At 44.3% G+C, this 123,237-nt stretch overlaps 14 protein-coding genes across 14 annotated transcripts; 10 read left to right on the top strand and 4 right to left on the bottom strand.

Moving 5' to 3' along the window:
• Positions 1 to 16,971: 16,971 nt before the first annotated feature.
• Positions 16,972 to 18,831, bottom strand: LOC308167293 (growth arrest and DNA damage-inducible protein GADD45 beta-like). The gene is made up of 4 exons (XM_080541690.1): positions 18,591 to 18,831; positions 18,321 to 18,422; positions 17,975 to 18,200; positions 16,972 to 17,846 (listed from the first exon to the last, which is right to left on the bottom strand). Exons 1-4 carry the CDS (start codon positions 18,632 to 18,634, stop codon positions 17,733 to 17,735), a joined length of 486 nt encoding a protein of 161 aa, XP_080397816.1. The 5' UTR covers positions 18,635 to 18,831; the 3' UTR covers positions 16,972 to 17,732.
• Positions 18,832 to 31,307: 12,476 nt separating this feature from the next.
• Positions 31,308 to 39,189, top strand: LOC308155958 (uncharacterized protein; the record flags this gene model as incomplete). Its single annotated transcript, XM_080529322.1, has 8 exons — positions 31,308 to 31,317; positions 34,288 to 34,365; positions 34,642 to 34,752; positions 34,861 to 35,046; positions 35,540 to 35,734; positions 37,485 to 37,604; positions 38,256 to 38,462; positions 39,028 to 39,189. Exons 3-8 carry the CDS (start codon positions 34,711 to 34,713, stop codon positions 39,187 to 39,189), a joined length of 912 nt encoding a protein of 303 aa, XP_080385448.1. The 5' UTR covers positions 31,308 to 31,317; positions 34,288 to 34,365; positions 34,642 to 34,710.
• A 7,158-nt stretch (positions 39,190 to 46,347) lies between these two features.
• On the top strand, positions 46,348 to 74,650 carry LOC308155947 (microtubule-associated protein 1S-like; the record flags this gene model as incomplete). Its single annotated transcript, XM_080529311.1, has 7 exons — positions 46,348 to 46,504; positions 55,954 to 56,055; positions 64,533 to 64,615; positions 65,378 to 65,518; positions 65,655 to 68,955; positions 69,172 to 69,395; positions 70,001 to 74,650. The coding sequence occupies 7 exons, from the start codon at positions 46,348 to 46,350 to the stop codon at positions 70,154 to 70,156; spliced, it is 4,164 nt and encodes a 1,387-aa protein (XP_080385437.1). The 3' UTR covers positions 70,157 to 74,650.
• A 2,154-nt stretch (positions 74,651 to 76,804) lies between these two features.
• Positions 76,805 to 77,191, bottom strand: LOC308167358 (histone H2A-like; the record flags this gene model as incomplete). Its single annotated transcript, XM_080541773.1, has 1 exon — positions 76,805 to 77,191. One exon carries the CDS (start codon positions 77,189 to 77,191, stop codon positions 76,805 to 76,807), a length of 387 nt encoding a protein of 128 aa, XP_080397899.1.
• A 753-nt stretch (positions 77,192 to 77,944) lies between these two features.
• Positions 77,945 to 78,601, bottom strand: LOC308167218 (histone H1-like; the record flags this gene model as incomplete). Its single annotated transcript, XM_080541602.1, has 1 exon — positions 77,945 to 78,601. The coding sequence occupies one exon, from the start codon at positions 78,599 to 78,601 to the stop codon at positions 77,945 to 77,947; it is 657 nt and encodes a 218-aa protein (XP_080397728.1).
• Positions 78,602 to 81,429: 2,828 nt separating this feature from the next.
• Positions 81,430 to 81,741, top strand: LOC308167640 (histone H4; the record flags this gene model as incomplete). Its single annotated transcript, XM_080542068.1, has 1 exon — positions 81,430 to 81,741. The coding sequence occupies one exon, from the start codon at positions 81,430 to 81,432 to the stop codon at positions 81,739 to 81,741; it is 312 nt and encodes a 103-aa protein (XP_080398194.1).
• A 764-nt stretch (positions 81,742 to 82,505) lies between these two features.
• On the top strand, positions 82,506 to 82,880 carry LOC308167450 (histone H2B-like; the record flags this gene model as incomplete). Its single annotated transcript, XM_080541868.1, has 1 exon — positions 82,506 to 82,880. The coding sequence occupies one exon, from the start codon at positions 82,506 to 82,508 to the stop codon at positions 82,878 to 82,880; it is 375 nt and encodes a 124-aa protein (XP_080397994.1).
• A 2,265-nt stretch (positions 82,881 to 85,145) lies between these two features.
• On the top strand, positions 85,146 to 85,520 carry LOC308167526 (histone H2B-like; the record flags this gene model as incomplete). The annotated part of the gene is made up of 1 exon (XM_080541943.1): positions 85,146 to 85,520. The coding sequence occupies one exon, from the start codon at positions 85,146 to 85,148 to the stop codon at positions 85,518 to 85,520; it is 375 nt and encodes a 124-aa protein (XP_080398069.1).
• Positions 85,521 to 88,208: 2,688 nt separating this feature from the next.
• LOC308167266 (histone H1-like) lies at positions 88,209 to 88,820 on the top strand (the record flags this gene model as incomplete). Its single annotated transcript, XM_080541655.1, has 1 exon — positions 88,209 to 88,820. The coding sequence occupies one exon, from the start codon at positions 88,209 to 88,211 to the stop codon at positions 88,818 to 88,820; it is 612 nt and encodes a 203-aa protein (XP_080397781.1).
• A 746-nt stretch (positions 88,821 to 89,566) lies between these two features.
• LOC308155937 (histone H2A-like) lies at positions 89,567 to 89,953 on the top strand (the record flags this gene model as incomplete). Its single annotated transcript, XM_080529302.1, has 1 exon — positions 89,567 to 89,953. The coding sequence occupies one exon, from the start codon at positions 89,567 to 89,569 to the stop codon at positions 89,951 to 89,953; it is 387 nt and encodes a 128-aa protein (XP_080385428.1).
• A 958-nt stretch (positions 89,954 to 90,911) lies between these two features.
• LOC308167321 (histone H3.2) lies at positions 90,912 to 91,322 on the top strand (the record flags this gene model as incomplete). Its single annotated transcript, XM_080541724.1, has 1 exon — positions 90,912 to 91,322. One exon carries the CDS (start codon positions 90,912 to 90,914, stop codon positions 91,320 to 91,322), a length of 411 nt encoding a protein of 136 aa, XP_080397850.1.
• A 1,310-nt stretch (positions 91,323 to 92,632) lies between these two features.
• On the bottom strand, positions 92,633 to 102,137 carry LOC308155927 (AF4/FMR2 family member 4-like; the record flags this gene model as incomplete). The annotated part of the gene is made up of 12 exons (XM_080529292.1): positions 92,633 to 92,667; positions 94,795 to 94,947; positions 95,699 to 95,919; positions 96,233 to 96,267; positions 96,500 to 96,593; positions 96,936 to 97,007; positions 97,306 to 97,442; positions 98,120 to 98,183; positions 99,315 to 99,412; positions 100,041 to 100,302; positions 101,409 to 101,494; positions 101,577 to 102,137. The coding sequence occupies 12 exons, from the start codon at positions 102,135 to 102,137 to the stop codon at positions 92,633 to 92,635; spliced, it is 1,818 nt and encodes a 605-aa protein (XP_080385418.1).
• A 6,977-nt stretch (positions 102,138 to 109,114) lies between these two features.
• LOC308167493 (histone H2B-like) lies at positions 109,115 to 109,489 on the top strand (the record flags this gene model as incomplete). The annotated part of the gene is made up of 1 exon (XM_080541910.1): positions 109,115 to 109,489. One exon carries the CDS (start codon positions 109,115 to 109,117, stop codon positions 109,487 to 109,489), a length of 375 nt encoding a protein of 124 aa, XP_080398036.1.
• An 11,689-nt stretch (positions 109,490 to 121,178) lies between these two features.
• On the top strand, positions 121,179 to 121,490 carry LOC308167620 (histone H4; the record flags this gene model as incomplete). The annotated part of the gene is made up of 1 exon (XM_080542046.1): positions 121,179 to 121,490. The coding sequence occupies one exon, from the start codon at positions 121,179 to 121,181 to the stop codon at positions 121,488 to 121,490; it is 312 nt and encodes a 103-aa protein (XP_080398172.1).
• Positions 121,491 to 123,237: the final 1,747 nt, after the last annotated feature.

Here is a 123,237-nt window from a genome sequence, read left to right as displayed (position 1 = left end):
CTATGTCAATTACGGCTGTATGTGATGTACTGTACGTGACAAATAACATTTGCTTGGATTTGATTTGATTTGTAGCAGCGTTTTCTGGACAAACTGGACACGTTATCTTCAATAACTCTAAAGCCAAGAACTTTCATCATGAATATACAGTCTGTTGGCACTTTCCATTTTCACATTCTGCCAACGTTTTCCTCCTTCTTGTCAGCTTGTCAGACTCCTCGGACATGCATTATTTGGACTACAGCGAGTCATACTGTCTAGTCTATTAAAGTCTGTCTGTGTGTCTTGAGACAGACAGCAAGGTAGGAAGAATTGCCAACCACCTGTATGATTAAGTAAAGAGTCTGTCTGGATGTCTAGTCTGCCCCCCTCCCTCCCTATCTCTCTCCCGTTCCTGTTTATGCTGTCTGGGAAATACTTTTACCCTGTCCTTGGCTCATGTGTCTGGGTTTTTCCTCTGTGACTCAGAGCTACTCTAGACTCTCTCCCTCCCTTCTTCCCTCCTCCCCTCCTTTTCCAACCCTCTCACTCTGGGGCGTTCCACCATGGAAGGGGCCGGGAAGTGGGAGGTAAGAGAGAGAAACGAGACAGAGAGGCGGGAAGAGTAACGAACACATGTAGCAGTGTAAGTCTGTTCCCCTTAGATTATGTCACAGGGCTGGGGATTATGCTGGCCTTATTCTGAGAGCCTGTTGTATCTGTACCTGTTTTATTTAACCCTGTGCATGGACGCCGGTATTCTATTGTTCTAGGGATGTGCATGTTTCATACTGTTTATAATGTAACTCAAATCATGAATTCTTGATAAGATTTTTTTTATTTATTTTTTTTCTTCTTTTTTTTTCTCTATTCAAATTGTATTATGTGTTCTTGTACACAGTGTACTTTTGTATTTCCTTCTCTGGGAGAAGGTGTGCAGTGAGGCATTATTCTCAGAGCCTGTTTTATATAACTCTGTGCGGGAGGCTGCACCCTGTGCACTTTCCAACGACATTGTCTTTGAGACATCTTTTAAATTATACACACAGTGCAGAGTGCAGAGTGAAACCCATTATACAGTCACGTGGTGGGGTTGGGGGGGAGGGGTGGATGGGGGGTAGGAAGCTCGGTTAGCTAATTATCTGCAACTGCAGTTTGCAAAGTCATGCAAATATATGCAAATAGAGGAGCCAATAGTCAGATTAGCAACATTATTTCTTACCTGAAAGGGCTGTTGGCTACGGAGGACTGGCATTCATAAACCAGGCTGCAGACCGACATGTTTCAGCCTGACATTACTAGCTATACATGCCCTCGCCGCAGAACAAAACACTCTACTTCAAAGAACTTTCGTTCCCATTCAACAGTTTTGACTCTCTCTCAAAGAGATGTATTGTATCGTTGTCAAGTGACTTCTATTATTTATTTTCTGCTTTATTTGTGCAGACAACAACAGAGTGCAACAGAGTAAATCACTGCCTTTGAAACTATTTAGTCATCAACCGTGTACAGGCTAAAAATGGACTTTGCTTTCATCTAAGCATCGTAACAACACGACTGCAGCCAATGAGAAGGCTAGGAAACCTTTTTTTTCTTTCCCCTGGGTGTTACAGACACTCGACATACCTCTGTCATTACCACTGAGATTGGAATGTGCGGAATGCAAGCAGGCATGTGATAATAACGCCAGTTTAACCATTACGCCCCAATGTATTCTAGTCTGCATAAAGCTTTTGGTTCTCCAATTCTCCAACACATTCCAGACATCATGACTGTGCAATCCGGCTTGCCCAGATCTCTTTTATCCCTGGCTATAGGGCTTGGCGAGGAGCTGGTTGCGGCCACCCAGCAGGTGTTGTTATTGTTTTTGAAACCAGGGAGTTCACTGTCTCTCTCCTAGGTGGTGCCTCACCTGCTTACACATTTAGATTAATCAGCACCGGGATCTTGGGGTTTGGTCTGAAGTGGTTTCTATTCTTTCAGCGAAAACCAAGGTTTGTCTCAGTGCAGGGATGGTCATTTTATGGAAATGTTTTAAAAGAAACCTTGACAGGAACCAGGCTCAAAGGGAGACCCATCCTCTTCTAGCTGGTCAGGTAAAATGTACATGAATTTAAGTTATGTGGGGGCAAATGTTCACATCTATATAGGAGTCCTTATTGTAGGGCAGCATCCTGAGTAGAACCCTGCAGTAACCCAGGAGGCAGACAGGCTTCAGGAAATTGGAATTTAGGTTTGAGGGGCTCGCAAGCCCCTCAGAAGCCTCTTGGTTGTTCAATTTAGTCTGATATTTCCCTGAAAATCTGAAGTAGGCAAATGAAAGCATCTGTTGAGTCTGCGTTTCCTCTTCCAGAAATTCCTCAGAAGACCAGACAAGCTGGTCTTAACAAGAATTCTCATGAGACGGACAGTTAAGGTTTCCTAATTCCGGCCCCAATAACTTCTTTCTTTCACAATGTTTATTCCTGTACGTCACAAGCTCTGAGGCTAATTGAAATAAAAAGAACTAAGTGTACTTTTCTTTGATAGGAGAAGAGACCAGGACAGGCAGTTGTTGTCAAGAAGGTTGCTGGAGGCTAGAATTGCCTAGCAACTGGAGTCAGGGGGAAAGGAAAGAGATGGGGTGGGGGGGGTAATCAAAGTGGTGGAGGAGGAGACTCTGGATGGAGACATTTGTTGAAACAAAACTGCCCCCAGCCCTCGCCCCCTCCCACCCAAGCAGCTGTGACTGCACGTACGGTGGTCTGCGTTTGAGCGAGTCAGCAGGCAGGCAGGCAGGCTGCCTAGAGACTCTGAACCAAGCAGCAGACCCCTGTACACAGACACGCACACACACACACACACACACACACACACACAGCAAGGGGGGTGGGCGTCTATGTGCCAGATTTACTGGGTCATTCTCAGCGCTGTGAAAGCTGGTGGAGTCAATCCCAATCTGCTACGGAGTGGAGATGAACTGTGCTGTTCTCTCACTTCCACCAGGGTTCAATAATGGCTGCCTTGGCCTGCTGACCTCGTCCAGTCAATAGTGAGGACATTAAAGGGGATAGGAGCTGGGGAAATTCACACGTTGTTGATTAAGATCTTTTACCCTCTTTGGTCAGACTTAAGTTCCAATCAAAATATAATTGCCTAACCATGTCGAGAAATTGTGACACACCTTTATTTCAACAAGAAAAGTTGCCCATTGAGACACAACGTCTCTTTTGCAAGGGAAACCTGGTCAAGGAAGCAGCAGCAACATTTAAAACATACGTACATAATACAAGCAGCACAACAGCATTAACATGACAGAAAAACATTTGCACTCCTCCTGACCTGTTTTGAGTCACATCCTGAGTTTTACACCAGGTGAAGCATGCCTCGCAGACTATTCCATGCCCCTGGTGCACAGTATGCAAAGTCAGTGTTGCCTTAACTCTGTAACAGCCATGGGGACTTTAAGTAGCAACCATCTAGTGGACTGTGTCTGGTCACTGCTTGTGGTGAAGGGGAGCAGGCTACAGAGGTATAGGTAAATGGTAAATGTTAAATGGACTGCACTTATATAGTGCCTTTTTTGCTGCTCCAAAGCGCTTTACAACGGCCTCTCATTCACTCAATTCACACACACATTCACACACCAATGGCGGCAATAGGGGGAGTTTACCCAGAAGGCCTTTGTAAATGAACACAAAGCAATGTAGCTGTCTGCATGTGTAAACGAGGTCCAGCCTTATTGATCATATTATGATTATATTATGATTATGTATTGATCATAATATAAGATGATACAAGGTGCAAAGGTGGGTGAGTGACTTGCCATTTGTAACAAAGCGCAAGAATGCACGATAAACTGTGAGTCCAACCGCTGTGACACAGAAGAAACTGCATGTGTGTACTGTAAGTCACCATAATCAATTGCAGAACGAAAAGCGGTTTGGACATGCTTCTCAAAAAGGAAAGCAAGCCTGATTTATGAAAATAAAATAATTACACAGAGAAATTAAAGGAAAAAAAAACAGTGACACGTCGGAAATGTAACTGAAACATAATTTCACCAATTAAAAACATCTGATTGAGGCATAATTGTGCAAATGAGACACAGACAGAGGGCCTACAGAGTGTATGAGCTAGCAGAGAGAGAGACAGCAGGGTCTGGCCAGGGTCTAGGGTGGGGGGCGGTCGGGGTATAGGGTCTGGGGAGGGTCATTACTGTGTTGCCACACATGTAGTCAGTCGTCATGACACGGTGATTAACCCTTGTGACAGACTTGACAGCCCAGATGGGTCATGGGGATGTCCTGGACACAAAGCTGTCCCTTTTGCCCCGATATAGTGGACGGGTCTGGCTGTAGGGAGGGAGTAGGGAGGTGTGAGGCTGGTGGTATAGGGTGACAATGGTAAACGACAACAGGTGAGAGTCTATCCAGCAGCAGAGTGGGGGATCCTAGGGACATGACCAGCACAGCCCTCTCTCACCCCAGGTCACATGGTTAGCGATGGGATCTAAGTTGAGTCTGTATGTTTAACTTAAAAGTTAGCTGCCATACACTGTTTCAGTGACAAAGTATGTTGCATTAAGACTTAACGACCCTATAAAAGGCCTATAGCGATACTTCACAAATCATTCTTAAGCTAATGTTATAGTGTCATACAGCCCACACAGTTCTAGGAGTCTTGCATAAGTATCATGTAGGCTTTGTTGGTGTATTGCTGCAGGGGGGATATGCCCCCATCTTCTATTACCTGGTAGCCAGACATTGAGCTGCAAAGCATTCCTCAAGCCTGACATTAAAATGCTAGAACTGCAGTGCTAGACATTTTGACTGCGTAGCTTAGACCAGTTGCAAAACCACTGTCTGGAGCATTGTATTTCTTTGACGTTGGTGTCGAGGGGGTGGGGGTGGGGTTGCGGGGGGGGGGGATGGGTGGGGCTTTCCTGAGGTTATTTTCTATATGTGTGCGTGTGTGTGTGTGTGTGTGCGTGTGTGTGTGTGTGTGTGTGTGTAATTCCTAAGCCTAAAGCAAAGGCCCTTTCTGAAATTCTACTCAATATCTGCAATAATTGGCAGCCGGCACAAATGGAGGAGAAGGTGTTACCTGTACCCTTCGACGGAAACACATTGAGCAATGTCCTATGCTGATGCAGCTACTAATGTTTGTGTTCAAGAATTTTATTGTGAAATGTGAACGCAAATAAAGATACTAAAATGTGTGTGTGTGTGTGTGTGTGTGCGTGTGTGTGTGTGTGTGTGTGTGTGTGTGTGTGTGTGGTGTGTGTCTGTGCGCGCGCACATGTGTTTGTGAGAAAGAGAGCGACAGGGAGAGTGTCTGTGTGTAGCCTCACCCAGGACTGAGGGGAAGACAGTGGGGAAATTCAGCCAGACTGGGGATCAGACTGGCCTGGTGGGTGGGTGTCTGTGTGCACTTCTCCGATCATGTGGCCAGCTCAATCATGGTTATTATTATGGGGTGGAGTGCTGGCTTTCCAGACACTTTCAGACTGGGCCTGCATCCGCGACTGTGGTGTGCAATGAGTCAGAGAGGGGCTATGTGTGCGTGTGTGTGTGTGTGTGTGTGTGTGTGTGTGTGTGTGTGTGTATGTGTGTGTGTCGTGAGTGTCGTGTGTCGTGTTTCGTGTGTCGTGTGTGTGTGTGTGTGTGTGTGTGTGTGTGTGTGTAATGATTATTTCTTCGGCTGATTTCATAACCTTCACTTCATATTTCATGATTTCATAACCTTCACTTCACTTCAACCTTCATTTCATAACCTTCACACACAATTAATTGGAGAATCATGATTTTAGCAGGGCCTTTTACGGTGTCACACACTGCCGTGTAGATGAGAGAGGGTGGGAGTGAGGGGTGGTGCAGGGGGACACGACAGAGGGCAGATGGGGTGGACGGGTGTTCATGCCAGGGCGTGCGTGTGGTATTGTTTGAGTTGGCATTGTTCTCTCTCTCCTAGTGTCAAATGTGTTCCCTTCAATAACAAGATCTGACCCCTGACCTGGAGGTAGGGTGAAGCGTGGCCACTCTGATGCAGCTGTCCAGTGCTTACCAGTACTGTTATAGACGCTGTGACGTCCTGAGTGGTTTGATGCTGAGATTGTGAGGGCGGCATTGGAAATAAGTGTTGTAAAAATGCTTTCATGTGTTACACTCTGGGCTATGCTATATATACGTCGTCATTTTACAATATTTGAATCTCAAAAACAAAGAAGAAAAGAAAAATAATTTTGGCTGAAGTCTATGTAGCCTAACTGTATGAAAATGTATGTAAATCAAGGTCATTTGCATGGTGCTCAGAGAGTGGGCAAGGGAAAGTTTGATGATACAGACATTGCTGGTGTCTGATACTTATTCACAGGCCTTCAGGTCGGTTGCTAGTTAGTGCAAGCTGTTTCAGATAGACTCAAAGAGTTTTTTTTTTATAACTAACAAAGTCTTTACACTGCTAAGTACTGAAAACAAGTCAAGTAACTCTCTGTTGTGCTCCTCTATTGTGGGGTAAAGGGTGTGGGTAGTTTCACTGCCGTTGATTCAACGAGATGGCCTTGCGTCGTTGGGTGTGTGCCAGTTGAAAGAGACTCACCCTGACCCCCTGACTCTCGTTCGGGCGGCGATTAAAGCATGTGGCACACGCCGCCGCTGAGGACAAAGCAGATGTCGGTGCAGCTGGGTAGGCCCGGTCGCTGGTTGACAAAACACAACATAGAGATCTCTGCTCTCTTTGTCTACTTCTTTGTTCGGTAAAGACTGAAACACAGAGAGAGGGAGAGAGAGAGAGGAAGAGGGAGGAGATTTTAGTTTAAGAAATTGAAGAGGAAAGGCAGTTGACAATCTGGTCGTTTTTAGAATCAGAGGGCCCTGCAGTATGACTACAACAAAGACTGGTAGGGTTGTTTGGAACGCATAACCAGTGATTAGTGGAGCACTATCATTATGTGGGCAGTTAGTAAGGGGTAAAGCTATTGTTTGGTTGGCCTGTCAATCAGAATGGTGGTAAGTGGGCAGGGCTTTGTTTGGTCAGGTAACCTTAGCGATGCCTGGGTGTCAGTTATTCACACCTGTCCTCTACCACAATGCCCTTACAACAATCTAATGATAGTCCGTGAGGGATCGTTCGAGGGGACTACAGTACTTGCGGTTGGTTTTCACAACAATTACAATTACTTCATAGATCTCCCGTGCAAGTAGTCAAGGTTATAGATAGAGACAGGCCAAGCTAGAGAGCGAGCTCATGATATCTCAAGGCCAAACATGAAAGACGCCTGTATCTGTTATCAGTTAAGCATGTGAAGGCTATCTGGCCTTGGATCGATCATTTACCAAAAGAGGAAACCAGAGCATTAAACAATGATAGATAGCACCAAGAACAAAGTATGTATGGCTTTAGAACTGGTAGAGGGCTGTAAGCAGTATTTAATCTGACTCATACTGTCTTGTCAGGTCACATGACCAAATGCATGAGGGTGCATTGTGTAATTTCAGCTACTCAAGGCATATCTGAAAGAGGGCTCGAAATGCTTTTATCTCCGATCAAGATGACTAACTGCATACTTTAAGATGAGTAAAACGCAAATTAGGGTTGGTGAGTGATATGTTAGTGATATATTGTGAAGTTTGGTCACATGATGTTCTTTTGGTCACTCTCCAATTCCTTTCGGCTTTGATCCCGGTACAGTTCAAACAGTTTGTGCCTGCTCTGATCTCGTTGGTGAGTAAGTCACGCAGTGCCTTTATCGTGTGTGACATTTGAAGGAGAAACATATTTGCCTCTCACTCTCACGCACACATTGACTGACAGCAATGCAGAAGTGGTTCTCTCTCTCTTGCTCGCTCTCTCTCTCTCTCCCCCACTCTCTTTCTTTCTATTTTGAATAGCAGAATGTTCTCACGAGCACCTGCATCATCAATTGAGGCCGACACCCATTCACGTGAGAACTTCAACTACCTGATACAACTTGACCATGTTGGCCCATTTCCCTGGATCACATGCATAACTAACTGCATGATATCCCCATACACACCTCACCCTCCCAGGCCTGTTGCCACTGTTTCTCCCCCACCCCGGCTCCACCCTACCATATCCCAACCCTAGACCACTATCAAACCCACCACTGCCCCACCCTATCCCACTGCCTCCTGATTGTGGTTACGCAAGAGAGAGAGAGAGAGAGAGAGAGAGAAAGAAAAAAAAAAGGGAGGAGGGTCTTGTTTGAAATTAGGCGCTCTTGAGGTCTCTTTCAACTCAACTCTGATTTGAAAGGCCCAAACAAAGGCTTGATTCTCTCTGAAACCTACCCTAATGGGAGCAACCGGCAGCCCCTCATCACTTTGTGGGCTCCCCCCCCTTTGGTTTTACTGGTGCCTTTCAATTAGCGTGTCCATTTTAAACAAAAGGGAAAATGACAATGCAAACGGTGGACCGGCGAGGCCTGAGGTCAGCGGAACTAAAGAGACTTCTGAGGAGTCTTCTGCACCTTATGAGTGGAAGAGCACTCAACAGCGGCCAATTTCACCCCAAGGTTAAACAGCAGGTGGCAGGTATTCTTTCCTATAGACGCCTGTCTCTATGCCAACCCATGTCAGAAACACACTTTCTTGACTTTAAATGTTCTTTTATCTCACTCTCTGTGAAATCCTTTGTATCTGTTCGGTCTCTGTTGATTTGTTTCGTATGTCATAGTGTTCTTGTGGTATTGTGTGTATTCATTTTAGGTAATGTTATAGGACCATGTGTGAAATCAAATGCACTCTAAAATGTTATAAACCTGGCTCTTCACCTGACTCGCTAGTCAGGAGAAAAACACAACAAAAACAATATTTATCTATTCTCCTTTGTTGACATAGGGTTGCTTTGCTCGCTGTATCCTGCCTATCTCCTGCAAATTGCAGTTTGAAAAGCTTCTGAAAATGACGATTAGGATTTCGTGGAACAATAAGGAAATGACTTAAACTGTGACAACGAAACTATTCACCTGCAATGCAGAGCGTGCCAAACAGCAGAACAAAAATAAACATCTTTCTGGGGTAAGCACCCTGTTGCTAGGGAAACTGACCTACCTAGCACAAGGGTGTATGCTTTCTATTAGTCCTTTTACAACGTGCTTCCTTTGACTGGAGCCCTAAAAGGCAAAGTAGCATATGTTGTTGGGATGGTGCAGTCATAAATGGGCTGCAACATTCGTCCAGGTGAATGATAAGTGACTATGTACTCAACTTACTTCCTATTGGGTATAGCGATTGATTCCAATTCTCCTCCACCACTCCCCCACTCTCGCTCTCTCTCGCTCTCTCTCTTTCTATCTCTCTCTCTCTTGCACAACACAAACAACAAATGTTTTATCATTGATTATAAACATAAACATAAAAATAAAAATAAAAATAATGATATATAATTATTATAATAATTATAATTATATATGCCCATACTGTACATAATGCCACATTTAGACCACCCAAGCTTTGACTGTGTTGAATGTAATTTTTACCAGCAGTTAAGTTTAAAATAAGAAACAACCCACCCCACCCCCACCTCAAACCGACCCCCTACCCACCCACCCACACACACACACACACACACACACACACACACACACACACACACACACACACACACACACACACACACACACGTGACTGTGCACACATAAACCACAAAGCACTTCTTAACTGAAACGGAATCGAGAATTGTTTTCCCCTTTGTCCTTAGCCATGAACTACACATAACTGACCCAGGGTGCATCATTACCCTCTCCTTTGTCCACTTCAGTCCACTTAAGTTTAGAATAGAACAACTATTAATAACGTGTATGTACGTATCTATTCTTAAACACAGCAGCTGTTGATTTTAAGCCTGTTTCTCAGTGAATATGTGACAGCAGCTGGTGAAAGAGGGCATGTGAAGTCAGCGATGAATCAATCAATCAGACTTTTATTCTGAAAAATGTAAATACATTTCAGCGCTGTTGAAAATCAATGACACAGCACTCGCTAGTCAAGCCAAAATATTGCAATGCAATGGATTCGGTGAGTAATCCCCACTACTACCTAGCTGTCACATATGCAAAACAATGACTAACATAATGGAAATAGGGCCCTGCGGGGCAGTCCGGGTCATGAGGGGAGGGCTTCCCCAGAGGTTGAAATCCCCCCCGACAGAACGTCAACAGTACTTCAGAATTACAGAAGTACAACTTATTTATAGCTAGGAGATACGATGCAAATACTCTGCGTAGGCTACTAGGCCTACATGACTTCTCCAATGGAGAACTGAATGTTTGATGTTATGGTTGACATACTGTATGTTTGTTGTCAACTTGATAGTTACAAAAATGTGTGACTTCCCATTTGTTCATATTGTTTAGATGTAAACATTTTTACAAAATAATAAAAGGAAAGTAAGATGTATCCGTCACTTCGCATTGTAGAACATTTATTTAGCTCGGCTCCCTGAACCCTTGAGAAATGGTGTTACGTGGTGATAGTTGATGCCTCTAACTAACAAGTGTTGTACAGTTGACTCCTGATAAAAGTACGACAATACCACAGACGTCCATGTCAGTCCCATGCCATTGTATCAGGAGGCAACACAATGTAGTTGAGCTTGTGCATGTCTTATACTAACTGTATACAACATAATTTTAAAGAAAACAAATACAGTTCTGCCATTCCTATGCTGTTGGATACAACATTTGAATCAAGTTTTCCCCGATGGTCCAAACTATCTATCTGATGCTATTAAGGGAACACCAAGTTATATTATAAACTTGTTCTTTTTTGAAAGTCAGAATATTCAGCTTGTGCAATGCCATATCCTGGTAATACTGAGATTTCACCGTGTTGACTGAGGACAACATTGAATAACAAGTGACCTGTCCTCTCTCATGTGCATCTGATCATGTCCAAAAATAAATGGAAAGGAATGTGGAGTGCAGCAGATAGCACAGTACATGACGATCTTGGACCTGTCTGGAGTCTGGAGTTCAAACCAGTGCACACAGACACAGTGTCATCCAGTTTGCAGTGGTATCCCCCCCTGGCTTTTATTGTAAATGCAATCAATGTACACAAAATGTGCATGCACATCAATGTGCTGTGCATTATGGCTGCAACCAGCACACTTTGCATTTGCTTGTAGGGTGGGGAAGCTAGAGGTTGGGTGGGTGGGTTTGGGTTTTTGGGTTTGGGGTCTCTGAGTTGGTTTTGAGATGAAAGGGTGGTTGGGTGAGTGAGTGGGGAGGCGGGGGGTTTAAGGGTGGGCTAGGGGGGGCCTAGTGGAGTAGGGTCTGTAATTTGGGCTACTGCTTCTGGCCACCTCACAGGCAGCGAGGCCTCACATGGCACACTCCGACACACAGACAAGTCCCCACATGGCTCTGACGTCTCAGCCAAACACACAGACCAAAATTACTCACAGGGAGAAAGAGCCATTTGAGGTGGAGTGGAAGACAAAAAAAAAGAAAGAAAATCTACCTCGAATGGAGCTATTTTGTGTCTTCTAAAAAGGACAAGTCAATTGGAAAATCACTCTGGTGTTCTTTGCACTTCTAAAAAGGGGACCGCTCCCTGCCATATAAATATAGCCTTAGCCTTCTAAAAATAGCCCTCTCGTCCACGCTATTTATAGCAGGGAGTCCGCAAATTGTATTCTGTCAGCGAGTTTCAATGAGGCTGAGGCGAGGCTACCGTCGGAAAAGAAAAGCCTCCCTGTTCCTGCCTTTTTTCTCTCTCCCCAACCGGCTTGACGTCATGCCTCCTCAGCATGCGCGGCACCAGACTGCAGCCAGAGTCGTCTACACAGCCCAGCCTGCGTACAGAGACGTACTCATGAAGACATCTATTGTGCTTTTGGGTGTGCTGAGGCCCTTAAGGGCAGTTACTACATTTTTTTTCCAGAGTTTTTTTTCACGGAGTGACTGTTGAAACACACAGCAGGGTATTGTCTCGCAACGTTTGTGGCACACAATAGGTCCTATTACCGCAGGGGTTTTTACACTCCTTGTTCATTGCTATGAGTTACCTCTGCCCTTTTTACGTCTTTGGGGAGTTAACCTCCCTCACACCTAAAAACCAAACAAGATTATCCCTATAGTATATATACCTCACCATCACCAGTCAAATCCATAATGTCACCGGGTCAATGAATGAGAGTACTATTTCTGTTTCTGTTGCTCCATTTTCCCAACGGCACTCATTCTTCACACAGTGAAGGAGTGAGGAGGAGGTTAGGGCAGTTCATGAGTCCACAGCCGCCTCGGTCCGAGAGCACTGAGAGGTCAGATCAATGAGGTCAGTTAAAGACCGGGGCAGCCCGAAGCGTCACATGACCAATGCCAATTTAATGACCCCGGGAGGATGACGCTAAATAGAGAGGTCATGAGTCACCATAGGATGATCAAACCCAAGCTATAATTCGGTTATCTCGAATATATTATCCAGCCGCGTTTTAACAGCTTGAAGTTATTTAACCTCAAGTACCCTGGCACTGACCTCAACAGTGTATACTCTGTGGTTTTTGCACACGGAATAACACGAATGCTCAGTCCGGGTTCACTCAGACTGGCTTCTTTTATCACCGAGGCGGACGTAACTAGCTATAGTTTAATGAGGGAAAATCAAACAATGAGGTTCTGAATTGTTGCTATGAGACCTGCCTCACACTCCAAAACACACTCTCAACTTGCAGCCTCTGTATCTTGAGTCAACTTGAACCTGTGGCTAAAAGACAGTGCCAGACGTAGCCAGTCAGACTTGGTTCAACAATGTGCCACTTTATCAGTGCCTTGCGGTGCCTTGTTACATGCTTGCGGGAATCATTGGAGAGAAATAATCTGTCATTGTTTTAATTTTCCTGAGACACTTCTTCGCCTCCAGACGTCTGATTAAAGTGTGCCAAATGAGTAATACAATGAAAGAGGGATTCATTGGTAGCCCCTGTTTGATTTGGTTTAGATTGTAGGGTGCCATGAGGCTGTAAAACAGGCCTGGTGTCTTTTCTTTTTTTCTTTTCTCTTTTAAATACAGAGCTTTAGCTGTGACCTCAGGCACTAGTCTGGTGCCACTACATTGGCTCATAGCTGTGGGTGGTGTGGTGCTGGGGTGTATGAGTGGCACTGGCTGCAGACATTCTGTACCTGTTGACCTCTGCTGACAGACTCCTAGGCAGACAGGCACAGTGCAAGCAGGGTGGGTGGCAGGCAGGCAGGCAGGCATCCCAGCTGCGCACACAGATCAAGCATTTATGGACTCGCATTTAAAAACAGTAGGCAAAACTGGGCTGGGGTGCTAGACTATGTCTCCGACTCCTCCTGTCTGTGTTGAGAGAAAACCAACTTCTTGTTTTAGCAGTTTTCCTCGCAGGTCTCTTCTGCCAGTAGTCCTACACTCTAGTCAGTCAGTGCTTTGGGTCTACTGCAAGATAGGAGTTGCAGTCTATATAAAGCACACTCAATGCCACATGGAAATTCCTCACGGAATAGAACATTACTCACCCACAATTGCAAATGCTCATAATTATTTGCATAAAGAACCGTGTCCTAAAATGAGCAGAAAAATACCATTCTAGATTTCTAATATGTCTGAAGTCTATTTATAATAGTTTGGCATGCAATTATTTTTATTATTATTCCCACACATAAGCCAGAACACACGGTATCCAATTGCATTATTATTCCCTATCTTATGTTGAACATCTCACGCCAGTGTGTGTGTGTGTGTGTGTGTGTGTGTGTGTGTGTGTGTGTGTGTGTGTGTGTGTGTGTGTGTGCGTGTGCGCGCGTGTGTGTGTGTGTGTGTGTGTGTGTGTGTGTGTGTGTGTGTGTGTGTGTGTGTGTGTGTGTGTGTGTGTGTGTGTGTGTGTGAATTGAATAGCCCTCTTCGCGCTGGAAAAGAGCGCCACAGTGGCTCTATCTAACGTTCGGAAAACAAACCCGCGCGCATTTTCCAGTCAAAGCGCGACACTCCATCCGCATTCTTCGCATTCCAGGTCGCAACTGCCCAGGCACGACGCAGGGAGACACCCGACGTGGGTGCTCGTGATTGCACCAGAGTGGGTGATGCGTTATTAAAACAACAAACAGAAGTGATTCGTGACAATAGAGCAAACTCAAATCCCTTCCATTCTCTCTAACGGGGCTACATTTGGATAAAGTCCTTTGGGAATAGGGTAGTTAGTTGTTGTGATAATATTGATTTCAATTTGGAAAGCTGACTCTAGCCCACACACAGGTCTTTTGCCAGGATCACGAACAGCGTGATGAAATGAGTCATTTCTCTGTGATGCTGCTTGGACACCTGTATGAAAGAGTCTCAAAACCACCCTTACTTGGGCAATGACGAATCCGGAGGATACCCATACGTAATAGAAAGCAAGTCAGTGGCATTATGCGATTGGTTCATGTAATGCTCATTATTAAATGAAGACAGCTAGAAATTCCCAGACCCAACATACTAGATGCGCCCCTTGCAGTTTCTATGGCAATATGACGCACGCTTTACGGAGCCACGCTGTACGGTAGTGCGTGTACGTGGGCAAAAATAGGCCTCTCATCTTGCATAATGTTATGAGATTTGAGGGTTTCTCTAAATGTGTCCCGTGTGTCTGCTAAAAATATGCTTTCTATGACTTTGTCTGCTAAAAATATGCTTTCTATGACTATTCTATTTTAAGGTTTACCAGGTCTGCTTGGGAGGCTGGTGAAAGTAATAATAAGCTTTATTTATAGGCTATAGCACCTTTCAAAGTGAGTTCCTCATGCCTATTGATATTGTGTTGGGCTGCAGAATTACATAGGGTACCACTCTGATATTCGACAACAATGTTGTTGAATATCAGAGAGGGGGTTACTCAGTTGTGATGTACAATAATGTAAACTGAGCCCAAATTTGCATCAAAATCCACAGAATGCATATAGAGCTACTCTGTGTTGTATGGGGTCTTTGCGCATAGGGTACCACTCTGATAATGTTGTCGAATATCAGAGAGGGGTTACTCAGTTGTGATGTACACACACATGCCTTTTCAAAGTAGTGCCGTCACTGCATAGGGTGGTGTTTGATGTGTCTGCATCAAGATGTCAAACTGTCAAATCAGTTAAGTTAGCCTCAGTTTTAACAACTTTGAAACAACAAACTCCTAACATTCTAAACTGAAACGTATGGGGATGCATTAGGGTTACTACAATGCATCTCCATGAAATAAAGCTATATTTTCGTTTTAGTTTAGAAGGTTAAGAGTGCTACAGGGGATTGAGGTGTCTATTCTAAATCCTTATCAAACCAGCTTAGGCTCTATTTAGTCTTGGACACTTGACCTATTGTTGCTACAGTGACCAAGCACACTTCTGTGTGTCGCTGGCTTCACTCCTCACTCTTCACTTTCTCACTCTTTATGCGTGTCCTCGATCTTTCTGGAGAGGCAACGTTTTTCCGAACTTTTTCCGAACAACTTTTACTCAAGTTCACTGCACTCCAATGACCCATGCCTGCCTGCCTCCAAAACTGAAACCTTTTGTTACCATTACTGTTACCATGCACAGACAGTTGGCCATAAATGCACAAGTGGATATGTTTTATTACAGGAGCTGGTGTTAATCAGTATGTTTGTTCTGAGACAGTGGGGGTGATATCTCAGTGACCTACATGGCTATTGAGTGAGTGAGCGACACTATTCTAAGACTTGGCTGGCTGGCTGGCTGGCTGGCTCTGGCTGTAGGCTCTGGCTGTACTCTGAGGCACACCATGTGGACAGGACAACGGCCAAATCAAATAGCCATCTCGCGTCACTAGTCTGTCCTGGAGCAGGGTGTCACAATAGCATACAGGATGTGACATCCAGGATATGACGTAGGTGCCGGGAAGCCGGGAGTAACTCTCCTTTCTTTGCACAAGTATTTCGAAAGTATTTCGAAGTGCAGCTAACAGTAAGGATATGTCCCAGAGGTTATGTCGCAATACCTTTCAGTTATTTCCTCATTCAGGGTCTATAGTGAGAAAAATCAAGTTGAAATCTATTGTCTTGTACTCTTCCCCTGGCCTATTCGTCTTTTAGCATAACAAAAGACCCAAACCCGAAACACTGTTTTAACTGCCCCTTTTGCATTGGTTTCACAAGAAACTCTTGCAGGAAGCTTTGTTTCAGGAGAAACAGTCTGTTCATAATGAAAGAGGTCAGAGCTCAGCTTGATGACGTTTTTTGTCTTACTTGAAATTAAGAGCAAATCACATGGTTCCCCACACTGAACCCCAAATTTCTCCCAATGAGCGGGCCCGGCTACCTTGCATGGTAGCTTGCCACCATTGGTGTCTGAATGGGTGAATGAGAGGCCATTGTAAAGCGCTTTGGAATAAGGCGCTATATAAGTCCAGTCCATTAGCCGCAACAATCAACAAGTCAACAATACAACATAATATCATATATAATTCTTGAGCCTGTTGGACCGGGTCTGGATGCTCCAGAAAAGAGAGAGAACAGAGCATGGTTGGGGTGGCTGGTGTCCCTGATGATCTTCCCAGCCTTCCTCATGAGTGGCTGGTAGCTTGCAGCCTGTGATCTACTGGGCACATGCTGTTTTACCACCCTCTGAAGATCACATGTAGGCTACTGCCAAAACTGCATGTGATGTGCAGTTGCATGACAGTAGTTAATTTGTTGCAGGATATCCATCAACTCCAATCCTGCATGGTGACCCACTATTTGGATTACAACCTATTGTTCCCATGAACAAGGCTCAATTAAACTCTAAAACTATGAAACTGAAGTTATTTTGTTTAAGATTTGTCATGTTACTGACTTCAAGTGTGTGAAACAGGTTAAGTCCCTCAGGTCACCTATGGAATGAAATTCACCACAAAAGTTCCAAGAGGAACAACATTTTGGAAACACTGATAGTATAAATGACACCTCAGTAGAGGATCCTATACTTTTGCATAGATTTCACATGCCATCCCCCTCCCTCCTCCATTTCCCATGAAGTAGAAACAGAGAAATCAGATGTTCAGTTCATAATAATTTATTCAAATAGGTAAACATTGTATTCAGCAATGCATTTCACTGTCATATATTACTCTATTCAACTTAAATAAAAACAATACATTAGTTCATTGTGTCACTGTTAAAAAATGAATACATTGTAACAATGTTTGACCCTATTGACCTCTTGATCAAAATCAATGTTATAACACAATAACAATCCATAGACATTGATCTGTGCACTATGACACTTAACTGCATTCTCGCTCAAAAATATCCAGCTGTTGAGCATTTCAGTCATTCACATTGCATTTTTCATAAATACATTGACTTCCACATCGGAAACTGAAAGCATGGCGTTTAACCAATGTCAAGTCCGCATTCACATCACATTGATGCAGTTGCTTTGTCCCGCAATAACGAAACTGCAAGTCCGTTCCCACGCTACTGCCGCCCTCAATTGCTCCAACAAGACTCGGCACACAGCAACGGGACAGTTCCTCTACGGGTCGTTCCTACTCCCCGTCCCACTACAGCCAGACACTGTTCCTTTCCGCGGAGGAAGAGAATGGGGGGCGGGCAGATGCGTCATAGCGCGCATGGCATGTCCATCGGAACCTTCTCACTCCCACAGCTCCGTTCACTGGATCGCGGCCAGGGACAGGCAGATACATACAGAGCTGCCCGTACGGTTGCCGTTCCTTTCTCGAACGCATTTTCTCATCCTTGAAAGAATGACGACTCTTTTTCGTTTTCATCGCTTTCACAATTTCTCAGCGAGGTCCGTTAGTTCAGCGCTCCTGCAGGGCCAGATAAGGCACCCATTGGTTCTTGCAGCGACTCTCCTCACAGTAGTTCGACACGTCTTGCAGCGCTTCGCATTTCAGAGACTGGCACTGGGAATTCTGCAAGCAAAAAAAAAAAAAGGACACATGGTTAGATGATGTTCATAGAACTGTGCATAGTTTGATTCAATAATGTTATGCAAATTAACATTTCACATCCCATGAAATATGTATGCATGTGTACTTACAGTGACAAGGATGCAGTGCAGGTCTTTGGGCTCGTTGCCGTTGCTGTCAGCGGTGGTCGGCTCGCCCAGGATCTGAGCCAGGGGCCTCATGCCCGAGACGCGCAGTATGTTGATGTCGTTGTCGCAGCAGAAGGCTTGTATGAGCGTGAAGTGGATCTGCAGGGCGATGTCATCCTCGTCCTCCTCGTCCGTCGCCAGGACGCACATCACCACACTGTCGGGATCGCTGTAGAAATAAAGAGAGAATATAGTCAATAACCTGCCCCTTAAAACTGATCAGGGAGCCTAATATGACAAGACCAATTGCATTTGAATAGTTCCACACAACGATAAGATCAATACTTACACATTCATTAGTTTGGCAGACTCGTAGACTCCCACGGTCAGGCAGTCTTGTTTCTGGGCTGCCACCAGTAGCTCTTCTAACGCTTGACTCACGGTCTCCATCCTTTAAAGAAAACAAAAAACAATTCTGTTAGTTGTATGCACTTACAATATTGAATAACAACGGTTGAGAAAGGCTACTGTAGCGTTGTGTGTGTACTACTTTAGACTTTGCACTGCCCATCTCTCAATGCAAACTATGCAACCAAGTGTGCAAAGTACTGTCACTTACTTTTTGTCTGTAATATTGCATCCAACGAGTTCTTCCAGGGTCATATTGAAGTCAGTAGTTGTATATTCCACAATGTCCAGGGTAATCTCCAAAGAGTAAATTCCCGAATCAAGGTTTGCAGAATGTCCTTGGCAAGTAAGTAATCCAAGTAGGTTTCCTTGCAGCAGTGTTAAAGCATGAGACTGTTTCGGCGCTGTGAAATACGGCTCTTTTAGTCCTTGTAACGTCTTTCTGCTTTGTTGCTCAGTGGTTTCTGATACAATACAGCGAAACTCTAGGCTTATATACCCTGTCGTCGTGGGCGCGGCTATACGCGAACGCTACTTCCCTGATTGGTTAATATTTGCCGATAGCATACCCAGTCTTTGCAGCCATTGGGTGTTTACGCCAACACATATCGTGGACCCACGTGGGATATTTCAGAGAATCCCCCCACCTCCCCTCGCTAGCCTATCAATTTGTTTACTTCAATATGAGTCCTATGGAATTTCCTTGGTCCCTATTGCTGCGTATTATTTTCTTCACACTCGGGCCATAGCCTAGAAGAAACCTTGCATAGGCCTACATTAGCCTATATGCAAGAGCTATATGTAACGTCCAGATATAACGTCAATGCATATTTGTGCATGTTTATTAATTGCTCTTCGGTTAGAGTGCTACAGTGTTGTAGAAAAGCATGGACATATACAGCATTGTTACCATAGCACCTGACTGTCCTCGAGTTAAACCACGAATAAGAATCTAACCATGGTAGCAGATATTGTTCAATGTAAAAGTAGGCTATTTGTCTTGTGAAATTCACTCCTGTCCATTCTAATGGAAGTCAAGTTAACTCTATCATCCGGAATGTGACCGAATTTCTGCAGGGCATCTGTAACTTCATCATTCGACATGTTCCAATTCCACCGTGCTAAATGTATCCTTTAGTCACAGGATCAGCGCTGTTTACAAGCTATTTAGTGGACCTTGTTATGCTATCTGTTACGAAATCTCACCTTGCAGACAGGTAGGCTAGTTTAATGCTTACAATCCTATTTAGATCAATCTACATTACATGAATTTGAGGCTGATGCTATTAAATAAATAAGCATCATAGTTACATAATCATCTGTAAGTCTACACGACCTACACCCCATCGTGCAATGCATTGATCGTGCAATGTGCAACTGATAGTTGATATAATTATTGTGAAGATGATTTTGTGCAAACACTAAAGAAAGCAGCCTAGAGTAGGGGATTCGGGTCAAAACATTGTCCCCGTCGCCACTCTGTGGACTTCGCACGGCATTGCACCGAAACGGCCGGTTGGAACATGTTGTAACACGTCGCAACTCCTTGCCACAGTGACGCTAGAATACAACTTTATTTTTCTATGAGCAAAGTGCGCCGCTCAGTGGTAAACTAAAAACCTCCTCAAACGTTGATGAAAAGTGCAGTGTAATCAATATGACAACATGTACTGACTTGCCCTTGGTTTTCTGATTCGCGAATCACGCGTTTCGCACGTGAATTAACGTAAATTAAACAAACAATAGGCACCATTAGCAGTTTCGAAATCATTCTGTTTTGATAGTCTTTTGGGATGACAATCCTACGGGCTTATCATAAATCCCCAAATGACAGGACCGGCTAATTTTGAACAGTTAATGGATTTGATTTAATCAAATTATAGGCCTAACCTGAGTCGTTAAATGGCCTTCCGAAACCCATTCAATCAATCGATACTAAACTAATCTGCATAACGGCTTTTATTCTCATTGTGATCATGTCATGCTCCTGGCAACCTTAGGCTACAGTTAATTAGTCCCAATTTTAATTAGATTTTAGTTTGATTAATATGTTTTCGACTAACAGTTTTGCTTTTTGTAATCGCTGTATTTAGTATGTGATTCAACATTGTGCCACGTAGGAGTGCTCCTATGGCCTATGAGCTAGACTGCCTAGGATCCGCCATATTAATGCCCTTTCGTGTCTATAAGTAAAAGTAGGCTATATTAGTTATATAAAAGTAAAAGTACAAGTTGACATAACTTGAAATAACACAAGTTATTGTGTATTGTATTGTATTATACTGTATGTGCAATACACATATCCTCCCCAAGTTACACCTTTGGTAGCAGTTGGAAAGACGCAACGGGGGCTTGAAGCCTGCTGAGACAAAACTAATTAATCTATTGACGGGTCGGCAGTGTTGACATGTTCTCCCTAGACAGTGTGCGAATTAAATCACGGTGTGCGGGGGAGCCCAGGGATTAAAGCAAAAAATAAAAAAAATAAAAAAAATCTGGCCAAATCGGGGCCGGTGGCTTTCCGTGCGCAAAGCGCGCGTGCGATTTTCCGAAGTTGACGGTGGAAACAGGGCATTTAGGAATGGACAGTGAACTATGCGTTCATCCTACCTGGTTTCATCAATGCAAAGCCTTTGTGAGACTCACATTTTCCGTGCTCACAATGAATGTTCCCTTCCACCTATACATGCGAGTCGTCCTTTTCGTCAATGAATGTGATAAAGACGCACTGACTAGAGGAATCGATTGGTGCATAAAAACCTTGAGAACTGCCGGATTAAAGTGACGTCCATAATAATAATAAATGATAATAATACATTAGACTTATAGCGCTTTTCTAGACACTCAAAGACGTCCATATCACCAGATAGCCAACAAATAGTGACCGATGGGAGATGCCAGTTTTCTCATTAAGTGAGATTTAATAGCCTAATATTATTTTTTCTATTTTTAATGAATGGCTCATTGTAATTATTATCCCTGGTAATGTAGCGTGTTTGCTCTGTCGTTTCAGGAGCATATAGGCTAAGCGGATTCAGCTTCTTTTTCTTTCTTTTTTTGCGCCGATTTAGTTGTCAATGTTTTTCATACAATTAAACTGCATTTGCTTTGTTACTGTTCACATGTGTGGTGCAGTCACATTCACATAGCCTATAAGTAAACATTACGTTTGAATGATTTACTGAGCTGGCGTTACTTTTTTCAAACCACACACCGCATGTCGGCTATTTCAGCACCACGCGTTGTCCACCTACTTATCACTATGAGGGGTTCAGCGTCAGTGCACCCCGCTCTGTTACCTTCGCATAGTTGTAGCCAATAAAGGCCTATATGTAGGCTATTATATATCATTTATATACCTAATACCAACATCAAAATAGATTGTATGCCTCTACAAATCATATTACACCAGGTAAAATCCGTCACAACTTGGAATAAATCCATCGCAATTTGGAATATTTTAGAGCTCCCCCAAAATTTCACAAACCATGTTTCCAGGGGAGCTCATGTCACCACTAGGGGAGCTATAGCTCCCCGAGCTCCCCCTTATTTCGCACCCTGTCCCTAGACCCCTGCTACCTCATTCAGGTAGTCACGAAGTCAGGAATACGCAAGTCTCCACACTCTTCAACAACTCTTCTAATGTGTTCAACTAGCCCATTTGCAACTATTTAGGGACGTTTTGGGAAAATGTTTTTCATATCGGGTCGCCAACAAAACAGAGGAGGAAATCGTTTTAAACATATTTATATACATAGGCCTACACATCTTCAAATAGGCCTATAGTCCATATTTAGACGGGGGCCAACTTGACTGTACACAAACTTGTCCTGTAAACAAAGTCGAGGCATTTGAAGTAGCCTATAAGAAGTAGGCCTATAGCCATTCAATTAATCATTTGAAACATCTTCATAGAAAACGATCAACTATTTTCAACTCATTATCGGCCTGTTGAATTTCATTTCACTTGTATTGAGTGCATTAGGAACTCGAATCGAGTCCAAACCGTTTTAAGCTTCTGACTTGAGTGATTGCACATGGAGAAACAAAGCATAATGATTGCATTCAAGCCACACTGATCTGTGCATATCAAACAATCAGAGAGCAGAAACAACAATGGATGTAGGTCCTAAGAAGTTTTTGTATGCCGGTATGATTACATTAACAGCATGCAACGGGTGACTGCCTCTCTCATTATATGAAAACAACGGGAAACGTTACCGACGATGAGAAAAATGTTGCTCCTTTTCTCCACTGGAGGCGCCGTTGTATAGATTAGGCCTAAACCCATCATTCTAGCGCGACGATGCTTCACCTGAACTACAGTTTGGACGGAGTCGCGCTATCTGTCCTAAGACAATGGGGTCGAGAACTATACTTCCCAGAATGCTTTCTGCCTTCTGATTTTTGGGGGGGACAAATTGGCGGGGAATCTTGCTAATGTTATCGTAAATGTTGCGGATTATAAGTTAGCAAGTCAAGTTAAAAGTATCTTTAGGTATGGCTGAAAGGCATGAAAATATCGTTTTCCGAAAAGACGGGGTTGAGGTAAGTGTTTTTCTTAATTATATATTATCTTTGCCAATGTCAATTAGATGAACAGAGATTGGTAACAGCTACCTGAACCAGGACAGGAGCTATCTACCTAGCTATCTACGCTATCTATTAGCTCTAATGTGACCAGTCTCCATTCAGGACTTGTTATCTAGCTAACGTTAGGCAAAGGCATACATTGTTGCTATTATAAGGTGAGCTAGTTGTACAGTTTGTAGAGGCTACATCAATCAACCTGTATAACCCAGCAGCAGTGAGGTAACCTCAAGCCTGGGGTCAATCTGATAGTCTAGGAAGGGCCCTCAGATTTTGAGATACTAGAGATGCTCCGATCAGGGTTTTTGGTGCCGATCACCGATCACCGATCACTGGAATCAGTGATCTGCCGATCCGATATCACCGATCACCGATCACAGCGTCGAAAATGGCAATTGAAGCATTCTATTTATTGTGTAGCATTATTTATGTTTTAAATTATTCTTAACACCATTGACATTGTATATTAAGTATTTAAATGAAATTAGGAGATGAGAAAGTATCATGAATTGACGACCATCTGTTTTATTGAATTCACAACCACCTGTAGCTTACTTCAGGAAAAACAAATAAAATGTGAAAATAAAAATCATAATAAATAAAATGTACACTGTCACATCAAATGTGCAACATTCCACTCGAATGAGAGGAACTAGGGGCTCTTAGAGAACTTGGAGCTTATACTGTAACTGTAGCTTTCCTGAGGAACAATAAACATACCCAAACTAAACTGCAACATAAACAGGCTATAGCCAAATATAAAATACTGTTTCAAGTCAGTCAGTTTCAAGTCATATTTAGGAGGAGATAAGACAGCAAGTCAGCAATAATCAATAAAACAAAAAAACAAAACATTGCACCTAAGGAGATTTCAGACTCAAACCTTACTTCTGATTAAGCAGCATCACTGGCAGATTAGCCTTGGGAAATACAAGCATCTCAGCGTTTTTGGCACTCAGCCTGTTCCTCTTATCATCTAAAATATGTCCTGCTGCTGAAAAGTCGCTCGCTATCTACACTTGTGCAAGGTGCACAGAGGAAGACCTAAAACTCACGCGCTAATAGTTGTTGTTGCTATTGGCCAAGTGACTTCCTGCTCGCGGGGTCACATGACGTCGGTGAACACTACCTACACTACGCTCGTGAAGTCGCGCTGGAACTCTGACCAGCACTCGTGGAACGCCTCTCGTCCAATCAAAGCACTCGGTCCCTTTATGACGTCGAGCCCAGTGTGCGCTTCGGCGCTCTCTGAGCAAATCGACGAACGCAGCAAATGCCGTATGATATTCGTGGTATTGAAAGACCTTGCGTGCGTTCCTCCCCGAGGTATTTCTTTTGAGCAGACATTACAAACGGCATATTTGTTGTCTCTTTCCGACACTGTGTAATATTTCCAGACTGGCGACGCCATTTTGTAAACTGATCGGTCATGTTTGATCGGCCGTTTTGAGAACTCCGATCAAAACCGATCAAGGCCATATCGGCCGATACCGATCGGCGCCGATCAGATCGGAGCATCACTATGAGATACCCCTACCCGAGGTAGAACAAATGACAACAATGATTTTTCTTATCTTTAGGGTCTCCCATTAATGAAATTGATTGTTGTCAAATTTTATTTTTGGGGAAAATATGTTTTTTTGGTTGTTCTTTACAGCTACCCCAATCCCTGAAAAAGACCCAAATTAGACCAGGCAGAATATGGGGAAGGTGACAAAACAGCCCATAACTTGAGAAGGATCACTCTTTTCCTCTTCAGATTTGCTGAGGTATGAACCAGGTGGTTGTCCTACATCACCAAATAGTCAGACAACTATTTACCTAAATAAATACTGAATTATAGTCCTGTAAACTTAGCTTTAGTTTAGACGGAAATTGTACTTTTTGGTGACAGGAACATAGGACTCCATCACTTTTCTCTCATTTATCAGAAAAACTGAAATCCCTGAAAAATATATCATTACTGAATTGTCTAGGGTGCTATTGAACACTAACCAGTAGTTGTATGGAAATATCTCATACAGTTCTATTGCAAATTAGATTTCTTTAGACATAGGCCCTACCTCTTCTCTGATACAGTCAAATTCTGAATGGGGGATAAGTGGCATAATAGCCTATACGTTAAGAATGCTCACTCTGATGGTCATCATATTTGGAGAGGGAAATACCAGGTGTCTGAACTACATCACCAAATAGTCAGAATAAGAGTAACCCAATAAAATAAAGTTTATTAGTTCTAAATTGCAAGCCTCTAAAACATAGGTGTAAATAGTACAGGTTTTATTAAAACTGGAACCTTAATTCAAAGTACAATTAAATAAAGTCCTCAAACATTAGGGGACACATTTTGACATTCTGCACAGCAGGTGCAGAACTCTGTACAGGGAAGGCCAACAGAGAGGCACTGGCACTTTCCACTCTCTCCACACTTTGCATCTTTGCAAAATAAGTGAGTGATGTCTCTCACTTCTGTAGGTGCTGGGGGTTTTGTAAAAAGGACAGGTTGAATGGCCCCATCTCTGATAATCCACCCCTTGCCAATAGGACTCCATAACAGGGGTTTGGGCATGTGGCTGTGACACCATACCGCTGTCTGGAACATCGCTCTCTGCACATGCTGCTGAAATGCATCCTCTGTTGGCGGCAGATTTGCAGAGGCTGTATCTGATGTTGATGCAATGATGAACCTCAGTTCATCCAGGTTTGTGCACATCAATCCATTTTCCATTTTCTTCATTCCATATAGGAGTAGCGCAAATTCTCTTGTGACTGGCAAAGACTCTTCCAAGCTGACAGAGAGTCCAAAATGGGCCAGATCTTTGAGCTCGCTGAGATGGGTCTTGAGTTTGTTGAATGCTGTTGTCTTTCCTATTCTGTACAAACTACTTGTTGTGTCACAGCCAGTGAGTGCATGACATGCTGGTAGACAATTAGACATGTCTTTTCCAATTTTCTCAGATATGGTGTTGATGGGGACATATCTCTCTCTCATTGGAGAATGTGATGTGTCAATGAATTGTCATCTCTTCTATGACGATGGGGCGATGAGAAAAACCACAAAAGCAGACCTTGCAAAAAAAATAAAAATAAATGGAGTCGGTAGTAGAAGTGATACAAGAGCTGTCTGACACCACAGAGAAATCTGCATACATCATTGATGGCATGGCTATGCTTCAAATCCTCCATGATTCAGCCTTCCAGACCTTCAGTGAGCTAGCAGAATGCATCCTGAAGAAGATCTTGTCACTTCTAAATATAAAACAAGAAATGCAGTGTGTGGTCATGGTATTTGACAGGTATGACATAAAGTTTGCAGACGACACCACCGTGGTGGGCTGCATCTCGGGGGGGGGACGAGGCGGCGTACAGGGATGAGGTGGAGCAGCTGGGCAAGCTGTGCAAGGTTAACAACCTGCTGCTGAACCAGTTAAAGACCCAGGAAATCATCGTGGACTTCAGGAGGAAATAATCTGAGGTCCAGCCCCTGCTCGTCGATGGAGGGAGCGTGGAGAGAGTCTCAACTCTCCGATTCCTGGGGGTGCACATACAGGAGGACCTGTCCTGGAGGACCAACACAGCAGCCATCATCAAGAAGGCACAACAGCGGCTCTACTTCCTGAGAGTCCTCAGGAAATACCACCTCAGACAGGAGCTGCTTGTGACCTTCTACCGCTGCACAGTGGAGAGCATCCTCACCTACTGCATCTGCGTGTGGTTCTCCAGCTGCACAGCCGCAGAGAGGAAAGCGCTACAGAGAGTCGTGAGATCGGCCCAGAAGATCATCGGCACCCCCCTCCCCTCTCTGGAAGAGCTGTACAACACACGCTGCCTCAGGAAGGCCTCCAAGATCTCCAGGGACCCATCCCACCCTGGGAACGAACACCTTGTTCGGCTGCGCTCAGGCAGGCGGTTCAGGACCATGTTCGCACGGACAAATAGACTGAAGCTCAGCTTCTACCCTAGGGCCATTCAGGCCCTGAACACAGCAAAGACCTAGGTTCTAGGCCTTGGACAATCTAGACAATTTGATGGCAGCTACTAGATTGTAAACATAAGTGCAATATTGAAATACAACTGTGAACATTCTAAACCTGCTAACTGCGACACTTTAATGAATGTGCAACAAATACTATGTGCAATATGACAACCCTTGTGTACATAAGGTTCAGATATAGGAAAACGTTTGGATATTTATAGCATAGCATAGAGTACAGCACAGTGTTTTATTGTATAGTATAGTAGTATAGTATAGTAGATAGTGTACATAGCCTTTATTTATGTAAACCAGCTCTTTTCCCTTTTTTAATTTTACCCTTGGCCCTCTTGTTTTTAGTCTTTTTTCCAAGCACCAGGGGAGCCCCCCCTCCTAAATTTCGTTGTATGGTACCTGTACTGTATTAATGACAATAAAGACCATTTATTCATTCATTCAAGTGATGGAAGGCCTACACATGTTATCACTGGCAACACAAATGTCCCAAACTACAGGAAGTACTTGAGGAGTAGTGGAAACAAGACTGCACTGTGCATGTTTGTGAGCAACTACATTGTCACTGCAGCCCCACAGAGACTACACTCAGATGACTCCATCATCTTGGCAAGTGGATTTGACAAAGGGGAGGAGGTGAAGAGCATCTGCACAGCAGGAGTCAGCAGTTTGACATCACTGTACAGTGATCAGGAGGAGGCAGACACAAGGATGGTGCTCCATGCCATACATCTTGCAGAGTCATATTCCCGCATCATTGTGAGGTCTGATGACACAGATGTGGAAGTACTGCTCATATATTATGCAAGCAAAGACATGTTTGGTTCATCTCTGGTGTACATGCATACAGGCCATGGAATGAGAGAGAGATATGTCCCCATCAACACCATATCTGAGAAAATTGGAAAATACATGTCTAACTGTCTACCAGCATGTCATGCACTCACTGGCTGTGACACAACAAGTAGTTTGTACAGAATAGGAAAGACAACAGCATTCAACAAACTCAAGACCCATCTCAGCGCGCTCAAAGATCTGGCCCATTTTGGACTCTCTGCCAGCTTGGAAGAGTCTTTGCCAGTCACAAGAGAATTTGCGCTACTCCTATATGGAATGAAGAAAATGGAAAATGGATTGATGTGCACAAACCTGGATGAACTGAGGTTCATCATTGCATCAACATCAGATACAGCCTCTGCAAATCTGCCGCCAACAGAGGATGCATTTCAGCAGCATGTGCAGAGAGCAATGTTCCAGACAGCGGTATGGTGTCACAGCCACATGCCCAAACCCCTGTTATGGAGTCCTATTGGCAAGGGGTGGATTATCAGAGATGGGGCCATTCAACCTGTCCTTTTTACAAAACCCCCAGCACCTACAGAAGTGAGAGACATCACTCACTTATATTGCAAAGATGCAAAGTGTGGAGAGAGTGGAAAGTGCCAGTGCCTCTCTGTTGGCCTTCCCTGTACAGAGTTCTGCACCTGCTGTGCAGAATGTAAAAATGTGTCCCCTAATGTTTGAGGACTTTATTTAATTGTACTTTGAATTAAGGTTCCAGTTGTAATAAAACCTGTACTATTTACACCTATGTTTTAGAGGCTTGCCATTTAGAACTAATAAACTTTATTTTATTGGGTTACTCTTATTCTGACTATTTGGTGATGTAGTTCAGACACCTGGTATTTACCTCTCCAAATATGATGACCATCAGAGTGAGCATTCTTAACTTATAGGCTATTATGCCACTTATCCCCCATTCGGAATTTGACTGTATCAGAGAAGAGGTAGGGCCTATGTCTAAAGAAATCTAATTTGCAATAGAACTGTATGAGATATTTCCATACAACTACTGGTTAGTGTTCAATAGCACCCTAGACAATTCAGTAATTATATATTTTTCAGGGATTTCTGTTTTTCTGATAAATGAGAGAAAAGTGATGGAGTCCTATGTTCCTGTCACCAAAAAGTACAATTTCCGTCTAAACTAAAGCTAAGTTTACAGGACTATAATTCAGTATTTATTTAGGTAAATAGTTGTCTGACTATTTGGTGATGTAGGACAACCACCTGGTTCATACCTCAGCAAATCTGAAGAGGAAAAGAGTGATCCTTCTCAAGTTATGGGCTGTTTTGTCACCTTCCCCATATTCTGCCTGGTCTAATTTGGGTCTTTTTCAGGGATTGGGGTAGCTCTAAAAAGAACAACCAAAAAAACATATTTTCCCCCAAAATAAAATTTGACAACAATCAATTTCATTAATGGGAGACCCTAAAGATAAGAAAAATCATTGTTGTCATTTGTTCTACCTCGGGTAGGGGTATCTCGAAAACTAAAGCCTTTTTTGAGGACTTGCTGCTAGACTATGAGGTCAGTAATTTGATGTTTGATGTTTATAGTCTGCTGATACTATTGGTATGTAACATGGGGTGACTTTGTGTCTTTCTTGCCATACTAGGACAAGGGGTCTGCAGCGGTGGCCAATGACGACTCGGCACTTGTGAAGGCCTATAAAGAAGCCGTCCAATCATGCCAGGTGACATTTGAGAAATAATCCCATTTTGTGGCAGTTTATGCATTGAAAACGCCAAATTCATATTCACATTCTGATTTGCTCTGGATTGCCTAGGACCTAGAGGCTTCTACAGTTGATAATCTCTGGAGTCACGAGTTACATCCGGTATTGAGTAAAAGGGTGGAAATAGACTTCTCTTGAAACCTAATCTGCATGTATGTCTCCTGACATGTCTTAAGTAGAACAACTACCACACATAAGTCCACTAACTTGCTTATTCTCCTTTATTTTATATTGCAGAGCTCAAATGATGTAAATCAAAGTAATGTAGAGCTTGGAGGCAGTCCACAGAATCCAATAGAGTCTGATATGCCATGTGAGGGACCAGCTGACTCCAAGACAAATTCAAAGGTAATCAGTTATAGATGATGACTGACTTCTTTGGGGGTGGGTGGGTGTATTGTGTATATGCATGAAGATGTTTTCATTATCCTTTCTCTATGCCTGATTTCACCCAAGCAGTGGGAGGTGGGGTCTCACTGCATTGCCATGTGGTCTGAAGATGGTCTGATGTACCCTGGCACCCTGGTCTGGTTGGAGGGGGAGCAGTGCAGGGTGAAGTTTGATGGCTTTGGAAACGAGGAGCAGCTTTTGCTGTTACCGAAAGCAGCTGACCAGCCCTCCAAGGAAAGACAGGTGAGCTGAGCCTAATTCAAAATACGGCTTGTATATATCTCTGTTTTACATACAGTTACTCATATAAATACAGCTCATATAGCTCACTTTTTTTACGTCCAGTTACTCATATAAATACAGCCCATATAGCACACTGTTTTACTCATATAAATACAGCTCATGTAGCACTGTTTTAGCCAATCACTACACTCTTACTGGCCCTATTCAGGAACAGTCGCTAGCCTAGCCTCTTTGCCCCAGACACTTCTCAAACTGCCTCTTTCTAAATGTCTCTGTCTTTCTGTTCACTTGCTCTCTTTTATTCTCTCTCTCTCTCTCTCTCTCTCTCTCTCCTCTCTCTCTCTCTCTCTCTCTCTCTCCTCTCTCTATCCTATTTCTCTCTCTCTCTCTCTCTCTCTCTCTCTCTCTCTCTCTCACACGCCTTTGAAGTAGCCTATAAGAAGTAGGCCTATAGCCATTCAATTAATCATTTGAAACATCTTCATAGAAAACGATCAACTATTTTCAACTCATTATCGGCCTGTTGAATTTCATTTCACTTGTATTGAGTGCATTAGGAACTCGAATCGAGTCCAAACCGTTTTAAGCTTCTGATTTGAATGATTGCACATGGAGAAACAAAGCATAATGATTGTATTCAAGCCACACTGATCTGTGCATATCATACAATCAGAGAGCAGAAACAACAATGGATGTAGGTCCTAAGAAGTTTTTGTATGCCGGTATGATTACATTAACAGTATGCAACGGGTGACTGCCTCTCTCATTATGAAAACAACGGGAAACGTTACCGACGATGAGAAAAATGTTGCTCATTTTCTCCACTGGAGGCGCCATTGTATAGATTAGGCCTCATTTCATCATTCTAGCGCGACGATGCTTCACCTGAACTACAGTTTGGACGGAGTCGCGCTATCTGTCCTAAGACAATGGGGTCGAGAACTATACTTCCCAGAATGCCTTCTGCAAAGTAACACGTGGTGCGTTGCTGATTTTTTTTTGACAAGTTGAAGTTGGCGGGGAATCTTGCTATGTTATCGTATCGTAGCGTAATGTTGCGGATTAGAAGTTAGCAAATCAAGTTAAAAGTATCTTTAGGTATGGCTGAAAGGCATGAAAATATCGTTTTCCGAAAAGACGGGGTTGAGGTAAGTGTTTTTCTTAATTATATATTATCTTTGCCAATGTCTGCCTAGATGGCAACAGATGAACAGATTCGAGATTGCTAACAGCTGAACCAGGACAGGAGCTATCTACCTAGCTATCTACGCTATCTATTAGCTATAATGTGACTAGTCTCCATTCAGGACTTGTTATCTAGCTAACGTCAGGCAAAGGCATACATTGTTGCTATAAGGTGAGCTAGTTGTACAGTTGTACAGAGGCTACATCGATCAACCTGTTTTACCCAGCAGCAGTGAGGTAACCTCAAACCTGGGGTCAATCTGAGGTCAGTCATTTGATGTAATGTTTATACTCAGGGGTGCACGTAACTTTTTGGAGCCAGTGCTCAGAGGAGCACCTAGGGATGCTGCTTGGTGCTCCCCGAGCTCGCGAGTCACGACCCGTCCCACAGGATGGATAAAAAAGGGATACATGGATAACTTATATTAGCAAAACGACATTTATTCATAAATAAAGATGAACGAACAAATGATTGTGTGCAAAACAAAAGAAACAAATGCAAAATCAAATGACTGCTCTTTAAGCATGAAAGTCTGTCAGACTCCTTTAAACACAATGAAATCAACTGACATCTCTTTAAGCACTAACTGAATGTCTGTTCTTTAAACACACTGACATAAACGGACATCTCTTTAAGCACTGCTCTGTTCTGTAAACACTGAAATCAACTTTTCAACAAAAAGTTACAGCCTAAGCATTTATTTATGCTACAAGCTTAATCATCATCATCACTGCTCTCTTGACTGCTGTTATCACTGTCCTCAATTTCAACCATGGTAGAGGATGTTGTAGGCGTACTCCTCCCCCCCTGGTTGAGCCTGCGATCAGCTGTTTGCATCCAAAGGTCAACAGCTGGCTTTGGGTCAAACATCTCTGTTGTCATCTCAGACAGGCGGATGTGCATCAGGGATGAGAGGCGAGAGTCTGACAGGCAGGATCTGTACTTGTTTTTTATGATATTGAGGTGTGAAAATCCCCTCTCACATGCAGCACTGCTCAAGGGCAGTGTAAGGGACAACACAATCACTTTCCAAATGTTGGAGTAAGTCTCTGGGTTGCTTGTCTTCACTATGTTGACCAAGTCATACACTGAGGAGGCTGCTAACCGTTTTGCTGACTGCTTTAACCTCATCCATTCTCTTAGAGTGGAGTCTTTGTCAACAGACATGCTGGCCTCATAATTCTGGAGGATGCCATCAAGTGTGGTGTTGCCAAAACTGTGGAGGCCTTTCATTTCCTGAGGCCAAGTTGAAGGATCAAAAATTAGAAATTGATCACATGACTTGAGGGATTCATATCGGCTTTCAAACTCTTCAATTAGACCTCTCAGTACATGAATCTTGTCCCTGTCAGCATCTGCATTTGCAACAGCCTCTTTCCTGTACTTGCCTTCACTGTCAAGCAGCTACCATGAGCTTATCTTTGCATTCACCAATACTCAACTTATTTTGCTGGAACTTGAGGGAGAGGAACTGTAAGATTCCTCCAGTGTCGAGCATGTTGGCTAGGAAACAGTGAAAGTGCTGATTGCAGACATGTTTCAGGTCACTGTCATCACTTGTAGCCAGTTGAATTTTGATGGCAGGTAATAGTCTCCATATTTTCAAGAGAGTCTCCTGTCTCCATGCAGACCATCTAATATTGTGAAACTTTCCTAGTTTTAGGAAGGCAATGCCATTCTCATCACACAGTTTCTGTAGTTGTGCTGTTCTTTTTGCACCCCCCTTCTGCAAATAAAAGCTAAGCAACTTGACAACAGAACGATTGAATGACTCACAGTATGGTACCAGTATGGTATCAGCTGACTTCGCGCTGTTCTCCAGGGTGTGGGCCGTGCACATTATGTGCACCATGGAATCCCCGATGACCACCTTCTGGCGTAATTTGGGAATGACGCCGTTGTATACTCTCACGTTGACAGCCGCTCAGTCGGTGCACACAGAGACTAACTTCGTCTGCCACTCCTCCGCGAGACCACATTCCTGGAATAGTTGCACAAGTCCATCCACTATGTCCTGTGCTGATCGCTTCACCCCCAGATTAATTAATCCAAGGAAATCTGAGCTAACCTCTCCGTTGCTCGACACCGACACAATGTACACGATTTCCTGCTCGGTTTTGTTGATGTCTTCTGATCCGTCAAAGAGCAGACCCCAGAATTCTGCTGCTTTTAATTTCTTAAACAGTTCCGAGCTGATTGTCTGTGCGATAGTCTGCATGATGCGGGACCCTGCTTCTCGTGTATGATATGCACTCCCGACATTAACTCCAAGCCTCTCGAATAGAGGAATGTCCTCTAGAAATGAACGCATTGGGCGTGCATGTTTCGTTTTGTGAAAGGCCAGGAGAAATATATTACACAGTCCTTGACGCTGTTCTTCACTAATGTTGTCCTGCCACCTGTCAAGCGGGCGACTGCGATCCTGGCTGCTGGTGGATGACTGAAATTCTTTTTCCCCAAATAAAAAGCGTTGCTTTTATCGGCCAGATTGGGATGCTCACGGCATATTTTGCACCACATCACGGTGCGCTCATCATTAGCCATTAGCCAGCCGACATCCTGCAGCCACTTTTCAACAAATGCACGTTTTCTGTGCGGCTCAGGTAATGGCTCAGTCTGTTTTTTTTTTTTTTAGGAGATGGCGGAACACCAAAATAGTTACTTAGTAGGGCTTGCTTCTTTGACATTTTGACGGCTCGTCGGGTGCCTCAGTGATGCAGCAGTCAGCAGTTAGCAGTTGGATTTTGAGGAAGTAAATTCCTCTCCCAGCGGTTCCAGTTGTTGGTGCGCAAGAGCGCCTTCATGCGGCTGATCTGCCGCGCAGCATGCATTTTGGCGACGCATGCGCACTGGCGCACCAGTTGTGTTTATAGTCTGCTAATACTATTGGTATGTAACATGGGGTGACTTTGTTTCTCTCTTGCCATACTAGGACAAGGGGTCTGCAGCGGTGGCAAATGACGACTCGGCACTTGTGAAGGCCTATGAAGAAGCCATCCAATCATGCCAGGTGACATTTGAGAAATAATCCCATGATTTTGTGGCAGTTTATGCATTTAAAACGCCATATTCACATTCTGATTTGCTCTGGATTGCCTAGGACCTAGAGGCTTCTACAGTTGATAATCTCTGGAGTCATGAGTTACATCCGGTATTGAGTAAAAGGGTGGAAATAGACTTCTCTTGAAATCTAATCTGCATGTATGTCGCCTGACATGTGTTAAGTAGAACAACTACCCCACATAAGCCCACTAACTTGCTTATTCTCCTTTATTTCATATTGCAGAGCTCAAATGATGTACATCAAAGTAATGTAGAGCTTGGAGGCAGTCCACAGAATCCAATAGAGTCTGATATGCCATGTGAGGGACCAGCTGACTCCAAGACAAATTCAAAGGTAATCAGTTATAGATGATGACTGACTTCTTTGGGGGTGGGTAGGTGTATTGTGTATATGCATGAAGTTGTTTTCATTATCCTTTCTCTATGCCTGATTTCACCCAAGCAGTGGGAGGTAGGGTCTCACTGCATTGCCATGTGGTCTGAAGATGGTGTGATGTACCCTGGCACCCTGGTCTGGTTGGAGGGGGAGCAGTGCAGGGTGAAGTTTGATGGCTATGGAAACGAGGAGCAAACAGAGCTGTGTGCCCTGTTACCGAAAGCAGCTGACCAGCCCTCCAAGGAAAGACAGGTGAGCTGAGCCTAATTCAAAATACGGCTTGTATATATCTCTGTTTTACATACAGTTACTCATATAAATACAGCTCATATAGCACAGTGTTTTATGTACAGTTACTCATATAAATACAGCTCATATAGCACACTGTTTTACTCATATAAATACAGCTCATGTAGCACTGTTTTAGCCAATCACTACACTCTTACTGGCCCTATTCAGGAACAGTCGCTAGCCTAGCCTCTTTGCCCCAGACACTTCTCAAACTGCCTCTTTCTAAATGTCTCTGTCTTTCTGTTCACTTGCTCTCTTTTATTCTCTCTCTCTCTCCTCTCTCTCTCCTCTCTCTCTCTCTCCTCTTTCTCTCTCTCTCTCTCTCTCTCTCTCTCTCTCTCTCTCTCTCTCTCTCTCTCTCTCTCTCTCTCTCTCTCTCACTCACTCACTCACTCCCCTCGCCTTTTTCATCTTTATTTTTTTGCGTTATTAAGCACTCTCCCTCCTGTGCCAGGTGTGGAGACTGGGCTCCCGTTGTCGTGCGGTCTACTCAGAGGACGGGCTGGTCTACCCAGCAGAGCTGGTGTGGTTGAAAGGAGAGCGCTGCCGGGTTAAGTTTGACGTGTACGGGAATGAGGAGGAGCTGGAGCTGTGTGCCCTGCTGTGCCCAGAGGAACAGGGAGGCCAGAGTGGACGAGCAGCAGTCAAGGTAAGGAGAGAGGTAAACCAGTTATATACTGTGTAACAATAACACACCTACTGCTGGTTCATCATAGTGCTTCACCATGACTTCACCCAAAGACACACCTCCACAGCCCTCAGCCTCAGCACTGGGTCCCCCCAGGGCTGCGTGCTAAGCCCCATCCTCTACAACCTCTACACCTACGACTTCACCCCCGTCCACCCCAGCAACTACATCGTAAAGTTTGCAGACGACACCACCGTGGTGGGATGTATCTCGGGGGGGGACGAGGCGGCGTACAGGGATGAGGTAGAGCAACTGAGCAAGCTGTGCAAGGTTAACAACCTGCTGCTGAACAAGTCAAAGACTCAGGAATTCATTGTAGACTTCAGGAGGAAAAAGTCCGAGATCCAGCCCCTGCTCATCGACGGAGAGAGTGTGGAGAGAGTCTCAACCCTCCGATTCCTGGGACATCACATGCGGGATGACCTGACCTGGAAGGACAACACAAAAGGCACCATCAAGAGGGCACAACAGCGGCTATACACCCTGAGATGCCTCAGGAAGGAACAAAACAAGCAGGAGATACTGGTGGCCTTCTACCGCGGCGCAGTGGAGAGCATCCTCACCTACGGCATCTGCAACTGGTTCTCCAGCTGCACAACAGCGGAGAGAAATGCGCTACAGAGAGTAGTGAGAACAGCACAGAAGATCACCGGCGCCCCCCTCCCCTCTCTGGAAGAGCTGTACAACACACGCTGTCTCAGGAAGGCCTCAAAGATCTCCAGGGACCCGACCCACCCTGGGCACGTTCACTTTACCAGGCTGCCCTCGAAAAGGAGGTTCAGGACCCTGGCCGCTAAGACAAACAGACTGAAGAACTGCTTCTACCACAGGGCCGTCCAGGCCCTGAACACAGCAAAGACCTAAGTTCTGGGCCCTGGACAGTCTGGACGGATTGTATGGCAGCTGCTGGACTGAAAAAATCAGGTGTAGTGCTGAGGCACAAACATGTTCATTTCAAGCCTGCAAACTGTGACACTTTAAATAACGTGAAAAAATACTATTGTGCAATATGACAACCCTAGTCGACTATCTGTACAGTATAGTACAGTGGATTGTGTACATAGCCTTTATTTATGTAAACCAGCTCCTTCCCTTCTTGTGATTTTTTTCTAAAAGTGTTTTTTTTCCCCCTTTCCTAACACCAGGGGAGCCACCCCTCCTAAATTTCGTTGTTTGGTACCTGTACTGTAGCAATGACAATAAAGTCCATTCATTCATTCATTCAAATGTACTGTATCCAACTTAGAACGACATGTATGGTGATGTGTTTTTATGTGTTACTGCAGCTCATGGGAGAAACAGTGGAAAAGCTTTGTGGCCTAACGTGGTACTTTACATCTCTCGATGACACAGACCGACAGCACTATCACAATGTTTCTTTCTTGAACCTAAAAGCTTTTCTTCATGCCAGAATCATGGTATATTATCACTATTAAGCTGGGACCCCATGTTTTCAACAAAAGTAACTTTCCCACTAGAGTTAATATTTGAACAAATGTAATTTGGTCACGGAAAGGAGGATTGTTAAACGTCCACCTTTTCCAGCTGTGTTGTTAAGGTAATTAAAGTACCACCATGGCTACGAAGCTTTCGGGAAACTGGGCCCGGGTCAGGAACAAACCCCTGCTTATCTTGTAGCTCACCAGGACCAAAGTTTGAGCGCTGTTTAGATTCAACTTTGCCAGACAAATAAGGTACCTCTCATCCCCAGTCAATGAATGGGGACCGACTTACCAGTACCACCAGCTCTGATTGGAGGAGGAAAGATAAAGAGAGGAGGACTCCTCAACAAGAAGAGCAGCCCTTCCCTCTTCCACCAAAGTTCGCCTCAGTAAGTCTGTCTACTACTCCCTCTGCTGGACAACACAGATAGTGACGCATCTGTCCGTCAGTAGAGTTTGTCCTTATAAGTAGGGATGCACGATATGCATTTTTTCCAACCGATACCTATAACCGATGTTTACCCGCTTCTCGTGGCCGATAACCGATATGATAACCGATATGAGAACAGATATAATTTCACAGTTGATAACCTGTAGTTCATGCACACCTGAAGGTAAGAAAGGCTATGTAGTGAGCAAAGATTGATGATTTAATATTCCATAGTGATCTCACCAAATCTAACTTACATCACTATTGTTAACACAACAAAAAGAACACTTCTGACTCTTCAAATGTTCATTTATTTAAAAAAAAGGAAATACATTTCAACATTGTTGAAAATCACATCACACTCGCTAGTCAAGCCAAACTATTGCAATGCATGGATTGGGTGAGTAATCCCCACTGCTACCTAGTTAACTAGAACACTACTTTACCTTGTTACTTAGTTAACTACAACACTACTTTACATTGTTAGCGGGCTCACAAAACAAGTTGTGTTAGTTGACTAGCGACGTGTCATTCATTTTCAACAACGCTTAGCTCGCGCTTTTTCATCTTTATTTTTTTGCGTTATTAAGCACTCTCCCTCCTGTGCCAGGTGTGGAGACTAGGCTCCCGTTGTCGTGCGGTCTACTCAGAGGACGGGCTGGTCTACCCAGCAGAGCTGGTGTGGTTGAAAGGAGAGCGCTGCCGGGTTAAGTTTGACATGTACGGGAATGAGGAGGAGCTGGAGCTGTGTGCCCTGCTGTGCCCAGAGGAACAGGGAGGCCAGAGTGGACGAGCAGCAGTCAAGCTAAGGAGAGAGGTAAACCAGTTATATACTGTGTAACAATAACACACCTACTGCTGGTTCATCATAGTGCTTCACCATGACTTCACCCAAATGTACTGTATCCAACTTAGAACGACATGTATGGTGATGTGTTTTTATGTGTTACTGCAGCTCATGGGAGAAACAGTGGAAAAGCTTTGTGGCCTAACGTGGTACTTAACATCTCTCGATGACACAGACCGACAGCACTATCACACAATGTTTCTTTCTTGAACCTAAAAGCTTTTCTTCATGCCAGAATCATGGTATATTATCACTATTAAGCTGGGACCCCATGTTTTCAACAAAAGTAACTTTCCCACTAGAGTTAATATTTGAACAAATGTAATTTGGTCACGGAAAAAAGGATTGTTAAACGTCCACCTTTTCCAGCTGTGTTGTTAAGGTAATTAAAGTACCACCATGGCTACGAAGCTTTCGGGAAACTGGGCCCGGGTCAGGAACAAACCCCTGCTTATCTTGTAGCTCACCAGGACCAAAGTTTGAGCGCTGTTTAGATTCAACTTTGTCAGACAAATAAGGTACCTCTCATCCCCAGTCAATGAATGGGGACCGACTTACCAGTACCACCAGCTCTGATTGGAGCAGGAAAGATAAAGAGAGGAGGACTCCTCAACAAGAAGAGCAGCCCTTCCCTCTTCCACCAAAGTTCGCCTCAGTAAGTCTGTCTACTACTCCCTCTGCTGGACAACACAGATAGTGACGCATCTGTCCGTCAGTAGAGTTTGTCCTTATAAGTAGGGATGCACGATATGCATTTTTTCCTACCGATAACCGATGTTTACCCGCTTCTCGTGGCCGATAACCGATATGATAACCGATATGAGAACAGATATAATTTCACAGTTGATAACCTGTAGTTCATGCACACCTGAAGGTAAGAAAGGCTATGTAGTGAGCAAAGATTGATGATTTAATATTCCATAGTGATCTCACCAAATCTAACTTACATCACTATTGTTAACACAACAAAAAGAACACTTCTGACTCTTCAAATGTTCATTTATTTAAAAAAAAGGAAATACATTTCAACATTGTTGAAAATCACATCACACTCGCTAGTCAAGCCAAACTATTGCAATGCATGGATTGGGTGAGTAATCCCCACTGCTACCTAGTTAACTAGAACACTACTTTACCTTGTTACTTAGTTAACTACAACACTACTTTACATTGTTAGCGGGCTCACAAAACAAGTTGTGTTAGTTGACTAGCGACGTGTCATTCATTTTCAACAACGCTTAGCTCGCGCTTTTATTTTGAAATCGCGAAAACGAAAACAGAAGTCAATGTCGGAATGAGTCTCTCCTTGTTGTTCAGAGAACAGATGCCAAACTACCGACATGTTTGCTGTAATAATATGATTTGGCAGTTGAAAGCCATCAGTCAATAGCTCGTCTCATTCACAGAACAGCATGGGTTGCCTGCACTGTTTGATTGCGTATTTTAGAGCAGACTACAGAGATGGTGAACATTAGCACTCGCTAACATTGGCTATCTATTTACCTTAGCTTACCGTTAATTGACTGCATGGCTGTACGCAGGCGCAGCATCATGAGCGCGACAACCGGAACCGGAAATATTTCCGGCTTCATATTATCGGCTCTATATCGGCTAAAATGTAATAAAACCGATAAATATTTAATAACATTAATTTCCCAATATCGGGCCGATAATATTGTGCATCCCTACTTATAAGTATGAATTGTTCTGAGTCTGTGTTGCAAATGGTTGTATGCATTATAAGGGTTGTTGTTTTGTATTTGTGCATGTGTCAGATTTTTTCCTCTCTGTCTCAGGGAAAGGAAGGCGGCAAAAGCAATTCTTACCATGGAAAGGGGGACAAGAAGAAAATCAGCAGCCGGGAAGAAGAATCAAAAGTACTAGGCATTCACCCCCTTCCCTTCTTTCCTCCTATTCCCCTGCCTGATTCCACGGTGAGACTGTTCTCTGTGCGTGTTTGGTACCTGCATGTCTATCTTAGACTTGTGTGAAAGTGGCTGCAGTGGACCACTCCCAGCAATTATGATTTTGTGTTAGAAAGAACTGTGTTTCCCATGGGCTACTGGAAAAAGTACCAGAGACCAGATATACCAGAGATATAATGACCTCACTGAGCCCTCTCTTGCTCTCTGTGTTATCATTTGGGCTGCTAGGCCACGCCAACCTGTGCCCATCTCAAGGTCATGTTTACTATGCTGAAGGCTGGGCCACAGGCAAAGTATAGGACCGGCGCCTGCAGTGTAGCCTTACACAAAACAAATCCTTCTGAGACCAGAGAGACAAGAGAGCCTGAACAGCCTATAACTGAACTGTAATTGGAATTGCAACATGTACCGTATTAATCAACTGGAATCACTATTCCCCTACAAATGTCCTCTCTTTGTTTTTACGTTGGGTTATTTTTTTTGATGTCTTATGAATTTAATATTTGATAATATATCTTTGTGTTTTGGTGTTTCATTTGATATTTAATTTAATTTAGTATACATGTATTAATGATGGCTTTTTCCTCTTTGCTCTAGGATTTCCTGTCACTCTTTCCACCTGGTCTCCCTCCCCCATGTGGCTGGCCCCCCAGAGCAGGGCTGGACAACACTACCTACGGCCCAGACTCAGACGTGTCGGCCTTATCCAGCATGCTTTCCTCCTGGTACCTGTGTGGTTACCACTCTGGCTATTACATGGTACGCAAGAGTCCTTCCTTTCCAAAACCATTTGTTCAACTCTTGAACTTAACCCCTGGCACAAGCTGTTAGGAATTGTCTACGAGAGAACACATTTTGATTGTTTATGAGCAATCTGCTTGACTTTGTAGATTGATTGTGTTTGTTAAGTCATTTAGAATACACATGATGCACTCATATCACCTTGTGGGACATTAGTGGCTGCCACAGATTCTAAAAATGATACATTCATCCAAATAATGAAGGGTAAAAACACATTACAGTTTCCTAACTGGAATATTGTAGCCAAGTACGCTCATTATGTCATTGATGACGTGATTTTGTAATAAATAACATACAACATATCGTCTTTGGTCATTAGGGAAGACAACAGACTGAGGTGAGCTGCAAGAGGGATGATAAAGAGAAACATGAGGCCAAGAGCACAGAGGAATAAGGTACAGTGATTTATTTTTTTGTGGTTTAAATTCAACATTCATGCTTTATCAAATACTTTGAACTTTCAGATTTTAAAATTGGGATGGTGTAATTGTCTGAAAGAAAAAAAGAAATTACTCCCACGCTGAAGATAGTTGTCAGATTACAAATCTGTTATGGTAATAAAATAGGAACTAAGATAGACCCTGATGAACTCCACAGGAAATGACTGATATAGAGATTATGTTAACCTTTCAGAATGCTGACCAGGATTGTCCATCTGTCTTTTCTCCCTTCAGGATGGTCACGGTCCATTTGCACTTGAATGTTCTCGGACTACAAAGTAGTCGATGAGTTAGCCCATCAAAGTTTTGGTTTGTGTTTTGGTTTTGTTGTGCGTTGCAAAATTGGTGGTTACCCAGAGGCAGCACTTTTTGGAAGGCAATTTCTACTTTGGTATTTGTGGCACTTTTCTGTTCATGATCTCTTCTTTTCAGTGCAATTTTACATCATTCATATTAGGATGAGGAAAAGTGGAAACAATCTAAACGTTTTTTTGCTCACCACTTGTGTTATTGAAATGTTTGTTTAAAAGGAAATGTTTGACTTTGTCATGGTTTTCTGAATTTGTTTTGATACTGTATTTATTTTGATACTGTATATTCAAATATTTTCATGTATTTCTGTCAAAATAAAATGAAGACAATCAAAATGCCATGTTTGTCATATGTGACACAGCCCAATGAAAAGGGCTACCTGTAGGCGAAATCATTTTTCTGTTTTTTACATGTGCTTAAACTACAGATTGTAAGCTTTCAAATGATGCATCATACATTGAAATCGGAAACAAATTGAAGACGACATGAGTATTTGAAAGTTGCTACACCGGAAATCACTAAGCACAGAAAATCCCCATCAAAGATAATGAATCCCCATCAAACAACAAGAAACGAAGTCATTGTGTTATAGATTACACTTATTTAATGAACGTAAAACTGTTCAGAAAAATAACGAGTGGGTACTTCACATCTTCGAGTTGAATGTTAGCTAAAAAAACGAAAATTTGAAAAAAAAAAAAAAAACTTTAAAGACGAATTTGACGTCTTTCTCATTTCCGAGAGGTGTCCAGAAACACCAGGAGCAGTCACATATGGGAATGACTATGAAGGGTTGAAATGCAGTCGAAGGTTTTTAGATTCAATATAACCACTGACTACTCTCACAGGATTTGCTATTAATCTTTTGACCTTTAACCCTCCCTGAGCCTCCTGATAAGGTTTTCTTCAGCATGGAAGATCTGTAGTGTTAATAATATTAGACCAAATTATGAAATCATAATGTGCGTTAAGGAGTGGTTATATTTCGCATACCATACAATACCATTATCCACATATGTTTTAGGGTGGTCATGTATAGAAACTGTAAACCTCTGATAGATTCCAAAATGACCTTCATTACCAGAAAAGGAACTGATATCTGATGTGTCTGTGTATGACGCAGTATTCCGGACATGACACCGTGGGTTAATTGGAACAAACCTCTGGTCAAGAAAGAGGTTATGCTCACAGGAAGAGCTTGAAGGTGCACATGTGCTTTGACGTAGGTTAGATTGTCAAGGAAACAGATTTTATTAAATGTTTAAACATTAAAATGCCTTTTGACATTTTTTATATTTGAATCAGAATTGTCGTTTTCTTATTCCAATAATTTACTTATCAATAACACGGCTTTCCATCGACAGGGAAATTCTTTTTTTTGCTGTGGCTCATTGAATTAACTCAAATGCAAAATGTTTACAGTTACACCATGAGATGAACTGAGTCTGAGTGTAATCAGCCTAGTAATTAAATATTTCAGAATTAATATTCTTTTTAGGGTCCTTCGCTTGTATAATAATTAACGTACACACTGCTGCGTGTGTAAAGGGTCGCTAGGCCTGTTGAAGGAGCGCAACGGTTAGTGCCAGATAGAGCCATCAGATGGACGACTAGTGAAATACCATAAGGGAGGTTAATATGCATTGGCGTTAACGTTATACCCATAGATACATACAGTTCACATACGTTTCTATATCTATGGTTATACCCATTTCAGAGTCTGACCACGCATGCGTAACTGCTTAACCTGCGTAACTGCCCAACTTGCGTAGGCCTATCACTTATTTCCAATGACTGGTTATTAATAATTCAAACGCTGATGATGTCAATGCATGGTATAAAACATTGTCGTGGGCTGTCTGGCGGAATACAAGCGAAGAGCCACATTTGTCCTGCACGGGCATCTCTCGATATCAACTTCCAATCAGGCTCAGCAAGTGCTATCAGCACCATGGTCAGCGGCCGGTTCCTCCTCCTCAGCGCTACCTGCTCCATGTTGGTTGTGTTGGTCAGTTCCGAGGATTTTCTTGAAACCCGCGCTATAGGAGACCCCTTCAAGACACAAGAAGAAAAAGATTTGGTGAGATAGAAAGGCAACTGTTTTATCTTTGAAACATAAGATAGGATTGCCACGCATGGCTGACTTTTTAGGCTGCCATTCGTAAAGTATGATTTTGCAAATGCTAAATGTATGCTTGCGTCAGGCTACATTAAGTAGGCCTATGTATGTTACCATTGTCTGCAATGACATTACGGTAAGTCAGACTAACCATTTTACTCCCATGTACAGATTGAAGCTCTACAAGACGTCCTTGAAAAATTAAAGAATAAGCAGGCGCCTTCAATGGAGAAGAAGTTGGGCTGGGTTACCTCGGTATGTTTCAAAGAACCATGGATTTTTCAGTCATAGTTGAAATAGGTGAAATTCAGATGCGTAACAACATTTATGTGTTAGATTGTTGTCGTTGAAATATCTAAATATAGAATCAAAAAGGCAGCCTCCTTCGTTTCAAATTGCATAGGAAAAGGTATTTAATTTCCTTTTGCAAAAGGAGGAAAGTTTACAGCATATCAAGCGAGCCTGCAGTCAAAGGTTCCTCAAGAAAAGTCTAGTTCACTGGTCACATCTCTTTTTATACACCTAGATTACAAATCCGCCCTTAGGTAAGGTCAAACCAATTATTAGCAAGGGGTGTGGATTTGTATATGGAGGAAGATGATGAGGGATGGAGGTTATGGGGGAATCTGGCCCTCCCTTTCTTACGGTATAACAAAGGTGAGGAATGATGGCACCAGAGTGAACAATAGCAGGTGTGGCTCAACATTGTCTTGAGTTTCTAGGGTCAAAGACAGACTATGGAACACAGAAGGGCAATTGCATGTATTCAAATGTATGGCACAGGAAGACAAGTAGAGGAACAGGTTTCGTTGTCTGCTTACAAAAGGAAATCAGTTTCTATAGCTTGCTCCAGACAGTCAATTTACCTGTTGTGAGTTTTAAGTCTTAAATGTAGAAAAATGTCTTATTGAAATAATAATGTTCTCCTACATTGTCTATAAGGTCTATTTTGTTTTCATGTACAGAGAAAGAGAAAAAAAAACATTATATTTGTTTCTACAGTGTGATGCAGGTGAGCAATGTGCAGTTCGCAAAGGTGCAAGAATTGGAAAGCTGTGCGGCTGTCCACGGGGAACCTCCTGCAACTTCGCCGTTCTCAAATGCTTGTAGAGGCTCACTCTTGATTATTATAATAAAGGGGGTGTTTTTATGTTATATGGGGTGACATGCAATTAATGTTCCTTTCAAATGTTGTATGTAAATAAATGTATTAGAACTGAATAAACGCAACTTTTTAGTAACCCCACTGTCTTTGAATGTTAAGATACTTGATCGAATTTGATATGACAGTATTGATACATCATTGCAATTGAGAGAACATATTTCATAGATGAAAACTGAAAAGCAATTGAAATTGTCAAATCAAGACTGACAGACTGACATGAGTAGCAGCACATTGTAGACTAGTTATTATACACATGTTTATGTTTAGCAAAAAAAAAAAAATGATGACGTTTGATCAACAGATGGCGCATTAGACCCGACTTCTAGCGAGGTCCAGACAGTAGGCCTAGTACAAAGAACAGAGATAGAACTTTTCATGGTTTTGGCTGTAAACAAACGGTTTCATCCTCTTTCTTTGGTATAGGCTAAATAAATTACATTAGATTTAGAGCCTAGAAACGACAACACGATCTTGAAAATGTGTACCAGAAACAGAGATTTCATTCGAGGGAGAGCGAGAAAGGCAATATTATTACAATTAATAATAATAATAATGAATGAATGGTCTTTATTGTCATTAATATAGTACAGGTACCATACAACGAAATTTGGGAGAGGGGGGGGGGCTCCCCTGGTGCTAGGAAAAAAATACTAAAAACAAGAAGGGAAAAGAGCTGGTTTACATAAATAAAGGCTATATCCACTATCCACTATACTATACTATACAAATAAAACACTGTGCTGTACTCTATGCTATACATATCCTAACATTTCCTATCTCTGAACCTTATGTATACAAGGGGGGTTGTCATATTGCACATAGTATTATTGCACATTCATTTAAAGTGTCGCAGTTTGCAGGTTTGAAATGTTCACAGTTGTGTTTCAGTATTGCACTTGATTACAATCAATTATTATAAAAAATGCAGATCTGACATGACACAAAAGTTTTCCAAACTTTTTTTTCTTTTTAACAGACGGTACCATCGTCCGTAATATAGGGCTACTCTGATTGGTCTTGTCAAGTGCCACTTGAGCGGTTTTCCCGCCCTTAGATAAAGTAGGGGCGTCTCTCTATAGAGAAACTTTTCAACATGGCGACACAACAAACTGGAGAGATGGATGCGATGGAAAAGGCAAACCGCGCTTCACATCCAGGCTTCAACAATGACAAGTATTCTTTGCTGGTCATCGTCGGGGAACATAATAGGACTGGACTTGTGGATTATGTCGTCGCGGAGATAGAGAGAGGTAATGTAGTCCAATGGGTTCGTTTATCAATGAATTACTGCCGACCCGCTCTTCTCCGCCCTCCCGTGCCTCGGGTCGTGAAGCTAGCAGAGTTAGCTAGCAGAGTTAGCTAGCAGAGTTAGCTAGCAGAGTTAGCTAGCAGAGTTAGCTAGCAGAGTTAGCTAGCAGAGCCAGCTAGCAGAGCCACAGAGAACCAGCCAGGTGACGTTGCTTAGATATCCAGCGCAGTCAACTGTGTGAAATGTTATTTTCGTCCATAGTCAGCCAGTAAGATTGCATCGAAACATTTAGCAGTCTACCTGAGTTTTACAGAAGTATTTTGGGACAGGTAAAAAGGAAAGCATTGTTGTCACATGGAGCCCCCCGTTTTACAGCAGCTTCATTGCAAGAAAGGGGAAACTGAAATATGAGAACTTGCTCGATTGTTGGTAAATGTTTAAGGACATGGCCGAAGATGTTTGGAAGCACATTTGTGCTCTCTTATATCTCCTTTATGGTGAAAATGAAACGGAAATATTAGTTTCAGAATTATAACAGTTGAATTATTGAAATCAAAATATCAAATGTGCTCCCTAACTTTCCTGCTGCGTTAACCCCAACCCTAGTGCCCTGCACTCTAGTTTTGAATGGCAGTGTTTGGCTTGACGATTGCACTGCATAAAACAATTTCTGTTCATGAACAACATATTTAAAATATACGTGCCATGTTTACACATATTTCTGTACTGTGCGTACATTTTCACATTTTCACAGTCATATTTAAGAGAATTTGATTAAATGATACCCCAGAAACGAGATGATTCCTCAGCCCCACTAGTGTAATGTTCAAATATCCTTACTTTCATCAACTAGGCTAAAAGCCTCCTCCTCAAAAGATTTTGTACGAGAATCTCACAAAAATCATTATCACAAATGAATGAATGAATGAATGAATGAATGGTCTTTATTGTCATTGATATAGTACAGGTACCAAACAACGAAATTTGGGAGGGGGGGCTCCCCTGGTGCTAGGAAAGAAAAAACTAAAAACAAGAAGGGAAAAGAGCTGGTTTACATAAATAAAGGCTATGTACACTATCCACTATACTATACTATACAAATAAAACACTGTGCTGTACTCTATGCTATGCTATACCTATCCTAACATTTCCTATCTCTGAACCTTATGTACCCGAGGGTTGTCATATTGCACATAGTGTTATTGCACATTCATTTAAAGTGTCGCAGTTTGCAGGTTTGAAATGTTCACAGTTGTGTTTCAGTATTGCACTTGATTTCAATCTAGTAGCTGCCATCAAATTGTCTGCGCAGTCACTTTTTCTCTCATGTAAAGTCAACATGTTGGGTAACGTTTTGAGACGGCCATGGTGACACAAATGAGGATGCATTGTGCAGGTCAAGTGTTGTAATTGGCTTTGCTGGTGTTGGTTGGTGTTGAGAGCCTCTAGCTGTTTCTTTCATTTCCCCCCATTGATTAACGGAAGCTGTTTTATGCTGACCTCATCGTCTGGGTACAGTGCATTACTAAACCACACCGCAACTCTCACATGTTTACCCATGGACAGCAAGGCCATGCCAGTGCTCCACATCTGTACTCTCTTCACTCCCTTTCTCTATACAAAGGGGCAGTATGTTGTAATCATATGGAACATTGAGCAGGTTAACATACAGCCTACACATTGGGCCGGTTTCACAGACAAGGCTTAGGCCTAAGCCTAGTCCTCCTGGTCTCAAACACACTTTCAATCTGAAATATCCATTAAATATGCTTTTTAGTCCAGGATTAGGCTTACGCTTGGTCTGTGAAACCTGGGGTTAGGATGTTGTCTAGACCACTTGCCTGAGGAATGTTTAGCTTGGTTCGCATCCGTACTGTATGATGTAGGGCAGGCCTATGTCTGTATGTGTGTTTGACTTCTGTCTGAACACAAGCTGCCTCTGTTGACTCTCTGGAGGTTCCTAACTAAGTGTGGAGTCCACTCTCACTGTGCGTCTCGTTCTCTACCGAAGGCTGCAAAGGTCGTGATGCAGGATTTTCCAAGGTCTGGCCTCTTAAGAGCATTGTTGACCCTGGGGTCCTGTGGTCACACACTAGGCTGATTCATCACTTTGTGTGAACACAGAAAGGGGAGCCTTTTCTCAAGGTTTGAGGAGTGTGGAGGGGTAGGCTTGATTGCCTTGTCTTTCTTTATGGTTTTGGTTTGTGCCACTAAGCTATGACCTGGGTATCTGTCATGGTGATTGACTAGCTAAATAGTGCTTACCACCTTTTTCCACATTGTACGGCTAGAAACATTCGTAGTGGAATGATTCTTTCTCTGTCCATTCTAGCATTGTGACTGCCAATGGCCCCTGGCCCTCACATAGATCTTATGATGTCTGATGTAGCCTATAGATGATTCACTTACTTAGACACATTTAGTCTACTTGTTGTAAATCACTTTGTATAAAGGCATCTGCTAAATTTCTAAAATGTAGGCTAGGCCTAAATGTAGTAGGCCTATCATTAACAAAGCTTGTTTGTCATTTGCATGTAGCTTAATTTTGTTAAAGCTGTCTTCTAAAAATGTAAATCTAGCAGGCCTATCATTAACAAAGCTTGTTTGTCACTTCCATGGAGCTTATTTGTTCTGCTCATGCTTCAGTGAATAGCAGGAAATGATATTCCAATATGACATCAACATCCTGATTTGTGTGTCACCCTTGTAGAGAATTACAGACCTCAGGAAGTGTCACCGCCAGCCACTAGAAAACAGACAATAAATCAAATGGTGATTTGATTTCTGTGCACTTTGCGAATGCTGAAACATTTGGCATATGGTAAACGGACTGACTTATATAACGCCTTATTCCAAAGCGCTTTACAATGGCCCCTCATTCACCCATTCACACACACATTCACACCCCAATGGTGGCAAGCTACCATGCAAGGCACCGACCGGCCCGCTCATTGGGAGCAATTTGGGGTCTTCAGTGTCTTGCCCAAGGACACCTCGACACGTGGACAGCCGGGAAACGGACCACCGAACCACTGACCTTGCGATCATTAGACCTCCCATCTACCCCCTGAGCCACAGCCGCCCCATAACTTCGTATTTGAAATGTAAAAGCCTCTACTGATCCATTTGCTCTGACGGGGCTTTATTTCTGTCATGTTAGGTTGTGGCTGGTGCCTCGACAGTGAATCGGTTTTGGTCCTAAACGCCACCGCGATGGTTATTCATGCATGTGACTTGACACAGAGTTTAGTGTTGATGGTGGAGAAGTCGTCTCTGAGACTTTCAGTCACTGGGCCTATTTATGCCAGCAGCCCTGTCAGCCACAGCCCAAGCCGCGAGAGAGCATAAATAATGCAGCCCATTTACTTCAGCTTGGCTTCACCAGAGTGTTGGGGAATGCCAATATCTCCTTCATCATCATCACCACGCACGCTGTCTCCTCAGCCTTTCTCTCTTTAGCAGTAGGCTATTCAGAGTTACCGTATCACTTTTCAGACAGAAGCGGATCACTGCAGTCCAGAAGCGGGGTGAGTAGGAGGATGTACCCAGAAATACTCTGGATTGCTAGGAGTGTGTTGTCCTTAAATGCAGGGTGTGGGTAAGTTTAACAGTCACACTTTGCAGAGATTTCTATCTGGTTTAAGCTTGGGCTTTGGTAGAGAACATAACGCTTTTTGTATAGTATGCTGGATTTAGGGTGTGTCTTCCAGAGAGTTCTCAGAGGACGTTAGTGTCTAGTGTGCAAAGTTCAGTCATTTAAATATTTATCTAAGGTACGGGCCGAAGTATGTTTCACCATTTGCCTAGGCTTATAGTTCCCCCGTTGTACTCTTCTAGCTGCCTGTATCTGAGTCTACTGAGGGACCATGTGACCGATGTCACACATCTGTGTGTGTGTGTGTGTGTGTGTGTGTGTGTGTGTGTGTGTGTGTGTGTGTGTCACACACTGCTAAACATTTCCTTCCCCTCCTGGCTAGTGATGGAAGCAGAAGCTTTGTTAGTGATTTGTCTTGGGTGGGAGAGAGCCAGATTCAAAGCTTGAAATAATTATGTCTTGTGTTGAGAAGCATCACTGACTTCAAATTGATACTTCAGTCTGGCTTATGAAGTTAAATGATTGATGTCATGTTTATTTAGACACCGATGCAGTCTCTGAATGCCCTATTCGTTCAATATGGCCGATGTTAAGGAGACTGCTGGGGTTGTTGTTGGCAAAGTGCCAATGAAAGGGAGGGTCTATATTGCAAGGAGGATGCTGTGCAGATGTCGCTAGTTGGTTCAGCTGTGCTTGTTCTTATGTGTTGTTCTATTGTGCTGATGGACAGCCTGGACAAGATAACAAAAATGGCTGACCCGCTGGCGCTGGGCTTCCTTTTGCACCACCAACCCAACAGTGGGTCAGTCCGGTCCAGTCCAGCCAGGCACACATTAAGTTTGGGTCTCCTCTTCTTGTTACTGAAGGCCTGAACCTTAACAGCTGCTGCTGTGTATTCTAGAACCCATTCTAGAACCCATTCTCGGCCCTGTTTCCGACCTGCTACCCCCAGTGGTCTGTGTGCTCCCTCTTGAGTGTCTGTGTTAATGTGACTTGGGTTGAAAACAGATTAGACTGACCCACATGGCAAAGCCAATATCCACCATAGCATAATGAACGACCACTGTTTGTATTCATATTCTCAAAAAAGGCAGTCAACATGAAGGTAACACAATGTTAGTGAGCAGACATTTTTGCTTTGAAGCTAAGCCTACATGTCTTATCTGGGATTAGGGCTGTCCCAAACGACTATTTTTCTAACGATTAATCTAGCGATTATTTTTTCGATTAGTCTAACGACTAATTTATCGATTAGCCTAAAGATATTTTTTTTTACTGTTCAAAAAAATGAAATAAAATAATCTTATCATGTGTAGGCCCCTTAATTTCCACCTCACTGCTATGTTTAGCCAACTTGAATGCCAACATGGCCATTTAGAAGTCTGTCCATCACCACAACACATAGCTAGCTAGTAGCTACATAGCTAGCTAACGTTACTCTCGCTGCTATGTTATGATTTGCTAAATTGATGCTAACGTAGCATGCGAGCTACGAGCTAGATAACGTACAGTAGGTGTGAGCACCACAATGACAATAGGCTACCGTAGCTAGCCAGCTACATAGCTAACGTTACTAACACCAGAAGACAAGACATACAAACTGTGGTGAGCTACATTGCTTGTGTAACATTAGCTAGTAGCTATCCATTTTTCACTCATACACGGCCGGAAAAGTTAACAGAAATACAACGCTGACTTACGGTGCTATCTTGCGGCTGTCTTCACAAAGAGCTCCAGGATGCTTTCGCTTGAGGTGCTCATTCATTGCAGATGTACTGCTGTGATGGGCCATTTCATTTCTGCACAGTTTACAGACCACCACATTGTTTTCTTTTTTTGTAAAGTACTCCCACACTTTGGACGATCGTGGGCGTAAAGTCTTTTAGCTGCCGGCTCATGTTTCCACTGGTCGCAGCCATGTTGTTTATTTACGACGCACATTACGCAAGTCGACGTATTGACGTAGTCGATTACGTCGACGAATCGTCCCAGCCCTATCTGGGATAGAGAAGCTACTGTGTTTGCATTGTAGAGTTGTTCTGCTTTGTGCCTGAACTGACCTGAGTCTGACATGTAATTACAATTTCAAGCATTAATTATAACAGTTGAAATGACTTCATAGTTAATACCCTGAGTCAGGCCATCAGAGAAAACAGGCTGGGGTTTTATACTTTTTTTTTTACCATATCCTAGAAACGTAGAAGAAAATGATAAACTGCATCTAATAGCCTAGAAGCTCCAATGGTGACAGCAGCATGATCATATAACTAATAATGTTGTTTACTGAAGTCCTATGTCCCTGTTACTTATTAGGCTAACTCAAAATGCATGTCTTATTCCAAAAAAGAGATCATACAAAAGATTATTTTTATGTTTTTGTGAATGCCTGACGCACAGATAACTGGGAGATGAGCGGAATGCCCTGGAGAAAGCATTTTCCACCACAGCTCCCTTATCCTTTCCTCTGTGTTTGGAGAAGTAGGCCTAGGCCTTGCACAGTTACAACAACATGAGGATGAGATCAGGGCTAAATTCGTCCCAGTGACACAGAGAGGGAGGTTTCTACCCCTTGCTTTGTCATCGTCCCTCTTGAATTTAAAAGTAGATCTTCTTTACTTCTCCAATGGTGTAATTGACCAGTCAGAAAGGCCTAAGCAAATAGCTCTTTAGGCATTATGTCTCCAAATGCTTTCGTTTGTCTGGGTCTACACTGCTAGTGTAATATATACTACACAGCTGAATTTAATACTGATGTTGCTCTCCTAACTGTTAAAGTTAATTATGTTACGTGGCCTGGGGTGGTCCAGGGGTCTAGCACAGTGATCTACAGAGCACACATATTATGCCCATGTCGTCATGGGTTCGAATCCGACCGACCCATGCCCTGCTGACATGCCCCTCTTCTCCTTACTTTCCGGTGTATCTTCACTAACTCTATCCAATAAAATGACAAACACGAGTGGCTGCCCCACTCAGACAAAAACGTAAAACCTTAACCTTTAAAAAGTTAATTATGTCATTAACATTGTGCATCGTGTGATGCTTAAGCCTTAGAAAACGTCCGATCCTCCTACGACAGTGCCCTTTCTTGGCAAAGTCGTGTGCTTGCTTGTCATGCCTCATCATGTGGACTGTATGAAGTCAGTATCCTGCCTTTTGAACAATACACTGCTTCACATCCTCAGACACACTGAAGCTTGATGAGAAGTAGCCTAGACGTCTGAGCTACAGCCTAACCTTTATAGCCTAATTTGCTGGCAGCACTATGTGCTGGCTGCACTGTCAGTGTTTCCTCTACATGCATTTCATCGTGGCGGTCCGCCACGATGGAATTTCCTCCGCCACCATGCAGATTTCTCAACCCAAAAAAAAAAAAAAAGATTTAGGCCGCTTTTCAGACCTTCACAGCGCTAGACACACCCACAAGCGCGAAGCGACGCGCTTGCAAAACTGTTTTGTGATTCCTCATTTAAATTACGTTGTACCTGTTACAATGACAATAAAGATCATTCATCTTCATCAAGATGAGAGATGGAGCGATCCGCTCACACAGCTGTCCCGCATCCGCTAATCAGCGCAGCACCGAACCGCCGGGCTCGTTGAGCGGATGCGAGGCAGCTGTGCCCGGGACCGGCCACTTCACATAAAGGAAGGAAGGAAGGAAGGAAAGAAAGAAAGCCGTGCACAAACGAGAGCTAAGTCAGACCGGGACGCTGCCAGTATGTGTGAGAGCCGGACTGCCGGCGTGAACATTTGAACCGTGTCATTTTATTTAATGGACCATTTCGTTGTCTGGTACCTGTACTGTAGCAATGACAAATAAAGTCCATTCCATTCCATTCCAGAGAGGGACGGACGGACGGACTACCCTTGTTTTTAATTTACAGGAAAACATTTTATTTTCGAGTTTTGGCTGAAATGACGTCGTTGTTTTGAGCGCCCGTGCGCGGTCAGCACTACCCGCCACCATGGTAAAAATTCCTGGAGGAAACACTGACTGTGTTCTCCTTTTTATTAAGTTTGTTGTATGTACAGTAGTTCTTTCTCAGTAATCATATTTTCTGTATTTGAACACACTGGAATACTTTTGTTTTTCTTGGGTACTGTCATTTATTCTAGGAATATGAGACATCTGTTCAGTTAGCGGCACTGTATTTATGGTCATGTCATTGCAGTCGGTGCCTCCGATGATGACAGAGACATGGAACTGATTATATTGTTTACTGAAGTCCAATGTCAGTTACTTATTAATTCAATGCCTTTTGTTATTATGAGTTACTTATTAACTCATAATACCTTTTGTTATTTGATTACCAGGGGGTATAACAGAAAGATATCTTAGGAAATAAATTCAGAGCTCTCTAAAGATCTCCAGCTTCAGCTAACCTGAAGTCTGAACGAAGTCAGGATAATTCAGTTGCAGAGAGGGTGATTTCGAGTCCAGTGATTAATCAGACCTGAATTAAGTTAACTTGGTCACATGATGCACTGAAATGCACGAGAGATGAACACTGATAGCTTCATTGATGTCTTAGTGTCTTTGAGCCCTGTAAAAAAGCTAGGCTATATAAATAGGAATTAATTAGCCTATTATTATTAATTCAGGAAGCTGGAACGAAGAGCCAAGTCATTGCCAGATTTTCATTTAGCCAATATCACTGCCGCTCATATTAGCCTAATGATCTACAACCATAGCCTAATGAAAAAATATATTTTTAATTTAGGCTAACATCTGTTGTGAAATATCACAGATTTTCTCATCATGCATTTAAGTAGGCTTAGTGTTTCGATTGAATAATGCTTTAGATTTGATCAAATGTAATAACTATTACTATTATTATTAGGCCTATTAGTAGTAGTAATAGTAGTATATGTTAATTAATTATAATATGTTGTTAATTATTATATCTAAAATCATTACCATTAAAAAAGCGCGTATGGATAACATTTATAAAAACACAATAGTTGAGATTATACAAAAGCATGTTTTATATAGTGATACTTATTTTATTATTATCATCATATGATGATAATAAAACAAGTGATCTTAGGTATTGTAATCTTGATTGATGTGGATCTTGCAGACAATCCTTGCAGAAGGGATTGAATCTGATTAGAATTTGTCGAGAGCATGTGCATTTAACCTGTGAGAGAGTAGGTTAGCTCTGAAGGATTTGTTACCATTATTTCTGATCTTGCTTTTCCTTCAGGACTCTTTTTAGAACAGACAATTGTTGATTACAGATCTCTGACTACAGTTAGCTCGCTTACTCATTAATCCTGCTTTCTGGTATACACCCCAGTACATAAGAAGTAGACGTTTGTTCATGATCTGGGAGTGAATCAGTCTTTCCCAGAAATCTCCGTTTTTCACCAGAATTTCCCTCTAAAAACAATTCCTTAGCCTGACTGACATTAACACAGCAACCATGTAATTTAAACTTGGATGGTGTCGTCCTATACATGGTCATAAAATGCAATGGAGTGTGTGTACAGACAGTGTCTGTATATGTTATTATCAAGTGACTGTTAGAGCCAGGTTACGTTCCTCTTCCAGCCCTGTCTAGGATAATTACACACAGTATGGGGCTGTGGCTTCCGCTAGGCTAGCTCCACATGGTTCCTCATGTTACGTTAATTGTTGTCATTTTCTTCTCTAATAAAGACTTGCTCTTCAGTTTTCAGTGAGAATAAGATATCATGTGTATCCCTTGTGGTCTCACTCTGTAGCCCTTGGTGAAAGTAGCCTTCTCATGTGAATGTTTGGGGTTTTGAATAATTGAATGTTGCCATTGAGTATTGGGGTGGCTTTCTCTAACTGCCTTGGTGTGTCTTTCCGCTGCCCGTCTCCGCAGGCATACGCTCCTGGGACGTGGACCTGACAGCCTGCAACCTGGACGAGCAGCTGAAGCTGTTCGTGTCGCGACACTCTGCGTTCATCTCTGAGGAAATCAAAGGTAAGGCGACAGTTATTTTGGGAACTTTTCCCTTATCTGATTCCTGAAATAAAAGTTGTTTTGTGGACAGATTGCACTTTACTTGCCCCCTTTACAAAATAAAGTGCCTAGCCCCTTCTTCAGGATACTTCATTATATATGTATGTGTGCGCGTGCGTGGGTGTATACAAGGGGAATCTGAAGGGAGGTGAGGGGGATGTTTATGGTGAATCAAGGGGGGAGGCTATCCATCCATATACTATATCATAAATGTTATTTTGTTTAACTTGTGGTCTTCCACTGTATTTAATGCATATTCTTAGTATGTAGCTAGCCTGGACATACTGGTGACCAGCAGCTCATGTCTCTGGGGTTAAACTACCAACATGGAATTGGGTGTGTGTTGGGCAGCTGAGGGAACAGCTGAGATCTCCATCACCAACCAAGTCAACAGCCCATGACAGCCCTTCTTTTCCCGTCTAACTCGTAGCAGACACACAGAACACATCTGACTCATGTCAGCGAACACAGTGTTTTCTGTTTTTTCTCCATGCAGGATTGGCAACTACAAAGGTGATGTTGGCTAGCCAGCACCATCCATAGCCATTTGTTTGCATGCTAGCTCAAGCTACTTGGTTGGCTTGGCAGTTGGCTTGATTACTACTAGGGATGCACCAGTTCGAAAATGATGAGCTGATACTGAGTACTGATTATTCAAACATAATAGGTCGATACTGATTACTGATACCGATTATTTTATTTCTTTACCTATTTATACCCTGGCATTAAATGAATCAATATTTTGCTTTTGAATACACTATATTAACAAAACTGTGACAGAAAAGTTGGCAAGAAAACAAGTAGGCCTAACAAAGAGATGCACTCAGCTTTTAGCCTGCTCTTTACAAGTATGCAACAGCTTTACTTCTTAAGCAACAGCGGCGTGTTCTTCTTTACAAACAAAATCATCTCTGCATTCTCGCATTTCGGTCTGTTCCTCTTTCCGTCTATAACACGACACGCTGAACAGCTCAAGGAAACAGCCTTGATCAACGCTCCAGAATTAATCAAGGCTGAAACAAGAAAAGATGTGCGCTCTAGTGTCTCGGAATAGAGACTTCTGCGAGGTATCTGTCTGTTTGATAGGCCGAGCACATCTGGTGGTGGTCTGTTCTCCTCTAGAATCTCGTCGAACCTGCCAAGCTGAGACAGTGCTCATGCCCCGTCTGTGTCCTTACGTGCCCTTTGTGGAGTGGGTTGTCATCTGTCTCTGCGCTGTGCGCCCCCCCCCCCCCCCCCGTGTCCATCTCCAGTGGGCCTACCCAGCATGTCCAGTCGTTTCTCAAGCATATCTCATCCTATCCTACCTCCGGTCCAGCAATACAGTAGGGGGGGAGGATTAAATGTTGTCAAAGCGTTTATTCTATATATGTGGTCCTCTGTGGCTTAGTTGGTAGAGCATGGCACTAACAATGCTTAGGTTGGGCGGTTCGATTCCCGCTGGGACCATACTGAAACATGTATGCACTCACTGCAATGCAAGTCACTTTGGATAGAAGCGTCAGCTAAATGGCAGATATTATTAATATATCATTATTATTCACAGCCTCTAGTAGCGTATTTTTAACTCTGTGGTCTTTGACCTTTCAACCTCTTAGCTTAATAGACATCTCTTGTCGGCAGCAGATGCCTGAGATGCGCTTATCTCTCTTGTTGATTGTTCAAATGGGGAGAGAAGAGTGAGCACGTTATTGATTAATCCCCACTGGTGCGCTCTGAGTGTTGCGGGCAGATCATGCATAATCTGCGGTGTATGCACAGCAGTGAGTAGTCAAGAAGGCTTTCATCATTAAAACACTATCCCACAGTGATCTTGCAGGAGCCTTTTTAGTGGTATTCTCAATTGTGTGCGTGCGTCAGGGGGTGTTTGAAGTGGCTGATTATTCGTTTGCCTATTGCCACCACATCTGTGATGCTCCACTGATACAACACACCATACATGCACAGTAAGCTGGCTAGATCACTGTCCTCCATTGCTTTAGCCATGTTCCTTGCATTATTCCTTGTGCATTCCATGCACTTGTGATTTATCAGTGTTCCATGTTTCAGATATTTTATCAAATGCCATAGAGATGGCCTCTGCCGTATGTGACCCTGAAAACTCCTGTGTGTGCAGAATAGTTTTTCTCAACGTGAAATCTTGGTCTAGCCATTGGCCTGTGAGACTTAACATTAATCGGTGCATCCCTAATTACTGATACCTAGCGTGATCAGTGACCCTATACACAGCATGCAAACACCCTAACAATACTTACGTGAATAGGAGTGCCATGGCAAAGGGGATGGGGGGTGAATACTAATGCAAACAGGGCTTTTTTGTTTTGCTTTTTTGTATCTTTAATCAAATTATGATAATACAAAAAAAACAAAGAGATTTCCTCCACTTTTAAAGTGTTGAGGTTGTATACATCAGTGGGAAAAACTATTAGGCTACTGCTAAAGATAGAAATCGTGCATGGGGACTGTCGGTGCCAAACCTCTGTCAATCATGATTAATCTGGTCATACTTTATCTTTTTTCATGCAATTAACCAGACAGTTTTAAGGGCTGGCAGGGAGGTGCTGTAGGTCAGCCCCAGCCCCCCTGTGGCCTGCCCATAACACGTTTCCATGGATCGTCACATAGCGGACACTTTAATCTACAATTGGCTACACAAATTCAGTATTATGTGAGCACCAGGCAGCTGGTGTTTTGGTGCAACCAGGCGCAAAAAAACGAAAATATGACTTTTAGGTCAGAAATAGTTTGACAACTGATTTGACCACTTTCTATTCTGCGCCTGGTTGCACCAAACACCAGCTGTGGTAACATGGCCCATGGTGGTGTGAATCAAATGCATTGCTCTGCTGTTGCAACCAACTGAGCCTCTCTGGGACCTGATTGAATTACTGTAGTCTACTTTCCCGTTCTCATCCTACTGTTAGCTCTTCTCTTCTGGGTTTTTTAGCAACGCCGGGGTGCCCTCCCTGTCACCAGGGATGTGCGTGCAGGACCTGTCTGGGTGGAGATCAGCAGTGACAGCAGTTGTGCCGAGGGGGCTTAAACGCCTCATGGATTAACAAGTTTGTCTAGCTCTGCTGGTGAGGGGCTGCTCAGTCAGGCAGCACACACCAGCCCCCCCCCCCCTCCCCTGGGTTCTGTAATTCATCAGAACTTTTCAGTTGGTGTCAGTTGGTGTTGACATTCAACTGCATAGAGTCTTTTTTCCAACTCCCTTAAAAGCCTAAAAAGAAATATGAATAGATAACTCACTTTATAATATGCTGTGCTTTTTATTGTCATGGATGAATGACTCTAGATAGAATAGGGGATACGGAATGGATCATTTACTTTGAGTTAAAGACCGAAAGGCTTTCTGATTTGATTCACTTTGCCTCCTTGTCTCAAACATGTAGGCTACATGAGAAATCTAGCAGAGTATTGCCAGTCTCAGTCAGAAGGTGACCCGAGTCACGGTTGCCGATGCTTGCCTCTCTGGATTATGCACCCTCTTAGATGTGGACACTGTAGACACTGCGGAACCATTCATGAATGTTTTGGCCACAGGCTGTTGGTGACCTCATAACACTGAAGCACTCAGCTGACCGAGAGAGTTGCTTGAGTATATTCATTAGTTTATGCAAAGTGAAGCACAGATAAACAAACACTCCTCTGTTTTAAAAAGGGAGTGTTGAAGAAAAGCATTGAACAAACTGTCATCTAACATTTCAAGTGGGTTGGTGACCCCCTTCCCGAGACTAAGACTGGCCCTGACCCCTTGGGCCCATTTCGTTCTTTTTCTTGAGACAGTCCCGAGAGGCTCACACACACACATACACACACACACACACACACACACAGCATTATCCCAGTCTTCAAGCTTTGTTTCTCCTTCCACAGCAGCACAAAAAAGAAGGATCACACACATTTTGTCACCGTTTTCTTTATCTTCAAAACCAATGAAATGAGAGTATTGGTTTGCTTGTGACAATGGGGACATTGTCCGGATGAACATCGGGAGGCAACTGCCTAGCTGGTGACAGAAAGGGATCAGAGAAATTATCTGAGACATCATTTGACAAAAGGCACATTGTCTTGTGCCCTTCTGGGCTTGTCCGTCTGCTGCTAATGGGAGACATGAGTTAATGTTTATATTTAAATGTCTTAGGGCTGGTTTCACAGACAAGGCTTCAGCCTAGTCCAGGATGTAATCACACTTGCAATGGGAAATCTCCACTGAGGATGCTTTTTAGTCTAGGATTAGTCTTAAACTACGTCCATGAAAACTCGGACAAACAAACGCTTCACTGACAGTGACTGACTGACCGACCGTGACTGAATGACATTCAGCTCTGTTGGCAAATTTCTGATTTCAGATTTATCACAGCAAGTAATAGACATGTTTTTAAAAGATGACAAGAATATTTAGTCTAGAAGCTTTTCACCATCTGATATTAGTGCCTGTAGTGACTTTTGCTGTGATATGATTGGACGATTTCTATTTTGGGGCGTGGCTTAGCGATAGGGACCATTGTGTCTTTGCTGTGTAGTTATTGGTACTGGTGCTGTCCATCATTAGTCATGTTTGTGTAGCCCCACAGAAGGCCACGCCACTGAAGTAATGGCAATGGAAACGTGAGAGAGGCAGCATTTCTGTTGAAAATCGCTTGGATTTTGGAAGTGGAAGTTTTTCCACATCAAAAGTTGATTTATTTTATTTTCAAATAACTTCCTGAATTGACTTAACTGAAATCGAATTGACCCCAACACAATGTCGCCTCTGATGATTCTCTCCTTTCGTCTAATGTCCATGACCTTCATACATACTTCATACCTCGACAATACAAACGTAGAACATACCAGAGATCCTCCTTCGGATTCTTATCTAGATTCCATGTGGAGAGTTTATGGTGATGTGGGAGGACAAAGAAACGACAGGTGGCTGATGAAAAGCCGAGAGGGAGAGGTTGTGTGACCTCCATCAGCTCAAAATAGTTGGCCACAGCTGCACCCTCCTCCTCCTCCTCCTCCTCCTCCTCTTCTGAAAACTCTCCCTTCTTCCCTTTTAGTCTAGAGCTACTCTATCTCTCTCTCTTTCTCCATTCATACACACTCACGCTGGTGTATCGCTAACTCCTAAAAATACTGCCACATAATGAGTCAGACCTTTATGGTAAGACATCTGTGAATGCTCAAATGCAGTATTACTGCAGTGCCAGCTCCACCATGGAATCCACAAGGCAGGGCATGACTTGACTAATGGGAAGCCAGCTGCTGAGGAATGTGTATCGTCAGAGCTGGCTTGTGCTTTAGCTAACAGGAGCGCTGGGCCATTTGGGGCTGGGCATTAGGATGAAAGGAGAGATTCATCAGAGGGCACGCACATTGTGTTGCCGTCAATTCGATTTCAATTAAGTCCGTTCAGGAAGTGATTTGAAAAAATTCACTCAGTTAAAAATGTTTTCTCTCTTTTTCAATTTCAGTATTGAGAAACCATTGAATTGTAACGGACTTCCTAATTTGACTGAATTGATATTCAGCTGACTCCATCCCTGATGTACAGTGCCGATGTCCATTGTATCATTTTATAGGCCCATAGTATATAGCCTGTCCCTGGTTTCACGAGCAGCTGGTCTTACATGGCCTGGAGCCTCTGCGATTTACAGCTCAAATTAAAAGCCATGCCTCTATACAGGGAGATTGCAGCCACTCTGCAAGAGGGGGGCGTGTGCGTGCATGTGTTAGTGCACATTTGCATTGCTATGAAATTGAATCCAAGCAGCAGGGGTTTGGTGTTTGTGAGCAGGGGGAGGGGGAGGACAGTGGTGGTGGGATGTGATATATTCACAAATATTAAAAAAAGCCTGTGAATAATTCAGATTTTCTCCTGGGAATACACTGCTGTATACACTCACTGCCCATTAAAGGGACAATCTGGGATTCAAATGATAACAAAATTGTCTCCCCACCAGATCTTTGGTAAACAGCTGAGGGATGGGGCTGGATGGGTGTTACCCTGTCATTCAGCAGTAGGCTCTCTTGACACAGAGCGCACACGTAGCATTGTCAAATCATTCTAACTTTGTAACAGCAGTCAAACAAAAGTTGGTCAGCTTGCTAGATTACCTCCTTTGACGCAAAGGAAAAAAAAAAATCTCCTACATTTGCCAAGATCGTGTTGATGATTATACAGGTAGCAGATCAGCTCATGATCTGCTCTCATAGCATTTGTTGTAGTCATCATGCGTCTCTACCGATTCCCATATGGCCAGCAAGTACGAAAAGCGCAGAGAAAGTAGTATGTGTGTGCACAATAAGAACCTGACTGCAGAACAAAGGAAACCGCCCTGAAGGTTGAAATGGTCTCAAAGCCCATATAGTACTGTAGCCAATAAAATCTGAGAGCATGGATTATGGATTTTGTCTTAATCCTTTAAGTGTTTAAGTGTCATGCATGGCCAGGTTTTGTTAGTCTCCCTTCCCTGTCATGGCTGGTGTTGAGTCAGAGGTGTACTGCCCATTTGTGCATTTGAGCCATACTCATTTTCCTCATGAAGGGCCACATGTCCCTCAAAGAACAGTGTGTGCAGTGAGGGCACACCAGACATAAAGCACATTAGAGGAGAAAAGTGCTGACCAAGTGGTCCTGGACCTTTTTAGGTAAATAATTCAGGTGTTTCCTGTCATGCCGGGTTTAGGGTTTATGCTGATTACAATCTAATCTTATCTGACCTCCTAGTAGTTAAATGCTTTCAGTCCCCCTCATACAGATATGTTTACTATTGCGTATGAAGCACAGGGTTAGATTATGGACATACATTTCTGACAATTGTTATATTTTAATTGCAAAACTATCTGTTAATAGACTCTAGTCAGATAACAATATACAAATGAAGTTTCTCTGTGCCAAACCCGTGTCTTGTCTCATTGTCTTCTCTGGCTATATCGTAGCTCTGCAGCTGTCACCATAGCGCCGTAGCTAGCTGTACTAGCTGACAGGAAGGAAGAAAGTGCTTCCTTCCATGTGTTAGGTTTCTGCTCTACACGGGGGTCAAGGTCGCAGCCGGGGCCCTCTCCTTTACACGATGAGGTGACAGGAAACAACAGTTCCTCTACTGAGCACAGCAAATTGAGGTTGTCTGGGTTAATGACAAGGGGTGGGATGTTGATACTGTCGTGACGCCTGATGGAAAGCCTTGTATGTTCTTCTCATAGCAACAACGATTTGACCACCTGATGCGTTTTAGTGGGAGACTCTTCACAGTGTCGTAGTGTTCTTCATATTGTCCTCTTTTGACATGAATAGGGCGATGAATGAGAGGGCTTATTGGTTATGAGATTGAGACCCGGTTTGACTTTGGGAAGATAATCCAGATAATCCAAATTCAATAATGCAGCTCGTGTTTTTATGTAAGATGCATCTCATTTAGAGGGTTGCAAACAGAGCTGTTATTCTTCCTTTATATCAGGCAGCATTGTCCAATCATGGCACCAGTGTTTGATTAGTATACATTTTTCAAGTGGATAGTTTTCATCAGTAAACAACATGTTGGGTGGGTGATGGTAGAAAATGTTTGTCGATTGGTTCACCGGATAATTAAATGGTTGAGCACTATTATCTCCATGTTCCAAGATACCGTAGCTACTTCCTTAATGAAGCAGTAATCCAATGAGAGGCTCTCAACCCGCTTGAACATACCACTTCAGCAACCGTCACTGGACTCAAAATGCTTACAATCTGACTATTTGTTTGGTAGGGAAATTGAAGACCTCAATTATAGGTTAATGTCTTGTATTGAGTCAGTGTATTGGGTGCACCATGTTGGTCTCCCCCTCAGCCAAGTCTGGTTTCAGTTCTTAGACCTTTTTTATTTTTATTTTTTTACCTGTCCTATGTTCAGACAAGCATTACACCCGTGAAAGCTGCAGTCTCACAGCTGGCCCAAACATTATATTTATGCAAAGCTCTATGCCTTAATTCAGTCAGATGTCAAACTGAGGAGCGTTGTGGCACAAGACATTCCACTCAGGTTAGTGTCCATAGACTTGTTTCTGATACTGGAACAGTGCTCCATCTGTGCCAATAATCAACAGAGGCTTCAAGCTCAAGGAATGTACATCTGCTAATCGGTTTACTGTAAGATGTTTCAAATTGGATTTTGACCTTCTTGCTATTGACACAACCTGCTGAACATTTTAGTGGATGGTCTCATTTCCAAGCTGTCCGACCAAGATGATTTAATTTCAACATCCAGTTCCCTCAGCTTGTTCCAAATGCAATTCTCAGCCCATTGCCCTTGCCTCAACCCCTATCCCATTCCTGTCAGCAGATCTGAAGAAAGCGTAGGATTTTTTTTTGTTAACCTGTCCTCGTCTCTCTTTCAAGCTGGAAAGCAGTCTTACCTCCACCTCATTCTCAGGTTTCTGACTAGCTTTTCTCTCTCTCACCCTACCTCTAGGCCAGAGGACACTGCAGCACAGTGGAGATGTGCTGGATACCCAGGTGGTGGTGAACCCGTCGCATGAGTTTGTCTGCTCAGAGGTGAGATTTTACTACAGTCTGTCATTGCTCACTCTTGTAGATCATAGACTAGATGTTACATGTTACATTGTATTTGACTAGTAACACATGTTGGTGTTGAAATAATTCTCAATTGATTATTGATTGAAGTCCCCAGTAAGCTACATGGTGAATTGGAAACACAGGAAGACTGAACATTGAAATATGAACAGAGATTTTCAGACGAATTTCAGAACCATCAAACTTGCGTTTTGTTATGCAGTACAGAGTAAAATACATCTAAAGTCAAAGTATATTGATTAATTCCACCATATTTCAATAACAATTTGTATGTCCGGCACGCCATTCATTACTGTTTTGTTCAGAGGTGCTCTCTGCACTATACATTGGCATCACATAAGAAGATCCCTTCCCCTGCCACCTGGCTCTTATTTCATACTGTAAATCAAATGCTGCTTTAATGACTCACACAACCATCCTACTTTTTAACCAACATAATCTACTTCAGCCTCTGCTTGCCTGTACAGTCTGTGTAGTCTGTATATGTAATCTGTACAGTATATGCATGTAATTTGGATAAAAAAAGGGTTAGGTTTCTCTCGCCAACAAGGTTTATCTCGCCAAAACAATGCTCTGTTGCCTGTAGACTGTAGATAAGTGCTAAATGCAGACATAACCTTGAATGTAGTGTTGTATCTACGAGAAGATATCAACTTTCTCTATCTGAAATTGTTTACTAAATTGTGTAAATTACACACATTTACTTCCCATGTGTTTCAATAGGTGCGTCGGCTTATATCTGATGTTTCCCACCATAAGCTGTTGGTCCTTGCTGGACAATGTGTTGAAGAGGCAGGAGACCTGGTTTTACAAACAGGTTTTTTCTCTCTCAGTGACTTCATTCAGATATTTGCTGATGAGGAGGTGAGTGATACTAAAAAGCATATTAACACACTAATTAAATACCACCCCACATTTTGATTTGCACTTCATGGACTTTGGCGTTTACCAAATATATTTTGGGACAATTAAATAACACTTTTTAAATCTTTTTGAATAGATTGGAGAGTTGTTGAGCTCTGCAGACCCCACACTAAAAGCAAGCCTCACGCTGAGTTGTCCCAACACTGGGGTGTGGAAGAACTCTTTGTTGGAGAAACACAACCTACAGGACTTCATCGAAATCAAGACAAATCCGCCCTCAGTTCTACCTGAAATGGAAGGTCTGCAAGAGTTCACAGAATACCTCTCCGAGTCCCTGGAGCCACTGTCTCCTTTTGACCTGCTGGAGCCCCCCAGGACTGTCGGCTTTCTTAAACTCTCCCGCCCCTGCTGCTATGTATTCCCAGGTGGGAGAGGAGACTCCGCCTTCTTCTCTGTTAACGGTTTCAATGTCTTGGTCAACGGTGGGTCCGATCCACGCTCCTGTTTTTGGAAGCTTGTCAGACATTTGGACAGAGTTGACTCTATGCTCCTCACCCACATCGGTGTTGACAATCTACCAGGTGTGAACAGTCTTCTTCAAAGAAAGGCAGTAGAGCTGGAGGAGGAACAGTCTGCCAGTCCTCAGACAAATGAAGACTGGATGAAAAATCTAATTTCCCCTGAGATTGGGGTTGTTTTCCTCAATGCTCCAGAGAGACTTAAGTCACTCCAGGTGGACTTCAAAGAAATGCGGAGCTGTGACCAGGTGGCACTCACTTTGCAACACCTAGAAAGGCTGACGATAAGTCCAGAGCCTCTTTGTCGTTCAAATGGACCCAGCATTGAGCCAGTTATCCTTTTTCAGAAGATGGGAGTTGGTCGACTAGAGATGTACATTCTCAACCCAGTCAAAGGCAGTAAAGAACTTGAGGCTTTAATGCAGACCTGGCCATCCAATGGCTTTAACAGCAAATGCTCAGAGATTCCCCTACCTTGCCTTGTCTCTATCTGCGCATTACTGGTTTGGCATCCTGCCAGTCCCCAAGAGAAGATCATTCGAGTTCTGTTCCCTGGGTGTACTCCACAGGCCAAGATTCTAGAAGGACTTGAAAAATTAAAGCATCTAGAGTTCCTCAAACATCCAGTTGTGAGCCTTAGAGACCTTGAAGCATTCAAATCATCTGAAAAACAACCAAAACGTGCAGAGAGTCGGGAGAGCCTTAAGTCCCTTTCCAAGGAGTCAAGACCTGGTAGTGCCTTGCAGAAGGACAAGCATGCGCGTGGGGACGTGAAGAAGCAAGACGTTAAGCCAAAGTCAAAAGGACCAAGTGACATTGCCCTTAAAGAAGGGAAGGATGGGGAAGAGAAGTCTAAATTGAAGGATGTGGATGTTAAACAAAGAGCTCCAAAGCCTGAAAAGCTTGTGGCTAAGAAAGAACCTTTAAAAGATGAGAAAAGGGAAGTGAAAAAGAGGGACGAGAAGGCCTCCACCAGTGTTGCCAAAAAGGACGAGAATGCAGATAAAAAGAAAGAACCAGTAAAGAAAGAGCCTCTTGGTCTAAAACCAAAGAAAGATATTAAGCCCGATCCAAAGAAGGAGATCAAGAAGGAGGTAAAGCCAGAGGAGAAGAAACCAGCAAAACCTCTTGGCAAGGATGTCAAGAAAGTGACAACTGGACCTTCGTTAGGTAATGCAGAGGCAAAAAAGCCCTTAGGCAAGAATGGAACTTCAAGGAAGGATGGGGCCATCCCCAAGAAAGAAGCATTGAACAAGGGGGTGAAGTCAAAGCCAGGTAAAAAAGAGCAGGAGAGCCAAATAGCTTCAACCTCTGACGGGAATGGAGATCGGTCCAAAATGTCAACGCCGGAAGACATGACTGCAGAATTTGAGAAGCTGAGGGCAGAACATGACAATGGCAATCAGAGCTCAAAGACCACTGTTGTTGTGAACACAATAGCTGACAATGAAGGCATGGAGCAACCTGCTTCAGATAACTCCATTCCAGAGAAGTTCTGCTGTATTCCACTTCCAAATCCAGACAAGGCTATGGGACCAATATCACCTCTTGCCAAGACTCCAAAAAGTGACCGCAGTGTGAACTTTGATCTCACACCAACTGAATATACGGCTCTTGATGGGGCCTTGAGAAATGGACAGGAGGATACATGCGCCAGCTCAGATGAGAAGACTTTGGAGTTGGTCTCCCCTGCAGACTCTGCCCCTAATAGTGCTGGCCATACCCCATTCCACCAATCTCCTGAAGATGATGCTCAGGGCTCTGGTGAAGACAGCAGTATCGGGGCAAGGGTACCTAGCCTTGGGTTTGAGGACTGTCATGTGATGGGATCTTGCAGAAACTCTGAGCTAGGCTCCATGAGGGGAAACTTGGAGAACTCCACCTCCTCCCAGGACAAGCAATCAAGCCTATTGACACTGAGCCCCTTAAGAGACATAACGGATGTCTCCCCTAACATTACCTCCATGCCTGCTGAAGTCGGTTCCCCTCATTCAACAGAGGTTGATGAGTCTCTCTCTGTGTCTTTTGAACAGGTGCTCCCATCTATTGATGAGTCATCCAAGGCAGACCAAGTTGACAGGTCCTATTCAAATGGGAATTTTGCAGACTCTGATGCCAAAATGGGCATGTCCTTACCTTTGAAGACATCTCACAACATGCGTCCACCGGGGGATGGCTCAGAAGAACGCATATCCGGACTAAAGAATATGCTTCCTGAAGTCCCTCCCCATGATGTAGACCTCTGCCTGGTCTCACCCTGTGAATTTAAGCACCCAAAGTCCCCAGAGAACCAACAGCAGCATCTGTCTCCTGGATTAGCGAATGCCAGCCCACGGGAACTCTCTGATGATAGTGATCACTCCCAGGACCTGGCTAAGATACAAAGCTGTGGCAATGGTGATCGACACTCACCACAAGGCCAAGAGACCCCACCGACATCTGCCAGTGAATCCCTCCCCACAGCCACAGATTCTGATGTACCCCCAGGGACTGAGGACTGCCCCTCCATCACTGCAGATCTGGACTCTGATGAGGACTCTGGCAGCCTTTTCCCACCCCACCATCCACATGACCATCCCAGCCCTCACTCTTCTCACAGAGATGCACAACATTCTTCTCAGGATCCTCCCCCAGCACCAATGAAGGACTTGCCCCCGTTGCCACCACAGCCTGGCGCCTGCATGGCTGACCCTGAGGCTGAGGCCTCGAGTAGGAACTCAAAGGGTTCCCCCGCTAAAACCAAGAAACCAGGATCCACACAGAGGTTACCCGCCAACACTACAACTCAGAACAGCAAGACCAGGCCTGGCAGTGCTGTTGGGACATTAAAGGCAACCTCAAGCCTTGACACAAGGCCTGCAGCAGCTCGTAATACCGCAAGTGGCTCCAGACCTGGAACTGCAAAGCCTCCCTCTTCAGGTAGGCGCGCACAGGATGTTATACTTTAGAACATACCAATAGAATATGGTCAGCTTCCTCTCTAAATCATATTTGTAGATTCATCTTTGTGCATTCAACTGTCCTATGTTATTATGATTGATCATGTTTCAGGTCTTTTTATCTCTTTGATTTTAATTGTACTAAAATATATTATTATTATTTTATTATTTTCTGACCGTGCTTTGTGTCCTGCAGGTTTTGTGGGTAATAAGGCCAATGCAGCTGGGGGTGCAATGGCTTACTTGGATATGGCTTATCTTCCCTCTGGCTGTGCTTCCACCACCATTGATGTGGAGTTCTTCCGGCGCCTGCGGTCCTCCTGCTACATCGTCAGTGGCCATGATCCCCTCAAGGAGACCATCATGAGACCCATCCTGGACGCCTTGCTGGAGGGAAAGGCTACCTGGCCCGATGTGCAGGTCAGCCCTCTCTGTATGATTTTAGGACGGGGATCACATGGACATTTGATATATGATGTTTTTAATGTTCTCCGCTCGTCCACAAATGTTTCTAACAATGCTCCTTATAATACTCATTATGCAATTTGTAATGGCGCTATCCAGTCAATTGGCTGGCCCATCCCTGTTTTGATTTAACATTTAGAAATTGACCACTCTCTAATTCATAGACAGAGCTCTCAGCATTTTGTTTATCGAGCGCTTCCAATTCCTTCAACCCTTGATTAAGTCGAGTCAAAGCAAAAAGCAGGATCTGCCATCCGCAACCTAGTCTCGGTTAGCTCAAAACTGCCTGCGTAGACACATTTAAAGGAGATGCACTGTATTTTTATTTCTCTTATGACTACATTTCCCTTTGATGTCCACAGATTTTACTCGTCCATGGGAAGCAGACAACCATTAATGTTGAGCTCTGTAATCCATAACGTTCAGAAATATAACATGTCACCATTGATACTAGCTATTTATATTGGTAATTTTCAGTACAAAGTTAACAACAAAAAAGTCTACTTTGTTTGCCCTGACTTTCAATAGCCTTAATACCTCTCCCTACTTGTCTTTTTCAGGTAACCCTGATCCCCACCTTTGACTCGCAGACGATGCACGAGTGGTATGAGGAGACCCACGAGTGGCGGAGAACGCTGGGAATCACCGTGCTAGGCAACAACAGCACTGTGGTCATGCAGGAGGAGACCTTCCCTGCCTGCAAAGTGGAGTTTTGAGAAAGAGAGACGTGAAAGGAAATTAAGCTAAATATCCCTGCCTTCTCACTGACCAACACACACACACACACGCACATGCACACACACTTTCTGTCTGTGTCTCTCTCTCTCTCTCTCTCTCACAGTTCAAATGTGATAGATGAATTTCCCAGTCCCCAGCTGATGTTTTCCTACCCCCAGCATGCTCTCTGAGTCTTAAAGCATGCATGAAGTATAGCTTTAGTCAAGCATATGAGTATGAAGGGGATGCTAGCCTAGACTCTGACCCATCTTTGCCAAGAGTAAGTCCAAAGCTATGGAAATGAAGGAAAAACATTTAGATGAATGTCCAGAGCATTTTGTCTACCAATGTGAAGAAGGGTTGCTCAGTATACTGTTATTGTTATTTGTGGTGCGCCATAGATATCAGTCGGAGAACATAATCTACAGGTCTTCACATTTCGTATCAACAGGTAGTTTGTGAACTAATAATAATAAATAATTTTGCCATTTAGCAGACGCTTTTATCCAAAGCGACTTACAATTACGAATTACAGGGACATTCCCCCTGGAGTAACTGAGGGCTAAGTGCCTTACCCAAGGGCACACTTGTGTGGCTTCAGGCGGGATTTGAACTCACAACCTTCCGATCCCAAGTCCAACTCACTATCCACTAGACCACCACTACACCACAACTAAATTCAGATTCTCAGAGAAACTAGTGAAGAGCTGCAGGAGCTGTCCTTGGGACCCAGTTCTCCACATAATGATGATTCATTTAATCTCTGCATACTAGGTGAGGTATATTTAGCCCTAGAGCCATTTGCACAGTTATCCACAGAAAAGAGAACGGCAGGAGTAGCTATGAGTATGTGGCGGTGGGTCAATCTCACCTCACCACTTACTGAAGGACGGCGGCATGTTTATATCCTATTTTAGTTTGGCTGAATTATTAACTCTGGACATGACAGTCTGAGTGTTATGAGGAGATATCTAATATCTTTGAAGGTATGAAGTGCATGTGTTTAGAAGGATTAACAGTACATCGTTTTGACAGTCGTATTTCCAAAAAGTCCAAGTTTCAAAAATATTATTTAACGTGTAGCGTTTTTATCATATAAATGTTCCTTTTTAAACCTTATTATTCAGAGCCCTTAATTCTGCATATGGGGTAACGTCTTTTTATAGTTACTGTTTGTAAGGAAATAGTAAGGTAAGAACATGGTAATAATTAGTACTGAAAAGTAACGCAAGATACTTTTTTATGCAACACAACAACGGTTAGAATTACATCATGGTAGATGAAAGATAGAGAATTATATTCTTTACTTCTTAAAAAAAATATTGCAAAATTACATTAAAAAATGTAAACTTCCTGAAGTAACCAATTTCCATTCTGTCAGAAAATAAAATTGCTTAACTTGTTAATTGCTTTTCATGTGCCATCTCATGAATGAATACACATTTTGGTATTTATTATTACTAAGTGCTTACTTACTTTTGTGTATCATGAAGAAGACATTGAAGGAAATGTTTACTCTTGATATATTTCCACACTAATAAACCAGCTTTTTGGGAAACACTATGTAGGTCTTGCATTTCTAAACAACAATGAGAAAATCATGATTGAAGAAAACACTAGTAGTATCATTCCCATGTTGCTGTGTCTTGCAACAGCACAGATATTGCACAGTGCTGCCTGCACTGGAATTGGGTCTTACTTCAGTTTGGCCAGAGTATTGCTTTGGTGTCCTGGATATCAACTCATTATCCAAACCACAATTTCCCTTACTCAACACCTTTTACTATAGAGAAGGTGCATTAGGACACCCTTACTCAAACTGTATATGTCATTGGTATCACTGGGTGTCACAGGCTGTAGATGCTGGGATTCTCAAAATTGATTAGAAATGCAAAATTAGGGATGTCATGAGACATACAGCGATATGATGTATATAATATAGTGTGGACAATATAATGCATATGTTATACTAGTGCCTAAGTGAACTATAAAAGAGGAAAGCATTAAAAGAGGAAAGCATTAAAACAATAACAGTTATCAACGGTTGCTTGTATCTGTTTAATTACAGTAGAATGCAGATGACTTCTCTGAATGTCAAGGTGTCCAGACTATACCCGCACAGATATAGGGCCCAAATGCATGCAGCACAGCACTGCTCACATTACCACCACCCACTCTGCTTACAAACTGAGCACTGAAGGGCACATTTATCAAGGGCCTCAGTAATGGCTGCGCCTGGATTTTATTTGCGGTTATTATTGCATGTGCATGGATGAAACCAATTGTGGAATATGTATGAAACATTTATGAAATAGGTATGTAAATGAGTGGCTAACACATCCAAATTCACAAATTCCGAGGAAAAACAAAAACTTTTGCTTAACCTCACATTACACAGTTGTGAACTACCGGGGCAGAGCGCGGGCTCCACGCATTGGCCACAATATAACATAGATTGCGTTGACAGATTGGGAGGCTACTTGCATCAATGCAGGACAATTCGTAATAAGGACAAGTATGAGTAAGTAATGACTAGTGGAATGACAAATGTACAAATGTTACGTCATTATTTTTGGTTATCTGGATCGGAACCTTCCATTATTTAGGTCTTGAACTAGCCATACTCAGCTGACGCCCTTGGCGATTACGCACGCCAAAATGAAAAGCTTAGGGGGAGATTCCATTCGTATGTACTTTAATATTTAAATTGAATAAATAATCTATTGTGTGCATTGCAAGAACTAACTGCCCTGAAAATGCATGCATCATTGAAAATAATACAAACATCGGACCATTCTGTAGAATACATATTAATAATTGTTCTATCTTCACAGCATTTATTGTCTTTGTTTTAGTCATGTTCAAATGATATACAACAATGCATATGAATGACTATTAAAATGCTTCTAATGAGGTGAAACACACAATCCGTTAGAACAACCATAACTATCTCCTTATTTCGAAACCGCAAAGGCCTTCACGCACTGTTGATAAATATGCTTAGACGCTTTTAACATTTTGTATTATGGTATTTTTGCGGACACTTACCACCCGCAAACCCCTGATAAATCTCCCCCTTATTGTGTTATATTGCTCTTGTGTTCCTTTTATTTCAAAGAGAAGGAATATGGAAGGGTCAACCCTTATTTTTCACTTGACATTATCATTTTATCATTGTTTATTGGCCTGCGGAGTGTAACAAGCATGCATATTGCACATTGTTTTTGTTTGTTTATAGAAAATCACATTTGAATTCACATGTAGGCTACATTAAAATGCCAGGGCTCATTAAGCACACAGTGGACATTTGAAAACATGAACTTGTGAAAGGTGTGTACACAGCCATATTTTGGCAGACCATAGAGTTCCAATAGATGAGTTTTGTTATTCGTCTTCAAAAAGTGTCCAATTCATCAAGTCCTATTTATTTGTTGTTTTTTCCTAAATTATTGTGGAGCTCTCTTTATGTTTTACTATCAATAATGTGGTGTGGTCATCACTAATGCTCATTTGGTTAGCAACAGGCTGTTCATGTAATAGCATCTTCCAATGGCAGGACAGAACAATCAGAACTAGGTTAGTTAGTTTTAGTCTTTCTGAAGAGTCTGAACGCATATCTGTTGGTACTGAGCATAATCAATTATTGGACATTGATTGCATTTTGTTGGTCACATTGTTAATGGGAAACATTTATGGATTAACATTTCACTCTAGTAAGGAATTATGACTTCTCTAATATCTCTTACTAATCTATACTATGTACAATACTGAACCAACCTGTTACTCTGCCACGTAAATTGTAACATATTTTTAACTGAATCCATGGCTTTCGATTTTGTGTGGATAGTACGCCCCCTCGTGTCCATAATGTGTCATGACTCTGTTGTTGAAGTTGTATCAGACCTCCCCACACCTCATCTTGTTCCAGGGGTGCAAACTTGTCACCTTTTAGACGTTTTTACCTCAAAATAGGTCAACAATTTTCATAAATGTTCTTTGTTTTCATCTCCAGTTTGCATCCCTGTTACTCCATCGTGTGTGTAAACATGCTGCGCGCTATGAAGGCTGCTCCGATATGACCCGTCAAATGGAACGTCAACTACAGTGAATGGGACTACTGTACTAGGTGCGAGCGTCTGAAATACAGACAGAGCATCCGTGAACGTGCTTGGCCGTCTAGAATCCTAGATGCATGCAGAGCATTCTGACAGACGCGTGGCTGATTAGGGCACCAAACTGATAATGGTGGGAGAGATGTGTTTTTTCACATCAACGCTCACGCCAAGTCCCTGAATATTTTCTATATTTATGTTCAATGGTCTATTTGCCCCCCCCCCCCCCCCCCCCACACTTATTCTTATAAATGTTTGCTCCGCTTATTAGTGTCTAGACTTATTCCAGCAAATGCTATGAATGTCTCAAGAATGGAATGGGTGTTAGGGTGGAATTCTTTGTGGGCAGATAATTCTGTGTTGAAACACACTCTCTTTCCCCCCCCCCCTCTCTTTTTCAATAAATATACCCTTATATAAATCTGTGTCCATGTGTCCTTTCTTGCTAAACTTGACATTTCTCTGGTTTGGTGAATGTGATGCAGATGGTTGCAGATTTGGTATGATTGAACAGGAATGAATTGGTAGTTGGGGCAATGTTTACTGGATAAGCTGAATCCAAAACACTTGGGCCAATTTCTGCTAACTTGATAGGGGGTTGCTTTGTTGCTGTTTCGTCAGGACAAAGATCCCCAGCTATATCTTTCAATGTAGTTGATCTCTTGTCAAATGTATTAGGGCTTGCATTTAAATGTCATTGTACCTGTTACAATGACAAAAGACCATTCATTCATTAGATATGCTATATGTAAATAAATGTGGGCCTATGGTCATACAAAACCAACAATTAATGCCTAATATTGACAACCAAAAGCTATTCAACAGTTGGCTTCGAAGAGATGTATTTATATTTGGACGAATTTCACTGACAACAATGGGAAGTTTGTCAACGATAATCTATCATTAACTTGCTCTGCTCACAGCAACTGCAGTTGTATGTGGTGGAAGGGTGATGTTTAAAAAAGACCAACAACTTCGATGGAGGACTGCATGCTATTTTGAATATGCTGAAAGTCACACAACATGAAATGTTGGTTGGGATAAAATGAAAGTAAATATAGGCTACAGCATGACGCAGACCTGCCAACCTTCAGAAATGTTTATGAGTACCACTTGACCACGCACATTTTTTTCATACGCGTTTGTAATTAAGACACGCACGCTTGTGAAGCAAAACACATAACTTAAGTTAACTGAGAGTATGGAGGCGATTAGGAATTAGAATGATATTGACTATATTTGATACACCGGGGCTTGTGGGAAAACATCAGGGCCTTGAGAAGGAGCCACCCCCTAGCCCTGTCCCTGGTTCACATGCTTTCACCCCATTATTCAACAAATAAATCAGCTATCAAGAAAACCATACAATCATATTCTTTAGAATAATTTCTTTAATATTAAAAGTAAAACATATTGGGCCAGTTTCACAGACAAGGCTTAAGCCTAATCCTGGACTAAAAAGCATCTTCAATGGAGATTTTACATTGAAAGTGTGATTTAGTCCAGGACTAGGCTTAAGCCTTGTCTGTGAAACCGGCCCATTACCAATACAGGGCCAATATTTCTCAACTTAAAGTGCAAAATGTACTACTTTCCATGAACACTGTACACTGCTTCTGCTACTAAGTGCATTACACTAATCAGGGATGCAAACACAACTATGGTGAAAAAAGAGAACTATCCGAAGTCGTTGCGGACGGGAGGGGCGGTTCGGTGGGGGCTAGTGTTATAAAAAGCGGTTATGAAATGTTAGATGGACTGCACACATATAGCGCCTTTATCCAAAGCGCTTTACAACAGCCTCTCATTCACCCACACACCAATGGCGGCAAACTACCATGAGGAACCACTCATTCACAGAACAGCATGGGTTGCCTGCACTGTTTGATCGGTATTTTAGAGCAGACTACAGAGATGGTGAACATTAGCACTAGCTAACACTGGCTATCTATTTACCGTAGCTTGGTGCCGTTTAGCTAAATATACAGCTCGTTGGTGGACACAGCCTAAGTTAACTTATCTAGCCAGCTAGCTAACGCTATAAGGCTGAACTGCTCGAACCTGCTGAACACCTTGAGGTCCAGTTAAGCTAACGTAGCTAACCTAGCTAGCCTAATAGCTTACGTTAATATAGACTCGGTATTGAAGCTGCTCTGACACGGAATACAATAATCTCTGATGTATTCCATACTATTCCAAAGTGCTCGACTGTTGAGTTCTCAAGAGGAACGGTCGGCCTGCTTCTCTGTATTCCGTAAACAGAGCAGTATCCGAAGCAGGTCAACGTGACACAGGTGACGCTTGCGAATACGATTGATGGAACGAGTGAAGGAAGGAGGAAGGCAGCTTATTGCGTACCTTTCAGCTGACAATGCGTACCAGCGAACATTGACGTTAACATGTGTACCTGCTACGCTAAAATACGTACAAGATTAGAGCGATTGAAGGACGCATTGCACTTTTTGAGAGACAAGTGGTTGGCTCTTAAAAGAGCCTTTGGGGTTAAGTAGTTGGGTGAAAGCCGCAGTAGAACTTTTACTTCGCCTTGGCGGGCTTCTCGGTCTTCTTGGGGAGCAGCACTGCCTGGATGTTGGGCAGCACACCGCCCTGAGCGATGGTCACACCGCCCAGCAGTTTGTTCAGCTCCTCGTCGTTACGGACGGCCAACTGCAGATGACGGGGGATGATACGAGACTTCTTGTTGTCGCGGGCGGCGTTGCCGGCCAACTCCAGGATCTCAGCAGTCAGGTACTCGAGCACGGCGGCCAGGTAGACCGGTGCGCCGGCGCCCACACGATGGGCATAGTTGCCCTTACGCAGGAGCCTGTGTACACGACCCACTGGGAACTGGAGTCCAGCCCGAGAGGAGCGGGTCTTTGCCTTTGCTCTGGCCTTGCCTCCGGTTTTACCTCTTCCTGACATCTTGAAACTTAAAGCGAGTTCTGTGCTAGTTAAAGAAAAAGCGGATACTACTTGCTCGCTTGGGGTGGTGTTCTTATAGCTCAGCCTGACCAGCGTTCATTGGCCAGCGGGCCGATGACACCTCATCCAATCAGCAACCCGGATACGCGCGCCTCTTCCCGCCGCCCAGCGATTGGCCGCTGTTTCACTCGTTCTTTGTGAGTTTCCCTCGCGCGCCAGAAATCAAAGTTCAAATCAAACCAATCATTTCCTAATAATATACTAAATAGCGAAACAATACTCCTTATTGGCATTACAGCGAAAAGTGAAGTGCATTAGGCTCTCACAGCTCTCCCCATACGCAATATAGTAGGCTACTACTAGAGCGAAAAGTTGACAATTTCTATCCAAATAACGTTATATAAAGCAAACTACCGTATGTCGATATTGAAAGGTATTTTGTGGAGTCTAGCATAGACCCCCCCCCCTCGATCACGCAGAGACAGAGTGAGACAATATATATAGTTTGTTAAAACATGTTTGTGTAAAGTATTAAACTCTCATTAAGGCCATTTCAATATTTAATATACAGTAGCTATTATTCTCGTGTGCATAGGTCAGTGATTGAGACTGGTGTAAATCGGACCTTCTTATTTGAGAAAGTTCCGTTATGTCGACATGGATGAAAATGCACTTTTTATGGAAAGGTGGGTGGCTCTTAAAAGAACCTTTTTTTGTGGTACAAGTGTCAACATGAACACTGTCAACACAAGTTTACTTCTTTGGGGCTGCCTTCTTTGCCTTGGCTGCTTTGGGCTTCGCTACCTTGACGGCCTTTTTGGGGCTCTTGGTCGGGGCTTTCTTGACAGGTGCGGGCTTCTTAACCTTCTTGGGGCTCTTGGCAACCTTCTTAGCGGCGACGGGCTTCTTTGCAACGGCCTTCTTGGGAGACTTCTTAGCGGCGGCGGGCTTCTTTGCAACGGCCTTTTTGGGAGATTTCTTAGCGGCGGCGGGCTTCTTTGCAACGGCCTTTTTGGGAGACGTCTTAGCGGCGGCGGGCTTCTTTGCTACTGCCTTCTTGGGTTTTGCGACGGCGGCTTTCTTCACCGTTTTCTTGACCGCCTCCTTGTTAATCTTGAAAGAGCCGGAGGCACCAGTGCCCTTGGTCTGGACCAGAGTACCCTTGACGACGAGGCTCTTGACGGCGATCTTGACGCGAGAGTTGTTCTTCTCCACGTCGTAACCACCGGCAGACAGCGCCTTCTTGAGCGCGGCCAGAGACACGCCGCTCCTCTCCTTGGATGCGGACACGGCCTCGACGATGAGCTCGGCGACGCTGGGGCCAGCTGCTTTCTTGGGCCTGGCTGCTGCCTTCTTCTTGGGGGCCTTGGCCGGAGCGGCAACGGCGGGGGCTGGTGCGACTTCTGCCATGTCTGTAGAAAGTCTCGTTTGTTCTGGTATACACACTACAAGTGAGTCTATGAAGCTGCTCTGTGCGAATGATGCTCAACCCACCGTAGGGGGTTGTACTTAAATGCGACATGAGAACCATGTAGACTCAACCATCCCTGCTCGGAAATCTTTGCTGCCGAAATTCTCCGGCGCCTGTGTTTTCTCCTCGTGAATAACTGGTCAAAAGTCACCGGTGGAGACGAGTTGAGGTCCAAATGCGAACGGGCCAGCGAGCAGACGTGTCTCCGTTCAGAATAAAGTCGTATGGGCCGCGAAGCCCTCCTTTATTTTGTAGTAACTCGCTCAAAACCCCACCGTTCGTCCGTCGGAGGGAGCGTTGCGCACAGCTTTTCCCGTGCTATTTGTCTTCTAAAGTGGTTTAAAGTGCATACGATTGCGTCCAGCACTCGTTATCCATATAGCCAGATTGTCTGACGAGGGAGTAAAACGATTGAGGGTCCCCCAATGTTGTGCGGGATGATGTAAATGTGAACTATTTTGGGGGCCGTAAAACACAGTTGCCAGGACGGGGCTGGGAGCTTTCTGGATGGTGTCCCTCTTCTTCTTCTTATAGAAAACTTCGAGAATTCTTATATATATATAGCCTATTCTTATATATATATATATATATATATATATATATATATATAATATGTGGTATATTACTTGGAGCTGGTGTACTTGGTCAAGATCTTGGTGACCTCGGACACGGCGAGTTCATATACTTGTAGACCAGCTCCAAATGATATACCACATAATAATATAGGCTATATTTGTACAGCAATCAGATTGACAGGACCACTCCAAATCACACAGATTTGGCCAACCTAATTTCCCTCTTCCTCATTTAGAAAGTATTAGATTGCCCGTATGTGCATGCTGTATATGAAACCGTTATTTATCAATTTAAGACAGCCAGAGTCAAGTCTCTTCTCAAGAAATCAACCTTTGACCCATATTCTGTCCACAACGACAGACCGGCATCCCTCCTCTCCTTCCTATCTAAAACCCTTGAACGTGCTGTATCTAGCCAACTATCTCCTTCAAAATAACTTCCTCGACCCTCACCAATCCGGCTATACGGCTGTGCATTCTACCGAAACTTTATTTTTCAGGTCTTATATCCCGTTTTATTATGTTACTGGTGTTGTATCCTGAACGAGTACTATTTTATTTGATTAAAGTTTTTTTATTGTTGTATGTCGCTTTGGACAAAAGGTAAATCTTCTATTTTTTTATTTTTAAAATTAAAATCATGTGGGTTTTTTGTCATGTCGGTCATCTGTTCCCTTTGCTTCTCTTTTATATCCATTCTGGTTACTTAGTGTCTAAATTTGACCATGTGCTGTAAGGAGTCAATCTTATCAGACCATTCTAAACGTCTTGATCAATGTTATGTTCTTCTACTGATTGTGTGTGTCTGTGTGACCGTTAAGAGAGCGCGTGCGTGCGTGCCCTTCTGTCCATATATACAGTATATCTCAAAAGTGAGTACACCCTTTAGATTTTTGCAAATATTCTGTTATATCCTTTCAGGGGATAACATTATCCTACTGAAACTTTGATATAACTTAAAGTAGTCAGTGTGCTGCTTGAATAACAGTATAGATTTATTGTCCTTTGAAAATTACTCAGTACACAGCTGTTAATGTCTAAACAGCTGGCAACAAAAGTGAGTACACCCCATAGTGAACATGTCCTAATTGTGCCCAATGATGTTGTTTTCCCGCCCTGGTGTCATGTGACTCCTTAGTGTTACAAGGATTCAGGTGTAAATGATAAGCAGGGCTGTTAAATTTGGTGTTTTGGGCACAATTCTCTCTGAATGCTGGACAACACGGCACCTCATGGCAAGGAACTCTCTGAGCGGCTGAAAAAAAGGATTATTGCGCTTTACAAAGATGGCCTTGGCTATAAGAAGATTGCCAACACCCTGAAAATGAGTTGCAGCACAGTGGCTAAGATCATACAGCGGTTTTCCAGGACAGGTTCCACTCGGAACAGGCCTCGCCAGGGTCGACCAAAGAAGTTGAGTCCACGTGCTCAGCGTCATATCCAGAGGTTGGTTTCCCAAAATAGACGTGCGAGTGCTTCCAGCATTGTTGCAGAAGTGGGATGTCAGCCTGTCAGTGCCCAGACCATACGCCGCACACTGCATCAAATCGGTTTGTATGGCCGTCGCCCCAGACAGAAGCCTCTTCTGAAACCGATGCATAAGAAAGCCCGCAAACAGTTTGCTGAAGACAATGAATCCAAGAACATGAGTTACTGGAACCATGTCCTGTGGTCTGATGAGACCAAAATAAACCTGTTTGGGTCAGATGGTGTCCGGCGTGTGTGGCGGCACCCTGGTGAGGAGTACCAAGACAAATGTGTTTTGCCTACAGTCAAGCATGGTGGTGGCAGCATCCTGGTCTGGGGCTGCATGAGTGCTGCCGGCACTGGGCAACTGCATTTCATTGAGGGACACATGAATTCCAATATATACTGTGACATCCTGCAGCAGAGCATGATCCCCTCTCTTCGGAAACTGGGCCGTTATATATATATATATATATATATATATATATATATATATATATATATATATAATATTGAAATATCTATGCTTCTGTCGACATAGCTTCAAGGGATGCACAAAATGCCAAACGTTGTCCTTAGCAGAAGCTCCTCCCTCTACAAAATGACACAAGAGGCGACAGCGCGCTTCCTGTACAGCCTGGTCTCAATCACGTCCTCGTTCCAGAGATAAATTCACCCCACAACTTCATCGAAGTCATTCTTACTGTTACGTAAAGAACGTAAAGATGTCTGGCAGAGGCAAAGGAGGAAAGGGACTCGGCAAAGGAGGCGCTAAGCGTCATCGCAAGGTTCTCCGTGATAACATCCAGGGAATCACGAAGCCCGCTATTCGCCGTCTTGCTCGCCGTGGCGGTGTTAAGCGTATCTCTGGTCTGATCTACGAAGAGACCCGTGGTGTGCTGAAGGTGTTCCTTGAGAACGTTATCCGTGACGCCGTCACCTACACCGAGCATGCCAAGAGGAAGACAGTCACCGCCATGGATGTTGTATACGCTCTGAAACGCCAGGGACGTACTCTGTACGGCTTCGGCGGCTAAACTATTCTTGACCCACCCCAAAAACAAAGGCTCTTTTAAGAGCCACCCATCTCCACATAAGAGAGTCGATTCCATTTGTATAACATATTAGTCAGGTCTGTACATGCAATAAGTTTAGCTGGCATAAGACCATTTCATTACTTTGTTCCATTATTCTCCAAATAATAATAGCATTTTGAATGCCAATGGCTTATGACTGACACTAGATGACTCACTTGAGTCTAAGTACGGTAGCTTTGAGAGCGTCTGATAAATTCAAATGAAAAAAGTAAATGGTCTCCATATTCAAATGGCTAGAAATGACAATCCCACATGTGGACTGTAGACAGAAAATCGTTAATTCGATTATTACGCACACAGCAGTGTGGCGCATGGTGGATTACTCGCCTTTTTTCAATTGCGCACAAAAAGGTAGACGGATGGGCTATTCTATCCGTGATTATCCATGCTCTTGAAAAGTACCGTCCCAATGGGGAATGTTCTGGTGTTTCTTGCGGTCTTATTGTATGAGGGACTTGGTATCCTTTTTGACGTGAAATTCATGTTAATTTTGTAGGGGTGGTATCGCAACAAGGCAACCGAGTGAAAAAGCAGGGGAGGAGCCGCGCGTGCGCAGATAATGTATTTGCCATGAAGCACGCGCCTGTGCGCCTTTGGAGGTGGATGTCAGAATCCGTAACATTTGCATATCTCCCTCTTTAAATAGCGGGTGTGCAATGATCGCACCTTCATTCGTTGCTGAAAATTCAACAACTGTGATCAACATGCCTGAACCAGCGAAGTCCGCCCCCAAAAAGGGCTCGAAGAAAGCTGTGACCAAGACCGCAGTCAAAGGCGGAAAGAAGCGCAGAAAGTCCAGGAAGGAGAGCTACGCTATCTACGTTTACAAGGTCCTGAAGCAGGTCCACCCCGATACCGGCATCTCTTCCAAGGCTATGGGAATCATGAATTCCTTCGTCAACGACATCTTCGAGCGCATCGCCGGCGAGTCCTCTCGCCTGGCCCACTACAACAAGCGTCGTACCATCACCTCCAGGGAGATCCAGACCGCCGTGCGTCTGCTGCTCCCCGGTGAGCTGGCCAAGCACGCCGTGTCCGAGGGCACCAAGGCCGTAACCAAATACACCAGCTCCAAGTAAACAGATTTTCGTCTGTACTGCTTACCCCAAAAGGCTCTTTTAAGAGCCACCCACCCTATCAAAAAAAGCAATTCCATAGTGAGTTTAGCTCGCGTGCTACAAATCAGTCGAACATGCTGTACTGATTGTGTGTATTGTAACAAGTAAAATGTATTTACAGCACCTTCCCCAGACCAAGGGTCACAAAGTGCTTTCCATAACAAGGAACACTAATAAAAACATAATACAAGACTGAAAGCCACAGCAGGTTAAAACAGGCAGAAAGTACATAACAAGCATGTATAAGGCATATGTACAGGGGTGCACATAACTGGTGCGCCAGTGCGCATGCGTCGCCAAAATGCATTCTGCGCGGCAGATCAGCGGCATGAACGCGCTCTTGCGCACCAACAGCTGGAAGCGCTGGGAGAGGAATTTACTTCCTCAAAATCCAACTGCTGACTGCTGCATCACTGCAAGCCCCACTAAGTAACTATCTGCCGTCCCCTCAGCCGAAGGCCCGACGAGTAATGCATCACAACAGTCGACCGACGACGACCACTGCGACTCCCCTCACGAAAACATTCGGAAAGTATCGTAACTCGTACTTTCATTCCGCGTATCGCGTATCGCACGGTTATCACGGTTATCACGCCGCACGTGAAAAATCAGTCCCGAACGACTCGTCGCTAAAAGGAAAAACAACACCACTTCACGTTTCTTTTCTCTGAAGCTTTCAGACGTTTGTTTTACAGCTGTTTTTCATTATCGCACCTCGACCCCTGACCCAGGATATGGTTGGGAATTCTATTAGAAAAAAAAGACTTTGTTGCACAATCAAAATAATGAGCTATTTAAAGTGATAGCCTACAACATCCTCTACCATGGTTGAAATTGAGGACAGTATTAACAGCAGTCAATACAGCAGTGATGATGATGATTACGCTTGTAGCATAAATAAATGCTTAGGCTGTAACTTTTTGTTGAAAAGTTGATTTCAGTGTTTACAGAACAGAGCAGTGCTTAAAGAGATGTCAGTTGATTTCATTGTGTTTAAAGAACAGACATTCAGTTAGTGCTTAAAGAGATGTCAGTTGATTTCATTGTGTTTAAAGAACAGACATTCAGTTAGTGCTTAAAGAGATGTCAGTTGATTTCATTGTGTTTAAAGGAGTCTGACAGACTTTCATGCTTAAAGAGCAGTCATTTGATTTTGCATTTGTTTCTTTTGTTTTGCACACAATCATTTGTTCGTTCATCTTTATTTATGAACAAATGTCGTTTTGCTAATATAAGTTATCCATGTATCCCTTTTTCATCCATCCTGTGGGACGGGTCGTGACTCGCGAGCTCGGGGAGCACCAAGCAGCATCCCTAGGTGCTCCTCTGAGCACTGGCCCCAAAAAGTTATGTGCACCCCTGCATATGTATCAATGACTCGATGTTACAATTTTCAAAGACTCCAGTCCTTGAACGCGCCGGAGGTTTTGCGCGCCTTTTTTCTTGTCTGCCTTTGTTTCTTTCAACTGCTGGAGTAGTGTACTCACTAGTCGTCTAAAACGGTTTCCTCTATTAATATAATGGACAGGAGTGACTACACTGCATACATACGCATGGCCAATTTCTCGGGACAGGTGGATTTAAACATAAATCATGAATATAATAATGGTTTAAACGGCGTTCACATGTGGATAATCTAGTACAATCAAGAAGTTAGCCTCCCACTACCGCCAAGACATGCTCACTTATCTATCGATAAAATGCTTTCATATCACCCCCATGATGTCATTAACTGGCCAAGTCAGTGTGACAAGTCAATAAAAGAGCAATTCCATAGTGATTTGAGCTGACGTACTACAATGAAGTCGACGGTATAGTAGATATAGTACTGGTGTTTAATAACTCGATGTTACAATCTTCAATGACTTCAGTCCTTACGTGATATCCCTCCCAAAGACCTCTCAATCCCCACTACCTCCCAGTACAGTTTCTCCACAGTAAATACGTTAATAATAAAAACATGTATGTCTTCCTTTTTCTAGCATTGTGACTGCCTGGTCCTAGCATAGATGTATTTTCTTATGATGACTGATGGATAGGTGATTCTTAGACAACCTGGCTAACTGAACAACGAGTGTTTTTTCAAATGTTGTTCAGAACCAGACTCGACCAATAGAATCTAGTGTCAGGAGTCGCCTACTTTGCATAGCTCCCCCTTTAAATAGCGGCTGCACTACCTCCACCCTTTCATTCGTTTCTTAGAAGTAACGAGCTGTTTTCATCATCATGCCTGAGCCTGCGAAGCCAGCGCCCAAGAAGGGCTCCAAGAAAGCCGTCACCAAGACCGCCACCAAAACCGGCAAGAAGCGCAGAAAGTCCAGGAAGGAGAGCTACGCCATCTACGTGTACAAGGTCCTGAAGCAGGTCCACCCCGACACCGGCATCTCCTCCAAGGCCATGGGAATCATGAATTCCTTCGTCAACGACATTTTCGAGCGCATCGCCGGCGAGTCCTCTCGCCTGGCCCACTACAACAAGCGTCGTACCATCACCTCCAGGGAGATCCAGACCGCCGTGCGTCTGCTGCTCCCCGGTGAGCTGGCCAAGCACGCCGTGTCTGAGGGCACCAAGGCTGTGACCAAGTACACCAGCTCCAAGTAAACAGATTTTCGCCTGTATGACTTACCCCAAAAGGCTCTTTTAAGAGCCACCCACCCTATCAAAAAAAAGCAATTCCATAGTGAGTTGACCTCGCGTGCTACAAATCAGTCGAATTTATATGCTGTACTGAATGTGTGTATTGTAACAAGTAAGTACAATGTATTTATACAGCACCTTTCCCAGACCAAGGGTCACAAAGTGATTCACATAACAAGGAAGAAAACACAAATAAAACATAATACAAGAGTGAAAGACACAGAGGGTTAAAACAGGCAGAAAGCATACATAACATAAGCATGTATAAGCCATATGTATCAATTACTCGATGTTACAATTTTCAAAGACTCCAGTCCTTGAACGCGCCGGAAGTTTTGCGCGCCTTTTTTGTTTTTCCACTCTGTCATTGTTTCTTTCAACTGCTGGAGTAGTGTACTCACTAGTCGTCTAAAACGGTTTCCGGTATTAATATAATGGACAGGAGTGACTACACTGCATACATACGCATGGCCAATTTCTCGGGACAGGTGGATTTAAACATAAATCATGAATATAATAATGGTTTAAACGGCGTTCACATGTGGATAATCTAGTACAATCAAGAAGTTAGCCTACCACTACCGCCAAGACATGCTCACTTATCTATCGATAAAATGCTTTCATATCACCCCCATGATGTCATTAACTGGCCAAGTCAGTGTGACAAGTCAATAAAAGAGCAATTCCATAGTGATTTGAGCTGACGTACTACAATGAAGTCGACGGTATAGTAGAAATAGTACTGGTGTTTAATAACTCGATGTTACAATCTTCAATGACTTCAGTCCTTACGTGGTATCCCTCCCAAAGACCTCTCAATCCCCACTACCTCCCAGTACAGTTTCTCCACAGTAAATACGTTAATAATAAAAACATGTAATTCTTCCTTTTTCTAGCATTGTGACTGCCTGGTCCTAGCATAGATGTATTTTTCTTATGATGACTGATGGATAGGTGATTCTTAGACAACCTAGCTAACTGAACAACGAGTGTTTTTATCAAATTCCAGCGTCTTTGAGCCTCGGAAAAGCGCTATATAAATCTAGTGAGTTGACCTCGCGTGCTACAAATCAGTCGAATTTATATGCTGTACTGAATGTGTGTATTGTAACAAGTAAGTACAATGTATTTATACAGCACCTTTCCCAGACCAAGGGTCACAAAGTGATTCACATAACAAGGAAGAAAACACTAATAAAAACATAATACAAGAGTGAAAGCCACAGCATGTTAAAACAGGCAGAAAGAATATATAACATAACATAAGCATGTATAAGCCATATGTATCAATTACTCGATGGTACAATTTTCAAAGACTCCAGTCCTTGAACGCGCCGGAGGTTTTGCGCGCCTTTTTTGTTGTCTGCCTTTGTTTCTTTCAACTGCTGGAGTAGTGTACTCACTAGTAGTCTAAAACGGTTTCCTCTATTAATATAGTGGACAGGAGTGACTACACTGCATACATACGCATGGCCAATTTCTCGGGACAGGTGGATTTAAGTGCTTGATAGTACAGTCTTCTGTGATTCCAGTCGTTACGTTGTATCTTGAGCGCTAGCAGGACGCGCCTGTTTTGTCTTTGGCAGTGTTTCAAATTCTCTCATTCTAGATACCGTATGCATTTAAAACGTCAACGTTAAATCACGCCAGTAATGAATTTGAATACTAAGCATGTGAATCAGCAGTCCACCATAATCAGCAGTCCACCATTCATTGCAGGAAGAGTAAACACATACAAATACAATAATAAAATAAAATAAAGTTATGAGTTCTGTCTTTCTTTATGCATACCAATATGATTTGGACATCACGGTATTGCTGTCTTATAATAAACCAATACGTTCATACAGTGGTGACACTAGCTGTCTCATCCCAGAATACCTCTGCAGTTTACAACTTTAAATTGCAGCAATGGTCCCAAGTAAGCATGACGTCAAGTGTCCGCTTAGCAAAGTGCAGGATTCAGCTTCTTGGAGCTAATAGCAAAAGCGAATGTTTGCCGAATCACTCATTCTACCACCTTGGAAGGAAAGTGTAAAGATAATGATCGGAGAAAGGAGAGACACCACCACCACCACCATCATCACCACCCAGGGACAAGCTCCCAGCCCCATCCAGGCGATTGTGTTTTACGCCCCCCGAAAGAGCTCACATTTAAAACGCCCAGCACCACATTGGGGAACCCTCAACCTTGTAACTCCCAGCCAAACAACCTGGCTACCAGGACAACGAGTATTGGTCGCAATCGTATACATTTTAGCCAGTTTAGGACACAAATAGCACAGGGAAAGCTGTGCGCATCGCTCCCTCCGACGGTGGAACGGTGGGGTTTTGAGCGAATCACAACAAAATACACGAGGCCTTCGCGGCCCACATGATTTTATTCTGAACGGAGGCATGTCTGGTCGCTGGTCCGTTCAAATTTGGACCTCAAGTCGGTTCCATCGGTGACTTTTGGCCCATTATTGGCGAGGAGAAAGCACAGACGCCAGCACATTTTGTCAGCCAAGATTGCCGAGCATCGAGGGTTGAGTCTGTACGGTTCTCATGTCGCGTTTAAGACCAGCCCCCATCTCCGGGTTGAGCTTCATTATCACAGAGCAGCATCGCAGAGTGTTTTGTACCCCGCAACAAACGACACTTTTTACAGACATGGCAGAAGTCGCACCCGCCCCCGCCGTCGCCGCTCCGGCCAAGGCCCCCAAGAAGAAAGCAGCAGCCAGGCCCAAGAAAGCAGCTGGCCCCAGCGTCGCCGAGCTCATCGTCAAGGCCGTGTCCGCATCCAAGGAGAGGAGCGGCGTGTCTCTGGCCGCGCTCAAGAAGGCGCTGTCTGCCGGTGGTTACGACGTGGAGAAGAACAACTCCCGTGTCAAGGTCGCCGTTAGGACCCTCGTCACTAAAGGCACCCTGGTCCAGACCAAGGGCACCGGTGCCTCCGGCTCTTTCAAGATTAACAAGGAGGCGGTCAAGAAAACGGTGAAGAAAGCCGCCGTCGCAAAACCCAAGAAGGCAGTAGCAAAGAAGCCCGCCGCCGCTAAGAAGTCTCCCAAAAAGGCCGTTGCAAAGAAGCCCGTCGCCGCTAAGAAGTCTCCCAAGAAGGCAGTCGCAAAGAAGCCCGTCGCCGCTAAGAAGGTTGCCAAGAGCCCCAAGAAGGTTAAGAAACCCGCACCTGTCAAGAAAGCCCCGACCAAGAGCCCCAAAAAGGCCGTCAAGGTAGCGAAGCCCAAAGCAGCCAAGGCAAAGAAGGCAGCCCCAAAGAAGTAAACTTGTGTTGACAGTGTTCATGTTGACACCACAAAAAAAGGTTCTTTTAAGAGCCACCCACCTTTCCATAAAAAGTGCATTTTCATCCATGTCGACATAACGGAACTTTCTCAAATAAGAAGGTCCGTTTTACACCAGTCTCAATCACTGACCTATGCACACGAGAATAATAGCTATATTAAATATTGAAATGGCCTTAATGAGAGTTTAATACTTTACACAAACATGTTTTAACAAACGATATATATTGTCTCACTCGGTCTCTGCGTGAGCGAGGAGGGGGGGGGGGTCTATGCTAGACTCCACAAAATACCTTTCAATATCGACATACGGTAGTTTGCTATATATAACGTTATTTGGATAGAAATTGTCAACTTTTCGCTCTAGTAGTAGCCTACTACATTGCGTATGGGGAGAGCTGTGATAGCCTAATGCACTTCACTTTTCGCTGTAATGCCAATAAGGAGTATTGTTTCGCTATTTAGTATATTATTAGGAAATTATTGGTTTGATTTGAACTTTGATTTCTGGCGCGCGAGGGAAACTCACAAAGGCCGAGTGAAACAGCGCCCAATCGCTGGGCGGCGGGAAGAGGCGCGCGTATCCGGGTTGCTGATTGGATGAGGTGTCATCGGCCCGGTGGCCAATGAACGCTGGTCAGGCTGAGCTATAAGAACACCACCCCAAGCGAGCAAGTAGTATCTGCTTTTTCTTTAACTTGCACAGAACTCGCTTTAAGTTTCAAGATGTCAGGAAGAGGTAAAACCGGAGGCAAGGCCAGAGCAAAGGCAAAGACCCGCTCCTCTCGGGCTGGACTCCAGTTCCCAGTGGGTCGTGTACACAGGCTCCTGCGTAAGGGCAACTATGCCCATCGTGTGGGCGCCGGCGCACCGGTCTACCTGGCCGCCGTGCTCGAGTACCTGACTGCTGAGATCCTGGAGTTGGCCGGCAACGCCGCCCGCGACAACAAGAAGTCTCGTATCATCCCCCGTCATCTGCAGTTGGCTGTCCGTAACGACGAGGAGCTGAACAAACTGCTGGGCGGTGTGACCATCGCTCAGGGTGGTGTGCTGCCCAACATCCAGGCAGTGCTGCTCCCCAAGAAGACCGAGAAGCCCGCCAAGGCGAAGTAAACGTCCCACCGCGGCTTCACCTCCTCAAACCCCCCAAAGGCTCTTTTAAGAGCCAACCACTTCTCTCTCCAGAAGTGCAGTCCATCTCTCCCTCCACTGTTTGTCTGCGTTATGAGTGTTTCATGTTGTGAAGAACACTAATTATGATTTCATGTACGAGGCAGAGAACACAGGGTTGGGCAGAAAACATCCTCGTGATGTCACTGCCTCAGCATTAGAAATAACGTTCAGTCCTTCATAAGGTTTTAAATATCACCCCTTCCTTGTGTAGTGGACCTTGTTCTTCCATAATATAGTTTGTGTTTGTTTGGTTCATCATTTGTATGAACTGGGTGAGGACAACTAGTTATGAAACTTTAGATTAAAATTAGAGGACAACAATGATGAAATTATAGATTAAGAATAGAGGACAACAATGATGAAATTATAGATTTAGAATAGAGGACAACAATGATGAAGTTATAGATTAAGGATAATCATGTCCACAACAGCAGCGAGATTAAAGGACGTCCAATGGAACACAACCGGTGACAAAACAAGTGTCTGCACCACGCTGATCTCTGTTCATCATGTTTACACTGTTCTTGTTCATTTGTATTCATATAGTCGTACATTACATACTTTTTTGTATCTTCACACTTGTTTTGGCTTTAAAAAATAATAATTTAAAGGATAGATTATCATTGACAAAAGATATCGGAATTCCATCTCTTTGAAGCCAACGGTTTGGGGGAGGGGCCAAACAAAGGAAGCGCGCGGCAGGGTTTAAGTGTTTGAATTTGTGGCGGCAATGGCGCGGACGGTGCTCGTGTCCAATGGCAGCCGGAGAAGGAGGCGCAAACGAGCCAATGAGCTCGTCTATAGTCGCCAACCAATCGGGGCACGACTGGGGGTTTATAAATGTACAACGTTCTGTTGAGATTGGTTATACTCCAACTGAACGAAAGAAGATATCGTCATGGCCAGAACCAAGCAAACCGCTCGTAAATCCACCGGCGGCAAAGCCCCAAGGAAGCAGCTCGCCACCAAGGCTGCCCGTAAAAGCGCCCCGGCCACCGGCGGCGTGAAGAAGCCTCACCGTTACAGGCCTGGCACCGTGGCTCTGAGGGAGATCCGTCGTTACCAGAAGTCCACCGAGCTGCTCATCCGCAAGCTGCCCTTCCAGCGCCTGGTGAGAGAAATTGCCCAGGATTTCAAGACCGATCTGCGCTTCCAGAGCTCTGCTGTGATGGCCCTGCAGGAGGCCAGCGAGGCTTACCTGGTCGGTCTGTTCGAGGACACCAACCTGTGTGCCATCCACGCCAAGAGAGTCACCATCATGCCCAAGGACATCCAGCTGGCCCGCCGTATCCGTGGAGAGCGCGCCTAAGATGACCACACCGATCTGAGAGGAAATCCCCAAAGGCTCTTTTAAGAGCCACCTCAATATTTCCCTCAAAGGCGTGTTTCCATTTACCACCCGTGTAGGGCGTTAATCTATAGGTTATACGACTCAAATGAGTAGCCTGCAGGGATGCTGACCGTGCTATCTCGGTAACCGAAATACATGTAGGCCAATTCACAACAGCATAAGGCCTTAATGTGTGAATTCGTTGTGATGGTCTAACTATGATAAGCACTCCTTATGTAAAATAATCAGACGTAAATCAGGGTCAGTCAGTGTATTCTGTAGATCACGGATTTTCTCCACACAAGGTCTGATTTACTTCGGCTAAAGCTTAGGGAGGACATCAACATGCGGTACCCCCATAGGCTGTTCTTAAAATAGATAGTATATGTATATATACAGTGTTCAGACCCCTTCAATTTTCTACATTATGTGGTGTTATAGACTCAATTTAAAATGGATTAAATTAGAAGAATTTGTCATAAATCCACACACAATGAGCACATTATAAAAGCATGTTGTATTGTATTAAATATGTCAGGGTTATTAAAACACGTTAGACTATACTGCATATGTGAATGAAATGTGCCACAGTATGTATTGTAAATAAAGTTTAATCTGATTTGATCTTTAGGGTCATTTACATTGTACAAGGAAAACATTTAAATGTAGAAAATAATAATAATAATCTCTCAAAAAAAAATCTCTTTTACAGTTTATTGAGAAAACATTGAAAACAAATGTCCTATTTGCAATCATTGGATCATTCAAATGAAGATGACCTGACCCCAGGAATATGTAATAGAGGTCCAACCTCACCAGACATGAACCCTGGAATATGTAATCGAGCTCCAGTATGACCAGATATGAACATCCTCTGACTGTTGACACCATCACAGGATTGGGATCCAATAATCTCAGATTCTAGACTTCACAGAGAGAGCTCAATCTGAGAGTCAACCCTCTGAGATTCATTGAAGTGGGAAATAATTACATATAAACTCTTAAAACCAAATCACAGAGAAATATATTTCTACAGAATAGTAGCTTATAATAAAGCATCACTCACTTATGGGGAGCTCTAAGATCACACAGCTCAGCACTGTCACCCCAATGAGGCCCAAACCCAGGATAGAGGGGCTGAGAGAATGTGGTCTGGACTCTGTGGAGGAGGGTCATTGTGTCAGAGGAGACGCTGTAGTGTAGAAGGACAGAGTACCTGACCTGTGATCCAGGTACACTCCTACTCTGGAGGACAGAGGGATCTCTCCCTGCCACCCCCTGCTGATGCCCTAGGTCTTGGGCTCTGGTGGCAGTAAAACATCCACTACAGACACACAAACACATTCACAGAGAGAGAAAACATTTGCATCATGTCATATTACACACACATCATGTACTGTACACAAAGTGATGATTAGGACCGTGGTCTGAAGTTAAAGGGACCAGAGCAAAGTGATGATTAGGACCTTGGTCTGAAGTTAAAGGGACTAGACTAGAGCAAAGTGATGATTAGGACCTTGGTCTGAAGTTAAAGGGACTAGAGCAAAGTGATGATTAGGACCTTGGTCTGAAGTTAAAGGGACTTGAGCAGACGTGGTCCAACTAAGGCCCATGGACCGGATCCGGCCCGCCACAAGAACACAGATCTCAAGCAAAGGAAGACAAATCGGGACCAACTCGAGCAGTCATAACTGAGCCTGATCTTTGCCATGAAAAAGGCATACGTATGGCCACCAGAACCGGTCCACTTATAATAATAATAATAACTTTTATTTGTATAGCGCTTTTCCTGCAAACGTTGCAGCTCAAAATGCTCCAATCATTATATAATCATCATTTAATCATTTAGTCATTTAAAGGCAATATAAAAAATATGGGGTTTTAGTCTTGACTTGAAAATATTTGCTGAGGTTGCATCCCTAATGTAAACTGGCAGTGCATTCCACAATTTGGGAGTATAAAATGAGAATGCAGCCTCACCAAATCTCTTCTTTTGTACATGTGGTACACAGAGAAAACCAGCGTCAGAAGACCTGAGAGCTCTATTGGGCTGATATACTAGCAAAAGATCTTTCAGATATTCTGGTGCTGTGCCAGTGAGAGCTTTATAAACAAGCAGAAGGATCTTGAAATGTATTCTGAACTTAACAGGAAGCCAGGGTAGAGTTTCTAAATGCTGCTACACACACACACACACACACACACACACACACACACACGCACACACACACACACACACACACACACACACTCTCTCTCTCTCCCTATCTCTCTTTTACCTTTGCTATGTCTTTTTCTCTCTCTTTCCTTCTCACTCCCTCTCTCCTTTACTTTCCTTTCTCTGATTTCCCTCTCTCCCTCAGTTGTTAGAAGCAGGAAGGACTCCTGACCTCAGTGCCTCATAAACCATAACCATAAACAAGACAAGTACAACACCACTATGGGGTTGAAAGTCCCCTCTGTGCTGTGTTCCAGGTAAAGGTGTGTGTGTGTGTGTGTGTGTGTGTGTGTGTGTGTGTGTGTGTGTGCGAGCGCGCGCGCGCCTCACAAACATAGTTTCATCTCCCAGGAAATCCCCCCTCCCCTCTCTGCAGCAAAGGTGTCAGGTAATCAAGAGGTATAATTGTTTTAGGTTTTTATTTTAAAATGATCAATGTGGATCTCAATTGTGGATCTCAATTGTACCTACAAATACTTAAATACACAATTAATTCGACCCAGGTCTGATCTGCAATACATTTACATTTACATTTACAATACCAACTATTGGGAATTTACATTTACAATAGGCCCTGTACTGAAGAACGTGGGCTCATGTTGACCTCACAAACACTGAGACAAAGCGGGTACATTCATGTAAGGTGCAGTCAGCTGTCTGTGTATCTATTAAATGTGTATCTGAAAGGTATGGCTATTTGAACTGATAACAGAGCAGGATGCACACAGACCATAAAAAGTTGGATAACAGCTTATAACGGCAGCTGTTACCTGCACAGCAGTTTAGTAAATCCTTAAATTGTCCTTGTAGGAGCCTATATCAAATAAGATATTTCAGTGTGTGCTTTCCCCCTCCTCTAATGGTCAGCTATGACAGGTTTAGGCTAGTTAAGGATGACTCCAGGCTGCAACTGGTCTGAGTGACTTTTAATTAGTACATCTCTATCTCTCTCTCATTTTGGGAGGAGAAAGAAGAGATCAGAAGAGATAAAGTGGGAGAGCCATATAAGGCGTGTGCAAATAGGCTGGAAATTAAGTGTAGGTGGGAAGTGTTTTTTGTTTAGCTGTTGAGCTGAGCAATCAGTCTGACTGCCTCAAGCTCCAGCAGATTGAGGGGGAGTACAAACCACTGGTCCCTGGGGACTAGGACCATTGCACCCTTTGCCAGCTGATTCGCAATCTCCTCTCGGAGTGCCCTTGTCTTTACCGGGCAGGGCAAAACAGTCTCTCTCACCCCCCCTGAATAAATCAATAAATAATTCAGTTTGAGCTTTGGCGTCCTGCCGCAGCCAATGCAGACCCTGCCGTGTGAAGCGCACCAGCTCCGTCATGCTGCTCGTGTTGAAGATCAGCGGACCCATCACCTTGTCCAGCTCCACGAAGAACTCTGGGGAGGGGGAGAAAGAGGGGGAGGGGGAGAGGGAGAGGGAGAGGGAGAGGGAGGGGGAGAGGGAGAGGGAGAGAGAGGGGGAGAGAGAGGGAGAGGGGGAGAGGGAGTGGGGGAGAGAGAGGGAGAGGGGGAGGGAGAGGGAGAGAGAGAGAGAGAGGGAGAGGGAGAGAGAGGGGGAGAGAGGGGGAGAGAGGGGGAGAGGGAGGGGGAGAGAGAGAGAGGGAGAGGAGGAGAGAGACAGATGCCATCAGAACTGATTTCTGTCATTATATATCTTTGCACTCGATCAAATTTCAGGACCGTCCTTTCATGACTTTTCCTAGATATGTGCGTTCTACCACCCAGTATCCTTACATTTTCAAAATCACATCAGGATAAGGTAGTATAAAGCTATTTTGCAGTTTTTCTGTGTAGGAGGCAGGCTGATTTACAAGGAGGCGCCAACTAGAGGTCTTTGTGTGTGTAAGTAGCAGCTCGACGGCTGTTCTAGTGTCAAAACCGACCGACACTGAGCTGAGGTTTGTGTGTATCCATTGTGTGTCCGAGAGAGAGAGAGACAGAGAGAGAGACAGAGAGACAGAGAGAGAGAGACAGAGAGAGAGAGAGAGAGACAGAGAGCGAGAGAGAGAGAGAGAGAGAGAGAGAGAGAGAGAGAGAGAGAGAGAGACAGAGACAGAGAGAGACAAAGAAAGAAAGAGAGAGAAACGAGTAAAAATCAAAACGAGTTTTTGCAGCTTACGTCTGATACCTTTCTGCTCCTTGGCCAGCTGCTCTGATTGGTCCCAGACCTCCGTGGCGTAGAGGAAGTTGGAGGTGACCTGGACGTAGCTGGCCGCCATCTGGTGGATCCGCTGGGGGATGGTGACGGAGGAGCTGCCGCTGGCGTTGGTCGTCCCCGACGACGAGTAGCTCCCGGCGTTGCCTGGCGACAGCTTGGGAGACACGGGCGAGGGCATGCCCGCCGCTTTACTGTGGGGGAGGGAGGGAAGGGAGGGAGGGAGGGAGGGAGGGAGGAGGGAGGGGGAGGGAGGGAGAGGAGGGAGGGTGTGAGGGAGGGGGAGAGAGGGAGGGTGGAGGGAGGGAGAGGAGGAGGGAGGGAGGGAGGGAGAGGGAGGGGAGAGGAGGGAGGAGAGGGAAAGGAGTGAGAGAAAGGGAGAGAGGAGAGAGATGTTACTTTTCTGTTGGATAAATAGTTCCACAGGCTAAGTTCCACAAAGGAGTGGCAGGTAAAAGGTAAATATTGCAGAAAACAAACAAACGTTAAGTGAGGAGAATATCTTACTTTCCAGGAGAGGGAGCTTGGGTGTTCAAGGAATTCTGAAAACACAAACATTTGCGAGGCAACGGTTTAAAAACTCAATGTACTGTAAACACGGTCATTATGGTCGATCAAAAACAACCACTATGGTCGATCAAAAACAACCACTATGGTCGATCAACACCACCCATTATGGTCGATGATCGACACCCACATCAACATGTCATGGTAGAGAACATCCCTGATGGTGCAGAGAGCGTGTGTGTGTGTGTGTGTGTGTGTGTGTGTTACCTTGAGGTGCTCCGTGAGTGTTTTAGAGTACTTCAGGGCGCTCTCTTTCCTGAGCTTGAACAGACGCAGGTAGAGGAGGGACTGGCACCTCAGGCTGTGGGGGGGGGGCGGGGGGGGAGGAGAAGGGAGGAGGAGAGGGGAGGAGGAGAGGGGGAGGAGAGTGGAACGTTAACTGTGACTCACAGAGGAATGGCACCAAGGGTTAGCCCCCGCCGCCACACACACACACACACACACACACACACACACTCACACACAGGTGCATGAATGTACACGCATACACAGACAGACAGACAGACACAGAGACACATGCATACACACACACACACATACACACACACACAGACAGACAGACAGACACACGCACCCACAGACAGAGACACAAACACACACACACACAGAGTTGCTGGGCACTGAGTCAAGGCAGGGTACGTACCACAGCACAGCTAGCCTCTTGTCTGCTGATGTAGCATCTGGTGCCATGTAGCTCTTTAACTTCATAGTGTACCTGGAACACGAACACACACACACACACACACACACACACACACACACACAGACACACACACACACGTTAATAACACTCTGACAACCACAATTAGGGAAAGTTCCTGGCACGAACTATAATCTAACATAATTATGTTACCATTACGTTAGCGCCCCTGGTATGTGTGTGTGTGTGCGTGTATGCGTGTGTGCAAGTGTAAGTACTTGTACTTGGTCTGAAAAAAAGTGGTATCGGTGCATCCCTAGTGTGTGTGTGTGTGTGTGTGTGTGTGTGTGTGTGTGTGTGTGTGTGTTCTTACTTGATGAGCTCCACAGTCTCAGCGTACATGGGGAAGGGGGACTTGGCCTCCTGGGCGCTCTTCTCCAGGGCGTTGCCGCACTCGATGAACGACACCACCGCGTCCAGGTAGTACACCGCCTTCTCAAACCTGTCCAACTAAACACACACACACACACACACACACACACACACACACACATTGATAATCGGAAGGTCGTGAGTTCGAATCCCACGAGAGGGTGAGGGAGAGGGGGAGGAAGAGGGAGAGGGTGAGGGAGAGGGGGGGGGGGACATGCAGGATATGTCGATGGCCAGAGAGTATGCCTTACGCCTTACGCCGCTTCACGCGCCAAATCGATACTGATGTCAGCGGCCGGAGAGAAGCTTTCCTCCCTCCTCCCTCCTCCCCCTACTCCTCCCCCCTCCCCCCTCCCCTTCCTCCCTCCTCCCTCCTCTCCCTCCACCCTCCTCCCCCGTGAGAGACTGCAGAGAGTCAGACACGCTCAGGTGTCTACTGATCACCAGCATGTGAATTATTCAGGCCAGGTGTGTGTGAGGGAGGGCTGCCCTGTCTCAGGTACCTGACAGCACCACCGTCAGCAGGGAGGGAGGGAGGGAGGGAGGGAGGGAGGGAGGGAAGGAGGGACACGTAGACAAAAGCCTAGAACAATGAAGCTGATTAAACTGTCAAGACGCTTTTTCCACTGCTGAGTGGAAGACGTCTAAATGAACCGAAGCACGACAGAGGGAGAAAGATGGATGATATACGTCTCTCACACTCACACACTCACACACACACACACACACACACACACACACACAGCAGGTCTTACCAGGGCGTCTGCGTTGTGCTTCAGCTTCTTGGCCTCTTGCAGGTAGTGGTAAGCAGAGTGGACCCTGGAACACACAAGGATTCATCCATTACTGACTCAGCGATTACTGACTCATCCATTACTGATTCAGCGATTCATCATTTCAACTCTCTGTCAACAACTCTCCTACTAACTATCAACTCTCTGTCAACAACTCTCCCACTAACCAACAACTTACTAGCCTCCCCTGAAACACACGTTTCATTCGTCCATTATTGATTCATTATTGTATTGCATCTATAAACCATACATAGAGCATCTATAGACCATTCATAAGGAATCTATAAACCACACATAAAGCACTATCTAAACAACATGTGGCCTACAGGTTCAAGACTCCAGCTATTGCGTCCATTTCCTGTATTTCCACACAACGAGAGAGTCTCACATAAATTGTTTTTATAGCCATCCATCATAGACATCTGGAGCTGTAACAATGCTCTGAACGGTGCCAACATGTGGATTACCGTTTTTATTGGGAGGGGGGGGGGCAGAAACAATTGTCTCACTTGTCTCATAAACGACCACCACTTCATTATTTGTCTTGTGGTTGTTGGGGAACTGAAGCCCTAAGAGTTGGACTCTGTTAATACTAGTTTATACTTGTATGACGGGATGTTGTAACCGTAAACTTGAAGCCTGAATGTTGTACAGTCAGTATTTGACGCTGACCAGATTACTGGTGAATAAAGAGCTCTTAAATGTCAAACTGGTCCTCAACAACACACTTATACGACACACTTGTACGACACACTTGTACCGATGCTGCACTCGTAAGTTCTAAAGCTTCTAAAAACTGTCTAACTCCTCTGAAACCACCAACCCCGCCCCAAAAAAAAACTAACAAACTGACACTCAGAAGTGCCAGAGGCACGTATATGACAGATTCCTTCCTGTCGCCACAGCAACAGGAGAGCACAACCCCCCTCCACCCCCACCCCCGAAATGGTAACGTATCCATCATCCTGGCTTTACCAGGGGACACATCCACTGACCCTTCCTCCCACCCGCCCCCACCCCCGCCCCTGCCCCCCCTTTCATCCCAGGGAGCTCAAAGGCAACCTTACACCCCCCCCCACCCCCAGCCCCCCTCCCTGCGTGCGTGGGTGCCGTGCTTAAGGAGGGGTTCATCCACAGTGGAAGCGTCTCCTCTTACCTGTCCTCAAACAGCAGCTTGGATCTCTGGGACTTGGAGCCGTCAGAGGAGAGAGGAGGCACGGCCAGCTGGTTCTCTGAACCCTTAGAGGTCTTCTCCTGTAGAGAGAGAGAGGGAGGAGGAGAGGAGGGAGAGAGAGGAGGAAGAGAGAGGAGGAGGAAGAGAGGAGGGAGAGGGGAGGGAGAAGGGAGGGAGAGGGGAGGGAGAGAGGAAGAGAGGAAGAGGGGAGGTAGAGGGAAGAGAGAGGAGGAAGAGGGGAGGAAGAGAGGAGGAAGAGAGGGGGAAGAGAGGAGGAAGAGAGGAGGAAAAGAGGAGGGAGAGAGGAGGAGGAAGAGAGGAGAGAGAGAGGAGAGACTGAGGAGGAAGAAGAGGAAGAGAGGAGGAAAGAGAGGAGGTAGAGAGGAGGAAGAAAGGAAGAGAGAGAGGACGTTTATATGTCAGACAGCTCTTGGTTTCTATAGACACGCAGGAGTCGGGTAGGGAGGGAGGATGGGGAGGGAAGGGAGGAGGGGGAGGAGGGGGAGGATGGGGAGGGAGGAGGGGGAGCATGGGGAGGGAGGATGGGGGAAGGAGGAGGGGGACGGTAGGGAGGGAGGGGGAGGTGGTGTCCTGTACTGATGTTTGGGGGCGTGGAAGTGGATGGATGGAGTTCATAAGTGGTGCACACACACACACACACACACACACACCCCCCTCCCCCCCCCCACACACTCACACACCACCCACCTTGCCCTCCTTGCTGCGGCCCTGCTTGTCCTCCCCCTTCCTGTGTTTGGAGGCGGAGCCCCCCTTGGTGCTGTGGCCTCCCCCCCCGCCGCCCCCCTCCTTGCCGCTGCTGGCTCCGCTGGACAGGGAGGTGGACGACTGGCTGACCGTCCGCTTCCTGGTGCTCTGGTGCTCCGCCTTGGGGGTCCGCTGCAGGCCCGGGATGGAGGGGGAGGGGGCGGGCTCCTCCTTCTCCTTCTTCTCCTGGGCCGCCCTCTTAGACCTGGGGGGGGGCGGGGGGTGGGAGGGAGAGAGAGGGGGAGGGAGGGAGAGAGAGAGAGAGAGAGACAGAGAGACACAGAGAGAGAGAGAGGAGAGAGAGGAGAGAGAGAGACAGAGAGAGAGGCCAAGTTTAGTTTTTCACAACATTGCAAATGGTAAACAGACTGCACTTATATAGCGCCTTATTCGAAAGCGCTTTACAACGGCCTCTCATTCACCCATTTCACACACACATTCACACACCAATGGCGGCAAGCTACCCATGCAAGGCGCCGGCCGGCCCGCTCACTGGGAGCAATTTGGGGTTCAGTGTCTTGCCCAAGGACACTTCGACACGTGGCCAGCTGGGGAATCGAACCGCCGATCTGCCGACCTTGCGATCATTACACGCCGGCTCTACCTCCTGCGCCACAGCCGCCCCATTGCAGATAGAATCATAAAATATATTTTTTTAAATGTCCAGAGCTGTTAGAGGTCAGCGCGTGAGTGGCGTAGCACACAAAGGTGCGTGCCGTGTCATCGCAAGGTCCCTGGTTCGATTCCGGCCGTCGACATATCCTACATGTCATCCCTCCTCTCTCTCTCTCTCTCTCTCTCTCTCTCTCTCTCTCTCTCACCCATCCGTACTGTCAATGGGGTTGAGGGAGGATGGGGTGTCCTGTACTGATGTTTGGGGTGTGGAAGTGGATGGATGGAGTTCATACACACACCCCCCCCCCCCCCCCCACACACACACACACACACACACACACACACACACACACACACATACACCACACACACACACCTCCCCCCCACCCCACCCCACACACATGGTAGAGGGGTAGTGGTGGTCTAGTGGATAGTGAGTTGGACTTGGGATCGGAAGGTTGTGAGTTCAAATCCCGCCTGAAACCACACCACTACTAGTGTGCCCTTGGGTAAGGCACTTAGCCCTCAGTTACTCCAGGGGGAATGTCCCTGTAATTCGTAATTGTAAGTCGCTTTGGATAAAAGCGTCTGCTAAATGGCAAAATTATTTTATTATTTAATTATTATTAATTATTACACACACACACAGAAATGGGAGAATGTGTGACGCTTGGTCTTGAGAAGACTCAGACTCACTCTTTGTTGCTGTTCTTGTGGTGGGAGGAGGACTTGTCCTCTAGTCTGGACTTCTTGCTGTCCGTCTTGGCGCTGTCGTCGTCATTCTGAGAGGAAAGGAACAGAAAAACACATTGAAGGACAGATTGGCTGTGAGTAGACGGCATACCTAAAGGAATTGAGAAAGACACACAGGTTTTTGGGGCTCTTGGTCGGTGCTTTCTTGACAGGTGCGGGCTTCTTAACCTTCTTGGGGCTCTTGGCAACCTTCTTAGCGGCGACGGGCTTCTTTGCAACGGCCTTCTTGGGAGACTTCTTAGCGGCGACGGGCTTCTTTGCAACGGCCTTTTTGGGAGACTTCTTAGCGGCGGCGGGCTTCTTTGCTGCTACTACCTTCTTGGGTTTTGCGACGGCGGCTTTCTTCACCGTTTTCTTGACCGCCTCCTTGTTAATCTTGAAAGAGCCGGAGGCACCGGTGCCCTTGGTCTGGACCAGAGTGCCTTTAGTGACGAGGGTCCTAACGGCGACCTTGACGCGAGAGTTGTTCTTCTCCACGTCGTAGCCACCGGCCGACAGCGCCTTCTTGAGCGCGGCCAGGGACACGCCGCTCCTCTCCTTGGATGCGGACACGGCCGTCACGATGAGCTCGGCGACGCTGGGGCCAGCTGCTTTCTTGGGCCTGGCTGCTGCTTTCTTCTTGGGGGCCTTGGCCGGAGCGGCGACGGCGACGGCTGGTGCGACTTCTGCCATGTCTGTAGAAAGTCTCGTTTGTTGCGGGCTACTAATCACTCTGCGATGCTGCTCTGTGATAATGAAGCTCAACCCGGAGATGGGGGCTGGTCTTAAACGCGACATGAGAACCGTACAGACTCAACCCTCTATGCTCGGCAATCTTGGCTGACAAAATGTGCTGGCGTCTGTGTTTTCTCCTCGCCAATAATGGGCCAAAAGTCACCGATGGAACCGACTTGAGGTCCAAATTTGAACGGAACAGCGAGCAGACATGCCTCCGTTCAGAATAAACGTATATATTTGCCGATAGCATACCCAGTCTTTGCAGCCATTGGGTGTTTACGCCAACACATATCGTGGGACCCACGTGGGATATTTCAGAGAATCCCCCCACCTCCCCTCGCTAGCCTATCAATTTGTTTACTTCAATATGAGTCCTATGGAATTTCCTTGGTCCCTATTGCTGCGTATTATTTTCTTCACACTCGGGCCATAGCCTAGAAGAAACCTTGCATAGGCCTACATTAGCCTATATTCAAGAGATATATGTAACGTCCAGATATAACGTCCATGCATATTTGTGCATGTTTATTAATTGCTCTTCGGTTAGAGTGCTACAGTGTTGTAGAAAAGCATGGACATATACAGCATTGTTACCATAGCACCTGACTGTCCTCGAGTTAAACCACGAATAAGAATCTAACCATGGTAGCAGATATTGTTCAATGTAAAAGTAGGGTATTTGTCTTGTGAAATTCACTCCTGTCCATTCTAATGGAAGTCAAGTTAAATCTATCATCCGGAATGTGACCGAATTTCTGCAGGGCATCTGTAACTTCATCATTCGACATGTTCCAATTCCACCGTGCTAAATGTATCCTTTAGTCACAGGATCAGCGCTGTTTACAAGCTATTTAGTGGACCTTGTTATGCTATCTGTTACGAAATCTCACCTTGCAGACAGGTAGGCTAGTTTAATGCTTACAATCCTATTTAGATCAATCTACATTACATGAATTTGAGGCTGATGCTATTAAATAAATAAGCATCATAGTTACATAATCATCTGTAAGTCTACACGACCTACATCCCATCGTGCAATGCATTGATCGTGCAATGTGCAACTGATAGTTGATATAATTATTGTGAGGATGATTTTGTGCAAACACTAAAGAAAGCAGCCTAGAGTAGGGGATTCGGGTCAAAACATTGTCCCCGTCGCCACTCTGTGGACTTCGCACGGCATTGCACCGAAACGGCCGGTTGGAACATGTTGTAACACGTCGCAACTCCTTGCCACAGTGACGCTGGAATACAACTTTATTTTTCTATGAGCAAAGTGCGCCGCTCAGTGGTAAACTAAAAACCTCCTCAAACGTTGATGAAAAGTGCAGCGTAATCAATATGACAACATGTACTAACTTGCCCTTGGTTTTCTGATTCGCGAATCACGCGTTTCGCACGTGAATTAACGTCAATTAAACAAACAATAGGCACCATTAGCAGTTTCGAAATCATTCTGTTTTGATAGGCTTTTGGGATGACAATCCTACGGGCTTATCATAAATCGCCAAATGACAGGACCGGCTAATTTTGAACAGTTAATGGATTTGATTTAATCAAATTATAGGCCTAACCTGAGTCGTTAAATGGCCTTCCGAAACCCATTCAATCAATCGATACTAAACTAATCTGCATAACGGCTTTTATTCTCATTGTGATCATGTCATGCTCCTGGCAACCTTAGGCTACAGTTAATTAGTCCCAATTTTAATTAGATTTTAGTTTGATGAATATGTTTTCGACTAACAGTTTAGCTTTTTGTAATCGCTGTATTTAGTATGTGATTCAACATTGTGCCACGTAGGAGAGTGCTCCATGGCCTATGAGCTAGACTGCCTAGGATCCGCCATATTAATGCCCTTTCGTGTCTATAAGTAAAAGTAGGCTATATTAGTTATATAAAAGTACAAGTACAAGTTGACATAACTTGAAATAACACAAGTTATTGTGTATTGTATTGTATTATACTGTATGTGCAATACACATATCCTCCCCAAGTTACACCTTTGGTAGCAGTTGGAAAGACGCAACTGAGACAAAACTAATTAATCTATTGACGGGTCGGCAGTGTTGACATGTTCTCCCTAGACCCCTGCTACCTCATTCAGGTAGTCACGAAGTCAGGAATACGCAAGTCTCCACACTCTTCAACAACTCTTCTAATGTGTTCAACTAGCCCATTTGCAACTATTTAGGGACGTTTTGGGAAAATGTTTTTCATATCGGGTCGCCAACAAAACAGAGGAGGAAATCGTTTTTAAAATATTTTTATACATAGGCCTACACATCTTCAAATAGGCCTATAGTCCATATTTAGACGGGGGCCAACTTGACTGTAAACAAACTTGTCCTGTACACAAAGTCGAGGCCTTTGAAGTAGCCTATAAGAAGTAGGCCCATAGCCATTCAATTAATCATTTGAACCATCTTCATAGAAAACGATCAACTATTTTCAACTCATTATCGGCCTGTTGAATTTCATTTCACTTGAGTGCATTAGGAACTCGAATCGGGTCCAAACCGTTTTAAGCTTCTGACTTGAATGATTGCACATGGAGAAACAAAGCATACTGATTGTATTCAAGCCACACTGATCTGTGCATATCATACAATCAGAGAGAAGAAACAACAATGGATGTAGGTCCTAAGAAGTTTTTGTATGCCGGTATGATTACATTAACAGTATGCAACGGGTGACTGCCTCTCTCATTATATGAAAACAACGGGAAACGTTACTGACGATGAGAGAAATATTGCTCCTTTTCTCCACTGGAGGCGCCATTGTATAGATTAGGCCTAATTTCATCATTCTAGCGCGACGATGCTTCACCTGAACTACAGTTTGGACGGAGTCGCGGTATCCGTCCTAAGACAATGGGGTCGAGAACTATACTTCCCAGAATGCCTTCTGCAAAGTATCACGTGGTGCGTTGCTGATTTTTTTTGACAAGTTGGCGGGGAATCTGGCTAATCTTATCGTATCGTAGCGTAATGTTGCGGATTAGAAGTTAGCAAATCAAGTTAAAAGTATCTTTAGGTATGGCTGAAAGGCATGACAATATCGTTTTCGAAAAGACGGGGTTGAGGTAAGTGTTTTTCTTAATTATATATTATCTTTGCCAATGTCAGCCTAGATGGCAACAGATGAACAGATTGCTAACAGCTACCTGAACCAGGACAGGAGCTATCTATTAGCTCTAATGTGACTAGTCTCCATTCAGGACTTGTTATCTAGCTAACGTTAGGCAAAGGCATACATTGTTGCTATAAGGTGAGCTAGTTGTACAGTTGTACAGAGGCTACATCAATCAACCTGTATAACCCAGCAGCAGTGAGGTAACCTCAAACCTGGGGTCAATCTGAGGTCTGTCATTTGATGTAATGTTTATAGTCAGGGGTGCACATAACTTTTTGGGGCCAGTGCTCAGAGGAGCACCTAGGGATGCTGCTTGGTGCTCCCCGAGCTCGCGAGTCACGACCCGTCCCACAGGATGGATAAAAAAGGGATACATGGATAACTTATATTAGCAAAACGAAATGTATTCATAAATAAAGATGAACGAACAAATGATTGTGTGCAAAACAAAAGAAACAAATGCAAAATCAAATGACTGCTCTTTAAGCATGAAAGTCTGTCAGACTCCTTAAAACACACTGAAATCAACTGACATCTCTTTAAGCACTAACTGAATGTCTGTTCTTTAAACACAATGAAATCAACTGACATCCCTTTAAGCACTGCTCTGTTCTGTAAACACTGAAATCAACTTTTCAACAAAAAGTTACAGCCTAAGCATTTATTTATGCTACAAGCTTAATCATCATCATCATCACTGCTCTCTTGACTGCTGTTATCACTGTCCTCAATTTTAACCATGGTAGAGGATGTTGTAGGCTTACTCCTCCCCCCCCTGGTTGAGCCTGCGATCAGCTGTTTGCATCCAAAGGTCAACAGCTGGCTTTGGGTCAAACATCTCTGTTGTCATCTCAGACAGGCGGATGTGCATCAGGGATGAGAGGCGAGAGTCTGACAGGCGGGATCTGTACTTGTTTTTTTATGATATTGAGGTGTGAAAATCCCCTCTCACATGCAGCACTGCTCAAGGGCAGTGTAAGGGACAACACAATCACTTTCCAAATGTTGGAGTAAGTCTCTGGGTTGCTTGTCTTCACTATGTTGACCAAGTCATACACTGAGGAGGCTGCTAACCGTTTTGCTGACTGCTTTAACCTCATCCATTCTCTTAGAGTGGAGTCTTTGTCAACAGACATGCTGGCCTCATAATTCTGGAGGATGCCATCAAGTGTGGTGTTGCCAAAACTGTGGAGGCCTTTCATTTCCTGAGGCCAAGTTGAAGGATCAAAAATTTGAAATTGATCACATGACTTGAGGGATTCATATCGGCTTTCAAACTCTTCAATTAGACCTCTCAGTACATGAATCTTGTCCCTGTCAGCATCTGCATTTGCAACAGCCTCTTTCCTGTACTTGCCTTCACTGTCAAGCAGCTACCATGAGCTCATCTTTGCATTCACCAATACTCAACTTATTTTGCTGGAACTTGAGGGAGAGGAACTGTAAGATTCCTCCAGTGTCGAGCATGTTGGCTAGGAAACAGTGAAAGTGCTGAGTGCAGACATGTTTCAGGTCACTGTCATCACTTGTAGCCAGTTGAATTTTGATGGCAGGTAATAGTCTCCATATTTTCAAGAGAGTCTCCTGTCTCCATGCAGACCATCTAATATTGTGAAACTTTCCTAGTTTTAGGAAGGCAATGCCATTCTCATCACACAGTTTCTGTAGTTGTGCTGTTCTTTTTGCACCCCCCTTCTGCAAATAAAAGCTAAGCAACTTGACAACAGAACGATTGAATGACTCACAGTATTGTACCAGTATGGTATCAGCTGACTTCGCGCAGGGTGTGGGCCGTGCACATTATGTGCACCAGGGAATCCCCGATGACCACCTTCTGGCGTAATTTGGGAATGACGCCGTTGTATACTCTCGCGTTGACAGCCGCTCAGTCGGTACACACAGAGACTAACTTCGTCTGCCACTCCTCCGCGAGACCACATTCCTGGAATAGTTGCACAAGTCCATCCACTATGTCCTGTGCTGATCGCTTCACCCCCAGATTAATTAATCCAAGGAAATCTGAGCTAACCTCTCCGTTGCTCGACACCGACACAATGTACACGATTTCCTGCTCGGTTTTGTTGATGTCTTCTGATCCGTCAAAGAGCAGACCCCAGAGTTCTGCTGCTTTTAATTTCTTTAACAGTTCCGAGCTGATTGTCTGTGCGATAGTCTGCATGATGCGGGACCCTGCTTCTTGTGTATGATATGCACTCCCGACATTAACTCCAAGCCTCTCGAATAGAGGAATGTCCTCTAGAAATGAACGCATTGGGCGTGCATGTTTCGCTTTGTGAAAGGCCAGGAGAAATATATTACACAGTCCTTGACGCTGTTCTTCACTAATGTTGTCCTGCCACCTGTCAAGCGGGCGACTGCGATCCTGGCTGCTGGTGGATGACTGAAATTCTTTGTCCCCAAATAAAAAGCGTTGCTTTTATCGGCCAGATTGGGATGCTCACGGCATATTTTGCACCACATCACGGTGCGCTCATCATTAGCCATTAGCCCGCGTGCGTCTGCTGCTCCCCGGTGAGCTGGCCAAGCACGCTGTGTCCGAGGGCACCAAGGCCGTAACCAAATACACCAGTTCCAAGTAAACAGATTTTCGTCTGTATTACTTACCCCAAAAGGCTCTTTTAAGAGCCACCCACTCTATCAACAAAAAGCTATTCCATAGTGAGTTGAGCTCGCGTGCTTCAAATCAGTCGAACTTATGCTGTACTGATTGTGTGTATTGTAACAAGTAAAATGTATTATACAGCACCTTTCCCAGACCAAGGGTCACAAAGTGCTTTACATAACAAGGAAGAAAACACAAATAAAAACATAATACAAGACTGAAAGCCACAGCAGGTTAAAACAGGCAGAAATAATATATAACATAACATAAGCATGTATAAGGCATATGTTTCAATTACTCGATGTTACAATTTTCAAAGACTCCTTGAACGCGCCGGAAGTTTTGCGCGCCTTTTTTGTTTTTCCACTCTGCCATTGTTTCTTTCAACTGCTGGAGTAGTGTACTCACTAGTCGTCTAAAACGGTTTCCGGTATTAATATAATGGACAGGAGTGACTACACTGCATACATACGCATGGCCAATTTCTCGGGACAGGTGGATTTAAACATAAATCATAAATATAATAATGGTTTAAACGGCGTTCACCGCCAAGACATGCTCACTTATCTATCGATAAAATGCTTTCATATCACCCCCATGATGTCATTAACTGGCCAAGTCAGTGTGACAAGTCAATAAAATAGCAATTCCATAGTGATTTGAGCTGACGTGCTACAATGAAGTCGACGGTGTAGTAGATATTATATAGTACTGTTGTTTAATAACTCGATGTTACAATCTTCAATGACTCCAGTCCTTACGTGGTATCTCTCCCAAATACCTCTTAATCCCCACTACCTCCCAGTACGTTTCTCCACAGTAAATAAGTTAATAATAAAAACATGTCATTCTTCCTTTTTCTAGCATTGTGACTGCCTGGTCCTAGCATAGATGTATTTTCTTATGATGACTGGTGGATAGGTGATTCTTAGACAACCTGGCTAACTGGACAACGAGTGTTTTTATCAAATTCCAGCGTCTTTGAGCCTCGGAAAAGCGCTATATAAATCTAATGAATTATTATTATTATTAAATGTTTTTCAGAGCCAGAATCGACCAATAGAAACTAGTGTCAGGAACCGCCTAATTTGCATAGCTCCCCCTTTATAGAGCGGATGCACTACTCCCACCTTTTCATTCGTTTCTGAAAAGTAACGAGCTGTTTTCATCATCATGCCTGAGCCTGCGAAGCCTGCGCCCAAGAAGGGCTCCAAGAAAGCCGTCACCAAGACCGCCAGCAAAACCGGCAAGAAGCGCAGAAAGTCCAGGAAAGAGAGCTACGCTATCTACGTGTACAAGGTCCTGAAGCAGGTCCACCCCGACACCGGCATCTCCTCCAAGGCCATGGGAATCATGAATTCCTTCGTCAACGACATCTTCGAGCGCATCGCCGGCGAGTCCTCTCGCCTGGCCCACTACAACAAGCGTCGTACCATCACCTCCAGGGAGATCCAGACCGCCGTGCGTCTGCTGCTCCCCGGTGAGCTGGCCAAGCACGCGGTGTCCGAGGGCACCAAGGCCGTGACCAAATACACCAGCTCCAAGTAAACTAAGCGGCGTTGTTTGTCTACTCCACAAACCCCAAAGGCTCTTTTAAGAGCCACCCACCCTTTCAACATGAGACTAATTCCATAGCGAGTTGATCTCGCGTGCTACAATGTTGTTTTGTGTTTAATTACTTGATGTTAAGATCTTCAATGACTGAAGTCCTTACCATGTCACATAAACGCGCTGGATATTTAGCGCGACTCTCGTCTGTCAATTAATTGCAACCTTGTGCACACGCATATTTATTGATGCTTACATAAGTATTTATTTAAATTAAACGGGGAAACACCGAGACCATGGTCTGCAACTTGTCCACAATGTTTACCCTGACAACACATACAAAATACCATACAGTTAAAAACACAATATTATGTGAAACAATCCCTTCTTTTTTTTCTTTCTTTTTTTTTTACCAAGGGACGTCCTCAATTATCACACAACTAAAGGTGGATTTTCCCTATTTGGTGGGGAGCTGGGTTACCTCAAGAGTTAACCGTCTGAGAACGGTTTAGGTAATGTTTGTCTTTGAATTGTAATAATAGATAGATAGATAGACTTTATTTGTCATTGCTACAGTACAGGTACCAAACAACGAAATTTAGGAGGGGAGGCTCCCCTGGTGTTTAGGAAAGGAAAAAGAAACACATTTTTAGAAAAAGCATAGATGCATAAAATCACAAGAAGATAAGGAGCTGGTTTACATCAATAGGGGCTATGTACACAATCCACTGTACTATACTGCACAGATAGTCAAATAGGGTTGTCATATTTCACAACAGTATTTTTTCACTTTTTTTTTAAAAGTGTCACAGTTTGCAGGCTTGAAAATGTACATGTTTGTGCCTCAGCACTAGCTGCCATACAATCCGTCCGGACTGTCCTGGGCCCAGAACTTAGGCCTTTTCTGTGTTCAGGGCCTTGACGGGTTAGGTAAACTGGGAGTTTATGTAGTCGGGCTTTACATACTAAAAGGGAGTAATAAAGAGTTATACGGGATTTTAACGGTCCAGCCAACCATTTGATACTGAATGCATTGATCAGTATGACATCATCACCTGTGATAAAGCGAAGGGCTGATTTAGTCTTCCAGCATTAAGCACAAGCTGCAACCGAACACATGCTCTCTGCAGGACCGTGATGCAGAGGCCTGGTCAGTCCTGGGGGTTTACACCTTGTCTATGAAACAAGCCCACTGTGTATTAAGGTCCATTACATATGTTCAAACCATCTAGGCAACATGAAGCCTGATGAAGGCCTTTTTCAGACAAACTCTGAATGAGTAGGTAACGGTCGACCATATTTTAATAAGCAATTGAACACATCATTTAAGACACATGTAGACACCTAGACTGTGTTATGACCAGGTCAAAAGCCAGATTGGTATACATTTAGGTTACATTCAAAGGTTTATCGTATGGAGGAGTGATTACAATGCTGGTAATATATGGCAATTGATTGTGGAGGCTTCCTCACAGTAGATGTCGCGTCCATGAAGATGAGGGGAAGTGCTGCCAACGTCAAACTAGTTAAACAACGATAGTTATGGAGATAGACTCCAGTTCTATGAGTGGAGCGGAGCCCCATAGGGGAGCTCTGCTCCTATTGGTTTACCCGCTACCTAAAGTAGCCAATGACTGAATTTTTCAATGCCTGCGCCCGCCTGTGGTGCTATATAAAGGGGCGTACTTCGCTCCATCATTCTCCCAAACATACAAAACAGCCGGGTTTGAACGAGTCGAAGTGGGCCAGCAGCCCTATGGGGCTCCGCTCCACTCATAGAACTGGAGTCTATCTCCATAACTATCGTTCTATATCGTGGAGCTCCGCCCCATAGGGGAGCTCTGCTCCTATTGGTTTAGGCGGAGCGAGCGAGGCCAAATGTACCCCCACTGAGACTATTAATCCGAAAACAATCTCAGCGGCACCCGGAGCTGACCACTGATGTTGGTTCAAGACAACCTTAAAAAGTTGGCCCAACCCACACGAGTCTGCTCCACTGATCTAGCCCTTACGTGAGCACGCAGGGTTGTAGATCTAACGGAACATGTCCTGGAGGAGGGTCCCCTCCCCAGGCACATCCGTAATCATTCTGACAGCACTTGAATAGCATCCCCAACCAGGGTAATCCAAGTGCCATCCCCACTACATCAGTCCTCAGCAAACTGAGGACAGAGTGAGAAAAGGATGAGGAAGAAATATCACTTACCTAACCCTTACGTTGGGTTGTTGATCTAACAGACATGTCCTGGAGGAGGGTCCCCTCCCCAGACACATCCGTATTCATCCTGACAGCACTTGAATAGAATCCCCATGACCAGGGTAATCCAAGTGCCCTTCCCACAACATCAGTCATCAGCAAAACTGAGGACAGAATGAGAAAGGATTGAGGAAGAATATCACTGACCTAACCCTTATGTGAGCACGTAGGGTTGTAGATCTAACGGAACATGTCCTGGAGGAGGGTCCCCTCCCCAGGCACATCCGTAATCATCCTGACAACACTTGAATAGAATCCCCAACCAGGGTAATCCAAGTGCTTTCCCCACTACATCAGTCATCAGCAAAACTGAGGACAGAATGAGAAAAGGATGCAGAAGAAATATCACTGATCTAACCCTTACGTGAGCACGTAGGGTTGTTGATCTAACGGAACATGTCCTGGAGGAGGGTCCCTTCCCCAGGCACATCCGTATTCATCCTGACAGCACTTGAATAGAATCCCCATGACCAGGGTAATCCAAGTGCCTTCCCCACTACATCAGTCATCAGCAAAACTGAGGACAGAATGAGAAAAGGATGAGGAAGAAATATCTTTCAAGTAATACCGTACAAAAGGTGATGGCGACGACCAAGACGCCGCCTCACATATCTCCTCCACTCCCACTCCCCTGAGAATGGCCACTGATGTGGCCATGCCCCTGGTGGAATGAGCCCGAATGCCAGTCGGCACGGGCTGCCCCTTCGATTCGTATGCGAGGCTAATAGCCTCGCAAATCCAATGGGACAGCCTCTGCTTCGAGAGTGGTGCCCGGCTTTCTGTCCGCCGTAGCAGATCAGAAGCTGGGGAGAAGATCTCAGTCCTGCCGTGCGCTTCACATATTGTGCCAACGCGCGCACCGGACATAGACAATGTAAACGCCTCTCCCTCTCTCCGTCGTGAGGAGGAGGAAAAAAGGCGCTCAGAGCACAGCTCTGAACCCTAAACCCACGATTAACCTTAGGGATAAAAGCCGGGTTAGGGCGTAACACAGCTTTTGTTTCGTCATCAGATATGATCAAACAATCTGCCCGTGTCGAGAGAGCACATAAATCACTCACTCGCTTAGCCGTAGTCAAGGCGAGGAGTAGACTCTACGTTAGGCAACTTGCTTCCTAGCATAGCAGGTCCATTTGGACTTTGAAATACCTCCATGACTTTATATGGCCACTGTGTGTGTCTGTGGAGAAAAGGGTACGTTTGGGCCCAGGGAAGGGGCTGCGAAAGATTCACACTCACCAAACTTTACATACTCCTTCCCCTTCATGGGACATTGTACCATGTCAACTTTCACCCTCCTAGGCCATTCCCTAGAGGCCCTGCACGCGACTGCTATATATTAGCAGGGACCTGCTATGCTAGGAAGCAAGTTGCCTAATGGCATGAAAATGCAACATGTTGTACTTGTTGTGTGCCTGTACGTGTGAGAAGATGTCTTTTTCCAAACGGCACTTCCAATCAAGCACTAGAGCTCCCTACAGTTTTCCGCTTCGTCGCGTGCAGGGCCTCTAGGGAATGGCCTAGGAGGGTGAAAGTTGACATGGTACAATGTCCCATGAAGGGGAAGGAGTGTGTAGAGTTTGGTGAGTATGACTCTTTCGCAGCCCGTTCCCTGGGCCCAAACGTACCCCAGCAGGAGCACCTTTCAGTCAAAGGGCACAGACCTATGAAGGCCTCTAGGGCAGTGGTTCCCAACCTTTTTTGTCTTGTGTACCCCTTGAGCTGTTTTGCCATGCCAGAAGTACCCCCTCACTCATGCGTGTTGATTATTTCCCAAAAAAATCAATTAAACTCTAACTTGCAAATATAACATTTATTACTGACACACAGAGAGCAAAACCTCTTCTCATGTCTCCAAAACTCTAAACACATTTTCTGCTTTACACACATTTTGCTATTCAAAATGGCACTTTTTAAATGCACTGAACACGGTTTTCTGCACACAACAATCTGACATAAAGGCCCAATCCCGATTCTCTTTTCTACCCCTATGGCTCGTTTTCGAGTGTCACTCGATTCGAAGGCAAGGCCTTCGAATACGTCACAAGCCCTACCCCTTGAAATCAAAGCCCTATGAATTGGGACAACCCTTCACGGCGCCTACGTCATCACGCGGTACGGTTGACGCATTGTGTTGCCGGCGAATTCTCACATCTCGCAATGCCTTCTTCAGCTGTGTTTATTTCTGTTGCGTGTGCTATAAGCATCTATTTTCGTTTGTTATCAACACACTGTAGTGTTTAGACGTTCCTTTTTTAGTCTCTTCCGTCAGCGATGTCTTTTTTGTGGACATCGCAATAATGACAATGAATTTAATGACAATGAATGACTCCAACCAAAACAACCAGTCCATCAATAGTCATAAAGCGTTGTCCAAAAATCACGTTACCAAGCGCCTTTCTCAGAACAATTCGTCGTCTAGAATCCAAAAATCAATCCATCATAGTGGTGGTCAAAAACGTAGAAAGAGGATCTCTTGGGGACGCGGCCACATTTGCCTGTGAAGGAGAGATGACAAATAAGCGGAAACATTTCTCAGTAGAGTCGAACGGTGATATATCATCATCCTTTACGCGTATCCTTAACTGTAGTTACATTTCGCGTGTCATATGCCATTAGACATGGAAATATGTCAATGCGCGGCTGTCATGCACAAATCAGCTTGTAACGTTAGACACACAGCACACAGCACATCGGCATAATAACGTTTTGTTGTTGTTGTGCTTGTTATAAAGAAAAGGTCTATAATGCATTGAAATGACATTAGTACAACAGACATTAGACATCAGACATGGAAATATGTCAATGCGCGGCTGTCATGCACAAATCAGCTTGTAACGTTAGACACACAGCACATCGGCATGATAACGTTTTGTTGTTGTTGTGCTTGTTATAAAGAAAAGGTCTATAATGCATTGAAATGAATGATACAACCCATTAATAATATTACATAATAACTGCTCGGATTAGATTGCGGGTGGAAATAGGTCAAAATGCGCATCATGTACAAGTCAGCCGAACGTTTGATAGATAACTTTACATATGTGTACCATCATCCGCTGTCAAACGCCACAGGTAATAATTGATTTATGACTGTACATCTCTGAAATGCTCGACTGTCATGCAGCGTTGCGTTACTGTAACGTTAGACACAGCACCGACATAAAAGCGATTTTTGGGTTATGCGTGTTATAAATAAAAGGTCTATAATGCATTGTAATGACATTAAACTAAGACAATAAGATGGTTATCATAATTTTATCAAATCTTTATTAATAAGTAATTACAGAGAATTAAAATGACATTTCCGCATTGAATAGAGCGACATAAGATTTCTGTAGATGATTCGCAATGCATCCTGGTATCAAGGGGTAGCGTACCGTTAGCCCTTCGAAGCTAGTCTGGTCCTGAAATCCCTCGAAACGAAGTAATAGTTAGCCCTCCCCCTTACCCCTAGCCCTCGACGAAATATGAATTGAGACAGCCCTCGCCCTAAACGTGAACGCGCAAATCGAGCCATAGGGGTGAAAACGAAGGGCTAGGGGTGAATTGGGATTGGGCCAAAGTCACATGTTTGCCATTTCAAAACATTGCCATTCAAAATTAGACTACATGAGCTAATTGGCCAATACATGTGCCACCTGGCCACCTCAATGGTTAATTGTTACCACATGCCCACACACTCACTGAAAATAGAAAAATAAATAATAAATAATAATGAATTTGATTTGATATCTGTTTCTTTTCCCTTTCTCCTGCTCCTCTTTGGCTTCTGTCTGAGGTGTAGTGATGTCATAATTGTCTCATCCCAGAGTCTTGACTGATGGGGAGAGGAAACAGACAAGATGAGACAGGATAAAACTTATCACACACACACACACACACACACACACACACACACACACACACACACTTAAACTTCTTATCTAACTCTACTGATTATTAATGAAATCATTTGAACCACTCCCCTTTAATACATAGATATTTACACCATTGTGAAAAATAGACTCACCCAGTAGCAGTTGCAATTCTTTTTTTCATCAGTTGAGCTTTAATGAGACACTTGAGGTTGCTTCTCTTTTATAAGCTTTGACAGTTCTGGAGGCAGTGTGGCAACAGCAGTCACCAGGCTGCTCTCCACACTCAGTCTGTTCCTTGGCTTGGTTTTGATGTGGGTCAAAGCTGAGAAGGTCACTTCACACATATTATATGTAGATCCAAAAGGCAAAAGTTCATTCAATGCACACTTTCCCAGCACTGGATATTCATTTTCAACATCACACCAAAACTCTGTCAATGACTTGTCAGCATGTGCCATCTTCAACCCACGATCAGAGGACATGTCCATCAGATTTTCCTGCAGGCTTGCAGGAAGGCTGCTGCTGCTCCTGTCATTCACTCTGAATGGGTTCCTCACCCAGTCCAGTTTTTCTGACTTTGTTTCAATGTCATGAAAGTACTGGTTGAAGTCAGTGTCAAGTTTGGACAGATGTGCTTTAACTATTTTCACCACAGGACCTCTGTCAGCATCAGTGGTGGCGAGATGGCCATCAAGCAGTGGGAAACAGCTCACATCTCCATCCTTACATTTCCTCTCCCATAATTTAACCTTCTTTATGAATCCATTCACTTTGTCATACATGTTAAGGATGTGTGAGTACTTGCCCTGAAGTGAAAGGTTGAGCTCATTCAGCTTAGTGAAGACATCAGCAAGATATGCCAGCTGCGCAACCCACACTGCATCCTCAAACAGGGCTGCAAGAGGGTGGTCGTTTTCTGTCAGGAAAGCAAACACCTCGATGCGCAATTCATAGAGCCGCAGCAGCGTTTTGCCACGAGACAGCCAGCGAACGTCTGTGTGAAGCAGTAGCTGCTCATGCTCTGACCCGCTGTCATGACAAAGAGTTTGAAACAGTCTGTGGTTCATTGGCCGGGACTGAATGAAGTTAATCACCTTAACTGCGTCATCCATAACTGCACTTAACTCGGGGCTCATCCTTTTGCTGGCGAGTGCCTCCCGGTGAATAATACAGTGCATCCACTTAATTTCGGGGTTCACCTTCATCACACGCCCAAGCAGCCCACGCACCTTACCCGTCATTGCTGCCGCTCCATCGGTACAGATGTGACTGCAGGATTTCCACTCCAGATCGTTGTCTTTGAAGAAATACTCCAGATCGTTGTCTTAATCAGAAATATTTCCTCGCCAGTTGTCTTTCCTGGCAGCGTCTTGCAAAACAAGATATGCTCATTTATGTCCGACTCTTCTTTATAACGCACAAAAGCCAGCAGCTGAGCCTCCCCACTAACGTCGGTCATTTCATCTAATTGCAAAGCGAACTGACCTGCTTGCTTCATTTTATCCACCACTTGTCCGACAATATTTATGGACATATCATCAATCCGACGGGAGACGGTATTGTTAGATAATAGTACCAACTTGAGCGTGTCAGCTGCTTTCTTGTCCAGCATAGTTTGAGCCAAAATCATAGCGGCAGGCAAAATCAGATCTTCGGCGATTGAATGTGGGGTTTTTGACTTAGCCACTAGTAATGAAACAGCATAGGACGCCTCCAGTGCTTTGCTTGACACACTTGCCGCTTTTTTCAGTGTAGCCTGACTTGACTTGAACTCTGACAGTTTTCGCTTGAAAAAGTCGTCAGTTTTACCAACAGTTGCTAGGTGTTTGGTGCTCTGGTGTCGCTGTAAATGGGCTGGCTTCATTGAATTATTAGCCAGGACTTCGCCGCAGAAAAAGCACTGTGGCTGTGGTGGATCAGCCGATGTACATGTAAATCCCCACAAAACATATGTTTCCAAATAATAGCGGGGTCCTTTTTTTCTTTTTTTCTCTGATCTGACCGTCTGATCTTCCTCTGATCTGACCGTCTGATCTGCCTCTGATCTGACCGTTACTGTAGCTGGTCGTTTTAGCCATCTGTCCATCTTTGCGGTATACTGACAGGCCTAGCTGACGTGCGCGCGTAAATGAACGTAAATGAACGTGATTTAAATGTGACGTGCCTACCGCTTGTGTTACAGTCATTACCTGTCGGGAGGAACTTAAGTTGCAGCGTACCATTTTAACAACAGGTTTATGAAACGACTATATTTAATTATTTTTTGGGAAAGGGAAATAAATTATAATTCCAAATCTTTCCACGTACCCCCTGCAATCCCCTCACGTACCCCTAGGGGTCCGCGTACCCCCGGTTGGGAACCACTGCTCTAGGGAATGGCCTAGGAGGGTGAAAGTTGACATGGTACAATGTCCCATGAAGGGGAAGGAGTGTGTCAAGTTTGGTGAGTGTGACTCTTTCGCAGCCCGTTCCCTGGGCCCAAACGTACCCCAGCACTTTAATTCAGGCTTTTGGGCCTAGTGTGACATTAAAGGTTAAAGGACTTTAGCGTCGCAACCGTAGGTGCCACAGACACGGTTCAGATATTTTCCGACTCGGCTCGGCCCCACCGACAGGCCACACCCACTTTGATACAAGCCACTCCCCCTAAGTGTCTAAGCCACTCCCACTTTGATACAGGCCACACCCACTTTGATACAACCTCCACCCACTTTGATACAAGCCACTCCCCCTAACTGTCTAAGCCACACCCACTTTGATACAAGCTCCACCCACTTTAATACAAGCCACTCCCCCTAAGTGTCTAAGCCACTCCCACTTTGATACAAGCTCCACCCACTTTGATACCAGCCACTCCCACTTTGATACAAGCCACTCCCCCTAACTGTCTAAGCCACACCCACTGTTCTCATGCCGGTTCACATTTAGACCAATCAGGAGTAGCCCTTGTGTCACGTCGTCAACTGAATGTTTAATGTCATTAATCTGATTTTGGATCAGCGGTTAGAGAGAGATGGGCATGGATTTAGGTGCACTTATAGTCAACATCCATTATAGCGCTGATCTAGGATCAGATATATTTTAATCAGCAAAAATGTTCAGAGGTGGATTTTTTTGTGGACTGAATCAATTCGTGGCGGAGGAAATTCATTCATGGCGGCCCGCCACCAATAAATGCATATAGAGGAAACACTGCATTGTATTCAGCCTCCATGGCTTCAAGGTCCCTTTGATCTTCCAGCATCTTCAACCTCACTTGCTGGGCTAGCACCTCCTTCTTTGACCTCTCTTGCTGGGCTAACACCTCCATCTTTGACCTCTCTTGCAGGGCTAGCACCTCCATCTTCTGAGTGGAGACGTCTCTTTCCCTGTTTATTTCAGCTCGTTTTGCTGCCAAACGTGCCGCTACATCTGTCTTCTTCTCTGAGACATGACTTCCTTGATGACTACTCTGCCTATCTCTTGACACAGTTGATCCATAAATTGACCTAGCATCTTCTCTTTGGAGTAACTGTTGTAGAGCCTTTTTTGCATCCACTGCATCAAACTTCTTAATATCAGCTTCTGTATAACGCTTTTCAAGGAGTGCAGTTATTTCAGTAGTAACTGAGGTGCAGCTATCTATTTTCCTTTTTATATCTTGAGATGGAATGGCCAGAGCACGTAAAATCTCATATACTTGTTTTAGTTCTGACTCATATTTGACTACGGCTGTGATCATTTCACTTAACTCAATTTTAGAGCGATCTTCCTTTAGTTTAGATCTCATGAGTTGAACCTCTGCTTTGAAGTTTACATATGTGCGCATAAACTTTCTTTCTTTGTTTGCTTATTACATTCTTTTTTAACTCAAGCATTTTCTCTGTTCGGCGTCTTTCCCTTTCTGATCGCCTCAGCTCTGATTCAGATTCAGATGATAGCTCCTGGAGCCCTTCTTTATTTGTTTCTAAATCTGCATCAATTTCCCTTATGCGATCTTCAATTGTTTGTATTTCTGAGTCGTCGATTTCGGTATCTAATCTCTCCTCTAATTGTGCCTTTTCAATTTCTAGAGACAGCATTATTTGCTCTAGTGTACACATTTCTGATATACTCTGGTCCATTTTTGCTTAACTACTTTGAAACTATATTATTTCAATCTCAAATGACAAGGCAAACCATTAGGGAACCATTAGGGAAATGCACACTATCAATTATCAAACAAGTTACACATTTCTCTGATCAACTTACAGAATTATCAATATGCAATAATTACATTTTCTACATGTATTATTAGTATAACATCAAATATAGAAGATACTTTGTTTCCAAACTCAAAAGATACATTCTGACCTGGTATCCCAAAGGTGTAATGACTTATTGCTACTCAATTGTCCAAGAGTGTTGAAATACTGCCTCCTTGTGGCTGTCCTTGGCAATGGCAGTCTTTTATTCTTCAAATGGCGCAAACAGTCACGTCAACGAACGCTGGGATATGTAGGCAGGTCTTCCGCTGGGATATGTAGGCAGGTCTTCCGCTGGGATATGTAGGCAGGTCTTCCACGTGGAATGCGGCGATGGAGTCTTTCAGGGAAGCAGGTCTTGCTCTATCCTGGCAGGAACGCTGGCGAGCCTCGGTGCTCAGTCCATGGCTGTTGAGATGATTCTTTCACTCGTCCTAGGCTTGGCCACGTTTTCACTCCATGCGTTACGTTTTTCACTATAACTGCTCCCGTCTGGTGTTCTTCTGATAGACAAGCAACCCACGATTCTGATACTGATGTTCTTTATTTTGTGTGCACACCGTACACACAAACACCGTGAAAAACGTGTGCGCCTTCTATTCAGAACCTCAGGAGTAGCTAGAATAGTTATATACCGTCTTAAACATAAAACTTCTCTTCATGACAGTGACGGAAACCCTTACACGTTCAGCTGCTGTTAATATATACGCATCTAGTCTTATCGCGAGACCACAGTACGTGAACAGTGAGGTGACGTCAACACGTACAAGTTTAGATAAACAAAATAAACACGTACGTCAACACGTACAAGTTTAGATAAACAAAATAAACAATAATTGTACAACAATAACATATACATTTATATAAAGAATCTTTTTACAGTAAGAAAATAAGAACATTATTATTACATCTTTACTATGACAGTTACACCAACATCAAAATAGATTGTATGCCTCTACAAATCATATTACACCAGGTAAAATCCGTCACAACTTGGAATAAATCCGTCGCAATTTGGAATATTTTAGAGCTCCCCCAAAATTACACAAACCATGTTTCCAGGGGAGCTCATGTCACCACTAGGGGAGCTATAGCTCCCCGAGCTCCCCCTTATTTCGCACTATGTGTGTGTGTGTGTGTGTGTGTGTGTGTGTGTGTGTGTGTGTGTGTGTGTGTATGTGTGTGCGATGTCCTGCTCCTCCCTCGACAAAAATCCCCACAAGAAAAAAGAAAAAAAGAGGCAAGCGATAGCGCGCGCTTCGTGTACAGCCTGGTCTCAATCACGTCCTCGTAGCTGAGATAAATTCACCCCACAACTTCACCGAAGCCATAATCTTACTAAACTCAACATGTCTGGAAGAGGAAAAGGAGGAAAGGGACTCGGAAAAGGAGGCGCCAAGCGTCATCGCAAAGTTCTCCGTGATAACATCCAGGGAATCACGAAGCCCGCTATTCGCCGCCTGGCTCGCCGTGGGGGCGTCAAGCGTATCTCTGGTCTGATCTACGAAGAGACTCGTGGTGTGCTGAAGGTGTTCCTGGAGAACGTTATCCGTGACGCCGTCACCTACACCGAGCACGCCAAGAGGAAGACCGTCACCGCCATGGATGTTGTATACGCTCTGAAACGCCAGGGACGTACTCTGTACGGCTTCGGCGGCTAAACTATTCGTAAACTCAACCACCCCCTACCAAAAACAACGGCTCTTTTAAGAGCCACCCATCTCCACACAAGAGAGTTGATTCCATTATTATAACACATTTTGTCTGGCCTGTACATTCAACGGGTTTATATACGTTCCCAAATCAATGTCAACGCAAGTAAATGCGTAGTCTTGGCATTCCACGACTAGAAATTACCATCCCACATGTGCACTCTAGAAAGACAATGGTTATTGTGGGTTATTACGCACACAACACAGTGCAGCCCCTTTTTCTATTGCGCATCTAGTGATAATAATAATGCATGCCCTTGTCGTAGCATCCCAAAAGGACAATTCCTGGTAGTAATTGGTTGGGAGTTTGGGGGACTTGGTGTTCTATGAAAATCATTCTCAATCTTTCTCTTGACGTTTTCATGTTCATATCACCATCGGCCAAGGCCCCCAAGAAGAAGGCAGCAGCCAGGACCAAGAAAGCTTCCTGGACCCCAACATCGGCGGCGTGGCGGTGGTCCCAGCCCACGGCTCCATCCTGATTGAGTGCGCCCGGCGCGAGCTGCATGCCACCACGCCGCTGAAGAGGCCCTGACCGCTCCCACCCCACGCGCATCTCCCTGGTCTTCTACCTGAACCAGCCCGTCCACGGCCTGGCCGTGTGGGAGGCCAAGATGAAGGTGCACGCGGAGCGGGCGCGGCAGAGGCAGCAGGAGGCCGCTCTACTGGGCTTCTCCCAGGAGGAGATCAAGGCCTACGGCAAGTAGCGCAAGTACGGGGCGGCGGGGGTGCCTCCGAATACTAACAGGTTGTTGCCGTGCAGAACGGCTGCCATGGAGGCCAGCTCCGTGGGCATGTAGGAGGAGATCAAGGCCTACGGCAAGAAGCGCAAGTACGGGGCGGCGGCAGGGGCTAGTCCGGGACCAGGCCAGACCAAGGACAAGAGAGAGGGGCCCGTGACGCGGCACGCCCCCACGATGCACACCACCACCTCCACTGTCACTGTGTCCCCCTACGCCTTCACCCAGGTCACTGGGCCCTACAGGCACTTTGTGTGAGGACAGACAGACAGACAGACAGACAGACGGACAGATGGACGGGCGAAACCTACACAGACTGGCACTGTAGAGTGGTGGAGAGAGAGGGGTGAGCAGGGAGCTGGCCAAGCACGCCGTGTCCGAGGGCACCAAGGCCGTAACCAAATACACCAGCTCCAAGTAAACAGATTTTCGACTGTACTGCTTACCCCAAAAGGCTCTTTTAAGAGCCACCCACCCTATCAAAAAAGAAAGCAATTCCATAGTGAGTTGAGCTCGCGTGCTACAAATCAGTCGAACTGATATGCTGTACTGATTGTGTGTATTGTAACAAGTAAGTAAAATGTATTTATATAGCACCTTTCCCAGACCAAGGGTCACAAAGTGATGTACATAACAATGAAGAAAACACAAATAAAACAGTAATACAGGAGTGAAAGCCACAGCAGGTTAAAACAGGCAGAAAGCATACATAACATAACAAGCATGTATAAGGCATATGTATCAATTACTCGATGTTACAATTTTCAAAGACTCCGGTCCTTGAACGCGCCGGAGGTTTTGCGCGCCTTTTTTGTTCCTCACTTGTTTGTTGCTCACTAGTCGTCTAAAACGGTTTCCTCTATTAATATAGTGGACAGGAGTGACTACACTGCATACATACGCATGGCCAATTTCTCGGGACAGGTGGATTTAAACATAAATCATAAATATAATAA

The sequence above is a fragment of the Nansenia antarctica genome (genome assembly GCF_963989245.1).
Source record: "Nansenia antarctica genome assembly, chromosome: 1".
In the NCBI taxonomy this organism is placed as follows: domain Eukaryota; kingdom Metazoa; phylum Chordata; class Actinopteri; order Argentiniformes; family Microstomatidae; genus Nansenia; species Nansenia antarctica.
Note: the sequence above shows the minus strand (reverse complement) of the source record. Positions and strands in the feature narration are given on the sequence as shown.

Coding starts and splice junctions, on each gene's coding strand:
- LOC308167293 (XM_080541690.1), bottom strand. CDS start 18,634: ATGACCCTGGAAGAACTCGTTGGATGCAATATTACAGACAAAAA. Junction 18,423..18,590: donor TGCAATATTACAGACAAAAA/GTAAGTGACAGT, acceptor TTTTCTTTAAAG/GATGGAGACCGTGAGTCAAG. Junction 18,201..18,320: donor TCTGCCAAACTAATGAATGT/GTAAGTATTGAT, acceptor TTATTTCTACAG/CGATCCCGACAGTGTGGTGA.